This window comes from Rhea pennata, chromosome 2, assembly GCF_028389875.1.
Source record: "Rhea pennata isolate bPtePen1 chromosome 2, bPtePen1.pri, whole genome shotgun sequence".
NCBI classification, from domain to species: domain Eukaryota; kingdom Metazoa; phylum Chordata; class Aves; order Rheiformes; family Rheidae; genus Rhea; species Rhea pennata.
In genome coordinates this window covers 31,511,187-31,655,365 of record NC_084664.1, presented here as the reverse complement: position 1 = coordinate 31,655,365, position 144,179 = coordinate 31,511,187, and the positions used below count along the sequence as shown (strand labels likewise).

The following is a 144,179-nucleotide window of genomic DNA, read 5'->3' as shown; positions in this document are numbered from 1 at the left end:
GCTAATGCAAAGTGTTAGAAACTTAGGGACATGTTAGATTACTTTTACTAATTTCTGGAGGAATGTCTGTATAAAAATGTAAGAGTACAGGACGGTAACATACTTTTGTAATTTACCATTCTTATTCCTCTACAAAATATTTGTTCTACTTTCCCATCTCAAATATAATATAAAAAGATTAGTAATCTAAGCTGTTCCTACTGTATGCTTCTGCTCCAAAACACTGTACAATAGCATGGCCTATCAAAGCAGATTTTTAACAAGTTCAGTAAAACAACATTTTAAGGAACCTGATATACCTTCTGGCCCAAGACCACAGGACAGCAAAGAGATCCGAAGGAAGAATCAAGTGATGCTATTTCCATCTCTACTCAGGAAAAGTTTGCAAGACAGGAAAATTTTAGCCAAATTACAATCTCTCTTTATTCTTTCGTTTTAACTTGTTTGTACATGAATTAAGACAGTTACTATGAAGTGAACCAGACACAATTTTATGTAAGTGGAAATTGAGAAATATTTTTTGCCAGAATCTGGTCCCCTTTACACGTAAAACTCTCTCTGTACCTTTTCCTTAAGAGCGGTAGAAGCAGCCTACTTGCAGTGCACATATGCACAAAGGTTGTCATTATTTGTTTAATTACTTGGTTCCTCTAAGGTGTTAAAAGACACAAATACACTGTCAGCACAGCTCAGAGATGGCTACTGTGAATATTTTCTGGGCAAGAATAATTGGTGCTGACAAATGACTTGCACAGGGGACAACGTGCATCAGACTATATAGATAATCTGTGTATTATGCTGCTTCTGCTACACCAGTGTGGGTCTATCAAGGGCATTTAAAGGCCTAATCTGTACAAAATGTGACCCTAAGGCATAACTTTAAGGATAAGGGTTAAAATATTATAAATTTTCTTGGGATAATGTTATAGTGAAGTAAGGACAACTAAGTGAAATCCTAATTCCACCGAAGTCATTGTTTTGCCAGGACAGTGGCAGAACCTACCGTCTTATGGGAGGACTCCAAGCATCTTTCCTGCCTGCAGGAAAATGTCCACAAAGTCCACGAAAGAGACTGAGAAATCTTAACACACTCACACATCCCTAGAACCTACTGAACCTATGCACTCACATTTCCCCACTCCTTCCTTCAGCTGAGTGCTCTTGTCCCTCTTCTCCTGTGCCTTTAGCAATCCTGTATTCTGTCTCCACAAAACCTTAGCTTCAATAGGTTATATGCAATATGTTTTCACCTGTACTGTTCCATTGGTTGACTGTTAGGTAACATGCTGGGAAATGCAAATTCAAAGTTTCTGAGGTTAAGGAAGAAATCAGACTCAGGCAAACACTAAAACTGCTATAACTTGGGGAGGTGGGGGCCAGGGATTTGCTTGTTTTATTGGTGTGTGAGTGTGTGTGTGTTGTAGGGTGTTTTGTTTTTAGACTGAGTCCTGCTCACGTAGGGATGTGAACTCAGACTCCGTGCTCTGAACCTCAGAAGTATGAGCTGCTGCAACTCCAACTAGGTGGAATTTACGTTAGTGTTTTGTTTTGCATTTGCCAATTCACAGGCAAATTTTATGGATTGCAGGTGTGAATGGCCTCCCCTCTTACTTTTCAGAGCCTTAAAAACTCACGTTCATTCTCTCAGTCATCCTACTGGGGTAACAAGACACCCAAGCTGAGTATACATAAATAGCTGCTTTGGACTTAGCTTTTAGGACTTGCATGTTCTACAGAATATTGACTTGATATCAAATTCCGTATCCTTGCCTTAAGGGGCTCCCACACAGTACTGCAAAACCATGTCTGTGTACAGCAGAACACAACCCACTCCTAATTATTTCTGCCTAGAGTAGCTGCTGTCTTTGAATTTCTTGTGTTTTAAAGCTTAAAACAGCAGTGACGCACTAGTGAGTCAGGCCTTTGCCAGTGCTTGAATCCCAGTGCTAGGTGCTATATAAAAAGATAACTATATTTTTTTAAGGCAGGTATCAAACCCTATTTAGCATGTGAGACATCAGAGGTATGCAAATTGTGTATAAAATGTACATATTTATTCTTTTGCATTTACATACAGCTTTTTGTTTGCAGTATCATTTAATGTCTGTGCATTCTGACTACTGATTTGTCTTGTCATCTCTGGCAACCATTGTGCATCTTCAAGCTTTTGCGGTCCTAAGGTATAATGCCAATCTCCTAGCTCATTCTTTTCTGTGTTACTAGATTGTTAATTAGTAGTTAGTATAAAGCAACATAGTGAAACTTAACAGCACAACATATTTTGTGACATTTTTTTCCTCTAGAAATATTAATCTGAGAAATAGTGGCAGTACTTGTCATGAGACCAAAAACACTGTTTTTTTTTTTTTTTTTTTTTTTTTTTTTAAACTTATTATTCCTTAGATAAATGTTGCACGTGGAACTATTTTTGTTTGTTTGTTTGTGTAAGATGTCTCCTTATGCTACTCTCCTCCTGTGATAAAGGAGGACTGTGAATACTTACTTTAAATTAGTCATTATAATTGTTAAATGGCTATACTGAATGCTGGGAGGATGCAAATCTTTGCCTTCAACCCTTATTGAGTTTCATTCAGCTATTCCCATGCAGGCCACTAGGCTGATGTGATACTTAGCAGTACTTATTTCTCTGACTTCTGGCTCATCAGTGCTGAATCTTTATCTTTGGTCATCAAGTAACAACCGATTCTCCAAATTCTCCTCAGTCTTTGAAGACTTCGTTTAATTTTCCATCACTTTGTGTTTCCTCTGCCAGTTTGCTTCCTTTGCTCTTGTTCATACATTTCTCATTGAAGTACTTGTTATTTGGTATCTCTGTTACAGCTCATGTAAGATTTTTTTTTCCCTACTCAGATCCATTAAAAAGTCCCTTCTAGGGACCCCAGTCTGACAGCTTACAATGTTATTATCTCTTTAACTGTCCTCCAGCCTCCTTTTCTCTATTACATTAAACATAAGCTATTTGCCTTCACTTACCCTTTATGGCTTATGCCTACCTTACCATAAGGTATTTCTATATGTATACTTAAAATCATTCTATTTGATGCAAAGACAACGACTTATTTGTATGACCTAAATCTAATAAAGCCATGATGTTATTCTTCAATGTGTTTTAAAACAAAACAAATTTAGGCTTTTATCCCATAGTACTCTTATTTCAAGAAAATTCCTCTGAAAATATCCACAAACTTACCCCATTACCTTCCTTCAAATCCTTCCTTCAAGTAGCTACCAAAAGATGTTGTTTCAGCTGCTACCACAGAAGTTGTTGTCTTGCAACTGTTTTTGAATGGCAGGCTTTCTTTTTGGGGGGCAGAGGATGATGGTAGGTGAAGCAGTGTCCAGGGCCTTCTCCATGTTCTGTGTTGGTATAACATCTAGCACGATAGGGGTTTTAGTCCCTGGCTTCTTCCTTTAACTGTTGCAGCAACAGAAATAAATCCATGTAATTTTTTGTTGGCAAATGCATTTATGCACTGATGATAATTTTGCAGGCCCCATCTGCATATGATCTGCAGAGAATATAAATCCAGCTAAAGAATTTACTCTGTCACAACTTCAACTTTCTTTTCTGAAGCTCATTCATTCATTCGCTATTGTGTTTGTCAAGATGGCAACTGTGACATATACTGGTGTTTTGCTTATGCTACTGCATTCTCCCCACTAGTAGGAGGACCTATAAGATCTTTGTCCTACAAGAACCCCATGGATGTGTGGTTTTAAATTGCAGAGTTTCCTAAGATCTCAAGAAAACAGTCCCAGACGCAGCAACCTTTCAGGCTTTTTCTAGGGATGCTGAATACTAAGCGTCAACTCCTTCTTTAATTCCTTCTGCGTATCAGAGGGAAGCTGGCCTCATGAAAGTAATTGCACATTTCATTTTTACCAGTGACATGATCCAGGATATCTTATATCAAGAAAAATGCAAAACGAAGTTAAATGAATTCCCAACTAACCATGGGAGCCAACAGTTTATATTAACATTCAATATTTTGGCTGAGTATCAGGTAAAAAATACAAGACATTTCACTGTTTATACGTGCATGCAAGATTAGATCATGAAGGCCAGACAGTACTATGTGAAGTTGCAAAGATAAATTCATGATGTAGTGTACATCCCTATAGCCTACCGAATAAAACAGTAGTGGTGATTTCTGGAAAGCAGTATATTGCTCTATTTATGTATGTTGTATTGACTATTTCCATCTGTGATGGCTTTCTTTCCATTCATCCAGTGAGAAGGTGCATTGTTAGTATCAGTCCCTAACTTTGGTAGGGGAAGTCTGCAAGTTTTTATTTAAAATGTTATTTCTTCTTATTTTATATATATAAAATAAATATAAAAAGTGCAGAGTTTGTCATAACTTCCAGTAAGCTACCTCAGTATTGTTGCCCCCACCTGTTATTTCCCATTGGTGTTCGCCCTGGCAAAATGTGTACAGGGATAAAACAGAGAAAGTAAGATTACTTGGAGTCAGGGGAAATTAATGTGTTATTTGCCACAGAGCTGAAATGCAGTGCATTGTATGGAAGGTAGTTTTAATTAAAACCTTTAGTTCAGAAATAATAATAAAAAAAAAAGAGTAGACTGAAGTTCACATAAAAGACAGGAGGGGGGAAGAAAGTTGCATTGTCTTGCATTTTCCTGTTATAGAAACTGCCTACAAGCCAAAGCTACCGTCTGCGCCAGGCTGTTTGGTATATCACAAAATCTGCAGCCAGGTGAAGGAGAATACTAGTATGATTTTAGCCTCCTGAACTGGCTGCCTACATAACAGCCTAGGTTTCTGCAACTTTTTAACATAGGAACTAAAACTTCAGAGAAGAACGGCTTGTACGGTATTGCTTGCCTTTACTGCTTGCAGGCAGAGAAATGGCTAGAAGTGGTCATATTTCCCCTTCTTCTCGTTTGCTGGCTGGGTAGTGTGCACAGAGGAAGCAAAGCACTAAAAGGGTTAAATGCTTTATTCCTCCCAAGACTCCTAGAATAATTTTGAGTTTGTTTGATGCAGTTTGTTCTCTGAATGAAAGTAAAGAGGAAATGTCACTATTGTTCCATTCTGTATTTCCTTTGCAGAAATTACAGCGGTTGGCCTGGAATCTCTTCTCATTCGTTGTAATATAAGTCCACATCAATCGACTGGGTTGTTCTAGATTTTACATGAGATTGGTATCTGACCTGGAATGTTAGCTGGATAAAATAAGAACAGGATAAAGAATTGTTCTGAAACATATTTCAGACTTCTTCTAACCATCTGGATTGAGTATCCCGGCATCAATGTGTTTTGCAGATGTGCAAAGAAAATCCAGATTCTGCTAGCTGTACTGGTAATGTTCCCTACCTCCTTGCGTAGTATAGGTTACAACGTCTGCCCCTCACTTTCCCCCATAAGATAACTTACATATTTTAAAAGAAATCATTTAAAAAGAGATGTCTTTTAAAAAAGAGATTCAGCTGACCTCTCTTCTTTCAGTGGCAATGCTTGTTCGACTCAATAGAGAATTATTCGCCACTTATGTAAGAGAAGTTTTAGTGAAGTGAGAAATAGTATAAAATAAGTGATTTGTGATTTTAAATTAAGAAAAATATATAGCCCTTGCAGAAGTGTTTTCATCCCATCTGAAGGACGCAAGTATCTTCACATTTTGGGGAAGAGGAAAAACAAGTGAAACTCCTGGTACTAGGGTCTCTAAAATGAACTTAAGGATTTTTGTTTGTTTCTTTTTTAAAGTACACTAAAATCCCACGTATAAAATTATTTGCTTTTGATTTTGGAAAATGAGCCTATGAAAGATATGTGAAATCATTACTAAGATATTGTTTAGCTCTTCCTAAGGTGAAGTTTCTAGTGGGCCATGCTGTGGTCTTGGCCAAGTATTATGTTTGTAGCATTCAGTTTATTTCAAAGACAGACCTCTTACCAATGTACATAATATGCAAGCTTATTTTTGACTTTGCTTGGAATTTGACATAGCATGGCTTTACAGAGAGGGCAGTTTCAAGATATTTCCTTTAATGAGCAAAACAAGAAGCTATAGACTGCAAAATCCACAACATGAGACTGATTTTTGCCGATTAAACACCTATTTCACCACAGGCAACTAGGACTCTGGACCTAACCCGAGGTGTGTGTGTGTTTGCTTGTTCTTTCACTCCCTGTGAGCGTTTGTTCATTTACTACCATGCAGATAATGCATTGCATTTCACAGCACAGCAAGTTTAATCAGGACATGTCATCGTTAATTTGTACTGATATGCACTGATGGACAGGGTTTTCCAGGAGCATGACTAGCTATTTATCAAACAATCGTCAATTCTGGAAAAAAAATAGTGCTATCCCCCGTTGTCTTACAGCTGATCTCCAGAGGTCCCTTCCAACCTTACTGATTCTATGATCTGCTTTATCATCTGCTCACAGGAGCACCCTTTTTTCTATCTTTCTTTCTTTTTCTTTTTTCTTTTTCCCCTGGGTTTCTCTTTGTAGCTGTCACTTTCAGACAGCTTCATTTATTTCTACTGATTTCTAATTCCTTTAGGAGAGATGTCCAAAAGACACACTTGACTTACTGAGGCAAGCTGTGGTATTGAAATGGTTAAGGATGGCAAGACAAGACAAGACTAAATACCACAATCTGCATTTGATTTCTGATGCTTTCCTGTTATTTACAAAGTGTCTCTTGGAGTATCATAAATAATTTACAGTTCAAAGTGAATTCTTCTTCTAAGTGCTAGAAAACCAAAATCACATTTATTTCATTGCCTAGTGTTTCTACAGTATAGCACAAAGCAAAAAAAAAAAAAAAAAAAAGTTCTATAGTTTAACAAAAGAGCTATTAGATTAGCACAAACTCAGAAGGGCTCTTGTAACAGCAGGTTAAGGAGAGGTGTTAGCTGTTCAGTCTTGCAGTTCCTACTAAGGTAAAATTTTAACTCAAATCACAGTGAGTTTTGTCTGACTAAGGCTGCCAAGATTAACCCTTTAGTATGCAAAATTTGTTTTCTATCAAATATTTTGTTGTTTTGGGGAGTCATTCAGTGGAAATAACTCTCTGAAGGCTACACATTGTATATTAATAAATATTCCTAGGTAATAGGAATTTTAATTTTAGTTGGACATACTGTGAACGGGTTATAATAGGTAGAAGCAGCACCATGAATTTCAAAATGAAATCAAGACAGATAGTGGGGGAAAAAACATTGAAATCAAAAGTTTTGTCACTGATATGTAATTAATCACATCCACTTTAAGCTCTTTCTGTTCTTGTTATATGCAAGAATATGTACTAGTCAATACACATAGTCTGAGACAGTCTAAGAGATGTGCTAGAAGCAGCAGCTAGTCAAACTTTTGCATTACTTTATCTGTAGAATAAAGACTTCATGCATTTTAATCCTTAATTATTTTTGGAGCAAAACATCTCAAGTCTTACTGAGATGGAGGAGAAAAAAAATGCCTATCAGTCTTGGGCAAAAGTGAAAACATTAGTTAAAAATGAACATAGAAAACCCTATATTAAAAATAGAACTTAAAATCTGCATAGTGACAATGCCATCTCAAGAAAAGTGAGCTCATCAGATTTCCAAAAAAAAGGTCAGTTAATAAAAGGAATTCCCCTTTCCCCTCCTTCTTTTGGTAAAAAGATTAGTATCAATTCTGTCCCATATATGCAGACCAAACAAGTCACTCTCAGAGACATGAAAATTCAGCTGAAATGAAATATGAGATATTTTTGACACTGTAAATGGTGTATAATTTCTCGAATTATGTATTGTTTTGGTACAAGTTTAAAAAAAATAGTGAAACATTTGCAGAATGCTAACATACAAACTTGGCTCACTTTTGTAAAGAGAAGGAAGTTAAGGATCTCTCTGAGTTTTTTCTAACAAAATAATTTTAGCATTACTGACACTAATGAAAAATTCAGTCCATCAGAGGCATTTATTATCAGTCATTATTTTTGCACCATCTCTTCATTCTGCATGATCCACATTTACTTTACCCACCAAAGTTCATACAAAGGCTCACTGTATTCATGATTAAAATTAGTCTGCAATGTTTAATATTGCATAACAACTTCATACAGTAATATGAAGGGGAACAAGGAAAGGAAACAATGCACAGAAGGAACTGTAGGAAAATAGGTATTACCTCTTCAAATAGACATTTCAGCCCTAGGGATAGGTTCTTAACTGAGGTAAACAGTAGTTGCGCAGAGTTAGTGGAGTTGATTTATTACCAGCTGAAAGACTAGCTCTAGAACGACAATGTCCCAACCCTTTGAAAGGACGGGTCCTATTCCCAGTGAATACAAATAGGGTGGGCCTTTTAAACAGGCCTGAGTGGAGGTTTTGTGTGTGATTTGGCAAATGGTGCATTTTCTGAAGCCTGAAACGATTTGCAGATTTGCCAAAAGAATGCAACTGGGGGGGGAGGGGAGAAGGCTATATTTTGGGGAAATAAAACTGTTAGGAGAGGGTGCCTATGCAACCATTTTATCAAGTAGCTTAGAGCTAGGGGCACTTCCACGACAAGAGTCATGTCAAACCCTATTAGCAGGGTGTGAACCATCATCCTCCAACTTCTATGAGCGCTCTCTATCCTGAGGTCCAATATATTGTGGTGCAGGGTATCTTTTCCTTTCTGAGTAGTGCTTTAGGTATCCTTTTAAGCAAGACTAGAGTGTGTTCTTGGGAAGAGATTAGTAAATGAAGTGCCTGCTTTACCAGGAATAGCTGCCTCAGGGCAAGGAGTGGGATTTCTCTGTGAATTGATGGTTTTCACAGAAGCTGCAGTTGACAGCAGAAGAAATGAGGAACTCATTAATTTGTGGCAGGCACTTTTTACAAGGCCCCCAGCCTGAACTTCTAGGGCCCTCTGATCCTTTCCAGCCACACAAGAGAGAATCAGGAGGCGTGGAGAAAAGGAGCAAAGTAGCAGGGGCAAGAAAACATTGAAGACATGTTGCAAGTGGTCAGCTAAATACCTAAAATATCTTAGGACATAGAGAGTCTTAAATAGTATATTTGATATGGATATTGGTAAATTATAAGTTTTCTCAAATGTTTTGGGTGTGCTGTCCTTCTAATACTTTAATACAGGAGTTTCAGTATATGAAGTGTGGAATCATAGAATCATAGAATCAGCAAGGTTGGAAGGGACCTCTGGAGATCATCTAGGCCAACCTCCCTGCTCAGAAAAGGTCACCTAGAGCAAGTTAGACAGGGTTGCATCCAGGCAGGCCTTGAAGATCTCCAGACAAGGAGACTCCACAACCTCTCTGGACAACCTGTTCCAGCACTCCGTCATTCTCACAGGGAAGAAATTCCCCCTCATGTTCAGGCAGAACTTCCTGTGCTTCAATTTCTGCCCATTGCCTCTTGTCCTGTCACACGGGACAACAGAAAAGAGTTTGTCCCTGTCCCCTTGACACCCTCCCTTCAGGTACTTGTACACATTGATAAGATTCCCCCTCAGTCTTCCCCAGGCTGAAGAGGCCCAGCTCTCGCAGCTGTTCTTCCTTGGGCAGGTGCTCCAGCCCTCTGATCATCTTTGCAGCCCTACGCTGGACTCTCTCCAGTAGCTCCAGGTCTCTCTTGTACTGGGGAGCCCAGGACTGGACACAGTACTCGAGATGAGGCCTCCCCAGGGCTGAATAGAGGCGCAGGATCACCTCCCTCGACCTGCTGGCAACACTCTTCCCAATGCACCCCAGGATGCCATTGGCCTTCTTGGCCACAAGGGCACATTGCTGGCTCATGGTCAACCTGTCATCCACCAGCACTCCCAGGTCCTTCTCTGCAGAGCTGCTCTCCAGCAGGTCAGCCCCCAGCTTGTACTGGTGCCTAGGGTTATTTTTCTCTAGGTGCAGGATTCTGCACTTGCCCTTGTTGAACCTCAGGAGGTTCCTCTCTGCCCAGCTCTCCAGCCTCTCCAGGTCTCTCTGAATGGCAGCACAGCCCTCAGGTGTATCAGCCACTCCTCCCAGGTTGGTATCATCAGCAAACTTGCTGAGGAGGTACTCTGTCCCCTCATCCAGGTCATTGATGAAGAAGTTGAACAGGATGGGACCCAGTACTGAGCCCTGGGAGACACCGCTAGCCACAGGCCTCCAACTAGACTCTGTGCCACTGATGAGGACCCTCTGAGCTCTGCCTTTCAGGCAGTTCTCAATCCACCTCACTGTCCACTCGTCTAACCCACACTTCCTGAGCTTCTCTAGGAGGATGCTATGGGAGACAGTGTCAAAAGCCTTGCTGAAGTCAAGGTACACAACATCCTCTGCTCTCCCCTCATCTACTCAGCCACTCACTCCATCATAGAAGGCTATCAGATTGGTTAAGCAGGATTTCCTCTTGGTGAACCCGTGCTGACTACTCCTGATCACCTTCTTTTCCTCCATATGTCTGGAGGTGACATCCAGAATGAGTTCTTCCATCACCTTTCCAGAGATGGAAGTGAGACTGACCGGCCTATAGTTGCCTGGGTCCTCCTTCTTGGCCTTTTTGAAGACTGGAGTGACTCTGGCTTTCTTCCAGTCTTCAGGCACCTCTCCAGTTCTCCAGGACCTTTCCAAGATGATGGAGAGCAGCCTGGCAACAACATCCGCCAACTCCCTCAGTGCCCGTGGGTGCATCCCATCTGGGCCCATGGATTTGTGGATGTCTAGCCTGCCCAGAAGGTCTCCAATCCTTTCCTGCTCAACCAAAGGAAAGTCTTCCGTTCTCCAGACTTTCTCCTTCACATTCAGGCTCTGGGATTCCTGAGGGCTGCCCTTAGCAGTGAAGACTGAAGCAAAGGTGGCATTCAGTAATTCTGTCTTCTCTGTATCCCTTGTCACCAGGGTCCCTGCCCCATTTAGTAGTGGGCCCACATTTTCCATAGTCCTCCTCTTGCTGCTGATGTATTTGAAGAAGGAAAGAAGTATTGCTTTTGAAACATTTGGTTTCTTCAGGTTACTAAATGACTCCTTTTTGTCGAGATTTCACAAGAAAGTCGTAATTTATTGAACCTGGTCCATTTATCAGCTGACAACATTTAGTAAATGAGTGTTATTCTATGAAGTATAAATGTATAGTTATATATGTTTATGAACTGAAAATTGCTATAAATGTAACAATTATAAGTTTAAATAATACTTAATTAAGAGGTGCTATTTTGATGAACAGAAGTATTTAACTGATCTTTACACCTAGTTTTAGTCCCTTTGAACTCATCCTTATTATATTGACCAAAAAAAAGGAAAGTAAAATGCCCCAAATCCTTAAGCTGAATATATTCATTATCTGAAATGTAGTTAGCAGACAGCTTTAATGATACTGTTGTTCTCCCCCTCCCGCCCCCCGCGGCTAACATTCAAATCCACCGTTTCTTCTGGATTTGGTTTGGCAGTTGCATCCCACTCAATATGAAGGCGTGTGAGCGAGAAAATCAGTCTGCTAGCATACTATATCGGACCCAATTTCTTACTCATCTCATGGCACTAAGACTTCTTTTATCTGCAGGAATGCCAACTGATAGAGCAAATGACAGATGAAGCAATCATTTGCAACAGTTTGGCTACAGAATTTGGGATTCTTTTTTTTTTTTTTTTTTTCCTATTGTGAAATGCCCTTTGGTACTGGCAAAAATAAAGTTAATGAAAAAACAGTTAAATTTTCAAAGGCACTTCAAGTGAGTTGGCATCCAAATCTTGTTCTTTTTTACTGTCACCTGAGATTTCCAAATATTTTTTTCTAGATACATAGGAATTATTGAAGTGAAAACCATCAATAATTGAGTAGTTAAAGGAACAGTAGAGTGCCTTTAGTATCTGAGAGACTTGGGCTACTCGGCTACTCTTAGGAACTGACAGCTTTTTATCTAGTTTCATGAATAGGTAAAAATAGGAAATCTATTCATTCTTTTAAAAAGTTGTCATAGTAGGATTTTTCTCCTGTCTTAAATTACTCTATTTTTCTTCAAAAGATTTCCCCCTTTAACACTTTTAGGATTTCTGATCTTTTCGAAAAGAAATTCCTTTTCACAAAACTCTCGCCACCAGCTTCCATTTTCACTTCTACTAATGTAGTTTGTGCAGCCTTCTTGAAATATTCTGATATCTTAGAATCGTAAGATAATTTAGACTGCAGCATCTGCAGTTCACCTAGTCTTAACCCCCTGGGTCAAAGCAGACATGACTCTGAAGTTGGATCAAAGCCTTGCACAGTTTTTGAGTGCCTCCAAATATGGCAATTCTACTATGTCTGTTCCAGTGCTTGACCGCCTTCTTTGGGGAAAATTTCTCCCTAGCATTCAACTGGAATTTCCCATGCATCAGCTTATGTCCATTGCCTCTTCCTCCACCAACTGATCTTCTGTCATTAACTTCTCTGCCTCATTGAGTAACACCCCTGCTTTTTCTTTGTCTTCCTTTTTCTTCCAACACACCAACCTTCGATGCCTTTTGCATCTCCTGCCACCTGAGCTTTGGCTTTTCTAATTCCACTCCTGCATACTCAGGTAATGTTTTCACAACCTTTCTGAGTAGCCCAGCCTTGCTTTCACTTTCTGTGCTTGCTTTTTGCATTTGTGCTCAGTCAGGAGTTTTGCACTGAGCCGAGCTGACTTCACGTGCTTGATCTTTTGCACATTGGAAAATGGGCAATTCTTGTGCTTTGGGGAGACTGTCACCAAAGGTTTGGTAGCTCCCGTGGGCCTGTCTGCCCGTCAAGACAGCTTCCATAGAATTCTACCTACTGGTTCTCTGAACATGGTCTTCAGGAGAGTAGCCTTTGGCTTGATCATTTTTTCTATTACTTGACTTCCTAAGAGCTCTCACAATCTTAACCTCTACTGTCTCCTGATTACATCTGATGAGGTTGCCAAGGACTATCACATTCCCACCCCATTCTTTCTCATTTGTGAGTAGCAGATCCAGGAAGGCATACCCCCCACTTGTCTGACATCTGTATCAAAAATTGTCCCAGGCACACTCCATAAGTCTTCTGGATTTCTTATGCCCTGCCATGTTCCCCTTCCAGCAGATGAGAGACAGTGCAAAATGGGTGTTGTTCCAAGCATCAATGTGGTTAAAATCCCCCTTGATAATTAGGGGCTGCAGTTATGAAGCTTCTTCCAGATGTTTCAAGTAGTTTGTCCACTTCCTCTTCTTGATTAAATTGTCTGTCATGTATTCAATGCAGCACTCAAATCATGGAGCATCTTCTGTTGTACCCGATGTAAGCTTAATTCTTGACCATCTCCATAACTTTCTTCTGTCATTGAAACTTAGATTCTATCTACACTACACAATTATCTTTTCTATTACCTAGTTTGTATTTACATTCCTGGCTCTCTCATCAAAATAGCTTACTTAGATTTGCACTTACTTCAAATATTATAATCAATGTACTTCAATTTTTGAAACTTATCCTTGTGGGATGCAGGTTAAAACATAGGTTCTCAATGTTCTGCATACTCTGAGATTGTAGTAGGCTGCAATCTAAATTTTCTGAGTGCTAAGAATCCTCCAGTGACTCTATAGTTCTCCCCGAAATGACATATACATACTTGGCATGAGACTGGCAAAGAATATAACAATGTCTTATCATTTAAAAAACCCCACAGGTTATACTGTGTTCATTAGTGAGTATAGAGACAATGACAATACAGGAATTGGGATGTGGCTTTGTGGTAGGAACCCTTGCATCAGGCTAGCCAGAGCTGTATCAGGTTCTAGTCACCAAATTATACTATGCATGTAAAACTTCTGTGTTTTTTAAGGTATGGTCATATTATACCTTATGACACCATGTCATATGGCTTGAAAAATAATGTCATGCCTTAGGCTGTGAAGAGAAGTTGGTTTGGAGTTGTATAGATATTCTTTTGATTCACCAGAATTTGTTCTCTTTCCTCATGGTGAGACCAAAAAATATGCCAGGTCATACTTCAGAAAGTAAAATGAGAACAAATTACTTTCATACGCAAGCTCACAGCAGAATAACTGAATTTTGATGAAACTAATAAAAGGCACTTTCAGAGTCCTGTGTTTATGTTCCTCTTACCTATTCTGTTGTTCAAGGCGTTCACCCTCACTCTTGCTAAACACTTAGAAAAAAAACTGAGCGATATCCTGGGATAGTAAAAAGATAGTTCTTCAGTTCCACTGTAAGGACAGGCAGCAGTCTAAGGACAGAATTTGATTTTGAAAATCTCAAAGTGTAAGATTTGCTTGTGAGCCTCTAAATACACAGACCTTATGGATGATATTTCCAGTGGATTCTTGAAATCTAGAAAGAGGCCTGACACAGTGGCATCCTTATCGTTTGTCTACACTGAGAGCAGAAAATTCTACTTTTTCAGAAAACTGTTTGTTTTAGGATTGCCTTTTCTCTTAAATACTTCAAATAAAATGATATGTATCAGCTATTATTTCTTCAACTTGCTGAAAATTAATGTAAAGTGGATACTAGCTCTGAAGATTCTAGCTTGGTAGATGATTTAAAAGCAGCATTTAAGTATGTGAAGGCTTTAATTTAAGACAATGGATCTGCTGTTGTACTTAAAGTTCAATATGTATTTAGGTATTTTGCTGCAATGGGGTTCCTCTCTTTAGATAAGTTACATGACCCAAATTTTTGTAAGTAATCATAAGGCACTCAGCTACTACAGATAAAAATAGCAATAATTCTTTCTTCTGCTTCTGTAGAGGAAATAGCTCAATTAGCTATTTTTATTTACTTGCTTGCTTGTTTGTCTGCCTAAGTGAGTAGCTCTCATCCATGTAGAAGTTACATCCATACAAGACAGTGTGTTTAGTGAACTTCACCATATTCATTTGTACCCCTCTGTCAACTTTTCCAGTCAAATTTTGATGTCCAGGAATTTGTGGATTAGTGAATTGTTACCCGGGTTAATTTTATCTCAGGTGTTAGAGATTTAAAGGACTTTCTGAGGATCTTGTTTGGAAATAAATGTCTTTGCATTTCCACTTAGACAAAGGAAAATTCTTTGCCCTGGCTTCTAACTTTTCCCTCCATGGGTTAGGCATACAACATGAATAGGTGTATATGCTGGTGAGATGAGCAAGTAGTAAGAAGAAGCTATATTCTTTAAAAGATTAAATGGGGTTGTTAGACATGGAATAGAAAGAGTTTATTGGTTACATTCACCTTGCAGTAATCAAATGTAGCTGGGGTCCTGTTCTGTAAATATTGGTAAATAACTACGGGGGGGGGGGGGGGGGGGGGAAGTCAGTTATTAGGCTAATTTAATGTTATTTCCTGAATGTTATGTCTTTGACCTAGCTCCTTTCTTTACTAGCTCTTTGATGGCAGCGATGGCTTATTCTAGTGTGTTTCTGACTGAACTGGAATGCACGTTGAATTAATCGAACAGAAATGTGGGGAACATTCAGAAAACATTGGATTATACAATGAAAGTTTTTTAGCCTACTGAAGCTTGAAGCAGAACTTAGTAATGAAAAAACTGGAAGAGAAGCCCCTGAAAAGGTGCATAAGAGATGTTGGGGTGATTTTCTGACTTGTATGGAAGACTGAAACATTTACAAATTTATCAAGCAACCTACCAAAACAATAAGACAAAGATCAGGGAGAAAACTGAGGCTTAGACTTTGTAAGGTTAGGAACAAACTACTTTACTATTCTTCTACTTATTTTAATAACTACTTATCTGGCGTACAGTCTGGAACCCTTTAATATGCAAACATCTGGCAATAAAACTTGGAGATTATCTTTCATACTTTCATCAAACTCAGTTTGTCAGTCTGTGAGCACTCTGCTTGCTTGTCTTTCCAAGGATATATCTAAGGCTTTTTGAAAATTTTTGCAAAAGTTCATGCAATTGGATTTCACTTTTGTGTAACAATGCAGATATTTAGTCAGTGCAAATGAGTTCCAGGTGTTGTAATCTTCACTGCTCAGACTAAGAATATGTCTCTGGAATAAATGCACTTCAGCAATTTTATTTGAGTATTGTATTTATTTGTATGTAAAGATGTTCAGTTTCTCTCTCACCTCTCAGTTCATGGGTGACAGTATTGTGATTTTAGTTGATCAAAGATGTCTGTTTTCCCCACACAAAATTGTATTAGTTGCTTGCGAATCCAGTAAAATGAGTTTTACTTTGTTTTTTTTCAGAATATTATTTAATTTTATCAATTAATATATTGTAGCCTTACGGTTTTGAAGTTGTTGAAACATTCATGAATATAAGTCTAGAAAACTAGCAATATGTTATCTTCTAATACAAAAAAAAAAAAAAAATCTTCCTGAAAATTTTTGAGTAGTTTTTGATCCAATATGTGGACTTTTTTCCAACTTCATACTCAAAATAAGAGTTCTACAATTTTGGAAACGGATGGGGGGTTGTTTTGTTTGGGGTTTTTTGTTTTGTTTTTAATTGAGCCTTAAAACTACTGAATAGGAACATTTATCCTTGGAATTATCTGTTACTTGTTTCATCTCTTTTGTTTGAGAATCAGCTGCAGATTTTTTTTCAAGCAAAATTTTAAGAACTGTGTTGATTAGCTTGTTTATAGACTTAGTATTGTCTCTGCTCTAAATTTTAGCAATTTTGTTTGGTCACTGGAAGAGAGCTAAGCCCTTCAGTGCAGTCCAGCTGCTGTCTTGCATTTTTGTATGGTCCATAAACTGTAGGTAAATGCTATAAAGGGACAATGCTCTGAAGTAACTGATGTATTTCTGGCAGTTTAGATTGAGAATTCATGAGATTTGATTCTTTTCAGGATAAGTCATTTTTTGAATCTCATTTCTACATGATTACATTTCTACATGATCCTTATTTGACCAGTATAAGGAACATCTTAGCTCATAGCAGCTTAGACAACAAACTGCAGCCCATCATTTTTCTTCCTACTCTCTCTTCCAATTAGGAAGGAAAACATTACATCACCTCTTTGTGCAAACAGGTTTATATCTGATGTGCTTGGCCAGCTCTTCTAGGCAGTGAGGAGAAATGAAGCCAAAGCTGTTCCTGTCCTTTACTTCTTTTGGTTCTCTCCCAGCATCTTGCCGCAGGACCCACAAATTGAATGTTGCTGAGACAAGGGAATATTATTGCCTAGATATCCTAATAAAATCAGTGACAGTTACTTGACAAAGAACTTGGGTTTTTCCTTGTCAGGTAGGGAGTACAGTAAAAATAATACTCTATCCACTCTTTGTTCCTTGAGATACTCGTAGCTCTATTGGTCACATCATGGGCTTGGGCAGACAGAGATGCTGTGGGATCAGCAATGACTGCTGCTGTCACTGTGTCTCTCTGATGACAGAGAACAGATCTGCTCGACTGAGTGGCATTTATTAACATACTTTCTGACGTTTCAACAGAATGGACTTAGCTATTCACCTTATGATACGTTATGAGTAGAAAATTAGTTCATATTAGATTTTTTGGAGTTTCTTTGGAGCTCTTTGGAGTTTTTTAATACGTCAATGCTTTAGACATTTTGTTACTCATAATATATCCCTCAATCTAATCTAACATCTATTATTGAATTTTCCATTTCCAAATCTAATCTCCATTCTTTCTCAAACTTTTCCTTCAACACATTTAGTACACTAGAAAAACACATTTTCACTCATCTCTATCTTAATTTAAAACACAGTATACTTTTGATCTATTTGTTCAGTCCCATGACTTAGAAAAATGAGCATTATGTTTCCTATTTTTCTTTTGCATCTGTCTGTAAGTCTTTCTCTCTCTTTTTCTCTCCTTCTCTTTATTCTCCCCCCCCCCCCCCCCCCGTCCTTAAAATATCATATTGTGATACTGTTTATTTGCTATCATTTTCTGCATAGGTATTTAAGGCTTATGAAAATTGCCAGCTAGACTGGCTGGCAAAGGTGAAGGTTACTGATAATCCATAAAGTAGATACTCATGAGCAACAAAGAGAATCCTTTTCTTATTGCATATTATTTACAGTTAATATTTGGTGTTAATTGTTGGCATATTTCAAATGTTTTGTCTTGCTTTCATTTGTGAACATCAGATATCACACAAATAATGGCCAATTTGTCTGAGGCAAACTTAACATACTTGACTCATATTTATAACAGACTAACCTACAGTTAGTCTGTCTCTTTTTTCATGACAGTCAACCCATCTAAATTCATCTGGTTGAAGTTCATTCAGCAGTTCAAGAAATTATTGATTACTGATTCTCTGAAAGTTCCCTGTTGTGTTACTTGTAATAGATAGTTTCTACCGTCTTTTTTTTTTTCTAGCAAGCTATTTCTAGTTCTACTATGAAAACTGTATTGCTGCCAACATTGTTCTAAAAAAGCTTGTTTACTTTTTTTCTTTTATTAGAGAAGGAGAGAGACAGACCTATGCACATGTATTTATTACATGCTTTTATATATGTATGTATGTATGCATGCATGCATACATGGAGCTAATGGTGCAACCTAGTGTGTAAGAATAAAAAAAAAGTTAAGGAAATGTAAGAAAAGATAGTGGTCAGCAGTTTTATAGAGAAGAATGTGGAGCTCCTGGACAATATGTTGATAACAATGTTGATGGAAGCATCAAGTCTTTGACCTTTAAACAAAATTAGAATTCAACACCAATCAGACTGTCTTTATATCCCTCATCTTCCTTAGTTTGCTTTGCAATCTAACTAAATCTCTCAGATTCCTAAATCCTACAGTACATTGCAGTATCCACCTAAATAATTTGTCCGTGACTGGCAAATAAAACGACGTTCATCAGCAGCTGGCAAGAATTATTCTTCAAGACTCTTCTGATCCATTTTACTTCAAGATGCATGGTGACCATTTCATTTTAAATTTGAGAATATATACTATTTGTTAAAGCAAGCATGGAGAACTACAGTTATATTTGGGGGACTGCTTTACTGTATTTATCACTTTTAAAGTGATATCTATCATGTTGTTATTTTATTATTATTTATCACTTTATTGTTATTTTATAGTGGCATCAGCTGGCTTCTTTCCCATTTCCTGTGTCAATAGACCTACTAGCCACATGTAATTGTTACTTTGAACCAAGGAGGACATAGCTGGACTTTTGGATCCCTGGCTAACTTTGTGGCCTCTACTTTTCTTTTGCATTTCATGTACTAAGTACTACACAGTAAGGACATTCTTATAGTGAACAGTAGTCATACTAAGATGATGATGGCTGCAATTCAGTAGGTCAGAAGGATGGAAGGTCTACCAGCCTGTAGTCTTTCTATTTAGTATGTCTGAATCAGGATACTTATCCTGAATACTCTGAGTTGAATGTTTCCTACAGTCACTGAAATGATAAACTCTATTTTTACTGGGGAAAAGTTATGTCTAGTGGGCTCCTTGCTTTGGAAAAAGCACAAGTACTTTCTCGGTCTGCAGACCATACACTTCCCATAGACGTCCAGATGTCCTGTACGGTGAAAATAGTGGACTCCCTAGAGGTAGCTCACGTATCCCTTGGTGTACATAGCCGTAAGCTGCCAACATCTGTTGTATAATCTTTGCTTTAGTTCAGGAATTTTACCAGCCAGACTAATATTTCTGAAAGTAGAAGTCTACACATGAATGCATCTTTTATTGGCCCTCTGAAAGAGAACAGAAACATGCCCATGGGCAGCACAGTTGACTGTGCTGCCTGCTATTGTGGCTCATTTAATAGTGAGAAAAAACAGCACTAGTCCACATAAGGTTGCAAGCTCACTTGATACACAGAAGTCTGTACACGTCTAAGCATGGTAAGTACATTTTTCACACAACTCACAGATTTACTTCTTATGCCAGTAAATCTACTGCTTTTGTTGGTAAAATGCAATATGTGTGCGAGCTGATGAAACTGTTCCTTACAGCAAGATATTGCTTATGTCTGTGGAGGATGTGGGGGAAGAGTCTACTATTGTTGCCAGCAATGTAGGAAAAGGCTTTTGGTTTTCCTGAGATTTCTCTTGCTATGTGCTGAACTTTCAGTACACATATCTGAAAATTTCATCCACCAGATTTCTAGCTGAATTATGGTATTACTAAGCCAATTAATTGAGTTTCAAAGCTTTACCTTTTAAAAATCAGCAATATTTTTTTCACTTTAAAAGTGCCAAATATATTCCTCATTCATACTTATCTAGACAAAGAACAGGATGGATGCAGAAGTATTATGGACCTAACAGTGACTTGCTTGAGGTCTTTGACAGCATTTGGCAAAATGTACGTTCCGAGAGGAGGCACAGTAGACATTTTTAGTACTTCAGTTCAAGCTGTTGGTGCTGGTCACCAAGTGGTCACCAATAACTGAATACTAAGCACATCAATCCCCATGTGAATTTTGCCATAGAAGACACAAAAATGTAACAAAAATTGAGACATTAATGTGACAAAAATAAAAACTTGAAGAAAAATACAAATTTATGCTATCCTCATCTAAAAAATGAGGGGAAAAAAGAAAAATTATCTTGTATTTTGTTCTGTGAGCAATTTGTCCTCACTGACTGAGATCTGTCTCAGCTCTCACTACTTTAGAAAACAAAACTGGGAAAACTAATTTTAAAGTGAATGAATAAAGAACAATTGAGCACTTATGTAACGTGATAGGTATAACTTTGTTGCCACAGGCAATTGCTTAACCAAAACTAAACTAAATAGCTGTCCAAGTATTCCAAGTTAGTAGCATACTTTTGCCTTCTGTTTCAAATGTCTGTATATGTATCTAAATATTTAAGTGAAATCTAGGTGAAATTTAAATTTAGGTGATTAATGAGAGTAACTAGCAGCAACCGTGTACAACTGTCTACAACACTCTGTAATGTTGCCAATATTTTTGTGCAGTTGGGCGCTCTTCAGTAGTGGGATGCCTACACAGGAATGTGGGATGTGGTCAAAAGAGCCTATCTAGTAACAATGAAATGGAATGCCTTAAAAGCAAACATTTAATTTACTTGCAACCAGACTGTGACCCACACTTCAACTCTTTGTTTTTGTGATCTCCTCATGCATTTTGATTGTTATCACCTAATGGTTCACATTCAGTACCTCAAAACAGAGAGGAATAAAAAATGCTCAAACCCCAGAAGAATACATACCATATATGAAACCTCAGTTTCAGCATGGCTTAACCTTTTTTCTTATCTTTTAAATCTTTTCACTGGTGCTTGTACAGCTTATATCATTACTTTATAATTTCAACTAGTACATATTTAGCAACAAGCTAGCATGCCTGATTATCTTTTTTTCTCTTACTTTTTTTAATGCTTCTTAGTGCCTTTTGTTCAGAGAGAAACATTTTCTACTTGAATATTTTTTTCCACTGTGATATAGAAGATGAATCCAGATATCCTTTTGTTCTTCTGGGTTCTGTGACTTTTAAAGCAGAAGAGTCATTATCTGTACTGTTATTTTGTCTATATTTCATGATCTTTGCTCTTTCAACCCCTACTCTGTTGCAAATCATATTTCCTCCACTACAAGCAGCTCTTGAAGCACTCACTTTGGCCATATTCAACCTACACAGGTTTCTTGAGGATGTTTGGCCTGTGGTTTCACAGATTCTGAAACAGGAAGCAATTTAGCGAGCTCTATTCACTGGAAAGGTCAAATGCCCTTTGCTTAGAAAAAGACAGCTGACCTAACACACATTACCATCCAAGAGGAAATAACTCCTTGGGACTGCTGCTCAGTAACTTTTATTGTCTTTGTCTTTGTTGCAGTATCAGAAATTTTGTCTTATTTTCTGCTGTTTGGCTACATTCTTCTCAACACTGCTCCTTTTAATCTGTTTTATATGAAGAGATCAGTACTGTTGAAATCTTTACTTACCCGCTGTATACCGTTTATCCTTAAATATGGACAACCATGCATACATAATGCATTACTTGTTCCCTCACTGTGTGCGTTGGATAAAGGTAGGGGAAATTAGCTGTGCAGTTCCAGTTAACAAGCTCAGGAATCAAGTTTTTGAAGCTACCTTTTAAGCTAAGTGAATGAGGACAATATACCCAACACTGAAAATAAAAGCAACTGCTTTCAAAGCAGCTTTTCTCTTATCACTGAAATGGGGTGAAAAAAAAGCTTGATGATTTCCCCCCAGAAAGGCGTGTGTACATTTGCCTTCGGTTAGAAGTAGGAGCAGAACATGCAGAGTTCCAGAACTATTGCTTCGTCTCCATACTTTTCAGTGAATAAATACTGCACATCAATAAAACCTCAGTCAGGCGGTCAATAATGGCTGAATATTAGGTAAGACTACAATGAATGTCTTGATAAATTTATAGGCTGGTGGTAAAGACAACAGAAAACTCTGAAGGATAAAGAGAATTTTTTTAAAAACATTCTGAGATTGGAGCCAAGTCGTTCACTGGAAGACATGCGGTTACTTACCTCTTTGGGAGATCTAATACTAAACTCCTACTTAGCACACTGAAATGTTAAAGAAAAGTTATGTCACCAGTATTATCTAGTTTTAAAAATTCTTGACTAGTTCTATATAAAACTTTATTTCTTACTCTTTAGTCCATTGAAAAACAAAATAAATGTTTGCTTGCTAAATGCTCATATTGAGTTGCTCTTCACACAGGTGAACATTTCTTGGAAAAACTGCAAATGTTACACACAGTACCTTACTGCTAGATACATATGTTTAGCCCTGTTTTAACAGATGGTGAAACTACTGTATAAGGAAGTAACAGCGGAAGTCACTTCTGAGATAGGTTTAGACCGTGTAGAACCCCTTGTTTCTAGTTCTATACTTTAAATTTAGAACTTTTTATTTATCTATAGTAGTGGATATACAATAAAGCTGAAATTTTTCTGTGACTGTGGTACCTACTGGGCAAATTCCCTCTTCTTTGTAGAGCTGAGGGCAAGCTGGACGATAAAAATAAATTTAAACCTGTATTTGTGAAACTAAGCAAAAAAAAAAAAAAAGTATATATATAATTTGTCCTGTAGGACACAGTGTAGGATCATACTACAACCAATACTCAGAGCAGTGTTATGGCATTGGCTTCCCCCCCCCCCCCCCCGCCCCCGCCTCCTTTTGGGTTCACAGCCATTTGATCTGGCTGCCAAGTGCATTAGAGAGTCCTTATTTATCCTCTGTCTGGAATGGGTACCAAATGTAATATTGTCTAGAGCACATATATATTTTTCCTGGAAAATGAGCAGCAAACAAATAATCTACTGTGGAACAGACTTTCTGTATGTCTTAGAAGTGTTTTCAGAAACTTCTTGAACTTCACCTATTCTGACTTCCTTCTCGGCAAGTTGTGGATAGCAGAATACGAATTAGTGTTGTTTGTGCCCAAGTAGCCTTCTTTACTGGTGCTGTTTCTGGTTCCAACAGGAAGTTGCCAATGACTTGCATAAACTAGTATTTTCAAGTATAGAAAGATCCTGACACTTCTGCGTGTACACCAACACCAAGGAAAAACTTTAATTCAAACCCTGTAAGATGTATTACTGAAATTTGTGCTTTATTACAATTTTGTACATTAAAAATTATCATCTTTCTTTACTGATAGGCACCAGAATCCTTAAGTTATATGATACCACTTGTAGGAATGTAACGGAAAGAAAAGGATGTGATCCTTTTTTGGGTAGGAAAGAAGTAAGCTACACATTCGAATACTCCCTGGACTTAAATAATTAAAATATCTGAGTCTCATTTAATCATTAATTACTTCTATCTTCATAAATATGGAAGAATGAAGACCTATTCTGTACCCATTCTCTGGGTGAATAATCTTCAGAGGATATATCTCTTGGGGGAAAAAATATAGTTTAGAGAGGAAACCAATTTAGAGAGAAGATAACTATCATGTTAACTGCAAGTATTTCTATCATTTGGAACAGGCCATGTAAGAATATGATGAGTGCTTTTATCTATTGTGCAATCACTGTCCATTGATTTATAAGCATTTATAAATTATAAGCTATTACAAACCATTGGTTTATAAGCATTTTTTTAACTTGGGCCTAGAGATGGCTCAATGAAATATGTTTGTGCCAAAACTTTCTTGATATTTTGTAAAGATGTAATAGAGGTATCTTTGTCTTAAAGGGAGAGTTGGAAACTTATCAATACTTACATTCCAATACAGTAATCAAAGTGTAGGATGAGCCTGCTAGATTTATCCTTTCTCTGGCTGTCCACAGGAAGATGACGTCTACACCAGGTAAAGAAAAGTTCAAAACCAAGCTGAAATTGTAGATGTATGCTATGACACAGATAGTTTTTAACAGAAAGTAAGGAGAGAACAAGGCTACATTTGCATCTCTCTATATTTATTTCTCTCCTCTCTCCACTCACCCCTTTTTTTGTGTGTGTTGAGGAAAGGTAGCAATGCATTACAGAAATTTCTGGTATGATGATGCTACTCTGAATCAATAAATGAAACCTCATGTTACACAAAGGATACTGAGCAATTTTGTTTTATAATAGATTACAGAAAGTGACCACACTTTGCATTTCCTGCCCTTATAGTGGTTTTTGGCTTTCAAAGTCTCCATCAATACAAAGAAAGTAAGAGTCAAGTGAGAAACAGCCTGCAGTGCAGAGACATGAAAACTGACGATAAGATAGGAAGCAGACGGATCTATACCAAGGTTCAGATTTCAGTCATACCTCTGTCTCCATGTGTGTTGTCACACCACCCCCAAATGCTGGAGGCTGCTGCATCCTGAAGAAGCTATTACCATCTGAGAGACGTGCTCTAGCTGAAGACTGGTAATCACAAAAGATCTCCACTGGGTTCTGCATTACCACATTGCATTTAATTAACTACCAAAATACCCAAAAGCAAAATTAAAGGTATCACTTAAATCGAGAAAGTGAAGCAAGTCAGAGTAGATTTGTTGCATGGTATGGCATCATTTCAAAGCTAACCTTCAGCTCTCGCATAAGATTGCTTATGGCTAGATTGGTCCTTCCACATTGTAAAAAGCCTTGAATGACTCTATGTCTCAAGCAGAATTTATTTTCTTTTTGGCAAGGTAGAATTTACACCAATTGCAAAGAGTTTTTATACCAATTCCACATTGGCTGTGATTGTGCCATGTAGCACATTCTGGGAGCATGAATCAGCTGCTGCATCTCCCTCTTCCTTTGGGTGAGAGGAATAACAGTTGTGGAGTTGTCTCTCTACTTTGGAAAATCCTGCCAAAGGTCTAGGAAGCTACCCTGGACTGTAGCAGGAGATTCTTGCTTATATCTTTTTTGCTTTCTTTATTTTTTTTCCTTGGGGTGGGCAGGGAGAAATCCAGTCAGAATTTATGCTTTATTGATCAAAAATAAACTAAATCACTTGATAATTGTACGAGAGAGGCAAAAAGCCCCTTTCCCAGAAAAGGTAGCACCAGCTAGCTGTACTTTACTAGCAGAATATTTTGGAAAATATAAGTCAAGTTTTGCTATTGAACTTCACCACTTCTGTCATTTAGATAGGCTAGTAACATAGGCTGTCTAAATATGCTGAATATTTACATTTTAAATACAAAAGAGGATGTTAAAATATGTCCTTTGTCTTGTTTTCTCCCCTCTCAGCAAGCGAATTATGTATAGACTTTTCCATTGACGACATAATGGTTCAGAAGTCAAAGGAAGTGTAGGAGACAGTGATCTATTATAACATCAATGGACGTATCTGAACTCTACAATTGGCATCCTCAATGGGAGCGTAGAAGTCACTTTGAAGAAGTGCAAGATACATTCATTGACGTGTAGGGAATATATCTATGGATGGACCTAGTCCAATGTAATTTTGAATGATTTCTGCATGTGTCTGACAAGTAAATTGTATATTTATAAAAAGGTCATAAAAATATCTACAGTTCATATGCATTAACTTCCTTTTAAATGCTTACTTTTCACAATATATATTTTTTCATCTGTTATGGGCCTGATACTTTCAACATTTTAGTAGAAAACAAATGTAATTATAAGAAAATCCTATTTTTGCCTACCAATTTTCATGCCAGACCTTGGCTGCTTGGAATTTAAAGCAACTACTATATGAAATTGAAACTCTGTAGAAGGAGATGAGAGTAGTGATGATAATACAAAAATCTCATGGAATGTTTAATTATATATACTGTTAAGCAACTTCCTCTGGTAAAGAACTAATTTATTTCAAATTGTAGGGGTTATTTTGTGTAGTTCACAACTGCTATAACATCTTTGCCTTGTTTTTGTTATTATATCTCAAATACTGTGTTCTAAATAAATATTATTATCTAATTTTATCTAATCTGAGTATTAAACCACTTAAACTACTTCAACCTCTTCTCTTAGGCTACAAATCCCCCCCCTTTTTTTTTTTAATGGAGACTGGCTAGTTCAATTTAATATAAAATATCCTTTTGAAAATCGTGTCATTTTCTCTTTCCTCAGTGAGGAGAATAAGACTGCTTTCCACTGATGACAAAGGAGCCTGAAAATGAAAGGAAGTGTAAGAGATACTGAACACTAATGTGTGTGGAGCTGAGCTTCACCTCCTTGGAAGAAGCATAGTTTCAAGATTAAGGATTTGTCCTCAGACTTTCAGCAGAATTTCTAGTTTGTAGAAATCATATTTTTTTTAACTGCATTTCTGTATTAAGGAGATATCTCCATGAACTATAAAGTCATTGAGAAGTTAAGATCATCAGATAGCTTTGCATTAGGCTGCATGAAAGAACCTATCCCTACATGATTATGGTCTTCTTTCATTATTATTACCTTTCTTTGGACTACTTTTAAGATTGATCTAAATTACACAATGATGAGGCATCTTGTGGGGTTCTGCCAACTCAGCTAAGTGGCTGTACCATCAGCATATCTCAACACATGACTGCAGACAATTACTATCAATATTGGAATGAGTATTGTTTTATATTTACATCTACAGTATCTCCTATATTTTACCCAATAATTTGATCCTTGTAATCACTCTGAAGGCATAGGTTGTATACAAAGGTGAAAGAATTAGGGCTGTTTAGGGTAGAAAATAGAAGACTGTGGAGAGATATTAAGTCTTCAGTATGTAAAAAGTTGACACTGAAAGGGAAAGAATATAATCTGTTGTCTGTGGATAAGGCAGGAAGTGATGTAATTAGTCTGACTGTTAAGACAAATAATCTTACGGTGAAGGATAGTTATGCAAAGGAGTAGTTTGCCTGGGAGATTTGGAATCTTCATCTGCTGTAAGTTTTTAGGAACTGGTTAGATAAATATGGTAGTAGCAGTTTTTGTGTCATTTGTCTTGAGGAAGGACATGGACTAGATGGCCTCCTAGGATACACCCCAGCCTTATTTTTATATGATTCATTGTTTAATCTTAGCCATTGTTTAATGCTAGGTTGCTATTTTATCTATAAAACTTCCAGGATAGATTGTTTGAGTACTCTTGCTAAAATCTATTGAAACGATTACATTCACTTTGCGAAGCAAACCGTCTCTTTTCATTTCTTCAGAGAAGGCTTCTGATTGTTGTGGCTAGATAGGTTTTATTAAATTGATCCTTGTCATTTATCATTCACCATCTATTTCTCCTCTAAGTGTTTACACATTGATTCCTTTTTTACCTAAATTTGACCTAGTAGGAAGGAAAAGTAATCTTATTCTTCAGTCCACAGAGGAACAATAAAGGCAATTTACACATTTAGCATAGCCTTCCATTCCTACTATGTTTTTATGTTGTTGAATCCACGTTGATGAATCCACTCAACATTTTCAGTGGTCTCACAGTGCTTCTTTACTGGCCTAACCCTTCCAATCTTGTGGTGTGGAGGATTTGTAGCATGCAGCTGGCGTTAGATATCCTGTGCAGAATTTACATAATCTTCACCATCCCTGAGTGGAAGTGCTTTGACTAACCATGTTTGTGACCCTTGCAACCTCAGAAGGGGGTGAGATTTAGTTCATTTGCTATCTGTAATGTTAATATGACTTTCTTAGATTTATTTTATTTTTGGGTAGCCCTCTGAAAACTGAAAGGGAAGAAAAAGCCAAGAACAAATTGACTTGGCTAGCTACAAAAACTTGGAAATAGAAACAAGATCCCAATATAAATCTACTTTAGATTATGTAAATCAGCAACTTGAACATTTCTTCAGGAACCCTGCTACATAGCAAGTATTTTACCCAGGGTGGAAGCAAATGTCTTGAGAAATTCTGTTCTGTAAATAAAAACATTAACTTAAAAGATAATTGAAATAAATAATCAGAATTTTATGATATATTATTTTATTTTGGCATTCCCTGTTGTCCTTTTCTCTTACAATTCCAGTTTATGGTTTCTAGGATTGATACTTTCAGTCTGAAATCAACTAAAGCACAAATACGTTTCTCCCCTTACAGTGTCAGTAGTATTTTAATCTTTTGCTTGAGTTGGGCACGGTTTACATCCTATCTCTACACTGATAATATGTAATTATGCTATTAATATTTACATTAGCAATAAAGTTTCAGTGGGGAAGACTTTACTTTTGCAAAGTGTGGAATGACTATAGAAGCTCAAGATATCTTCAGCCATTCATACACTTGAAAACTGAATGTATCCTGTTATGGATGCATTAGTTAAAGAATTAGAGAACTTCCAGCAGACTACTGTAGAAATAGATTCTCATGGATTTTTTTGTTTACAATTAACAAGACCTATTACCCCAGATAGATATTTTACAGACATGTTGTCTGTAAACATGAGGTATATTTCCTGAAGGCTTTCCTTCTGAATAACAAAAGCAACACAGAAAAATGGAACAACTGAGAGGAATAGTATTTAAGATTGCATTAGAGTTTATTGATATGCTATAATCTGTAGGGATTAACAGTCTGCAACTTGAAAGATACCCCTATGTGCCAAACACATCTATGACATTTTCACGACTCCAGAGTATTTTTGCAATGGAGTCACTTGAAATTCATTTTCCTCTAAGAATTCTTGTTAACTAACTGTAGAAATGCCCAGTGAAACAGAGGGCCACAGGGCTTGAAGCCAGTCTGCAGGAGAGTGTGTTTGGAGCAAAAATTTCAGATGATGATTGCCTGACATCACTGGTCCCCCAAAGCCTCTCTTTTAGCCCTTTTTTTTCTAGAAAAACAGTATTGAAATGGATTCTTAGTATGAAAATGCATCTCTATCAGTGTACATCCTCAACGAAACTGTGACAAACTTCTTCTTATGACTAGTTTAGCCTAAGAGTTAGCAATTACTGTAAAGTATGTTTAAATGATATGACAAAAGCTAATATAATTGAATATTCAAAACTGATGCTTATAGTCCCCTCTTTGGCTTATGATTTTATGAAAAAAAAAGAAAAAAAAAAAAGAAACACAAATTAAGCACAGTGTGAAACATAAATGGACAATGTTAAATCCTCAATGCCAAATCATTAATCACCTATTAGAGTTAAATATTCTCAAATGGAATATAGCTTTCATTCCAATTAAGTCTGAAACAAGCAGGTCCCCATCTACACCTACACAGTGTTGCAAATATAAAATTATCTTACAAGGTAAGTTTTACTCTAATTCATACACAAAAATCAGTGTAGCAGTAGGGAAAAGTAGATGACATACATATACTCCTTTTATATGTGACATTAGGGTAAATACTCCTCTGAAAAGATATACTGGAAAGATTGAAAAATATGGAGTAAGATTTTTTATTATTATTATTTTATTTCTTTTCATTCTATCTGAGCTCTGGTGAAGTCAGCCGAAATGCTTCCACTGAAGCTGGATTCGAACACTACCATAAGGGGCAGACACAGTAAACAACCTGGCAGCATAAAGTGGGTGTAGGTAAAATTTTGCTGTCAAAATTGAAATTACAGATCTGAAAATTTCTTTTTTTCTGCCCTGTGTCCCTGTGTCCCTGGAGCAGTCAAAGCATAGGCATCTTTTCCCCTGCTCTTTTAAAGTTCACCAGAATTTGTCTGGTGAACTTTAAGTCTGAGAATGTGTAGGATTTGAGAGCGCTGAGTGGCTGAAGACTTGTGTGCAACGAAATTTAATCAGCATACAGGAACCTCTTCTCTTGCCTTGCCAAAGCAGCAAGATTAAATCAGTCTGTTTAACCTTCTTTAAGCCCCCACTTAAGAGGTGAGAATCATGTATTTGTGCCATTGCATGTTACAGCTTGTTATGTGCTATATGCTGGCACAAACAAACCCCAACATGTGACTTCACCTGCATGTGTTTTATGCGATTTGCTGTATAAACATCTATGACACTCAGATTAAAACAGATTAAACTGGCCTGAAGTTGAGCTTTTGCATATATTTGGAGGCTAGGTGTCAACTACAAGGTTACAAATTCCACTCATTTTGGGGCACCTTAGTTTTATATAGAATTATATTTGGTATGCATAGAGATTGTATTTTCTCCAAAAGCAATATGCAAGAATTTTTCATGTGTCTATGATGACTGGATATACTAGCTACAGTGAAGTTTTAGTCACTGTACCAAAAGCACTATTCTGGTAGGCAACATCTATCTGTGGAAGTAAACTATTTGCTTCACATGCAATTATTATGCAATTATTTTTAAGATGAAGAGGCTTTTTAATGCTGAAGGTGAGAGGAGTTATACTTTCTCAAGTATTACACAATGACCTTTTTTTAAAGTCCTCTTAAGCCATCACTAGAGAGTTGATGATGCTCATACAAAACACTCAATTATTGATTTTTAAGCACCTTTAAGATTCTCAAGATGCAGTTTATATGCTTGTATAATTTAGAAGACACACCACAGCTCATGCTTAGGAAAAGATGCCAGATATTTGTGGTTGTATGTCACACATGACCTCCCAAGGAAGTACTCCTGTAGTTGAAGAGCAGTCAAATCAAAAGAATAGAAAAGAGTGAAAATGCTTTAAAAGTATTAACAGTAACAGAACTTCCACAAATGTATGAATCTTTAAAGCCAAATAGTTATGACAACATGAAGGACAAATGGCACTTTTTTCCCTGTAATTTCTTTCTTGAACTATGTCTCAAGATCTTTGAAAGTTTTGGCAGAGACTTCTCTTTTTTTCTCATCTGCATAGAATGATGTGCCTTGGCATGGCAGCTACATGCTGTGGCTGCTGCATACCTGATGGGGCAACCTGGATGAAAGGGGACTTTCCCCAGGAGCCAATGAGCATGCAGTTGGCAGAGCTTTCTACAGTGGAGGATGAAGTAGGCTAGATGCTAACTTTAAGGAGCATTATTTACTCCAATAAAATCTGGCTTTAGAAGTTAAAAGCCTTTTTTTTTTTTTTTTTTTTTTTTTAATCAGGGAGGTGGGAGGAAAACCACTCATGTCAATGAAAAGTTGCAGGGTATTCCCCTTAGCAGACTGGCCAACTTGAGAACCTGTTGTGCAGATAACTGACAGAACATTTGAATTAATTTATGTCAGTTACCATTTTACAGTTGGCTTTGTTCTAAAAACTGTTCTACTGCTTAACAAGAGTTCTAGTATTCCCTCTAAAAAGTAGGCTTTACTGAAACCTTTTCCTAGGTTTCTGTATCAATTTGAAAGAAAAAGGAAAACAGACATTCGCTTTCAAATGGCACAGATAGAATGGCTGTATGATGCTACCAAGCATATCTTGACCGTCTTGATTCTTAGGGATGGATATTGCTGCAGTGTTGAAGGGTAGATGGAAGTGTGCTACATAGCATCCTAACCATTGCCTTGATATGTCACAAAGAAAATGTAAAATTCTGAGTGGTAATGTTGGGCATGAGAGACATCCTTATGACCCTCCTCATTGTATGGCCTCTGTCCCCTATAAATCTGTGTCTAATCTGAACTAGATTTCCAAGATTTTTTAAGTCTTATTGCATCTTCATGTGGCATACTAGTTTATCACCTGTAGAAATGAAGTACTGGCTCAAGTGTAGATTATAACAGAATGCAGTGGGTCCTTGTTGAAATTATCTACTTTGCTACATTTCCATTTCATAGCAGAGAATGGGTGGATTAAAAAGTGTGCTGATTGCTGTATAGCTGGGACTTTTTAACAAAACAGCTGCATACTTGTGGTACACCAAAGAGCTAAGCTATGTGCTCAGATGCACTTAAGCTGTGAATCTGTGAAGATTCTTACTTGTGAGGATGAGATCCTGGCTTGGGCACTCGGCACTCTTGGATGCATTCCTTCTGTGGGTGACATTCCTGGGAAGCACACGAAAGTTATGGGAGTCTTTTCAGTTTGATATGGTCACCAGAAATACAATACGCTCTGCTGCGTTTAGTCTATCTCCATCTCTCTCTTTTTTTTTCCTTACACTTGTTCTGTTCAAATACAGTATCAAGAAAATCCATCATATTGTATATAAACCTCTCAAACATTATGCGACATACTCTTTCACTTCAAGGGATTTATTTACTCCAAATATTAGGCGTATTAAGTGAGTTAGAACATACAATTAACAAAGCAGATCAAGCAGAACGTAAATGAAACTGAACTCTAAATACTGTCATTCCTACCACCTGTCAGTTCTCTGGTATGAGTTGAGATCTAATAACAAAACTAAAATTAATTTGAAATATAAGAACAGGTTTTGCCCTAATCCTCATTAAAGTTTTTCAAAAAGGCGCACCGCAGTTCTGTAATGTATGTTGCTTTGAATATGTCCATGCCGTTGGACTGCCTGCTGACGATATGACGAGAGTCTCTGTTTACTGCATGTGCTTTGCTTTACCTTTCTCCATGGTGGAAAGAGTTATGCAGTTCTGTAAAACAGCCTCTTTGGACGATATCCCCCAACTTTCGGTACAACATTTTCCCTCTTCCTCCAGTTTCACTGAGCATAAAGGCTATAGAAAAACTTTGGGAAAAATGAGGATTTACCTTTCATCACAAGACTAAATAATTGCATATCCCATGTACATGTTTTCCTAGGACTGTCTCAAGACTGCTAGACTCTATTAATGATTAGTTAGACTGAGCAGTACCAAAGACAGCCATCGCTTATCATAGTAGGCAAAAAAGCCTTTAGTCGATTCTGCATAATTTTGATATGGAAACTTCAGAATAAGACAGATAATATGAGACTTAAGAGTTAGGCTAGAAAATAAGTACTTTATGTGTGTGGACAAGGTGAATTTTAGTTTAGGGTTAGGATTGGTGAATGTGCTGTGCTGTGTTCCAGTGGTGAATTCACAAAGTTTGACTAATTAAAACAATAACATTCCGAGGGATTTTTTCCCTTAAAAAAAAAGAAAAGAGAAGAAAGAAATGGAAAAGATCCTTTTAAGTCACACCAAAAGGCATAGATCTGATTGTTTATGGTATGAATTGGTCAGATATTGCAGTTTTCTGGTCTATTCTCAGAGTTACTACTTGTAGCTGATTTAAATTTTAATGTTTATGATGGTTCTTGTTACTATAACAATTACTACATCAGTGTTAAAAATACTACTATTAATAAATAGCATATGACAATATCATCATGCAAGCTAAGATATTTTTCTACTTGTCATTCTGATATTTACTAATTTATCTTAGCACTGGCAAATAAGATGAATGTGATTTTGTATTCACGCAGAGGTGAATTATGTTTACTGTTTTGCTCTATAGCTTGTGTGGTATTTTTGTAATTGTTTATTCTGGAGATGTTTGTACAGATAAGAGAAGGCTTTAGAACATGTTTTTGTATACTTACATTCCACCATTAAACATTCAGAACAGCAGATGATATCCATATGGGAAGCATGACAAATATAAGAAATGTTGTATTCAGGCAGATAAATAGATTGTGTTTAGTGGTCTTGCAAAACCGCCACTAAAATTGGCAAGCATACTTTTCCTTGTTGACAGTCTCTGCTCAGAAGCCTAAGCCTAAATGCTCATCAAGACTCAGTTGCAGTCTTGCCTCTAGAAGTGTTCCCCTTGGAAAAGCTGAGAGGTGGTTGTCAGACAGTACTGGCAGCACACATTTCTCTATTGTATTAAACCTGATATAAAACTGCTATTTTTTAAATGCACAGTGCGGATGCTTCTTCTTTTAGTTGTCATTCCGGCATTTTACCAAAGCACTCAGTGCCTTACAAGAGCATGGGTTTTTGTTGTTATTTTGAAGTAAATGCCAGAAGTATATGGTCTCTTTCAGTTCTGTGCAGGGAGGTGCTTAAGCTTTTGGAAGAAAACTCTGAGTTGAAGCTCTGATAAGGGCTTTCTGAGGGAGCTTGCTGAATTCCATACGCTGCACAGCCCAGGAAGCTATGTTTGCTGACGGCCTCGCATGCAGTAAAATAACTGTTGCTAAAAAGAGCTACGGAATAAATGAGAAACATTTGGAAGTTATAACAAAATATTTTTAATATTTTTGACTTACTGCGCTGTTGTAGCAAAGTGGCGTAGAAAGATTGTTGAGGAGTCTAAGTTAGTATATGCAGAAACTACTTCTGTACTGTCAGGAGCCCTCTAGAGAATCAAATGCCACTGGAAGCCACCATTAGTTGGAAAATGGTGCACTCACACCCCTTGTACCCTAGCTGTTTTCTAAAATACCTGTACCATAACTTTTTTCTAAAATACCTCCAGGAATTTTACAAGCATTGGCTACAGTCGTTTGTGAGCTGAAATCAAATCTTTTCCTCAGCTCTAAAGAAAACAGTGCAGTCCACGGTTGTTCTTTTCTAGTAAAGAGAAAAGTTAGAACAGTTACAGCAGAATTAGTTCAGTTATCCTTTGTTCCTATACTGTATACTGGAAATTTGGCCTTCATTGCTCTTTGTGGCAGCTGTTCATTTGGGATTAAAACTATGTGAATAACTGACTTTTTGTTCTTCTGACAGTTCCGAAAACTTGAAAAGAACATTTATTTCAGAGCAACTAAAGTATATATGTTTTAATTTAGTCATCTGTCTATAAACTTAGGAAATATAATTTAGAGTAATTTGAAATATTCCCTATCTACTATTTTCAAATATTTTAAATAAATGTAAAGGAAATATGTAAAATAAAATGGTAATTTAAAAATGTCAAAACAAAAATATTTTGATTTGTTCAGACTTAAGGGTTTTTATGAAGAAATTGGGAAAACTGGAAAAACAAATTAACGATATGTTTTGGTATATTTGAAATTGGACTTGCTGAGTTGAAAAAAGACTCATCTAACAAATTTTACTCAGAATCAATATAGCAAAATGATTTTTCTGGTAAAAATAGAAAAATGTGATGGAGAAAGCGCCAAAATCTCTGCTGCGTGGATTTTCCAATAAACCACATTTAAAAATGGAGCTCAATCACCTATCCAGTATTTTCCATTGGTCTGCTTACCCACCATCAAATGCGCAACAGCAGGTAGGAAGTGTACAGTTTTGTGAGGGCTGATAAAGGGAAATGCACATGCTTAATTGCTGTGAAATGGTTTTAAAGCCATGATAGCAACCATGAGAATTTCATAGCAGATGAATCGCTGTTAGAAAAGAGAGAGAGGATCACATTCAGGGCCCATGAATTGAATAGCTTTAATCTCACTCAGTTCTCTACCGAGCACAATACACAGTGATACGGAGAATGAATAGATCTAATAAAACTGCACTAAGGCAGTAACAGAAGTAATATGTATGAGCCAAGGTCTCAGATGTGTTTTAAGTTCATGCTAAGGAGCTGTCTCAAAGCCAACAGGTTAGACAATTCTGAATTAGAGATGCCTAACAGCCTCATTTAAACTATTAAAACAAATGGGATGGTGATGCATGATCTCTCTGACATGCAAACCGTTGAGAAATCTACTAAATTTCTTCAGCAATAGGTAAAATCAGGGCCAAGTAAATGGCCTGCAGGCAATTTATAATGGTTTCAAACAAGTTCCAATCAAACAGATACCCACAGAAAGAAGCCGAGCACTCCTTATTTGACAATTTATCACACAAGCAAAAAACTAGAGTTAAGAATACAAATTTTTTCTGTGCTTTACAGTGATACCTAAAGCAAAACTACTGAGTACCACAAAATAAAGCTTGCAGAGATTTAAAACTTTAATTAGTAAAATGTTTTTTAATATCTGGGAAGTTCTCTAGTTTTTTTGAACTTCCAAATACTTTCTTGATTTTTAAAAAAAAAAAAAAAAAAAAAAAAAAAAAAAAAAGGAAGGTAAGTCATATTGATTCCTCAGCTTGCTATCTTTTTTTCCATATTTTTCTTGTTTCTTCTTGCTCTTTAGCAAACTACCAGTTTGTTGTATTCTACACCTTTCTACCAGGGGACTAAGCTCCCTATGCTATGCTAAGCCTGCAGCGTCTCCATGGTCGTTAGCAGCATGATGATCATTCACCATGGCTGGGAACCATCTGATGGGCTGCTGTTGAACTCTTCTATGTGTACTGCAACTGTATCAGTCTTGGAAATGCACACAGTGAACCTGTAGAGGTAAATGATGTGCCAGTGCTCAGAAAATACATGCACAGTGCTAGTAACAGAAAGGTAGAAGGAAAACACCTTGACAAATTGGTAACGCTTTGGTTTCTATGTGTTAGTTAAAGAGAGGAGAAGGAAAGGAGAAGATTCCTTGTCCTACCTTTAAACTGAAGAGGAGCTACTAGGATTCTGAGATAACCTTTTAAAGGCATAATATTACTTCTAAATGTCCTTTATGAAATTCAACTTTAATTATTTTCTGTGGGGAAGAAGCAAAGTTTTAGTCAAGGCATCTAGCTGGGTCAGAAATCATGGTTCAGAAAGAAATTCTAGCCAATATTCCCTATCCAAATGACTACATGCTTAGATTACTCTCATAAAACATTTATAAAAATTTATTTTACAAAGCAGACCCTCTCATGGTCCTCTCTAGGCTGTCAGAAGAAATGTGTTTTTAACCAACAAGTGCAAATAGCTTTAAGTTGCAGTGAGGAATCTTTTTGGTTGCATGTGAGAGAAAACGACTGTGGCAGAAATTAGTGAAAATATGTGCAGAACTCAAGTACATAGAAGATATTAAGTAGGTGAATGTAAAATATGATTCACATAGTTATGAGAAGTTTATCTAGCTGGAATTTCTTTACAGAAATAAAGAAATGTGTTGATACTTAGATAGCACTATCTGGCTTGGATGAGAAAGGCATTTTGACTTAGGTCAAATGGAGACTTTTACAGAGGGTGGATTTTCTTTTTTGGTCAAGGTAAAGATATACTTTGCTCAGAAGAAATCACAAAACTGATGAATATGAATTTTGAATGATGGTGACCTGGTAATGAGTCATCATGACTGTTACTGAAGTTTTGTTACAGCTTTTGTGGAACTGCACAAAAAATAAAAGAAGAGTTCCTTTAATGATGATTTTTATATAAAAAAAAGACTTTTTAAAATTGGCAAATTGCTTCCACAAAGTCTAACAAGATACATATATCTTTTGGAATGTACCATTTAAGGTTCATGGCTGAGATTTTAGAGGGAACAAAGTATTTACATGTCCAAAACAGTAGGATTTATGGGAGGTGTTTCTGAAGGCCTAAACAACAGTTTGGCATCTGCTGGAATTTTCAAACATATATATCCTTGTTTTCTAATGTCCTTTTCCCTCTTTCATTCTATAAACAAATGAGTACAAATCAGGAAATCTTAATTGTAGGCATATCTATTCTAATTCTTTATGAGAAACTTTCAGCTCCATTTAATATTAAAAAAGGTGTTAACATATTCCTGTATGAATAAATATGGGAAGATGTTAAATCTAAGGAAACAAAATCTCCTGTTTCATCATAATCATTTTACATTGATTGTCTTTAGGAGTTCACATAATCTTTAATATCACTTTCTTTAACTTTCAAGCTTTCATCATTAAGAGCTCTTCTTGCTTCTGGAGATCTGAATTCAAAATTTAACTCTACAGTGTGGGTATATACTTTATGGACAGCCATATTTTTCATTGTTTGATTCACCTAAAATATTTATTTTGTTTTTTTTTTTTCCATTATAATTCCTTGATGGTTTATTGAAATAATTTGGCTTTATGTAGATAACTGTAACATCCATGTAGTCAGTGGTTTGAGCTGAGCTAAATTCTGTATGGGTCTAAACAATTTCCTCACTACTCTCTCAAGTATGGCCATTTTTTTATTCTTCTAATGGTAGAATTGGGAATGGAATATCCAGGTTTTGAATATTTTAAGGTGTATCAATGTGCATAGGTGCTTCTTTGTGTATATTATTGCTCCTTTGTATCTGTCACATCCAAGGAACTTGCACCAAATAAAGTATCCTTATGCTGGTATCCTTAACCCCTGGAAAGGTTCATGCCATGATTTTCATCCTAAAGCTTTTATTTCTGAAATTAATAGAGCTATGCCCTGTACCAAGAACTTGTACAAAAAGAATGGAATCCACTGTAGAGAGTGGTGCAACAAATTCATTGTACCAACTTAGAGTGCAAGTCCTCCTTAGAAGTTTTTTTTTTTTTTTTTTTTTTTTGACTTTGTCTGGTACCTGAGCTCAAACAATCTGTACTTATTTCTCCATGAATTATATTTACAAAATGTAATTTAGTAAGCGAAGTTGATAAATTGACACTTTTAAGAAAGCAAGCAAGAGAGTTACGTAGTTCAGGTAAATTTTCTTTTGTATCTTCTCTGTGGAAAAAAAATCACGAGGATTCACAGGCATATACTTAGTCAATCTGAGCTTCCTATGTAAGATGTAACTAGAAAGCCAGTTTTCTTCCTTAGGCCTTCCTCTAAAGCATAGTGATGATAATAGAAAGAATCAACAGAGTCTGAATCAGAAGCATCCTGAATAAAGCATCAGGCTTCAGGGATTTTAAACTTACATATAATAAGTTTTTTGCTCTTGTAGTTTTTCTGGGGCAAATCTACAATCTGATGACTTTTATTGCAGCCTGAACTTCTGTTCCCACTCTTAACTGAACTAGAAGATGACTTTTTTTTTTTTTTTTTTTCTTTTTAATACAGCCTGGCCCTGTTCACAATGGGATTCCAACATTTCCTGTTAGAATGTGATTTACCAGGAATTTAATTAATCTGTAGTTCAAACTGTACTGCAGGCCTCTAAATTCGAAAAGAAAAATAAACATAGCAATTAACATTGAAAGAGAGCTAAACTTAGCACTTGAAACTAAAATTACAATAAAGATGAACCCAAACCAAAATTGAAAAAATGAATGCCAATGAGGACTGTTATGTTCAAAAGCCAAATATGATTACTATATTTTAAATCTTAGGTTAATAAAATAAAGCAGATCATGATAGGAATGGCATAATATAATTACATAATCTGAGCCCTATCAAACACAAACTGTACTTTTTATTGTTGTTTTTTTAGAGATGTTTGTTTCTTCTCCCTCTCCCTCTTTCACAACCAAGATGTGATTTCGAAACACAAGCAAATAAATGTCAAATCCTTTTGCCTCTGTTCCACCATTCCACTTCTGAAATTCTGCCAAACTGAAAATTTCCATTCAGACTGACTGGCATTTGTTGAACTGATTTTTTTTTTTTTTAATTTTAATACTCATTTCCAAAAGTAGTGGAAACTTTGTGCAACCCTTGCTGTGCCTATGCATGACATTTTAAGAGCAGCTGCCTCTGTGGCTATTTTTCACAATAGCGCATTTTTTTCTGCAGACACTCTGAAAACCACTCACAAAAAGCTTTACAATTACTTCTGAGTCTTGGTCTTTGGTAGTTCCAAATGTGTATGTAAAGTAGGTACCACAAATTTAACACCGTGCCAAGCTGAGAAATACAGAGAGCAAAACATAAAAGCTACAGTAAAGAGTAAATAAAATCAGTTGAAAATTTGGTAAACTCTCTACCCCCCCCCTTTTGAAACAAAAGCAAGAGATTGTACAGACTCTGGCTTCCAACTCTCTGCTCTACTACTGTATGAGATCATCAGTTACACTTATGATAAAAATGAATAGCTAGAATAATATGCATAAGGAAATAGCTGAAGCAGATTGACTTATGAGGAATTCCTTATGTAAAAAAGGTTTTTTGCCTGTAATCTCAGCAGTAGCCTGTAGGGCTTGACCATATTTGCCCTATTTAGCGCTGGTGTCATGTACTGGGGATCCAGTTCCAAACCTTGCTTTTCCTCCAGTTCCAGGTTTTTTGTTTGTTTGAATGTAAGAGACTTAAAAATAGAATTTATTCTTCAGAAGAGATAGAAAACTTTAAGATAAAATAAAATAAAATCCAATATGAACCAGTAATTTAAAGAAAAGAATGCCTTATTAAACCTTAATAGTTAAAAAATGAAATTCCTAATGTAAGTACATAAAGTTTCATGTCCTTCCCTTCTCCCCTCTTTTTCAAATACTGGAAACTAATGAATTGCAAAGTTCGAAATAATGGTAACCTTGTGCACTCTATGTGGAAGAATGCTCTAAAATCACAGCTAAGTTTGGTGACCGAATATAGTTAGGTCAGAGAAGCAATGAAGTCCTTGAATATGACTGAAATCCTCCCAGCATGCAACATTTGTCGCTTTTACTGATCCTCGGTATACTCGCAAGAGCCTAATTTTCCTTTTTTGAAAAACAGGGGTAATTTTGCTTCTGTATCTTGCTAAGAGTTTTTGGGAGGTGCAATGAAAGTTTTTAAGCACATTAAATTCTCAAAATGAAAAGATTACTTCCTGCTTCTAAATGGTCTGTGCCTGCTACGTTTTATAATTCTGAGGGCTCAAATGTTACTGTGTTGGTATGTCCTCTGCACCATTTCTTATTTCAGTGAAGTCTTCCACAATTCATTTTGGTGGACACTTGCCTGTATTTCCTGTATATCCTACTCCTGCCTGTACATATAATTTTAGGACTCCATCTTTAGGCAATTTCTTTCCAGCTTGCATTTCTTCCCAGTGAGGAATTTACTACCACATGGCTGAATGGAGTTGTTTAGTCCTCAATCTAAAAGTTGCTTTCAAGAAAGTATTCTCTTTTCCCAGTTACTCCTGCCTGCAATTTTCGTGTTGCTTTGAACTTCACTTCTCTCTTCTGGCAGCTCTGCCTGCACACACCACATAGTGCTATCAAGGATGAAGTCCTTGTCTGTACTGCCATCCTCTTCTCATTCCCCTCGGGTCTCTTGCTTTCTCCTCTACCATCTTTAATAGAACCACTTTGCCTTCAGCTCTTTGTACTTCAGTTTATCCTTACAGTGATATTTTCTGCTCTAGCTAGCTGTCTAATAGCTGTAACAGCCACACAAGCAACCATAAAAGACTGTGTTGCCATGTGTTTGCTTCTTTCTTTCTGCTTTTTATGGTAAAAGTTCCCATGGAAGCTCAGGAACGTCAGTGTATTGCCTTCTCTCTAATGCTTCCTCAAAGCCTTCTTTTGTTAATAAGCTTTCAAATGCCTCTTTGGCCCAGTTAGACAGTAGCAAGGTATGTTTTCTATTTCGTTATCTCTCTCTCTCTCAAAGACAGCTGCTTTTTGGAGAGAGGAGGGAGGACATGTTTTCATTTCTGTTTGATGAATGAAGAGCACTTAAGCTTTCTGGGTCAGAGATGGACATCTTCATTCAGTGCTTCACAGGCACAGTGCTGCAAGATTGGCATGATGTACAGATCATATTACATGTGGTTGTATATGATCAGATTATCCTTACAAAAGTTAACATTGTCCTTTTTTCCCACATTAGCCACTCCATAAAAGCACATGTTCCTTACTGTAAGTAGACACAAAAAAATAATTCCTCATCTAAACACAGACAGCCAAACATACCTCTTGCCTTCTCACCAGCAAGCCAGCTTAGCAATTAATCATTGATTGGGTCAAGGTTTGTCCTTGCTGAAGGATTTACATAAAATATGGTTTTCAAGTAAAGTTATTGTTTATCTCGGGAATCTTTTTTATGGTCATTTCTAGTATTAAGGCAAGTGTCATTTCCTGTTAAGAAAAGTGTTAAGAAACACTATTTTTTTTTTTTATAAGTAATCTATATCTGCTTTTCAGTGTCTTGCTATTTTCTCTACTTGAGTTTGGGCTTAGATTTTGTACCCTTTCTTTGACTACTAGCTAGTATTCTTTCTCTTGGAATAGCAGATTTTAGTTCAAACATCAGGTTTTAAGGAGAGAAGGCATGCAGGAGAACAAAAGTTAGGTCTTAATGGTTATAAGTGTTTATGACTTAACGTGTGTATATGTAGCTCCAGATCGGGAGCCTAGGATATACAGAGGAGGGAAAGTCACAAACAGGTAATGTATTTCTAGAGTAGGTATGACGGTGCTAGTACTATGATGTAGTATTAGCACAGCCATTGCTGGATAATAGTAATAGTCTTGTAGCTGTAATTGTCAAAATTCATAAATAAAAATTTGTAAAGAAAGGTAATATTTTTTACAAGCCCAGTTGATACAGTTACAAAAACATAGCAGATAAGCTTTAGGCACACAAGCTGTTCTTTGTGTCCAAAAGCTTGTGTGTTTTTTGTCACTATACCCACTGCTCTAATAAAAGACATTTCTTCTTTCTATAGACCACTTGCTGCTGTGTTAATATCTTTGCTCAAGCTTTGAACATCTCCCATAGTGATCTTGAGTGAGAGTCTGTAATTCTGAGAAGAGACCTGATATCATCTTTCTACCTTCTGGATTTCAGGCTGTCAAGAGGGATGAAATGATGAGCAAGGTCATTTAATGTGTCCTGTACATGACAACTTTTACATAACAGATTTACTGTAAAACCTAGTAAACATGATCTATAAGCATATTTCTTCCCTATCATTCTTGCGTGTTTGTCTTAGACTATAGCTGCATCAGGAGATTAGAGGTTTTCTACAGCCCGTATGAACTATAGCCAGGCAGAAATCTCACACAAAGGATGTGAAGGATTCTGAAGTGTTTGCACGATTCTTTCTTGATATTCATAGGGGAAGACATGCAAATTACAGCCATCTGTGAGATTAGGGGTTGTGCACAAATTCTTTGACTGGCCTGATATCCAAATGACTTCTAGGCTACTTCATTAGCACATAATCATGGCTGACCATTTCATGAGTGTAAGTGGAAGGAGAGCAAGCCAGGAGCTTCTCTGACTCTGCAAAAGCCCGTTACAATTTACATTTCCATGTTTTTCCTTGGTTTATTCTTCCAGTGACTCATGTACTGCTGTAATAGGTCTTAGTCTAGTATCTTTTTTATTTTATTTTGATTTGCTCAGTTGGTCAGGAAATGAGAGTTGTTGAGCCTGGATAGTAATGATTTATATGGATCAATCAAACTGTCATTTAACTTGTTCTCTGGTATTTTGTGGCAGAGGGCTGCTTACTGCTTTGGTTGGGATGGTATGCGGAGCTACGTGTTCTTTCCTGAGTGTTGGTTAAGAGGTCTAGTTGACCCTCTTAAGTTTTATGCCAACTGTTACTGAAGTCACCATGTATATGTAGCACGGTTTTGCCTTCCACCAGTTTAATGGTAGTTACTTTAGGGCAATCCGATGTGTAAGGTACAGCCATAACGAGGACAATCAATAATAATACACTTTCAATTAGTTTCAAGGCTGCTTCTCAAAAGAAGAAAGTATTATTATCTCACATCATAGGCACAAGAAATAGTGAGATAAAAGGGACCGTCCATGCAGGGATTATCCAGCAGGCTAGTAGCAGAGCCAGAAAACAACTGAGGTTACTTTGCTCCAACAGATGGGCCAGTGCAGTAACTGCAAAAGCTGCCAGGCATTCTCCTTTCTAATGCTTGTACAGCCCTAAGTTTTAAGTCTTAGTTAATTGTAAACTGAAAATATAATTAAACAGAGTTCATTTTTTCACTTTTCTATAATAAAGGTTTTATTTGGACTCTTGGTTTCTTGCACTGTTTGAGGAATATTCTGATTTTTGTTTTCTGGCTAGTTTAAGTTTCTAGTACATAAAGGTTTACCTGAAAATTGCCTTAAATTTCATTATCAGGTAAACATACATTTTAATTCAGTTACTGAAGGAGGCTTCTAAGTACACTTTCTAAGTGCATTCTTATTTCTAAATTACAATGTCACTGATGCTTGCAATGTATTATTAATTCTATGTTAATAACAGTCAAACTGAGATTACTTCTTTACTTTCTTTTCTTATCTCTTTGAAGATACTTGTTTGCGTGTTACTTTTAATCCCACATCTGATAGGTTAGCATATGGTTATAATCATCATGTGCCTTCTTCCTACTGGTACTTTGCTTTTTCCTAATTTAAGGTTCAGTCTTGGATGCTGTATTTGAATCAAAGGCTTTATGAAAATCCACGCTGCAGGCAAATATTTTCAAAGTTCATTTCTTTATCTTTTTTTCTTTTTGCTACTATGTATGTTGCTTTGCTGTATGCCAGTAGCATCATGATAAAATAAACACTGTTAACATGTTGAAAGATCTGGCATCAGTAAGTTAAAAATGTGGTCAAGGGTTAATTTCTTAGAGGGGAATCTCATTAGGTTTTCATGACTTTCATGACTGTAGCCAGACAGTTATTATTTTACTGAATTTGCTATAGACTGTTGTAGAAGTTGCTGCTTAACAGTTGTTTAGATTGATGGTATCTCTTTTTTTTATACTAGATTCATCAGTATGTTGCACATACTGGAGAAATGTCTAAAAGGAAGGATGAGGCTAAATAATTTTGGAAAAACATTTTTTTTTTTTACTTAGTATTGTTTCAAAATTTATTTGGCTATTGTATTTCAATTGTGACTATTTTTCCTCTGAAAGATTTTCTTTGGTGTAAATATAATTTGATAAAGGTGTCCAAAAGGGTTATTTTTTCAGTATAAAGCATTTTTGTGTGTAATTATCTGTCTTGTTTTCAAGGCAGTTCAAATTCTTTTTTTCATATTGAATTTTTATTTTATCATTCTGGATTATGGTGGTTTATTTCTTTACTTGATAATGTGCTTAAAGTCTTCTCACATTTTCCAGGAGAAGCTGGTGTTTATCAAATCTTTTGTCTGGATTTATTTTTATTTTTTATATTAGAGCAGTGATTTGTAGCTCCATAGTGTGTCAAAATGAGCAAGAAATATGTATTTCATTGTCCTCTTTCAGATAAGTGTGTGAAGTATATATTGTCATTATGTAATGGAAATAATATATAATTTTCAGTATACAGTGAAGCTTTATAGTGTAATTGAACATGTCTGTTTCCAAAAGAAAACAGATATCTTGCTTCTAAAGCACTGCCATTAGAAGAGCTGAATATTCAAAAACTGTTTTCTAGTGAAATAAATTCAACATATTTTGTAGACTATTTTAAGTTTGGTCAAAACTGTTCAATATATTCAATTAAAAATAGACTGTGATTTTGTAGTAATTTTTTCACTTTTCTGAAAGGATTGTTTTCAAAAATGCAAAATAAAATCTTGGTTTCTGAAAATAGTATTTGATACATGAAAACTTACCTTTATGAAGAAACCAAAGCAAAATTGCAAGAATGTTTGACGAAAATGCAAAATTACAAAACATTGACTGCGACCGCACCTGCTTTATGGATAACACGTGTATGACTGGTGATGGTGCGAGGCTGCATTTCTGCACACAGATATTGGAGTGGGTTGCCAGGAGATAGCATGTTTTTTTTTTTTTTTTTTTTTTTTTTTTCCTGTAAGTATCTACCTCTTAATAGTTAATGAAGTTCCCCTGGGTGCCACTCAGCACAGCGGAGGAAGAGAGAGGCGGATAAGGAGGGCTTCGCCGTAGCCTTACTCTTCCTTTCCTCTCCAGCAATTTGTAGTACGCTGTCTCGGGTGAGGAAAGCATCACCCACGTTGGCCAAGAAGAGCCTGCAGTAGACGTGAGCTGGCTGACAGGCAGCTCGGACATGCGCTCACAGGACAGGTTGGAGAACCACAGACCTTAACCTTAGCAGCTATCCTAAAAGCAGCCGACCTTGTTACTCCATGCGCTGGAGGAGCCATACGCTCGCCAGAGACAGACCTAGCCGCAGCCTGATCCTTTCCCATGCACCCCTCAAGTCCCCGCAGCTCAACAGCTGCTCTAGCCTGGCTACAGGTAAAAAGAAGAAAAAAACGGAATTATTATCCAGGGAATCACACTTATATCTGGAGTATTCAGCAGAGTTTTATTTATCATATCACAGAAGTGGCTTACAGCAGCGGCAACCCGTAGGTTTAGCCCAAAACACCATAAAATTATTTGAGGTTTACACGGTGCTTAGAAAGCCATCAAGTACCTTCCCGTGACTCCTGGTCTGCTGGGGGTGTGTGTGTGGAGACTGAAGCAGCAAGACCAGAAAGCAGGCTGGTGGTGGTAAATCATTTTTCCCTGAAAAGGCTGTAGAAGAATGACAGAAGTGGTTGGAACATGATGCTTCCCTCTTAATTGGCTGGCCAAGAGAAGTGGCAAGTGAGTAGAAATAGTGAATCAGAAAGGAGGAAAAAGGAAAGAAAAGAAAAAAAAATGCTTGTGGAGAAAAGTAATACACTGCAGAATATGTAATGAAACAACTGTGATTTTCAAAACCAGATTGTACTGAAGAAGTAACCTGAACATTGTTAATATCACTGCAGGCAGTTTATGCAGAAGTGGCTTTCTTTAGCTGCCTTTACACCCTCACTTGTAAAGAAAAAACAAGTTGGACTTGGTAGCTTGGGGCTCTGCATGCTAACTATTGAACTACATCAGATCTTGAAAGTATGAAACTTTGCCTCTCACAGCTAGCTAATCAGTGTCACAAACACCTAAATTTACCACTTGACTCCTGCAGTGCCTGGAGTTCAGTGCCCAAACACCAAACTTGTAGATAGATGCTATCCGAAACCACACAATGAGCTCTGGTGCATTTTTGGCACTCAAGAAAATGCCCAGTTTTGGTCGCAGCCCTCCAATAGCCACTACATACAGGGAAAAGAAAGCTTGCTTTCTTTAAGAAGTCCTCAGAAATCCTGAGCTGGACACATCCTGGCACTACCACACCAAAAAAGCCTAGATCCGGTGCCTGGATCCTGCCAAATTTTGGCCACAAAACCTAGAAATGATGGCATCGCAGCAGAAGTAACAATTGCTTTCTATGATTCAGCTAAAAAAAAAAAAAGGGGGGGGGGGGGGAGTGGATGTCGCCAGATCCTGAGCGGACAACGCAAAAAACTCCAGGGTGGTGTGAGAGCAGCTCGCCGTGCGCACCCACCCCCCGCTCGGTGCTCCCGCGGAGGAAGTTTTGTGGGACTGCTGTGCCACACGCGCAGCAGAGGGGCTCTTCTCCGGAGGAGAGGCGAAACTTTTTTGTTTTGTTTAGTTTTTTTGTTTTTCTTTTATTTCTTTATTTTTTCGGGGGGGGGGGATGCTCCCCCCCCCCCGCCCCCGGCCGGGAGGAGGCCCTCCTCTGCCCTCCGCAGGCTGGCAGGGATCCGCGCGGGGAGCGCCGGTGCCGCGCAGCGGCGCGCAGCGCCGTAGGGCGAGAGGCATAAGCACATATTTGTGTGGCCGTGTGTGCCCCCCCCGCCCCGGTCTGCCCCCGGGCCGGGGTGCGCGGCGGCGGCGGCGGGCGCGGGCCGGGATGCGCGGGCGGGCGCGGGCGCGGGCGGGCGGCGCGGCGATCCGGCGATCCGGCGGGGGGCGCGGGGAGCCAATGGGCGGCGGGGATCCGCCGGCGCGGCTCGGGGGCCCCTGGAGGAGGAGGAGAGGAAAAACCACCGGATTGAGCTCTGTCAGTGGCGCTCGCTGCTTCCAAGGGGGAAGTGCTGGGGGATAATTAATGTTTTTATTAAATTTGGAGGGAATTTTTTGCAGCCGATCGCCTCGCGTGGCCTTCAGGTGGGTCCTCGCTGCAACTTTGTCCGCCGCTCCGGATGATTGCGTGGTCGCGGGTTGCAAAAAAAACGAGCCTTTGGGAGAAGGTAGCTCCGCGCGTGTGTGGTGTGTGTGCGCGCTGGTGTGCGCGTGTGCGCGCTGGTGTGTGTGCGCGTGTGCGCGCTGGTGTGTGTGCGTGTGTGTGTGTGTGTGTGTGTGTTTCCCCGGCCGGCTCGGCGCTGGCTCTCTCCCGCCCGCTCCCGTTAGGTGCAAGGCGAGCCCTGGTGTTCGCCATTACGAGTTCAGCACACGTTTGCGAATCAGTGCTGCCACTTGCACGGATCGCCCGGGGGATACGGCAGGAGTGTAAATAAAACCCTGCCTCTCGCTTTGCTTTCTGCTGCTGCTTCGAAGTGCTTTTGCTCCGTGTTTCTCTGGCAGAAGCTTGTAACCCAGGTGAAGGCAGAGAAGGGAGGGTTGTTTTTATGAATGGGACTCTTTGAGGTTAATTAGCTATGCAAATTCAAGCAGTTCATTCATGATTTTTTTTTTTTTTTTTTATCTAAAAGCCATCTTGTATTCCCCTCTAGGCTGATTGGAGTCCAGATCCTGAGGAAATCTCCAGATCAAATGCCCAGTAAATAAAACACTGAGCTAAGACTTGTGGAAGAGCTGCAGAATGGATGGATTTTATGACCAGCAAGTGCCTTACATGGTCACCAATGTGAGTGATCAGTTCAAAGTTGGTGTTTATAAACTTGACTCCGACTTCTTTCTCTGGGGGAGTTTTGCAGGCAGAGTATCTGCTTTGTTACTGCTATAAGGGCAACTCTTCATCTAGGAGCTTTGCCTGCAAGATTATCTTATCTTCTTAGTTATTTCAATAAAGCATCATGTTCTTTTTAAAGACAGTTTTGGGCTGATTAAAAAATCGTGCACACGATTAGTGGAAGAGAAGGGCAAGACCAGCAACTGCATTCAAAGTTTCTGGCTGCGTTTGCCTGCAACACTCTGAAGAATGAAGTTGAGGCAAACGTTAACATCTTTTTCTTTTTTCTTCCCTCCACCCCCTTTTTGCTTTCAGGATTTTGCAGTCAATTTTACAAGTAACACTGGGAAACAAAGCAGTCTATTATTATCCCCTCATATTTGGGTTCTCCTGCATAGCTTATGCAGAGGGGATTTATATGCTATTGTGTAGGTTTGTGTACTTTAGATGCTAAAAATAAATGGTTGGTATTGTGTTGCTGCTTGAGCACATCACATACGTATCTGTACAAATAGATGTCTACATAGACCGATAGAAATGTGTTGCATTTGGATACAGGAATCTTTCAGAGAATGTTAGGTGCTCAGCAAGATCTTTTACTAGAAACTATATGTAGTGATTAAGAATAGAGGCTGTAAGATGATCATTTCCCCGATGGAAAATGTAAAGAATTTGTGCAGGCTTTGAGTATTCTTGTTTAAAAAAAGGAAAAAAACCTCAGATTTCTAAAGTAACTGATCTTTCCTGTTTATAGAATCCGCGTGGGAGAAACTGTAATGAGAGACCGACAAATGTCAGGAAAAGAAAATTCATTAACAGAGACCTGGCTCATGATTCAGAAGGTGAGGGCTTGTTTCTTCCCCTCCCCCAGCCCCCCTCCCCCTCCTTTTTTTTTTTTTAACTTACTAATGCAGAGAGGCTTTTTGAGAGATCTTTATTTATTTATTTTGGAGATATTTTTATCTAAATCAATTAGAATAAACAAGACAAGAAAATTGCATTTACAGTTGCAAAACAAACTGGCAAAGGCTAAAGTTGATATTTCTTCCTTGAATTATCCTGTTGCATTTTAGGTATTGCTGCTCATGTGGCACATAGATGTCATGCACTGAGGCAAAGATTTGCAGTATCTGAGTGCACCTGGCTTTCTCACCTTCAGGCCTTATAAGATTCATGGTTTTCCCCATTCCTTCAGTCTTTTAATACTCTTCACTGGTATAAGTTCACTGGTGATAGCAGAGGTGAGAGTGCTAGTGTGGCAACTCTTATTTTTCCCTATAGCCTTATAGCAGAAGTAGTAGTCAAGCTCCAGGGTTCTGGCAGCCTATTTCTGTTGCTGTAACATTGGTAGGGTTAAAAGTCCTGGGAAATGCAGTTAAAAGTGTCTAGAATGGCATAAGTTTAGAAGGGCCGAAGGTTTGTTACTTGGTCCCATCAATAGCTACTTACATGATTCAGGCCGGTAAACTATAGTGTAGCAATAACTGCAGCAGTTCTTTAGGTTACAGCATCAGAATATGCTTGCTTTCCTATATGTCTTAAGGATTTATAGGGTCCTTAATTTACCCACTCTGAGGCTTTGATATGCTTTCCAAAATCCCTACAAATTTGTTTGGAAAAGTTTATTCTAATATAGACTGAAAAGAAAGCAACTTTCTGATTTTCAGTTAAATGATTTTTCCAGCATAGGTAGGAGGTATCAATCCAACAGATAAATGAAGAATCTCGATCATTTAACTATATGCAAATAAGTTATCTTTTCAGCATCCATAAAAAAGGAACTCTCTCTCAAAATATAGTAAATTAAAAATAAACCATTCTTCTGTTCAAACATCCTACTTAGTCTTAGTTGTCCGTAAACAAAATTTTCATAACTGAGTTTTAGAGCTTTACAAATGAGCTAAACTCTGCTCTGCTTTACACCCATTATGTGCAATTGATTTCAGTGAGTTGCAGAAATGCTGCTGTGAAATTCAGTCCATGGAGAAAGCGGTTTCACTTTAAAGAATTACAGTGAGCACAGTATAGAGAAATTAGTGTGATTCGCTTGTGGTACACAGTAAAACATAAGGGGAAGTACATACGACGTGCTATTTCTATTTGCTACTGCAGCACCTGCGGTATTTGCTCCAAAATTTTAATACGATAGTTAGGACCTTACTAATAAAGGATATTCAGTCTTTGCTCAGGCAGAGCTCCCACTGAAGTCTGAGAGAGTTTTGTCTGTGCAGATATTACAGGAGGAGGCCTGTATTATATAAGGAGAAATAGCTCACCTGTATGAGAGAGATTATAACTTTATAACTTTCAACTTCTCTGTCTGTTGCTGAATAAGCATTTTATACTATAGAGCTTGGTTAAGATTCTAGTTGTTATTTCAAGAGTTCATTAAATTACACGCTTTTTTGTATTAACTGAAGTAAAAAAAATCATTAACTGCAATCTGAAGGTATCTAGTTTTGTCTATATATTTGACTGCCCAAATACATTTCACAGACGTTGTTCTTCAGGAAAAATACATTTTTGAGCATATTTTAATCTTACAGAGAGATTAAAGGTGGGAGTCTTTTATCTATGTCTTCATCTTTTTGCAGAACTCTTTCAAGATCTGAGCCAATTACAGGAGACATGGCTTGCAGAAGGTAAGGGGGAAAAAACTGCTTGTAAAAAAGAGGAAAAACAACTCTGAAGGGGGGGGGGGGAAAGTCCTGAACTTGCTGTCTTAATGTTCAGCCCAATTAATTGAGCTCTAAAAGAGCCACCTCATGTGTCATGCATACATTAGAGCCTCTGATGAGTTTGTCTTTGGGGACTCTGGGGCTGCTCTACCCAGTGTCATCACAAATTACCAGGAGAAATTGCTTCCAGCTCACAATCACATCTGCTTTTGGCAAGAACTAATGCACCAAGACTTCAAGTTCTAAGCCTCTGTTCAGATTTTAATTGCAATTGATCAGGTTTATATTATTGTACCTCGAGAGACTACATACAGCCAGAACTGGGCTTGCTGTTTCCTTTAGAGCAGCACATATAATTATTTGGTGTTCTGGTGGAGTACTTTTCTGATGGCAGAAATTAGTTTCTCTGGGTTCATCGGGACGGGATGCTTCAAGATTTAAGTGCGAGTGTCTTCTTTCCACCTTGTTCACAACACAGAACATTAGGTGTGTATGGAATCCTTAAAAAGTACTATTTGTTTTTTTCAGAATTCTTTTAATATTTTGCATGTTATTATTTTCTTTGTATTTGTTGTTGTAAGATTGTGTATTGGGTTATTAGAAAACTGACATTGGTCTTTTTAAGCCTGCTTTTTATTTTTCTTTTATTTTTCTTTTAAGTATTTCAGCTAACCTTTCAGAGCACATCTTACCGAGGATTTAACAATAGTGTAGAAATCTGAATTTAGAGTAGCTATTGAGAGATTAATTTATCAATAGCAAAAAGATGAGCTGCTGCTACAGGAGAACTTTAAGAAAATGCAAAGGAGTTTTCTGCTTGTGGAAGTGTTTGTTCACTTCAGCATTATTTTCTGTTTTTCTCTTCCCCCCCCCCCCAACTTGATATTGATAATGTTGTTTATTTTGAGCATAAAGATTCTTATGCCTTGTCTGACCTTAATATAGTTCAGGTTGAAATTTTAATGTAAACTTCTGCATCTGAAGTAAACATGATTTAGATTCAAGTTAACATAATTTCTGCAGACTTGATCTGACTTAAATGAATGTGGATATTAACATATGTTTTAATTTTTATCATGTACTGGACTATACAGTTGTTTATAGAATAGATGTTCTGCTCCTTTGGGAAGGAGAGACATTGGGATGAACTACTTGCTGCTGCTTTTTATAGAAAGAAGGAAATCTTGCTGGTGACTGCTTGGCTACATACTATTTTTTTTTTTTTTTTAACAGTTTTATATGTAGTTAGTCAAGTCCTTAACCTATAAATAAGTCATGGGGTTTTGTTAATTTTGCTGACATTGTTATTCTCTTAGCATTATTTTTAGCATGTAGCAATTCTGTATATAATCAAAAAGTCTTCTTTTAAATTATGGAACAGAGGTTATATTTTTTTGTGAATTAATATGATTCTTTTCTAATCACTGAAACAGGATGTCCTGCAACAAGAGGACATTTTTTTTTTTTTTTTTTTTTTAAATAATATAATGATTGAATACAATTGTAACTATTTCCCTATGGCAGTTTTACCAAGTACCTCTTACTTTGTCTTGTCTCACTCATTCTGGCAAATCAGAAGGATGTTAGAATACTGTTTAACGTATGATATTTTTTGATGGAGGGGAAAACTTTTAGTTTGGTTGTTCACTGGAATGGACATTTTTGTTTCTGAAAATGATTAAATTTCTTTGAATATTAGAAAAGTACTGGCAGATGCAGAATGTATGTGCACATAATGTAAGTTTAAAAATATGGAATTTAAAACTGATTTAATCATTTCTATAGGTACATAAGTTACTGCAGTGGCAATTTTTATTCTAGAGAGCCACTGTGATTATTTCAGGCTAGAAGGAAATTTTTGAAAGCTTTTTTTTTTTCCCTCTCTCTTTAGCTGAGCCTACTTCACTTGATAAATTTAGATAGGATTTGAGAAAGAAAGGTGTCTAATCCTGTATCAGCTAGGTGGAGGAACTTTTGTAAAATGCAGATAGCATCATCTGGTAAGTATTTAAGAATGGGGGGGGGGGAACTGTCTTTTTTGCATGACAGAGGATAATAAAGCTGCAGAATTTTATGATTATAAATTTCCAGAGCATATTAAAACAAAATAGTTCAGAGTTTGTTTCCAATGTTCTAGAAATATTTAAAAAAATCTGTATGCTTCAGACCATGCCATGGTTTTAACTCTTTTGTAAAACACAAACTTTATACAGCGTTTCTAAAGGCTAACCTAAAACTGAAATAAAAAGTCAAGATGAGAAAATCAAATGTCACTCTACGAACTTGAACCCTCCTTTACAATTAAAGCAAAAAAGCCCACCTTTCAATAGTTAACTGCATGGTTAACTAGCCTATAACTAATGTTATAGGGTATTGTAGCTTTGTTCAAATGTCTACATGGGTGAGCTTAGCCAGGAAACAGATTTTGAAATCAGACTTGTTTACCCAGTGCTAGATGTGTCCATTTATGTTCTTCTGGACCTTCATAGGCTAGAAGTCTGCCAATTTGGCAGCATCAGTAATGTTTACATATTTCTTTTCATAATGCTCTGGAGCCAGGGAAATGACCATGAAATTTTAAAACATCTTGACCCTTTTTAAGAAAAGCAGTGGCAGCTGACCAGGTTTCTCCCACGAGTTCAGATCCCTACTGGGGAGTAACCAGGTCAAAAATCTACTTATTAGTTGGGAGAAGAAAGTGAGTTGTATTTTTGTTACACACAAAGAATGCTTGCAGATTTCTTTTTTGTTTTGCTCTTGTTTTGTTTTTCCTGAAGGTATCTTTACTACATCACATATTTTAGCCTGCAGACTTTTTATAGTTCGTGTCACCTGTTTTCTGTGAAAAGTTGGTTGTGAACAAGTAAACAAAAAAGAAATGTATTCTTTTCTTACTGAAAACGGTGGAAGGCTCACATGCATTCAGGAATTAGTCCAAAATGTAAACAATTCAGTAACCCTTTTAATATTTTATTACTCCATAGTTAAGAAGCTGAATACTACTTGCAGAAAACTTCCAAGTGCATTCTACTAGTTGCATACTAGATTTTTATGGAAATGAGTTTTAGTTTTTACCTTGTGTAGTGTTAAAAGTATAAGAAAGAATCTAAATTATTTTGATGTAAAACTTGCTCTAAATTAGGTTTGTTAGTGTAAACTGTTACTCAGCACAGAGGGTAGATTGTAACTGTTTCCTGTAATTGAAAGTGGGAAGCCTTTAGTAAATTGTTGCAACCTTCAAACTTGAAAGGAAATAGTTAAAATTACCTATTGCTAACCAGGACAAATATTATTCAGATATTATATTTCATTTTATATTTAAATAATCTGATTGCAACATTTTGTCATAATAATATTATAAAATGACTTTATTGATTCTATATATTTGGAATTGGATTGTTTTTGGCAGATAGCAATTATTCAGTGACTTGAAAAGATTGGTTCAAATATTAGTCTAATGTTATCTCATCATGGTAGCTGTTACTTCTTATTCTGGAAGAAAACGAAGACAAAAATTCTTAGCGAGCGAAAGTCGTCTGTGCATGGTGGAAGCATTTGGGGTTAGGAGAATAACAGATTAAGAGAATAAATCAGATTGTTTATTAAAATATCTTTCTGATACTAATTCCTCCTATATCTTGTTAAAGATGTGTAAAGGTCATCAAAGCAAAGATAAATAACGAGTTTATGCACAAGATCTGCTTCTTAGAGCAATAGATAGTTCCCTTCTTGGATGGCAGTAAATTTGCAAGTAAAATGTTATATTCTTTGGATGAGAAAATACAAAATACTCAAGTGAATAGTAACTGGTTTGAAGTAGTAGCTAAAAGTAACAGGTTCATACCTCTACCTCTACTTAGCTAGACTAAGTGGTTAGCTAGACTAAGTGGTTAGCTAGACTAAGTGGTTAGCTAGACTAAGTGGCTTCTTAGGTAAGTTACCAAGTATTAGCTTTTTCATATTGGTATCTGGAAATAAGCAATTTATCCCAAATAATCACTACTAGGGATAAACTTTAGGAAGTAAGTTTTTGCCTCTAATCTCATATCATGAAGCATACCATTGTGGTGATGTCTGATCCAGTGTGGCCATCTGCTTTATTCCATGAATAAGGATGTATGAAAATGAGCAGTTTATAGTTTCCAAAGGAAAATTTTTTTAAATAAAAGAAAGTATTGGATCTTTAAATATTAGTGTAGTTAGGGTGGCTTTGTTTAAATCAGTGAAGTGGAGCAGCTTATACTGGGTAACAAGCTTTGTTCTGCCAGAAAGTTGTGAAATTTACTTAGCGTAAGGTTAATGCTATGTAGCCCCTATTCAAGAACTACCAATGAATCTGCATTTTTCTAGGAGCAAAAATAGTCAAGAAAAGACAACTTAATATCTTCACGGCTGAGATCTGTCTGATGGGCCATACTCTAAAAAGCAGCAAAAAGGTTTTTAAATTTGAGATATATAATACAGCAAATAGCTTCTTTTTTGGATTCTAGTCATTTGACAGATTTGGCTTCCCAGTCCTCGAAACACTTGATCTTCAGTATCTGCGCATTAAAGAGCGGAGACAAGTTATCTTAGGCAAAATGATGGGGGGGGGTGTTTAAAAAAATAAAAAAAATCCAAAACAAATAAATAAAACCACCAGAAATCTACAAAGCCTGAAAACTTGTACAGTAGTAAACTTTTTTCATTTTTTTCTTTTTCTTTCTTTCTTTTTTTTTTAACTGGAAAAGTAAATGCCTTTTATTCAAAATAATAATTTTATTCAAAAGCATAGTGGGATATATGAACCATGAGGGATATAGCTGCATGTGAAATTTGAGTGTTCCTTTAAAACTGACTTTTTTCTCATTTTTAGTCTAGCACCAAATGAGGAGCAGATTCTGCAAATGCATCTTCATATTCCTAGGGCTTATTCACATAAGGAAGAATTTTGAGATCTGGAGCTAGTTTTGAGCTGTATTTAAGTTTATTAGTCAGAGCATCTCACTTTATGTAAAAAGGATTTGGAGTTGTTTTGACAGCAGATTCTGTGCTTATGGGAAATATTTTTTTTCCCCCTCTTGAAATTTGTAACTCTGTTGCCTTCTGAATGCTCCTTTGTTAGAAACAGTTGTTCCTCTTAAAAAAAAAAAAAATACATGAATACTTAAATTTTATACAATCTTTCGATTGAGAGATACAGGACTGATGATGAACCCAGCAAAACTTAGTAGTCTCATTTCTTTTGTGACCTACAGTCTTATTTTAGACCAGGCCAAAAATACTACTGTTCATATATAATTTCCTGTCAATTTCAATAGAATAAATCTTTGATATTTTAAAAGAAATTGCTCTTAACTCTGAGTGAAGCTTGAGGTCAAGGAACGCAGTACCATAAGAAATGTTGAGATACCCAAAATAAAGTCCTGAAGTGAGGCAAGGAGGTTTGCAGCTTGTTTTTGCCAGAAAGTTTCCGTTTTTTTGACAGGAACACCTTTCCTCGGAGTCCAGCAGAGCTTTTGGAAGCACTCTGTGACGAGGAGAAGGAAGAGTTAAATTTAAGCCCCTTTCAGTTTGCTTAACTTTTCATTTATTAAATACGTTCCTCAGCAGGTCTGTGCTACATCTTGAGACAAAGCAGTGAAATCAGTGTGTTTATGCCTAAAGTTCAAGTTTACTTTGCTGTAGCTTTCTGGGAGGGTGTGACATGAAAAGCTTGTGGTTGGGGCCACATGGTTCATGCTGGACTGTGTTTTTGTGAATGGAGGCAGAACTCCAGTTCTGACTGCTTGTCTTGAGGAATTGCTTAGGAGATCAGCTGTCTCATTCACTGGCAGAAAGAATGACTCATACATCTTCTGCCTTGTTTGGCTCCAGGTCATTGTTACAGTGGATAGAGCTGGTTTTAATTAAATATTAACTCCTTTTGTCCTGGATGCTTGTTAATGGTGACTTGTTATTTTTGTTTACTTGCAATGAAAGCAAGGTAAGGGGCCTAAGTTCTAAACTCTTTTTTTTTTTTTTTTTGGCTTTTCTGAATTGCTTTCCATTCGGAAAATATGCTGTTAAGTTCAGCTTTTTAGAGGCTTTTTAAAGCCTCTGAAAACTACAGACAGGTATGGAGTATTTTTCTGCTTTAAAATTTTGATTTTTGGCAAATTGATTTTAACTGAGTAGGTTGTGAAGCTGCAAAATCTAAACTGATACATCCTCAAGATCATAATTAATATGTCTGTACGCTTCCCAAATCCTCCTGAGATGTTATTGGTAGAATCAGGAGAAAAAGAAAACTTTTGGTAGTAATCAAGACTGAGCTGGATAGCTTAGGATGCAGATGTTGTCCACTTCAGGAGTCTGAGATTTGATGACTATGAATGCAGAATGAGCTATATAGCTGCTTCTGCTATTAGCAGTAAAAGCCACATGCTTAATATCCTTGAAAACCTTTTATTAGTCTTTTGGTATATACTTTCTCAACCCCCCATAATTAAGTAGCTCAGGGAAATATTCTCGTTTAGTTAGATGATCATTTCAGATATTTTTTCCAATATACTTCTGAATGGTAAAGTTTTGGTGATATATGCATTGTGTCTTGTGCTGAGTGTGTTAACAGAAGACCAGTGAAGATTTTATGGCAGCCTTGCTGAATTGCAGTATCTGTGACTTAAAGGAAAAAGGAAACGAATGATATGCATATATAAATGTGCAGACAGTTGCGACAGTCCAAGTTATTTGCCTTTCAGAAATGTGAGTTAAATTGTCTTTATTTATCTGTCTGCTGGTTTAATTTGCTGTAAAGGCTGCCTCTAATTATCCAAACTCAGGGTACAAAAGCCCTCTTCCCTTTGAGTGATGGGGTGATCTATCCGAACCATTTGCCTTATCACAGCAAGATGCTGGTGGAAGAAGTCCGTGTATTGAGCGGATCATTGCTACAATATGACCATGTGTGAGTTGCAATTCTGTTAGTTTGAAAATAATACCAGATTAAATGAAGGAATAAACTAACAGTTTTGAGTTCTCATCTCGAACTGTTAAAGCAGTCCTGTTAATTTCTCTGTATAGGTTTGTGGGCTTATTTCAAAGGTACTGGTGCTTTTAAAATAGGTTTAAGTAGGAGATGTATGCTCCCAGGTTTAGCATTTTGGGTGTATTCTTTGCTTTGTTTTGCTTGTATTTGGCACTTCTTAACTTGCTATATTCCTTTTGCTATGGAGGCTTTTAAGATTATGTCAATATTGTATTTAAAATATATTTTGACAACATTGATCTACACCTGTTTTCTAGAGTACTGATAGAGATGCACCTTGATCGTTATTGACTATGTCTGTATAATTTTATGCATCCCCAAAATTTAAGTGTGTGTGTGTATATATGTGTATATGTGTGTGTGTGTGTATATATATATATATATGTATAATGCCATGCCAAGTCAGTACTAATTCCAGTGGCTCCAAAGGAACATATTGCTTTTGCGTGAATATTCAACTGGATGTATTCAATTTTTTTCTCATTCTTTGACTGGGAAAACAGTCTGAGACAGGGAAAAACAAAGGCCTTCCTTTTGCTGATACATACATAAATCCACATAACAGTTTTGTTCGGGGGCAGATAAACTGATAAAACTGGAATAAAGCAGTGGTGAAGCAGTCCAGCACTCTGAGTATGCTCTAGAAAGTTGCACAAAAGTGCTGTCCCAATTCTGCAATCACTAAATGTAGCCTCCTGGTTTCAACAGGAGGGTTTTTTGTTTTGTTTTTGAATTTTTCAAATGTCCTGGTTTCAATAAGATTTGGAAAATCCTTGAAAATGATAGCTAGCTTAAGGAAAACATGTAGGATGTGCCTTTTGTAAACAAGAAATTACTTGGTAGAATTTCTTCCACTCTTTGTGTACTCAAAAACCTTTGGAAAACAATTGGAAATGTAAGAAATACTTCGGAATTGCCTTTTTATTAGGAGACCTTGCTTTCATAATGGGTTTCTTCTGTGACAGTCAAATATTTTGCCTTTTTGTAAGGAAAATGCTTAACATTTGCCTGTATTGAATTGCATGAAAGGTCAGAAACTTGAAGTGTTGTTATCTGGGCACCTATTGCCGCTAAGTTCATTTCTGTTAAAAGTTCTATGGTTTCTCTGGAGGAAAAGGGAAATTTAATGAATGAAAAATACTAGAAATATTTGGGAAATATTTGGTTTGGTAAAATGTGTTTTTCGCTGTTTTAGACTTTGAGGCGCTAACATGTCCTCAGATATACCTACCCTTTTAAGTAGAAATATATTTATTTAACGAACCACATCTGTGTATTTTTTCTGAGTAATGTTAATTACTTGTCATATACTTACCTTATTTACCCATTTGTTAAAATCTTAGTTTGGAGATTTCCAAAGGTCATTTGTGTTTAAAGGGCATTTGTTGTAATTAAGACATTAGGGTTTTAAAATTTGTTTTAAAACCAAGAACAGATGACTTTTCAGTATGATGAACCTGATTCTGAACTCTTTACCCAGGAAAAAACTTCCAGTTAAGTCATTAGAAATATTTCCTGAGTAAGGAGTGAAGATAGGGTCCATGAAGAATACTGTAGTGCACATTCAAAATAATTGTGAGTAATTATAATTAAATATGCATTCTTCATTGAAACCAGTAGAAATTGCACATGTGTAAAGGTGAACATACATTTAGCGCTCCCTAATCTGGGAAGTGTTCTGAAGGCTTTTAAAGTTATATTTTATCATTTCACGTATTTAATGGATTGATAGCTGCTCTTTCCATAAATGATTGTGTAACCTCTTGAATCTTGTTGGGTAACCAGATCGTGGCAGATGTTAACTTTTAATTAAGAATATATGAATTATTTGCTTGTCTTTAGACAAGAGCTGTGTAAATTAAGATATTTTCAAACAGATAGTGTTATGTAGCTTTGCTGTGATGATTCTGGTTAGCATACGTTGATGAAAAAGATGATAAAAGTTCAGTTAAGGTAAGCTGAATCTCTTAGGCTATATCAAGAATCAGTTGTCCTCTGAGGATGCTGTTTCTTAGCATAATGTTCTGCACTTATTCATCTCTATTCACCTATACTACGTCCACCTGTGGTATGTGTTCAGTGGTGTTTCAGCTTAAATGCTTTAAATGAGCCATCGACATGGTATTAGAGATGGCTGATGTCCCAGGTATACAAAGAAAAGGAACTACGGTCCGACAGAACCAAACTCTGGATCAGCAGCCCTTGAAACGGTCCCGTTTTGTAGCGCGGGTTTGAAATGAAACTTTCCTAAGAGCAGAAATGGTCTTACACAAGGTACATGGATGTTAATAACGATTCTTGCTTTGTCATTTTTTGGATGTGTCTGAAATGTCACCATTGAAACAGGAATTCTGTGATCTGGCGAAACAGTTCTTTTTGTGTAAATAAAGTAATAACAACAACAAAAAAAAAAAAAAAGAGAAGCCGTAGTGTGTTGGCTGACTGCCACAAAAAATTGTAATCGTTTGTAAGTATGCCGAAGATGCGGTAGTTTGGGGTTAAAGATGCCAAAGTGTTAAACACCAGGATGTGTGGTTTTTACGCAGCTGTTCACTCCCTGGGAGCGTTGTGCAAATGCCCGCCGTCGGCGGGGCCGGCGCGGGCCCTGGCGCCGGGAAGGAGCGGGGCCCCCGGAGCTGCCCGCCGCCAGGGTCAGAGCCCTGCCGTGCGCCCGCGCTCGCCCCGCGCCACGGAGCCTCGCCCCGGCGCGGGTCTGATACCGAAGCGACCCTCCTGCCCCATTCCCGTACCCCGCTATGAGAACAAAATCCTGGTTTTAGTCTTGGCTGTGCTTCAAATTAAGCACGCAGAGTCTTTGTTTATGCTTTAATGGCTTCTTTTAATTCTTTCCTCGTTTTTGTTTTTTTGTTTTTTTTTGTTTTTTTTTTGTTTGTTTGTTTTTGTTTTCCTTTCTTCAGCTCAGGTACCTGACAATGACGAGCAGTTTGTGCCAGACTATCAGGCTGAAAGTTGTAAGTATAGTATGAATCATCACTTTCCTAAAAAAATAATAATAATAATAATAATAGTATCTATCTATATACTTGTATTTGGGTCTTCCTGTGTGCTATTTGTTGCTGTCACCCGCGGCCACGTGGCGGTTCCTCTCGCCGGTCAGTGACAGCATAGCTAAAGCGCGGAGCGTCCTGGAGCGCGGCCAGCGCGGGTGGCGTTGGCGGAAGGTAGCTCAGCTCACCTGTGGCGGGGGCCTCTCCCCGCCTGCCCCGTCCCGGGGAAGCGGCCGGCACCTTCCCTGCCCGTGGAGCCGGGGCGGGGGGGACACGGAGGTCGGCCCCGCGCGGCACAGGGGCACGAGGCTCTGGAGCCCACGTTAGGCTCCTCGGTAGGCTTTTAAAGGGTTTTCTCTGCTTAATTAATTCAATGAAGCCACTGCTGGAGCATTTTGGGTCATTTTAGCAAATGTTATCTTGTTTAGCAAATACTTCTCAAGCAAAATTTCCTTCTGAATTAATGGGGGAAAAAGCAGGAATTATGTTAAGCTGGATGCTTTGTGGTGTTTTGTTTGCTACTCTACTTAACACATGCCATTTTTTTTTTTTTTTTTTTTTTTTTTTTTTTTTACCCGTACCCCTGAAATCTTGCCCTTAGCTGCTAAAATGCTACTGTTGTGTTAAGCACTGGCTCCCCTTTGATGTACCTGCTGGTCTGTGGTTTTGAGTTGTTGCAAAGACATATTAAAGAAATGGGATTATGAACATTATATGACAAAGTCAAATGTCTTGCAGCTCCCTCATATCTTTCTTCCTCACGACAAATCTGTACAACATCAGAGGTCTCTTCAAAACAGTGCCTGCTGATTGCAGTAGAGAGTAAGGTAGCTTTTCCATTTTGCAAAGTAACTTAAATTATAAATCTTATCAGAGTGAATTACTGCAGCTCACTAAATTGGGTACCTGTTAAATACAGCGTTCAAGCGTTGAAATGTTGAGATTAAAATTAGAGAAATTAGAAAAAAATGTATTAAAATAGCTTTTAAACCCATAAAACAAATTGAGTTGTTTAGTTTTTACATACTTTTTTTTCTAGCTTTGGAAAATAGTTTTTTCCAGTTATTTAGAAATTGTTTTAAGAAGAACTTGTTGAGACAAGCATTTAGGAAAAACAAATGTGTCTTTTTTTTTTTTTTTTTTTTTTCTTCTCTGGTTACTAATAGCATACCTGCACAGAAACAGTTTATTTTTGATTATTCTCTACTTGTTCCTGTACATGTACTAATGAACAGTTACAGAATTATGGTCATTTTTAAAGTTGCTCTTTGTAAGATTTTTTTTCACCTCTGGGTTCACAGACAATTCCTTGTATTATAATGGGCAAGCCAACATGGTTCTATAAATTGAAAATTAAATCTCTTATTCTATGTATGAAGCTGTGTCCAAATATAGTCATGTATGCATACATCCTTTGTGTAAGAGTACAAAGTTCAGTTAGGGCTTCTATTAACCCACAATTATCGTTACACAACAAGTCAATGATTCTTGGAAAATAATTTGTGAACTGTGAATGAAAAGCCCCATTGAAGCTTGTCACTGCGTTTAGTGATAAAGAAATTCTCCTAATATGGCTATTTTATTAATGCTGTTGCATTTCAAAGTGCCTTAGCCACAGCTTACACAGTATTATCAAAGGAACATTTATTTCTTCATTTCAGTTGCTTTCTTTATCTTAAGTAAAGGTCAGGAGAGCTTCCTGGAGAGTTACTCTGGCAAAGGTTACGGAGTTTCAGATATATACTTGGATATAATGTACGTAGCTGTGGGCTCTACGAAACAGGAACGGAGAGCAACATAACCAAAGCCACAGGGAAATTACTGTTGCAGAAGTGCCACAATTGTGACTGTTTTCTCTAGGATCCAGACCTGCCTTCAAACTGTATTATAATTACTCACTATATATAATATTTAAATCCATATATAGTGCTCACCCTATTACTTGGCAGCAGTCTAGCGGAGGTTTTTTTTGTGTGTGTGTGTTTGGGTTTTTTCCTGTTTTTTTTTTTTTTTTTTTTTTTTTCCCTCCGTTTTTTGTGCGTGTGTGTTTTGTTTTACATGGGAGAGGATAGGCCAGCCTTCAATGCAAAGGTTCAGTGTGTAATACTTGTATAGGAGTCAGAAGAGCTAGCTGGTGCAGGGCAGAAGTGTAAACGAGTGAAAGAGGTCACTGTCAAGCCCACAAGCAGCCACACTGGGGTCCCTCTGCATTTTTGGTGCACTTTATTTCTCTAACCTTGTTTAAATCTCCCGAACGAAGCTTGTTTATGTAGCCCTATAAGGATAGAGGTGTGTGTGTGTGTGTGCATGTAATTCACAGAATACGTAAAGAAATCTAGTTACAGCCACAGTCCAGGTGCAAAAATCAGTGAAGTTTTTATTTTTAGCTTTGTTCCTTCAAAAATAGTCTTTAAAAGATTAGGTAGACGTGGAAAGAAGTTGTAAGAAGTACTGCTACCACTAGCAGTGCTGGAAAGCTATGGTTAAAACCTTCTCACCCAGAAATCGGCAGATTAGTCATCTCGTGAAGCAAAGGTGTGAAAGAGTGGAGGAACTGGTATTTCTAAGAACGTTCCATGTCCTAGCAGTGAGCAGGATTAAATGTCCCTTGCAGTGCGGTGAGTTCTGCCTTTCTTTTCTATAATAATGATTTCAACTAGTGAAACAGCGCTGGTATTAGTAACTAAGGGAAACATTTAGTTTAGATTAGATATAGAGTCCACTTTATCCACTTAGGGATTTAACTTCAAAGCTAGCTTGAGACCATGAAAATTTCAATTATGAGTGTGCTATTAAACTTCAATCAGTTTTAAAAAAGCAAACAGTATACGTATATATTTATAGGTAGGTGTGGGCTCTAGAGACTGTGGGTGAGATCAACAGCTAGCATAACTTTATGTAATATTATTGACGTTACTAGATTTACGCATACTTCTACTAGCTAAAAATCCAGCTTGTCAAGCTTTGCCTTAATGTTTTAAACTTCAGTGTACCTGTTAAAAGTTGAATTTATTTTCTTCTTCCATTGTGCTCTCTGAGAAGAGCTCCTTCCTCCCCACCCTCTTCCCCTAGTAATTTTTCAAATGTGTGCACTTCCGAAACCTTTCTCTTCTATCACAGTGTCTAAAGGCACATCTTGTTTTACCTTTTGATTGTGCAGTTTTTAACCTTGAATACCTATCACAAAGAACCATTTGGTGCTCAGTCAGCTGAATGAAGCATAGGTAAGAACTAGCCTGTTCTTATGAAATTTGGCAAACAAGTCACAATTTGTTTGTGATAACCTTCTGCTTTATGCAACAATTGAACATTTTTGAGTTGTAAGGGAGAAAAATGTACGTCAGAAAATTTTTCATCTTGTAATTACACAGGAAAAAAAATAGGACAACTGCATATTAAGTGATGTAACTTTCTTACCCTTTCCTTTCATCTCCATTCTCACAGGAGATGATAATTCCACAAAGAGAGGGAGGAATCACTTTTGCAGGCATTTACATGGAAGTTCTGTGTTGGAAGTTTTTTTTTTTCACCCCATTCTGAATCTACTTCTATACTTCATATAGCAGCAGACTCCTAGTAGTTTTCTAGGAGTCTTTCAGTAACAATGAGAAAAGTTGCGTAAGACAAAAGCACTAGTGTGTGTGTGTGTGTGTACATATATATATAAAGACCTACTTAAGCTGTTTTGGTGTCCATATGAAGACTCTATTTACTTGTGAAGAAGTATAACTTGTGTTAACTGCCTCAGATAAGGTTCCCTATTGTTTCAGGTCCATTTTCATATACTAAGGAGGAGCCAGATCCTGAACTGGTTGTAATCAGTGGCAAAGCTTTCAGATACTGTAGAACAGCAAGGACTTTTCCAATCTAGGAGTACAAATGAATTAATTGTTCAGTTTGCATGAAGTTAATAGCATTTGAAGTGAAGATTGCTTGCTCCCGTTGTTTGGATGGTTTCTGTGACAGACACAAGAGGAAGTAGGTAGGATTTGCTGATGTCTAAATGATGTAGTTGGCAGAGAAAACTCAGTATTGTCAACAGCACACCGATTTGTAATTTGACCTTGGTACAATTGGTTATAAACAGGGATTACCCTGCACCAAACCAGGATGCCTGGTCTGTAATGGTGTAATTGTGTTTTGGAGTTTATTTAATGATTTGTATTAATATCCGTCTGTGCTTCTAGTTTTTTTTTCCCTAAAATATAGGTTATGCATTTAAGATTCATGATAAACTCTAGCTTTTTGCTTTTTCTTTTATTATTGAATTTCTGCTAATGATGATTTGTGTTGTGCTTTGCTCTCTTGATCAGTCTCCTTCCTTTTCTTTCATTTTGTTCCTGTATTGTTTCCCTGACCATCATAGCCTTAACTTAACACTGCCAAGGGGTAAATGTTAATGTTAGACCACAGCTGCTGACAGTAAATTTGGAAGGGCTGGCTGTAAAATCCCCACTCCTCCATGTCTGATTAAATTTTAACATAACAAAAAATACTTTTTTAGTAATGATTTTGTCGCTCATCCTTCAAGACCTTTATTTTTTCTCTTAGCTCTTTTTCTTGTTTTCTTTCTCCTTCCTCCAGGTTTAGCAAACAAGTTCTTTCAATGTAGATGCCAGGAGCCTTAAATTATTCAGGGATGTGCTTTTTAGATGCTTTGGCTTGCAATCTTTAAAAGCCTGTTAAAGAGAGATTCTTTACATAGGCTTCAGGTAGCTGTATTCTTCTGTCATTTTAAATAATGACTTGGTATATTCCAAATGCAGCTTAAATGAGGAAAAGCTTTAATATTTATTTATGTGTTTGCAGCATACAAAATCATAGTTAGGCTTTTTTTGCACTATCAAATGAAAAGTGCTCTGGATTTGTTTTATTTTCTTTGTGTGAGTTAAATTTCAAAATTGAATTTCACAACTACAGGAGCACTTTGCTTTAGCATAGGAAAAACTGTTGAACAATTGGTAAAGTTTAATTTTACTTATTTTGACATATTTTGTTGTATTTTGTTAGAAATGCATTGTTCTGGCATTCTCCAATTACTTAATTTCCAGTGGGCCTATGGAAGTCAGAAGGAGATCTATTAACTTATTTGTTTATGATGCAGAATAGTTTTAATTTTGCAGGCTGTAAAAGTGATCTGTTAGTGGACTGAAAAAAATGACAATTTTTTAACATAGTGATTCAGTACATGGGCAGCTGGTAGTCATCTTGCTAGTGCGCAGTGTCCTGGAAAGTGCAGTTGGTAGCATGTGGCAAGCTGCAGGCTAATACCAGTGTGCCTTTAAATTTCTTTTAAATAGTTTTTTAAGAGTCTTTGTGATTAGAATTACCTTTTATTTATGTGCCATCCTGCAAGTGTGATACTACAGGAGACAGTGCAACAAATACTCTGCAAGGTGGTGCTGGTTGTTCTTAGCGCCGAATCTCAGAACGTTCTCCCTGTTAGTGCTTTCTGCTGCAGCTGTGCTTTGCTTCTTGCCGCTTCTCTTTAAAGTACTTCCTTACATAGGTCAGACTTTGTCAAATGGAGTTTATTTTATTTATTTATTTTAGCACATGCCCAACTATGAGTGATTCTTTTTAAAGGGCTGTGAAAGTCAGAGCTCCACAGTTTATTCCAACCTTTAGCTTTGCATGACCTTGGGCATGTTGCTTAACATCTTTGTTTCCCAGTTTGAAGTAAATACAGAAATGCATGTATCACTCTGCTGTGAGGTATACAGCTTTCTTAATGATCACTTATCTAGCGATCTCAAAGCATTTTAGAGAGAGAGTCCAATGCAATTGCTGTTGTAAGAGCTGGAGAGGTCAGACTGAGGAGTCTGTGCTGACCAGCTTATCTCCCTCCCCTCATAGTTGCCTTAGCCTCGCTTCTTTCTTTGTGTCCCTGAGTGGGTTGTTTTCTTGTTTAAAACAGGACCGAAACTATTCTTGACTATTAACTTTTTTTTTTTTTTTTTTTTTTTTTTTTTTTTTTTTTTTAATTCTCATTCAAAAGAAGTTAGGGATTGGTATCTTCCAGAGAACTTTGTGGGCTCATTTTGTGGTTCACTGCTAGGCATTAGCCTGTGCTAATAAGGATTTTTTTCTTTTTTTTTTTTTCCCTCCTTCCTCTAGAGGAATTTTGAGCTATTTAAACATACCATAGTCCTGGCCTTTTCCATAATTACAAGATTTAATTTTTGAAAAAGTTTACCAGTAGGCAGATCATAGACCATAATGCCTTTAACTTGGAATCTTAACAGTATTTAAGAGAGTTTGTGGATTTGCTCTGATTTTAATAGGCAGATTCTGTTAATTTTCTTTTCTGTTTGCATTTTCATACTGAATTCCCAGCTCTGAAGGATCAGAAGACTTTATGTTCTCCTGAATGGTAGTAGTAGTGCTGACTATAAATTGCATAAACACTGATGGTGGCAATAGCACTATGAAACAAATGTCAAGATCCCGTTGAGCTGCTTAGCTTTTGCTGTCTAAAACTTAAAGTTGGAGCTGTTGCTTTCAGAGTGGCTTGCATGCTGTGATGCGAATTTTATTGCTGACTAAAAGTTACCTGTGGGCATCCTAGGAGAGAGGGAGTCTTATGTGGATGTGCTTTTTAACTGCACAGGACCTAGATATGAACCTGACTGACTCTCTCTGGAGTATGGAGGAATCTAAGCAACTGGACAGCACTTTTTTTTTTTTTTTTTTTTTTTTTTTTTTTTTTTGGTTCTCCCTCCCCCCCTCCATCTGCTCCCTTGCCCTCCCTGTAGGCCAGGCTAAGTTTTCTTTCCTCAAAGCCCTATCCTCATTTGCTGTTTTATTGCAGATTAAAGGCTTGGGTTGCATGTGGAGGTTATCAGCTAATGAATAAACTTCAATCATCCTGTCCTGTGATAAATCTGTCTTGTAGATCAAAGATGAAGCATGTAGACCTTTTTGCTTTCAAATGGTAATTTCTTAAGGCTGTCAGATCACTTCCTGAGCTCTGTTTACATAAAAACAAAAACATTCAACATTTTATTTAAAATGTTGAATTTTCAGTATGGAAAAAACCCTTTTATTTCCTTTCTGAGGAAAGTTTCCCTTACTTCTGGCCTTCTAAGAACTCTGGAAGATCCCATCTGTGGAAATACAGGCAAGCCTCACGGCATCACTTGTAGTCACAGCAGTATTTTCCTGACACTACAGTTATTTCTGGCTTAAAATGGACAGCAGTTCCGTTAATTTCATCATCAGGAGTATAATTTTTTTTCCTTCCTTTTTGGGGATCTGTTCAGTTACAGTTGTGTTAAAGTATGCAGAAATTTTTCTACTCTGTTTTCATACAGAAATCAAAACCAAGCAAGGCAGTTTCTGTAAACCTATTCACATGAGCAGTTATTCTCCTTAAATTACTTTCTTTGGACAACGTGTTTTGTATTCCAGGAGCAGCCTAAATAATGATTTCAAAATCCATAAGCTCTGGGATACTGTAAAGTAAGCAGCAGTTTGTAAGTTGAGTCCACTTCTGTTTATTGCATGAGTTTCTCTAAGTAAAATGTATTTACAATTTCTAGCATTTTTTTTTTCTTCTGCTTGCTGTCTCAGCACCTGAAGACAGAATTGCCTCTCGCATAGACCACAGTGAAGTTTTAAAGGGGTATAGCAGGAAAAAAGGGAGGACAGACAGTCCTCGAAACATCAGTTAAGGACTGGAGAGTCCATGATTCATTCACGTCATGTAAGACCAATGTTGCTAGCCTCTGTAAACACGCAGGGAAAAGCACCCCTTGTTTCAGGTTTAGTGTCGCTTCATTTTGGTGGTCCTGTGCATTTCAGTCCTGGGAAGTAGTTATGGTGGAGCCTTTTATAAGCTCGTAAAGATGTATAAATGTTAATAGTTGTTAGACTAGTTACTCAATGTATCAAGTAGGAAAGCTACACTTTTTTCAGTTTTAGAGGTCATCAATATTTTATTCTAGAAATAATCTAAGCCTACCCACTCCAAACTCATAAATGAAAAACTGGTTTCTTTTTTAAGGCATATGCTGCAATCTTTTGCCTGAGATGGATTCTTTTCTTTTCTTTTTTCTTATTGAAGCTCCTACTTGATCTGCTTGTCCTTGATACATTACTCTTATCCATTTTTGGATTATAGGTTGACCTTGATTTGAGGTGAAGAGAGAAGTGAATTATGTTCGTAAAGGATATCTTTATTCTTATGTATCTGTTCTTTAAGCTGAGGATTATGCATGTTAGAAAAGAGTGAATCATTAGCAACTTTATTTCTGGTTGTCTTTTTTTTCTGTGTCTGTTTATGGACTTACTCAGCAAATGTGGTTGCCAGTAAGTTAATGTAGTGAAATATTTTTTAGCAATGACATTTATTGCCAAGTCCTGCAGTCACTGAAAAGCAGGTTACTCACTGGCCAGGTTATTATCTTTAAATTTAAACTTTATATTCTGGGTCATAATCAAGGACATTTGAAAATTTATAAGTGCAAAACAATTGTCAGTCTTGCAAATTTGATCCTTCTTGTTCAAATGTTGCTTCTTTTCTGTTCCTAACAAAAAAAAATCTAAAAAAAAAATTTAACAGTTTTATATTCTTTTTAGTTTTTCTTATGCCTTCATGCTGAAACAGAGTGCAGTGTTTCCTTTTTAAGCCACCTCTAGAGGAAACTTCACGTAGCTAAGCACAAACACAAATGGAGACAATAGAAACTTTGGAAAAGTACCAATATTTGGTAAAGACCAAAACTATCAAATGTTTGGATCTAGGACTTGGAAGGTAGATTTATAGCTAGATTTATACAAATATGTATAGATACACAGTGTCTACTCTGTGTGTGTCTATATGCCTATAGTATATGTATAGACACACATATTTTTGCTCATTGTGTAATTTTTACACTCACTGATTGCATGCATGTGTAAAATAATCAAAAACTTAATAAATGGCTTCAGAAAAAATGTTCATTTAGTGGCTCTATATATTCTGATCCAAGCCTGATGTACAGTAAGGACACTATGAGTGACAGCAGAAGCTTTAAATAACTTTGAGAATCAGAGCCTAGTGGTCAGAATTCCACCGACTTCAAAAAAAGCTCTTTACTAAGAGTCTTTGAATATCAAGCTACTTATTTCAGTCCTGACTGCAGTTTCCCAGATGTAACCACTTTGACAATAGCCTCTTTGTTTCCCTGTTGAATCAGTGATAAAACTTCTGAGCTGAATTTTAGTGTTGACTCATTTGAACGGCCTGCACCTTTCCCACTGGTAACTGCAGCTTTTGCAGTAGTTTCTGTAATTTAGTAGTAAACTAAAGATTTAGATTTGATCCTCGCTTTAATGAAGTAGAAACTAGATCTGGGTGGTGATGCCTTATTGTTGAGTGTTCTTGAAAATTTGGGTATGAAGGAGACATAGGTATTTAGATTTGTGACCGTTTAATTCTTCCAGCACAGTAAACAAAAATCCCATTAGATACCTTGAGTGAGTGTATCTAATGGATGAATGAATGAATACATATTTTTTTTTTACTGTTAAAGGCAGCATCAAATTAAAAATCATTTTCTGAAAATATAATTTTTGTTCCCTTTAATGCGTCTCTATCATTAAGAGTTGCTAAAATAAAAACAAATTGTAAATAATCTTTTAAATTAGTTAATGTATGCTTGAGAGAGCACTCTTGTAATCCATTTTATTATCTATTGGCTTGTCTAGCACTTGCTTTGACATATTCTCGAGTAAATAGCTGATAGACGGGCATGATTATCCTTCAGGATAAAATTCTGTTATGTTCTGTTATTATGAGGATATTCCTATTTTGCAGGGAAGTAAACTGACACGGTGGTTATGGATATCTGAAGATAGGCTCCTAGGACAGAGATACTTCAAACTAGAAGCAACTTTTTGAAACCAAAAGTTGTTTGGGTTATAAATGACAAATGGCAGAACCACAGATTAAATCCCTTCCCTCCCCCCCCCCCCCACACACTTTCTGTCTAGCTGCAAGGACAAGATCAGCTGCCCTCTTCTGTATTGCTGGCTATTAGCTCCTTGTATATATGAATATACGAGAAAAAAAGAAAACCCATATTTTTTAACTAGATGGATGTAACTTGAAAGTTTCCTATAAATGGGGAAACTAGAGTCAGAATTAATTCCTGCTAAAATCTGTGGGTTTTTTGTTTTGTTTTGTTTTTATTTTCCTCCTACTGTGAACATGCTTGCCTATATATGAAGTTGAGGATACTTAAATAAAAACCAAAGCAAATTAAAAGGTTTATTTTAAAGCTTATTGTTATTTCTGGTAGAAACATTTGTTAAATTTGCAAAAGTTTTGTTCAAGATTCTGTGTCCATGAAAGCTGGAAGAAGGGGGGGGGGAACCTCAAAACAAAAAACCCCAAACCCTCAAACTGCTCACTTACCTGAGGTGGAAATGGGATGAAAGTGTGTAAAAACATTACAGTATTATCTCACTTGGATATTTTAGTAATGAAAGTTACATGTATACTTAGCTGTTACATTTTAGGATTTAAATTTTTGAAACTGCTGCAAATGGCAATCCCCTCCTCAGGAGAGGGGGAAGAAAAAAAAAAAAAAGACCCTAAGTTAGTGCCCCGTGCTTTTCCTCCTTTCGTTTAACTTCACTGATGCTTCCCAGGCGGCAACGCAGCGTGGGTTTTCTCCCAGGCTCGGTTTTGCACTGAGAGCTGCCTCTGTAGCGCGAGTCCTGAAGGCAGATGCGCCTCCCTCTACATCCTGCCTGGGCACCACTGGGGCCGCAGAGCGTTGTAAGAAGCTGTAGCAACAAATGACCCTGCTCTCCTGGCAGAATTTTAACACCCAAAGTTAATGCAAATGAAGAGCAACTGTGCTTCTTGGAGGGAGAGAGGGGGTGGTCTTCAGGGTTGCAGATCTGGTCTAGGAAGGTTAGAATTTCTTTAGATTTTCCCGCTGCATTGCCCCCCCCCCCCCCCCCGTCATCTTCTGTTGTCCGTGGGGTTTAGATGAGTTGCTACGGACTACAGCTGGTTTAACTTTTATGAGGTTACTGCTTCCTCCTCCAGAAAGCTGGGAGCCCCGTTTGCTTTGGGGGCAGGGGCCGGGAGGGAGCTCCTCCTCCTGCCTCACCTTCCCTCCTCAAACATCAAAGCCCGCGAGTTTGATCCTACTGGCTTAATCCTCCCTTCCTCCCTCCCACCAAGGTTCTGCAAATTTCCTCGTATTATTCTCATGGTTATCCGGTGCCTGCGGGGTTTATCAACAAGTTAATTTTTGCCCTCGAGGCGCCCGCTCCGAGGCGATTCCTTGTGCCGGGTGAGGGCATCTGGCGCTGGCGGTGGGACTGTCCCTTGGCCGCCTGCAATTGCCAGTCTCATAAACTCCAGCAGGTAAATGTCTGGAAGGAAGGATAGCACCGCACGAAGGCGGCATAAATCAGTAGAAAATAGTGCCCATAAAAGCATTTCTGGGAGATGGCAGCTTTCAGAGACTAAGAAACTGTGTCAGTAACTGTAACTCCCGCTGAATAAAGTATGCTCGAGACAGTTCTCTGCTGGAAATCTTTAGGGCATGGAGGGTGAGCGGGGTCAGCTAGCCAAAATCACCTCAGATTAGTCATTTGCTTTGGGGGGGGGGGGGTCGAGGGGAGTGACAATCTTCTAATACCAGGAGGCAGTTCAGCCCGTTAGCAGCTGGCCAAATACAGTGTCGGGTTAGGCCAAATGACAGATAGGGTCCTAACAAAGTGTTCGCTGGCAGCCTGTTGAAAAGTTTGCCGTGTAATTGCTCTGTCTTTGGGATTTGGGGAATAGGTTAACTTTGAATAATATTTACTGAAAGCTTCCTTCCCTCCCCCCCCCCGCCATTTCTTTCTCTAGCCACCTGGCTTACTCTTTTGGGCAAGCTTTTTTATTTTTTGATATGCAAACTTGCTTGTAACATTGATTGTCAACTGCCAGGGTCCTTTTAAGTGAGGAGCCAAGTGGCTGGCAATCACTGCGCTGGCCGCCGTGCCTCCAGCAGGCCCAGCCTCGGAGTGCTGCCGTTGCACTCCCGCACTCCCGGCAGCTCCAACAAGTATTTCTGAAATGGCAGCTGCACAGGCAAGCAAATGAGTGTCTATAAATGGGGATTTATAGAATTAAGCCAATTATTAGCCATATGGGTACAATCTTGTGCCCCCCTCTTCCAGCCTGGCTAAGAAGCCCTCCACCTCTGGAGCAGACTGCATCTGCCGGGGCTCCAAGCATGCAAGCATTAGGGAAAAAAAATCAGTTAAAGAATGACATTTCTTTCTACTTCTAAAAAAATGTCTGGAAGAATTTCTTTGCTGAAATGAGACAGGAATGCCATTTTTAGGAGTCAGAACTAAGTTCTCCTGTAGGAAGTGGCTCTTACAGTCTGCAGTATAATTATAATGTCGCTGGTCATTTCCCTCCCCCCCCATGTACAAAAGCCCTGATATAAACCTGCTGTATTGATAGTGATGTAACCTTTTTCTGTAACAGACTTGCTGCAGCTTTGATATTCTCCAGGTACTGTGAACCCATCTCTTTTCTCTAATTCAACTTTTTTTTTTTTTTTTTTTTTTTTTTTCCATCTTGCATGCATTATTCTTAAAGGCTTTACATTAAAGCCGGATCACAGTAAAGATAGGGAATGACTAGGGTGGAGATGAAGAATTAAAATAAGCTAAAGATGAGGAGTTGACTCAATTTAAAATTGATTTTCACTAATACTTGATTGTTTGTCTTCTGTCTCTGATTTGTATTGCTTTGTTGTTTACTTTAAAAACAAAAAATCTCTAAAGCAAGAGAAAGTTGTTTTATCAAACACTATTTGTTAATACACATGCATTACTGTAAACGTTAAAGTTGAGAATTTCCTAATATCAGTTGTTGGAACATTTACTGTTACTTTCCATCTTGAAATTCTACAGTAGTAAATAGGAAAGAATTCCAGTTTTCAGGACAATGCATCTTTATCTACTTGCTGTTCTTTTCTCAATCCCATTTATAATCAATATCTTTTTATTCTCATGTCATGGGAGAGCAGTTTGTGCAGACTTTGAGGGCCAAATCCACAATTATGGACTATCTTTTATTCTTTTCTACCTCTTTCTCCCCCTCCCCCCTCCAAGGATTTTAAAAACTATGCTGCTGCGTTCTTGCAATGCAGTATTTAAGTAGACTGTTAATTGACATGCACAGTATTGTATGCTTTAGACTGAAAAGGAAAAAAAAAGCAATTTGCTTCATTTTGCAGAGTGAATTTTAACTGTTATTAAAGTGAATTTGTAGTTGCATATTTTCCAGTAAAGGTGACAGATTACTTCCAAGCTGGTATTTTCCTTTTGTTAAACAAGGTTCTCAAATAGATCCATTTGCCCACGTATTCTATTCTTGCCAGTTGGCTTTGAAAGCTAGTGCTTGGGCTCATCATTCAGAACCAGCTTCCAAAAAATGAGGTCCCATGCTGTTTCTATCTATTGAGCTGGTAGGGGCTGGAAGGATCTGATCTGAAGCCAAGGCAAAGACTGAATTGATGGAATCATATCTAATAGATCTGCCAAGTACTGCCCAGTCATGAGGTTTCGCTTTCTGGGAAAGAGCACCCAGAAAGGTGGCAGAACATTTGCAGTGATACTGGCTATCCTGAAATTTCCTTCCCTGAACTTAAAACCAGGCCACCACATAGGAAAAAAACCTAGCTTTTTAGTTGCAGTCATTTTTATGTTTACTTCCTGTTCCTCTCTGTTGCATACCTCTTCACCATTTTCTCCCAAGTTTCAAATAGGTATTTAAAAAGGAAGAAACTTGTTGCTATTTATTAATTAAACATATTTTAACAATATGCAATGTATCATTGCAGAGGCATGCTTGCATCTTCAGTATGTTTACTTCCATTTGGCTCTGTGCATGTTTGTGTGCATGCATGGACACACACACTGACTCTAGTGAATGGCCACCACTCAGTGGGACTAGGTGAAGGCCACTCATCTCATCTAGGGACAGATTCTTTCTCTTGGAGTTAGACAAAAATATATCAATATCATGCCTCTTTCCTTCCCTCCCCCCTTAAAAAATACTTGACAAGTTTGCTTCAGAATATTTTTTCCCCTTTTCTAGTGACTTTCACTTGTGAAACCCAGGAATCTCAGGTTCTTTGCCCATGTTCAGTTTTTATATAAACTACCAGGAAAGTCTCTGAAACCACGGTGATGATATGCATCTGTGTGTCAGATATCCAATTTGTCACCATCATCTTCTAATATCTGGCAAAGAGTAGGACCTAAATGAAATCCAGTTGACTGGAGCCCAGCTGAGATCTGATAGAGGTGACTTTGATAGATCAAATTGTTGGAGAGCTTGCTAGCATCTGTGTAGATTTAATCTGCTCAGCCACTTTTTAAAGTGGTCCACAGTCTTCAAGTCTTGCTCATCTTTGCAGCTGTTTCAGTGGTCAGAAACAAGAGCGTTTTTTGCTGTTGTCTAGCCAAGACACTGCACGAGGTGGAAACTTGCCTCAATCATCTGTACTAGCAGCTATTGCAGAGGTCTGTATGTGTAGGTTCAGATTCAAAAGTGCTGGGAACAGTGTAGCTGCAGAGACTTGGATACCACTCTTTTTGCTCTGTCTTCCACCTCTTTTTTCACTGTCTATGAGACTATATATATAAAAAATATGTGCTTATTGCTAAGCTGTCACCTTTCCAAAGAGGTGTTTTTATTTCAGTTTGTGTTAGTACACCAGTATGACCCATTCAGCTGCGGTAGCAGCAGTAATCTCCAAAGGATGAAGAACTGGTCATCTGGGTCCAGTCCTTGCTTCAGCTGCTTTAATTAATTCCTCCTGTACACCCCAAAGATAATCTGTAAAATGCCTCAGCTAATGTATAGTGGAATGACGTGGAAAAAGCACACTGCTGTGGCTTTCAGATGCCTATTAAATGTTGAAATTCACAGTGCAGGTAACTATCTGTGGAAATCTGTAGCTGAAATCATGGTGATCGAGTAATAAATCACCAATAAATAATCTCCAGAACACAGAGGGCTATTGTGCCACATGTTAAATACACATTTTTAGAACCATTTCAAAAACAGGTATCTAAGACTGGCATTCCTACCTGGACGGTCATGTAAGAAGTGTCCAGTTTGGGACGTGTTGCACTGGAATGATAAATACCAATACTGAATTTAGAAGTTGTAGATTTAAATGGTAAGTCACTGTTGCAGAATTAGAGCATTGCAGGCATTGTGTAAACCCACTATGTTGTTTGAACCCCCCCCCCAAGTCTGCTGATAAGAGCACCTAGGTCATCGCTAACAGCTGAGAAATAACCAGCATTTTGCCCTCCTGAATGAACCGTTCAATAAACTGTTTATCTATATATATTTTTGGACCAAAATGCCGACCTGTTGTACTTACAATATAAATAATTGCTCTGAATCATCAGGTGAGTGCTGCTCAGTTATAGTGAGCAAGGAAAATTGCAAAAACGCGAATTAGGGTCCCTGTCCTTAAGTGTATTTCAGTTTGCATTTTGATAGCAGTTTAGAAATGTTATCGCCTGTTTTGTCACAGACATAATTCACATCTTTCTTCAGGCACTGTAAACAAGAGAAATGGTTTAATGGCTCCATAAAAGGCACTCTGTGCTGATAGCTGAGATTAGACCCTTTAGTAATGGATTTTTGTGTGTTGGGGGAAGGGGAGGGCTTGGCGGAGGTAAATGTACTGGAAAAGAATCTTTGAGAGACTCTGATGTATCTGAAGAGCCTGCTGCATTTCTGTGTGTATTGTAAGATAGATTTTAAAGTGTGACAGTATTGGCTTTATCAGTACAGAGGGCTTCTGCTTTTGAAAGTTTACTGAATACTAACTCAGGTCATCTCAATCAGTCTAGCAGCTGGAGACCTGCGTTAACATAATTTTTTTCTTAATTTTTTTCATCTATTTTTTTTGCTAACAGAAATCAAGTCCCCTCTGTCAAATGTGTTCAAGAAATCTCTGTAAACTTTTATCACATATTAACAGTTTTGTTGTAACTGTAAAAATGAATGAGTTTGTTTACAGAATCAAGTTCAGAGGGTGATTTGAGGACATAAATGTGAAAAGCAAGCCAGAAACATTCAGCAGAAATATAGAGGGCATGACTTACATCGACTTCCCTGTTACTTCCTTCTCTCTGCAGATGCACAAAGTCCTTGAACTTAACACAAATGGATGTAATATCACTTAAAGTCATTTGAGTTCAGTAACACAAGCAAGGTTGCTACTGTCAGTTTATTCTATACCATACAGGAAATGCTCATTACCTACAAGGGTAACGTGGTTTCTTTTGGGCAGTGGAGTCAAGATTGCCAGCCATTAACCTATGTCACTGAATTGCTAGTAATATTTCATAGCTTTAAAAATATATTTAAATCACTTCTTCAGAAAATAAAACCAAAATTTACTTTGTTTTGTAGACAGGAATTTGAAGTTTGAAATTTATAAAATAACCTTTTACTTAAAGTAGAAATGACTTGCAGACAATTCCATGCAAAAATCTCTCTCATTTTTTCATCTTGAATAATCGTCTCTTGAATTAAAAAGTATATGAAACCATGGCTTTTATATTTTTTGTAATGTATTTCTGAAGCTTTCGCAAAAGAAGAGATTCAATTCTATCTGTGAAGAGATAGTAAATGTCCTATCTGTCAGCCTAGGAAGTATACTAATTAGTCTCTTCTAAGACAAACCAATTCTTTCTTTAATTTAAGATTTCTTAAAACAATTGCTATTCATTCAGCTGGGAGTTACCTTGAGTGAAATGTTTGGAGATTAGGCTGCTGACAGGTAGCAACCAGAGGAGAGTAGCAGTTTCAAGCCAGGTGTAGTCAGCGCCAGCCTACCTTTAAGCATGTTTTGCCATGTAGTAAACTCATACAGAATTATTGTTTTGTAGAATTTACGTCCTTAAAAACACTTCAGAAAACAGAATGCTAACACAAGAGTGCACAAGATCGTATTGTGTGTAACATGCAAGCCCCCTCACCGTGCAGATAAACACATCTATAGACAGAGAATATGCATGCAGTAATATATTGCATCTTCATCAATTTGCCACAGATGGTAGCAAGCCTTCAGCTTGCCTTATGTCTGCACGTTGGCTTCAAAGGAGCTACAGGCAGGGTCTGCAAAATGAACAGGTTCTGACACCGATAAGCTGTACTTTCCCCGGTCGTCGAGATGAGGCGTTGAAGACATCCACCTAAATACAGGTTGTAGGATTGTTTGCCTTTCAAGTTTGGAGGTAGTTATCTGTAAGTAATCACTTGGGATGAAATCTTGGCCCTTGGTCACTTCTTAATAAGACCATTATTAAGGCAAAGTGCCTGTTACTTTAACAGGGTTGAGACTTTATTCTGGGGTTAAGTAAAATGAATTTGCCAGAAGGAAAAATGAAGTGGTGAGGAGTTGGTTGTTTTAAACATTTTTTTTTTGGGGAGGATGTGTTAGTAGCTTGGGATTCTACACTAAAATTAGATTATATAAATAAGCATTCTTACTCTCTTAAAAAAATATGATTAAAAGCATAATATAAAATTCAGCTTAGTAAAACTGTATACTTTAAAGCCTGTTTTAATAGGTGTACTAAAACAAATGTCACTCTAAAATGAACAGTGATGGGTGGAGGTGGCAGTGAGGATACAAGGAACTGTTTTGAAATTTTACTCTTGAAAATAACTGTCATTTTCAACCACATGTATGGTGTGGTTTGAAAGGTCAAATAGCCTTCAAGGATCCTCCCCCTCTGCCCCCCAAAAGCATCAAACCAAAAGAAAATATGGAAAGTATTTTTCTAAGGCTGTCTTTTTTCCTTTCTTCCTCTAAAAGCGTACATTGAAGAAGTTACAGATAAAGCTTTTCGTGGTGACTGTGTCAGGGGACTGCCTGAGGAAGGCTTTAAATTTTACAGCTACATTATCTGTTCTGGCCGTAGTTAAGATAAAGATCTAATATAAAATCACTTTGGACCGTAATGCTTTCCTAAATGAAATGAAGGCGTTAACCTACTTGATTTGATACACTTTACCCTAGCTTATAAAGCTGGGAGGAAGGTGAGGTAAACTTTAATTAAAACTACAGCACAGATGCCTTCTAGCACTGTGCCCTGTACCTAGCTAGGACTGTACAGTAAGCAAAATAAAACGTACCTCGCAGCCGAGGCAGCAGGCTGGAGCCGTGCTCAGTGAAAGTAATTTAATTAGTGTTGATCATGACTCCAGATGATGGTGATTTGATAAGGAATAATTTAGTACTTAACAGCCTTTTACATGCACCAACTCCATGTGGGAAGGTAAAGCAAATTGCACAAAATGAATGTGCTGCTTTCACTTGTGCCTGTGCCAGTGAGCTGGAAAACTGCCTGTTAGCAGACGTTCAGGCTCTCAGCGCTGTGATGAAATACCCAGCCAGTTCTCCGCACAGCGCTGTGGTGTGGGAGTCTCTGTACTCCCGTTATTTAAAAATAAATAAGGGAAGTAATTTTTCATAACAGATTAACTCTGAGGAAGTAGCAAAGTTTTTTCTTTAAAAAAAAAAAAAAATAGAGCGGCGTGTGGCCTTTGTGCAAATATGTGATACTGGCTTTAAAAAAAGAGTCTTGTTACAGTTGTGGTTTAATTCTCTGACTCGAGTCAAAGAGATCGCTTACCTCTGCGTCGGAGCCACAGCGCTGGAGATGCGGGGCCTGTCGTATGCGTTAAATGTGTTATCTGGCCAAGGCACGTGAAGAGAGACAGCAGCAAAAGTTCACCAGCAACCTTCCCCCCGCCCCGCCAAAACTACCAGATATCAACCTGCTTTGCAATTACAGTGTAGGGCTAAGTGTGGATGGCATTTTGCCTCGTTAATGAAATTTGACAACCCTTATTCCAGAGGTCCGTACAGGCTTTTATTTTAGTGCAAGTTCAAACAGTTTTATTCAGGAAATGTTCTTTCCTTGTTTTGATGTTCACCACTTTTCATCTGTGTTTAAGCTACTGCACATGAGTATTAGGTGCCTGTTTTTTCTGTCTGCTTTTCCCTCCCATCAAGATGTTTTCAGGTAATTGACTATTACCCACCGAATATGATGGCTGGGTAACAGTCTTAACAGACAAGTTGGGGATTTTTATGTGAAAATACGTGGCAAAATAATGTAGCAATATCTTGCAGATGTTTCAACTAAGAGCTTTAGTATATGCTGTCTTATAGTAGGGTACCAGAGGACCCACTTGTGAAAAAATTCTCTGTATGTGGCGCAACTGTGGGAAAACCCATGGTGGGAATCCCGAATCAGGGTAGGGCACAAACACATCAGAGTTTACTGGTTCTATTGCTCACTTTTTAGAGTGTTTCATTTGCTTTCCCCTCCCACCACATACATACATATACCTGCACATATGTTAGCATCAGAAAATTTGTAGGGTGTAATAAATTCTCTCCTAAGCTCACATGCAAGGGAAGGGACAAGATACTACTTAATGGTGTATAATAATGACCTAATTTTGCACTGAGGTTCTCTAACGGGAACTGCTATGCTGTGTGGATTTCCATGCTGGCACGAGGGTCTGTGTCAGGCTAGACCTTCCTATCGTGTTTGGGTGAGAATATCAAACCTCCCTCAGGAGAGTTAATCCCCAAACTGTAGGCTTCTTGGCATCCTAAAATAGATTTATAGCCTCATTTTATTTAAAACTTGAAGGATGTGTTTTCAAGCTGTTAAGTTAAATATGTCGTCTAGTCTTTTGTCCTCTTCCCCACTTATTCTAGATTTGTCTAGATCAGGTGAAGGAATTAAGACTGCTTTGAATTTTCTTCTGCTTTAATTTTGGTTAAGGCTGACAATGACATCAGGAAAAGGTTGACTGGCGTGAACTAATATGCTGGTTCACCTTACCTTTACCTTTGGCCTTTTTCCAAATCCAGACCAACTTGTGCTTCTAATTAATGCTGTGTTTCTGTCACACTCCGTCTGTTCTTTCTGCCATTTAAAAAAGTATGGCTAAAGTCCTTTCTCTGCTTGTGTCTGCATCACACTTAATGTTGACTTCAGCGAGGCCACAATTTTATCCTGTGAGAAAAAATACTGAAGGCAATTCTTGCGTATTTTTTCAGACATTACTTATAACTAAAGGAGCGTGTAATCCTCTAATTTCCTAAGTTTGGCTGCATATTTTAATGTATTTTACGGGACAAAAAGATTACCAATCAAATACTTGAGGCTGATACATGAGAAATTAATTTTGGAGTCGTTTGTGTGGCACTCTTTGAAGTGAACTACCACTGCATTTATAGCTAAAAGCTACCTCACTAATACTACTTAGAAACATTTGGTGCCTAGGAAGTATTTTGCCTCTGACAACATTTACAGTAGTAAAGCCAAATATAAGTGGGTTGTTATTTTCCTGCTAATGAGATGGGATCCTGGCCATCATTCTATTAAACAATAAAAGTGCTAATAGCCAATGCAAAGGATCTCTAGTGTCTATTTTTCTGCTTACACCCAAAGAAATACTTGAAATGTTTATTTCCTATATTGTTTCTAGTGCTACAATGCTTTAATTAATCTGTGTTTAATTAGCAGTGTCTAGCTTACTTGAGAAAGCTCATTGTTAATATTGTACTTGATTTGTAATTGCATTTTCTTTCTTTTTCCAGTGGCTTTTCATGGTCTCCCTGTGAAAATCAAGAAGGAACCCCATAGCCCATGTTCAGAACTTGGCTCCGCTTGCAGTCAAGAGCAACCATTCAAGTTCAGTTATGGGGAAAAGTGCCTGTACAATGTCAGGTAAAGCCACCAGGAGTATGCTTGTCGTGGTTTCAGTGGGAACTGCTGGTTTAAATGAGGACTGACTAAAGAGTGATAAAACCATAACAGGGGTCTTATAAAAGTTACCTCTTCAGCAGATAACAGACTGATGAGATAATGCATTTAGCTGATGAACACTGATGGAGTTGTTTACAGTTGTATCAAACACTTACATAATCATTTTAAAGCAATGTTTTTCATCAAAATGCATGTTCTTCATTCCTCCCCCGTGGGAGATCACCAGAGTTTAGAAACTGAGGGTGCAAGTGTGAAATAGAAGGAAGGAGTGTCTTGTTTTCTGAGAGTTGTGTTGAAAGTACTTTTAAAATGCATTACACACATTAGGAAAGAGAGAGAGCTCTGTGCAACAGACAAGAGATTGGCAGACCTGATATTTAACAAGTCTTGCAGATGATATATGTATGCGTTTCTGGGTGATTACAATTTAAAATAGTATTTTATTAGGCCTTTGCATCCTTATCTTTTCAAAAGCAAGTTGTCTTCTGATTGTAAAGGTGGATAATAAAAGCTGTAATTCTTTTGGGAAGGTGGTGAGGGGAGTTTGATACCGCTGCATTCTTTATTGACTTTCTTTTGGTTCACACTTAACACGTCACTCATTCTTCTTTTAGTGTCAGCAGTGAAGGGTTTCTTATTGACGCTTTGGTCTATTTTGGAGTCTTTTATTTTGGCAGTGATCTTTTATTTTCATTAGTGTACTACCAAACCTGGTAATACTTAAAGCATTTACATTTAATGTGGGTGGAGGGAAGAAAGATTAAAAAACAAAAACAAGAAACCAGTGGCTCCCTCAGTCATAGAGGAGTGATTTTGATTTCAAAAAATCAAAAGCAACCATCAATGGATTTCATGGATGCTAGGAGACATGATTTAAGGAAATATGCAAGTTCATGTTCACTACCTGGCTAACGTCTGTTATTTGTCCTGCTTAGACATGGAGGTGATCAAAGTGCTAAAGTCCTTTCCTCATTTGGAGCACCTTTAAAAATAGTGTCTACTTATTTGCAGGATCAGAATTTTATTTTTGAAAGAGAGAAAAATAACCTGTTAGGAGAGGCTGTGACATTATAGTGTGGGCAGCGAAACTAACAGCATTGTTTTTCTGGGTCAGATGCCTTCTCTCTGCTGCATTGTTTTACTGTTTCACTTTGTGGCTTGTGCAAGCTCTAAAAAAGAGACTTGACAGGCACCATCAAGACTGCTTTTGTACTCTAGTCCAGGTGCTTCTACTTTTATGTATTTTGTATATCTCCTTTAGAATGTCACTTTAAGACTGAATCCTTTAAAAATACATTTCTAGGCCCTAGAGAGGAAAATGGTGTGTTGAGCCACTTGACCTCTAACTTGATTTTTACTGTGTTCTCCTCAGTGTAAAGCAGAGAATTCCTCTACCCCAAACTGGTTAATAAAGTATCTGTAATAAAAAGCTTATAAATGTGACACTTCTTTCCTCTGGATATAGTTGCTATACATTTTGCAGAGAACATAACCTGACCTTTTCTTCCTCTTTCTGATAGTGCCTATGATCAGAAGCCACAAGTGGGAATGAGGCCCTCCAACCCACCAACGCCATCCAGCACTCCTGTGTCACCGCTGCACCATGCCTCCCCAAACTCAGCTCAGACTCCTAAGCCCGACCGGGTTTTCCCTGCCCATCTCCCTCCATCCCAGTCCATTCAAGACAACAGTTTCCCTATGGACCACAGGTAAAACACAAAACATGCAGGGGATCCAAACAGAGAGTGTTTCCATTGTGGTTGCAAGCTGTCTCTGATGTAGGGCAGCTATGGATTCACACGCTCAACTATTCCCTTTGGAAACAGAACACCTGAAAAGGTCCAAGGTGAAAGCCAGAGTAGTTCAGAAAGCCATAAATAGGCATGTTTAATAAAAGACTGATATCCAGCTTGATAGACTCCAGTAGGAGTTAATATTAGCAGTGACATAGTTTTAATGATGTACTTCTGCTACCTTGTGAGGGTAATCCATTGAGGCTAGTAAGCCCTATGAGATAATGAAGTCACCAGCAGGCATGGTCCTTGCTTTAAGTGTCTGGCCTCTTGCTAAAAGATTTTCCTATCAAAGAGATAAGTGGTTATATTATCGTGTCACTGCTTCAGAGTATTCTTTGGAAGGGTGAATGGTTTTTCCAAACCCTTTTGAAGCATTTCAAAAAAATTAAGATGCCAACATAAACCATGCTCAAATAACATTAGTCTGAGTAAAACCCACAAGAGCTGGAAACTAGAATTAAGCTTAAACTGTCCTTAAGTCACCCTGTTTTGTTTTGATATGTTAGAGATCTCCAGACAACTGACCATCTTTCTTAGCTCAATTTTGCAGTGTGTATGCTTGGAGTGGAATCTTTTACTTTTTGAGACCAAACACTTGTGTGTAGAATTTTAATCATCCTAACTTTTATTACATAAGCTTATTTTTGTTTGCTGCACTGTGTGGTTGCTCTGAGCATTTTGAAATTCAGCTGTGTATAAATAGACCTATATGTTCAGAGATTAGACTTAGTGCTGAAACATAAGCAAAATAAAAGAAACCTTAAAAGAAAATCATAGTTGTTGGGAGTGCGATTTGCCTGGTTCTGCTCTAATAAGGGATATTATCTCCAGGGATTTGTGCACATCACTTCTGAAGGAGGTTACTAAGGTTTATATTACTGTTTACTGCTCTGAGATAGTTTTAAATATCACCCAGGGTTCTTTATGAGCTTTTCTGGCAGTGCCGAAACACTGGATTGGCCCCTTCAGGTGCCGGTCTTTTCCTCGTCCTTGGACTGTGGCCTAACCATGCAGACCACCAGTGAAGCCAAGGCATGGTTTTGAATACAGGATGGTGGACAAATGCGTTTCTGTACATCCACCAAAGTCAAGTAGTCAGGAGACTGAAATCTTCAAAAGCTAAATGGCTTCTGTGCAGAGAGCAAAAATAGGATTTTTTTCAGGCTGGAAAAACTTTTGTTTTAGAGCAACCTGCAAAGAGAACACTGAAACTCTATGTCAGCTCTAATTTGAGTATTTATAGAGGCTTGTATGCGCCTCAGACAGTTTATTTTTCTATACCCGTAACACTTGCTCTACACAATCTTTATGGAGTCTTGACATAGGATTTTCTTTCTATGAATTTGATACTTATGTTCTTTAGGGCATTTTGCCTTAATGGTTCCCTTCTATGTCAGAACATCATGTTGAATGACTTTTTAGTGAAGTCCAAAAATAGCTGACTCAGAATAGGCCATAAGTTTCATCTTTCTTCTTTTTTAAAGGAAAGAAATTTACTTTGAACTTCCTCATTTTCAGTTGTTTGAAGTAAATGTGTACTTCATATTTCTGTGAAATTCAAATCCTCCTAATGTACAAGGTGGTTTGCTACACAGGGCCTGGTTTAGCTGGAAAAGACATTCTTTCACAGTGTTTAGAAAATACTTAAACAAATGACCTACCTGTGTGAATATATATAAATGCATAACTCAAAGTGTATTTCTTTGGAGCGTGCATTGATGGCATAAGATAGCATCACTATCTAGAACATACAGCACATACAGCTTCATACAAGACATGAATATATGAGCGATAAGTGGCCCTAACAAGTACCAACAGGAATCAGATCCACTTGTATAAACAAATGGCTTGATTCCATACAAAGCTTCCAGTACAACAAGTATTATTAACTTCCTTTGCGGCTTTGTGAGTGAGCCTGTTTCTTATTTTAACTTCAAGTTGCAATTTTCTGATTCACTCCTTGACAGTTCTTAATGATAATTTCTGCTTCTTTTTTTGGCTAATGAAAAAAGGAAAAGAGGGAAATGAATGCAGTGCCAGTCAGCCTAACTGTTTCATAATACATTTGAGTTTCTAAGTTTATTTTCTGCAGGTGTAGGTGGAATTGCAAAACCTAATGTTACAGTGCAGTACTCTTTCTACAGCAAAATAGAATACTTACAGCAGCATTAAAGATTAATTTTCAGTAAAACAATTAGTGTTCAGTCTTTGCTACTACATTCTAATAGCCTCTGTCCCTGTAGCTCTTAGAGTATTTGTAAATATTTGTCAGACCAAATTCAGAGCAGTATATTGATAGAAGTTAGTGGAGTAAAAATTGTTTCAGAATCTTGTACTATATATAAGATGTATTTCCTGTACAGTCAAAACCCTGCTTTCTTCTTCACTTATCCAATATTCTTCAAGAGAATGTCTGCTTTTGCTTGCATCAACCAAAGTCAGTTGAGCTGCAAAGTGCCAGAAGCTGAAGGATGATTAATTCTTGACTTTTCATGATACAGTGAGAAACTTGCAAAGAAAGGTACAGGCTTCTGGGGTTTGTCTATTTATTTATTTATTTATTAAGGAAAGAAAAGTGTGTTTATTCATGATGAATGATAATAGGGGTAGTAAGCAGTTTGTTTTAAGAACACTTCATCTGCTACGAATTAGTGCAGAAGCAATAGGTCCCCACAGTGTGGTATTCCGCAGGAGAGGGCAAGAGAACTTTGTTCTAATGTTTGCAATTCATCAGGGCCAGGCAAGCAGTTAACACCTTTGTTGTATTCTCGGTGCTTTGAACCTGTAGATGTCCAAGTGATTCCATTCAGACCTTTTAGTCCAGGCATATATATGTTTTATAGATGGGGCATCACATGTAGGTTCTTGAGCATCGCTGCATTGAAGTAAAATTAATTTAAAACTGAATTCTCATACTTTTTGCCATTTGAAGAACATTTTGGAGTAGTGAGTGGCTCAAATGGACTTTTTATTTCATGCAGAAATGGCCTAGGAAACAAATTAAGGCAAGAGAGGAATTCTAATGCATTATGTCTCTTAGCAAAATCTGCACCCTGTCTTTTTTCTGGAGTGATTAAATCTCCTTCTCACTGAAGCTGAAATGCAATGCCAGCTTCTCAGGTAGGCTTCCCATGATGTCATCTGCAAGAGAAGAGAACTGGAGACTCTTACTGTGGAATGATTCCAGATGTTACCGTAGACAGTACTATTTTTTTGAAATGTGTTTGTTAGGGTCGTCAGAATCATTTCTGTGTAGCAGTAAGAATAAAGTAATTTAGAATGCCAACAGTATGTCATTAATACTTATGAAAGAACAAAGAACTCTAGCTAAGACTCATTCATGTTACTGTGGTGGGTAAAGTCCATCTTTATAGCTAATTTGAAGTTGATGGAAGACCAAATGCGTTTCCTGCTTGCCTTTTTCTGTTGCAGAGAAGATGTTGAAAGCAAAGAGGATGGTGGTGGGCACGGGTTTTAGAGTTGGTATTTACTGAGATTGTTTTTGGTTTTTTGCTTGTTGCTGTTTTCTGTTATTACAGCACTGCAGTGGTCATAATCCTGATGTGAGCATTTGGCATTATCATAAATAAAATATCTGCTACTGATGAAGTGATAGCAGTTCCCTCCTGCTAATCATGACCTGTGAAGATCTTCAGGAAATAGAATGTACCTTAAAGCCAGTAATTGCAGCTTTAAATGACCTTTCTAATTTGTGTCCTAGATTTCGCCGCCAGCTCTCTGAACCTTGCAATTCTTTCCCACCTTTGCCTGCAATGCCGAGGGAAGGACGTCCAATATATCAGCGGCAGATGTCTGAGCCAAACATCCCTTTTCCACCTCAAGGTTTTAAGCAGGAGTACCATGATCCAGTTTATGAACACAATGCTATGGTTGGCAGTGCAGCCAGTCAAAATTTCCCCCCTCCTCTGATGATTAAACAGGAACCTAGAGATTTTGCATATGATTCAGGTAGGTGAGATTCTCATTTAGTTCCATTTCTTTAGCGATACTTTAGTTCTGTTACTTTAGTGATAAAATAATAAATGAATTCAAGCTTGTGCTGTTGACATTTTGATCATATAAATTGCAACTAGCTCTTTTGACTTCTCAGTCCCCTGAATTCACTTATGTCCAATATATCTGCAAAGCAGTAAGACTGGAACATCGTGCAGAGTGTCTTGTGCCACCATTGTCTTGTCTGATTGCTCTGTAAGGGATATCATTTTCCAAAACTCTCCAGCTAGGCTGTGCATAGTTTAAAGAAGCCAAAGAAGAAACCTCAAGGGTGGAAAGTTGAGCTTTGCTCCGGGGGAGGGGGGATGTTTTGTACTGTAGTGTCTTTGACCTCTAAATCTGTGCGCTCTGTTTTATGCTCTTTCATTTGTCTGCCAGAAATAGAGGACTCATTCTCCTCTTGCTTACACTACTTTAAATCAGGAGTAACTCCACTGAAGTGGGGTTTATACAGCTATAAAACCAATGAGGGAGAAGAATCAGCCAAATTGGTGTCAGCTTCTCAGTTTGTGCACACTGATGTGTTTTGTGGATGTACATAATCTGTGATGCCAGGTTGCTGATGTAGAGAATAAGCTGTTGCTATTAATAATGTTTATTATGATAGCACTTATAGGACAACCAAAATGGAGCCTCATTGCAGTAGAGACTATACAAAACGAAAGTGATGGTGGCAGAGCATGTTCTGAACAGCTTCTGGTGAAAATAGAAAAGATAAGTGACAGAAAGAATAAAAATGGAAGTGGAGAGAATAACATTGTAAATGTTAGGTTATCTTGCCACCATTTAAATATAGTGCTTATATATGGAGAAAAAGGGATTTTAAGAAGAGAGTTAAGTAATGAGGTCTAAGGAGCTAAGGAGGAGAGGGAAGCTAGAAGGATAGGTGTGGAGAAAAGCTGAGGTTAAAGCAACATAGGGTAGGCTGGATGTGTTGGATGGGGTAAACAGTTCAGCTCATGATAAACTATCTTGCATCTTTGATAGTGGAGAATTTGGGTTTTTTTGTCATCTCTATAGGCTAACTTAACATTATCTCTTAAGTTAGGTATTTTGTGTTATGATTATTATAATGTACTTATTTTAGAATTTATTTGTGTGTTGGAAGAAGGGAATATGTAATATAGAGCTACCCTCTCCTTTCTTATTCTTGACAAGCAAAGGCCCGATCCTTAGAGGAGTTTGAGATGGACATACACAGGAAAGGGACTCAGGAGGATATATTTCTCCAAGCTGAAGTGTAAGCCAGGATGAAAATGGGTTCAGACTACAATGATCAGATTTAGAACTAAACCTTTTCATTGACGAAGGTTCTGAGATATGTGGTTTTGGTAGTCATGTTTCTTTAGTCTTATCGAGCAGCCCTGGGGAGACTGTCTAACTAGTTAATGCTGCTGGATAATAAAAAGGGAACTGCAGTTTCAGGCACTGCCAGTCTCTTTCAACCTTCACAAGCACCGTTATTCATCCTGCTAAATTAAAGGGTAAAAAAAGGCCCTTTTGTAAGCATGCCTCATATTTGGCTAGGAAGTAGGATCTCCTTATTGCATACTATTACTTTAAATCTGTGTTGGCTGCTGGCATTCATCTTTCTTTGCAATACTCTTTACTGCAAAAAAAAAAAAAGCAGATTTTATTCTGAAAGGGTGATGTGCAAACTTGTATCCTATCCCATAGTTCCCTTTTTTGTTTTTTGTTATTGTTGCCAGCAAGAGCAACATTCCACTTTATAGTAATGATGTTCAAGCAAAGTTGTTGTTTCTTTTGTAGATGAATAATTAGTTTTTAAAAATGTAATAGCTGTGTAACCAGTGGTCATGAAAAATTAATCTGTTGGTATCAGGAAGTACTTTTATTGGCCTCAGAATCACTGCATTTAAGTTGACACATCTGTACACTCCATAAATTGCAGTCAACAACTGTGGTCTGTTGATATTTTGTCTTGTTACCATCTGTTCTCTAGAAACCATCATTTTCCATCCTTGCTAAGAGTACATTAAATAACCCCTTAGGAAACATAATGTATTTGTCACTGAATCATTGATTTCATTTTTCACCTATGTATGTTCAGGGAAGGAGGAATGCCAGAGTGAAGAGTCTTTTTTGCATGGTATTTTATTGCAGATAAGAATATAGAAACATATTTAAAAAGTTCATTGTAATACACCGAGATGTTCCTTTTGGGATGTTTTTAAAACAGCCTCATAAAGTTCATTGCTTTTGTGCACTTTTATACTTTGTAGGAAGGTAGTGAATGAAAAGCATTATTATGAATGATTATAACTCTATTAAAACATGACATTAATTATGACATGGGAAATAGCAGATCAATTAGTTGTAATTGTAATTGCAGGTATGCAATTTCTACTGCAGAATGTTTGAGATAATGGAAATAGAAAAATGAAAAATGTCAACAAAGTAGAAGCTCTTTCTTATCTATTCACACTTCCAGAAGTCACAGTGCATCACATATATATATATATTGAATAAGACCTTATTTTCTACAACAGATTTTTTCTATGGCTGCCAGTCACAGGTGTGTTTAGTACCTGATGTTATATCTAGTAACTTAAAACACAAAGATGCAGTCAGAAACAGCAATAGAGACTTGACATTTGACATCCTTAATGAATATAGACCAAAATGCTTCCCAAGACTGTTTTCTTTTTCTTTCTTTTTTTTTTTTTTTTGCAAGGATAAATAATGGGCATTCTTTTATAGTTAGCACATCATCTTGATATCAACCCATGTATTTAGCTGCTTAAATAAAAAGGCCTGGCTTCAGACACTTCATCTTTTCTGACCTTCATTTTCAGGTAGCTTCTTTGCCTACTTAACCCTCCTTACAAAATGCAATGTATTTGCAAATATTTAAAGTAATGACTGTAGCCATACTTGCATAAATTATTATTAAAAATTATTTTAAAAATAAAAATCTTAAAATCTTAAAGTGCAGTTAAAATTCACATTTTATTTTGACCTGTTGAAATAGTTCTTTTGTTTGGAAAGTTCTTTTGTGCGCAGTCATGGACTGGGAATTTTGAAATTTGTCACAGGTTAGTGTTAATGTCAGAGATTATAGAGGGGGGATTGTTGCTTGCATGTGCTTACTAGTGATTGCCAGAAATTTATTTGCTGAAATCTAGGTAGATTCAGGCCTTACCAAGAAGTTTAGGAGCATTAGCAAGGCTGTTCTTGCAGTTGTATTTCAGAGTAGCCTCATGATTAATGTACTTGAATGGTCCTAAAGGAAAACTAGCGTTCTATCCTTGCCACTTCCAAAGTTTTCTTCCAAGATACTAGTCACATCACTTCAATAATTTGGAATAGTTTATTCTTTGTCTCCTTGTCTTATTTTCTCACTTACTTATCAAAACCTCTAATTCCTGTGGGCTTCACCAGCAATAAATACCTTTCATGAGCGTGTGAGAACGGATGGGGAATCGCCCCTCTACTAATGAGTGGAGGCAGACAGACACATCAGATACATATGTGCTTAATTTGGGTACCCAGAAAGGACTGGATAATTTCTAAAGGGTGTTATGTACGTTCCAAGCTCTGTTCCTAGTGACTTCATCTGTATTTCTATACAAAGAAATACAGGGGCATCAGACAGGAACATCCCAGTTTATGCACTGCAAAAATAAAAAATACATAATATGAAAAATCTGACAAAAAAAATCTGGAAAATGTTGCTGGGGCTGGAACCGCCTTTGCTGGGGCCTAAAATTGATCATTCAGCTGTATTAATCTGGAGGTCATCTTTTTCCTTTCTTGAAACGTTCTGCCTCATTAACTGTGCAACTTCCAGCTTCTGTAACAAATGAAGCAGGGGGTCCACCTACAAATCTGGTTACTGCACAGCCCTCCCTTCCCCTAAACAGTTCTGAGCTGTGCACTCAAGAGGCAAGAGTTCTGAGGCAAAAGGCTATATCAAAATTCACTTGCAACAAAGGACTTGAATCAAGGTTACCCAGGAAATTATAATTGTGACACTTCTTAGCCTCCTGTGTTTCCCCTTATAGACAAAGGATGTTATCAGCTTTCTGCTATCCACGTTGTAAGTTTGTATTTACATAATGACTATGAAAAGAATAAAAGCAAGAGTCCTCCAAAATACCTGATGTGATGTTTTTTGAAAAGCAAAACAGTGCAAATTAACTTGGAAAATGATTCCTGGTGGTATGTTTTTTCCTTAGAAATCAGCTGAAACCTCGTTAAATTTGGGAGTTTGTGGAGTAATGTTAGGGAATGTGGTGAATTAAAATGTGAAGAAAAAGGTGACATTTTAAATGTATTTCTTGGGAGTATGATTATTTTTAGTCTAATTTAAGAAAAAGCAACAACTGGATATTCTAATGAATGGGCGTTTTTTTCAGTGAAGTTATTTTTGTTCTTCGAGGTAAAGTTTAGATATTTGGAGATACTGATAGGAAGAAAGAAGGGAAATCTTAACTGTCAGTCCGAGTCTACACAGGATTGCTTTCTCCGGGTTATTCTCCAGTGCAACTAGGGTTGCATTTAAAATGACACGACGCATGGCATTTCTACTACCCACTTTAAATACATTGGCTAATTTTTGTACAGGGCCTTGAAAATGTAAAGCACCGTATGAGTGCTAAGTATTATTACTACAATTATTCCCTTGGGAGATCATTTCACAGCCTAATAGACTTCACAGTTAAGGAACGTTTCTTGATGGTAAGCCTGTTTTCCACCCCCCCTTTGATCAGTTTCGTTCCGTTGCTCGTAGCTACACCTCCTTGGCTCATCCGAAACAATTCCTTAGTATTAACAACGCAGCACCTCTAAATCTCTGTAGACAGTTTGCGTGCATACTCTTAGGCTGTCTCGGTGAGCTGTTGTTGAAATCTTGCTTCATAAATCCTCTAGCTCCTTAATCTTTTCCTCAAATTCTCTCTCTTCTTTTTTGGCCATGTCAGACTGCAAATATTTCCAGTATTTTCAACAGAGTTTTATAAAATGCTCTGTGAAACGCAAGTGACTCCGTCCTTTTCAGCAGTACGATGCTTCGGTATGTGCACCCCAAAACTGCATCTGTGTGTGGCCCTAGCGAAGTTCTTTTGTGCAGCAGTACAGTTGTTCTCCAAGAAAATCTGGTGGGGATGACGGCAGGAGGCCGTAAGGGACAGGCGTTTGCTCCCGAGTTCAGTAGGTTAAGAAGTCTCCTCTCCTTTTTTTCTTTTTTTTGGTTTTGCAGTGTTCCCCAACATCGTTTGTGTGGTTTGAAATATCTTGTTTCAGGAGCTTGTCTTTGCTGTGTTGCTTCAGCGAGGGAGCAGGGATTTGGTTAAGCCGATTGTTAAGCCGCACCGCGCTTTGCACTTGCTCCTAAAACACCTAGACACAAATCTGCTGTTGGATGATAGGACAGGAGAAAATAATGGTGTCTGAGATGGTGAACAGCGGGAAACTTAGGAAACCCGAACTTAGGAAAATTGCTGTGAAAGGCAGAATTTTAACTTTCCACTTGCTTCCTATCTAGCTGATTTCCTCTGTTTATTCACTAACTCTGTCAGAAAGAAATTTGGAGTTAGACTAAAATTAATTTTGCAAGATTATCTTGAACAAAAGAAAGCCTGAGCGCCACATTAATATGAGCATATAGGCAGGAGACCATACATCTATTTTTCTTTTCAAAGCAGACAATATGATCTGAAAAACTGTCCTGCAGTCCCTGTTTTTTTCAAAGAAATGGATAAATATCCTCTACATCTACAGTTACAGTAAGTGGCACTGGCTAATGATTTGATTTGAGGATTGAGAGCACAGTCTGGATTTACTCTTTGTGCATTAACGCAGGTCAAATGGACACAGGCTGCATTTTAAATCAGTAATGGAAGGCTGAAGCCTGCCTTAAACCAATCACATCAGCCTTACCCAAGACCGATTGATCCCGGGAGACTGAACCCTGGGAGCATAGCTTTTATATGAATGGACTCTGTGCAGCCTGAAGTTTCATTCATAAAATGGATGCTGAAGGGGAGGGGGGCGGGGAGGAGGAAAAAAAACCCAAACCCTGGAATGTCCATTTATGCAGAGCTGAAGGGTGTAGTGTTCCCTCAGCTGCTGCTTTTGCCAGTTGCCTTAAAGTAATGATTAATGCTCCTTGGCCCTGCCTGCCTGTAACCTGACACCGTTTATGGCCTTGGTGTGTTTCTAATGTATAGTGAATGAGAAGGCTACATTCTCAAATCAGAAACATAAACAGGAACTGGTTGGTCTGAATTCCATTCAAATATGTCACTTCAGCCGTGCAGTGTTTGTCCAACTTTGATTTTACAGGCAGGGGATGGGGCGGGGGAGAAAAAGCAACACAGACTTTTTTGCTGTAAAAGATTACCAACAAAAGGAGAGAGGGGGAGAGAAAAGATTCCCCTGTTTCATTGAATTCAAAGGGAAACGATGCTTAAAATGCATTTTAAAGTTATTAAGGTTAATAAAAGTAAATACAGGATTTTAAAATATGCTAGAAAGATCAGTTCCATGTGGGATTTCAATTCGGGACTGAATGTATGAGCCTTTGTTTTCGTGCTCTGCTGTATAAAAAAGTTACACATCGCCTAGACAGGCTGTTGACATCTGGTCTCAGAAAATGCATTAGATGTTGTCATAGATCTAAAAACCAAAGTTGTGGAAAGGAAGTTGTTTGCTTAAGGTTTATTCTCACTCCCTGTGTGTGTGTGTGTGTGTGTGTGTAATAATTTCACTTAGATGTGAGCTGCAGGGGCCAAATCTAGTTTTCTCTGGTGATTTTGTAAAGTGAAATGTGAGAAATTAAACTTAAGTTCAATTTATTTTATTTTAAAGTAACTTCATGACTTTGATTTTAATTGTTTTTAGATTTTAATTACCTCTTTTTTTTTTTTTTTTTTTTTTTTAAGAGAGGATGTATTCCTGTCTATTTGTGCACATACTTGTATATGGCATAATGTTTTTCTAATTGCTAGTATGAAGATTAGTGTCTAAGAAAATGAAGACTAAAACCTTTTGTGCTGAATGTTTTTAAACTACACAATGATTTGGTAAAGAATGCTTAATTTTTAGATTGAGTTTTGGAGAAGATAATAACTTTATGTTGACCTATGTAACTTAAATGCATCCACATTTTACATGCTGGCCTTGCTAATGAAAAATTTATGTTAACTTTTGTATTATCAGAATTTTACTAATGTGTAGAATTTGCAGTTGCATAGATTTTGTGGGAATAGAGCTTTTAAAGAGTAAACTAAAACTTGCCCGATGAGCATTTGAGTTGTGAATATGCGCAAGCAATTCCTATATAGGAAGATTATGTCATTATTTCCAGTATTTCTACCTAAATGTCTTGGTATGTAGAGATATATGATTTTTAATCTAAATGTATTCTACAGATTTACAAAATTACAGATTTTACAATCAAAAGAAATTATTTGATATGTCTCCCTGCAAAACACAGATCGTATGTTTTCCTTAGTGGTGGCTGCTGCCACCTTAGCTGGTTGTAATGATCTAAGTTTGAACAACTGTCTTGTCTAAAAAGTCCTGTTTTCCAGTGATTGCAGTATTGCTTTTCCACTGTTGCAATGGCCAGAGCTGCTCAGTGGGGTTAAACAGCTGCTTTCCACCACGAAGCTAAATGTGCTTCAGTGGTGGATGAAGCGTTCCTTTGTAAACAGTTTGTCAGTGCTCTTGGAAGTTCGAAAACAAAAGTTCTTTGCAGTGTGGTTGTAACGTTACTAAGTTTGAGGCCGAAAGCGTGATATGTTCCAACTTGAACATTTCATTAAAAAAAAAGCCACCTTTGTCTCTGTACTAAGTAAAAATCTCTCCTGCTGTTCCAGCCATCTCTCCATGCAGCAGAGAAACGTTTGCATTGCACAAGAAAGTACTTTGCAAAACCCTGCGAGGTACCGATGAGAGAACTGGCACACATGTGCTGCTATATGTGTTCAGTAGATCGGTCCTGGCTACCTCAGGGGGTTTTGTTGTCCCCTCTGGGCCATGTAGCACAAAGGAAATAGTGGAAAGTGAACATGCACTTTCTTGCCTAGCAGGAGAGAAGTGGCAGAGCACATTTCAGTCTATTCATACAGATATTCCAACTTTTGATCACTGAAATTGGAACCAAAGCCCCTGTATTTACTTCTGAGACCAAAAGGATAATTGAGAAGCTTAAATTGCAGCATTGTCTGTATCCCCGACCAGCAGAGTCTCTTCAAAGTTTTAGGAATCTGCCCCCGTTCTTAGCATGACTTAATTGGTCATGGAGTGTAAATCTGCAAGTAGTGACGTGGTTCCAGTTTTAGCGTCATCACTTAATTTTATGCCTAGAGGGAAGGAAGCAAGTTTTGTGTGCAGGTTGAGAGGTCTGGTCAATTTGTGCGACTTGTTTGCAGGCTCAGTGCACATCTGTGCTAGTGTACCATATTGTAGATGTAAGCTGCTACACTGAGTTAAAAGTTGGGCAGATAGCTAAACCTTTCCCACCCATCCTCTTTCATATTCTTTTAAGCCTTTCTCTCTCTCTCTCTCCTTCTGCATGTGCATGTATGTAATATAATACTTCTGTATCACATTAGGCTTTGTCACGTGCACATGGGCAGTGCCGTGGGTTTCCAAATCTTATGATGACTTTGATAAAGTGGACTAAAGGTAATTCAGCGTGACAGTGTAACTTAGCAACTGGCCTTTAGTTAGGAAAACCGTGTAACTTCAGAATCCGAGAAACAGCCCCAAGAATAAATCCCAATTTGGGCTTCCAGTTTCTCCTCTTTTCTGCTTTATTCGGGGAAGGAGTCCTTTTGCATAGGGAAGCTTAATCTTCCCTGTGTACCAGGTCAGTGACTCTGAAGCTGAAACTGGGTCTTTTGCTTTGCAGAGTGTGACAGTGGGTTGGTAACCTGTTCCTTTATCTCTGAATCACAATCGGAGCAGAGCAATAAGGATTCCTTAATCACTTGGAGTTATAACCTAGCCCTTTAAATTCTGATAACTTAATATGAAATACTTCCTTACCAAGGGTCTACTCAAATGTCATATTTGACAATAAAACCTAGAACCTGTGCCTGCTTTAGCAGATTTTTTTCTTGTCCTAGGGAAGTCTATTTGGGCTTTTTGTACTTTGATGTATTTTGATTAGGCACAGCAAAGCCTATTTCTAGTAGTTCCTCCTTGACATTCACAGATGAAAAGGCATTTCTGCAGTGTCTAGATTATATATAATTTTAAAAAAAACACCTACTGGAAAAAATTGGTTTCAGAACAACATGAAATAGGTCCAGATTCTCTGTTTTAAGATGACCAATATACTGCTGTTAGCAAGAGGAGCAATGAGGATGACCTTGAAGTGTTCAGAATTAATAGCAGTGCTTTTATGTCCCCATACTTTTTACTTTTTAGTTTTTTTTTTTTTTTTTTTTTTTTTTTTTTTAAGAATACTGGACTCTGCTGTTCTTGAGGTGACATAACTTCACAATGTGAAATACTTAATTAAGGGTCTGAAATGAGTGTGTTAGGTATCCTGACTCAAGTCACATTTTTTATACATTGAAATTTGCTAAAAGGCAATAGCCTCAGTCACCTCAGACACTTGAATCCTGCCCTAGAAGTGCTTTATGCCTACTTCCTACTTCTCTCTTATTTGTCTTCTTGAAACAATACTTTAAGGAGAAGAAAACATATAATTGCCCTGTAATTTATGCTCTAAAATGTTTTCTTTTGAAGTAGCTCCGCTTAGCTGGTAAAAATACTTCTGGGTCTTAGTCAAGCATTTAGTACAATTTAAAACTGCAATGCTAAATTTCATTGGTTGGACTTTTTATTAGATAAGGTAGAAATGAAAGCAGCAGGCAATTTAATTAGCAGTAATTTTTCTGGGCAAGTCATTACTTTGATGAACTTCAGAGCAATGTTTATGGCTCCTAATTAACCATGTTAGTCATTTGATTGAATAATCACTTTGGAAATGTTTCTACAATTTGATTAGAGTCTGACCCACTCTGATAGTCATAAATTAACTGATAGCACTTTAGGATAACAAGACTCTAGTTACTTTACGAGAAATAAACTCTTCCTTGCTATATTTTTCCATCCTCTGTGGACTATTTAAACACAAGCTAACCAAAAGATTAAGTAATGTTGGTACAAACAATGCTCGTCTCAAAAAGACTCCAGATGTTAATTATAATTAATGGGAGCGTAGGAGATGAAACCCAGTATTGGCTAAACCAGAACTTTTTGAATAGGTGCATAATTCTTTATTCCTTGTACTCTGTTGTATCATTTTGCAAGAGTGGAGTTCATGAGTCAAAAAAAGTCTCGTTGCCAATACTAGTGAATTTTTACCTAAAATAGAAAATAGCATCTGTTTCAGTTCTTGGACTTCCTCTTTTTTATTTTTTTTTTTTTTTTTAACGTAGATTTTTCCAGTCTCTTTAAAATTCAGTCTGCTTGGTAACATGAGTGATTCATTGCAGGTGAACCACTACTTGTAGCCTTGCGTACTAGTCTACAAAACTAGGCTTGACCTGAGCGATCGCTGAATCGCTGGTTCCTGTGATTTCTCAGTGTAGTTGTCACGGCAGTGTTTGAAACGCCAGCGGCCTGCGGAGGCAGGCACGGAGCACTGCCTCGAGGCAAGAGGTAAAGAAGAGTGAGCGCCGCACCACGTGCAAGAGAGACCTCCAACTCTTAGAGGAAACTATTATTAGCACCCTGTGTTTCACTTGTTCAGTGAAGTCAGTGTAAAACCTCATTTTCTTATCCTGCCAAATCTTTGATACTCATCACTAGTCAGTGAACAGTGAAATTTAGAATTACATTCTGAAAGAGTTTGTTGGCAGTGTTGGAAAAATAATGTCTGCTCTTCTGACCTCTCTTTGCATCTCTTACAGAGTTACAAGTTGCTGGTAACAGATTGCATAGTTTAGGGTAGGAGTTTATCACAAGATCAAATAGACTTTGTTAAGCAAGACTTTGGATATCCAAGAAGTGGGTTAAACATGGTCGAGAAGGGCAAACATTAATGATGTATTTCTGTTTGCAAATCCCTATGCACAGGATGTGGCTACTTGGAGAAAGAGCAAGACACAGAGGAAAAATTTAAAGACATTCAAAGAATACCATTTCCATTAGTTTGTTTTTTCTCACTCTTCTTGCATACTGGAAGTGGGAAATAGCAAATAAATATTTGTATTACTTTGAATATGCACACTATTTTTTCAGGAATTTATGGGGGGAGGGAATTGGTTTTTGCTTAAAGGTGTGCAGGTAGAGGATGAATTCGATGCATTTGAATTCCTGAACCAGTTTAAATGCTTAGCAATTGCAGACAATTTCTTTAACCTTTCAGATCCTTAACCAGAATGCCAAAAGCAATGTCTTGCTCTAGATTCACCTTGTCATTCTTTGTATTAATAATACCATATTTTGCAGAGTTTTTAAATCTCTAGCATGACTGCAGGCTTTTCTGGGTTACTGATTAAAAATATTATGTCAAATTAGTTACCAGGATGGATACACAAGCACAGGGTTTAAAATATTAATACCATCTCATGTGAATTTTCATTTGTGAATAGTTTTAAATCACGGGAGTCAGCTTTTAGCAAGGGTGATTGCAGTAAAGGTTTGAGTCCAAGTATCTATGTTAGATGGGATCAGTGGTCCTCACTTTATGATTTTCTTTTTTTGCCATGCCTTGAGCGTGCTGCTCTGAAATGGTAACTGTGTGTTGACAGGTCCCACCTTGCTGTAACTCTCCTCCTTTTTGCTGCTTCTGTATCTGCAGCCTCTCTCATTGATAACCTGCACACTTTTAATTCCAGACAGTCTTTTGACTAGCGTTGTTGTCTTCTCCTTTCAGAAGTGCCTAGCTGCCATTCCGTTTACATGAGGCAAGAAGGCTTCCTGGCTCACCCAAACAGAACAGAAGTTAAGTTTTCTATTATGTATCATTTTTGTTCAAGAGAAACTTAAAAAATTTTAAAAGCCTGGAGGGATTTGGGGTTCACTGATTTAAGTCTGCTGCTGAGAAGACTCCATCATCTTTCTTTCCCATCCCAGCTCTGAGTTTTTGATACACTGGTCTCTTGTAGCTTCTTCTAGTGCCACAGGTTGGTTATGATAGAAGCAACTTTATTATGAATTTACTCATTCTGCTTTCAAGGCCTCCAGCTATTGAAAGGAAGAGACGCTTACAAATTTGTCCTGTCTGTTAAAATGATATTTTTCAGGCTATTGGTGTGACAGGCTCAGTTAAATGTTAAATAATCAATATGATACTTTAATAGATTTTCGGTGAACATTTTTGGCTCTCCCTTTGGTTCCTTATGAGATTATGAGGGTTTTTTTTTTCAGTGTTTTGTTTCTTATTAGGCCCCAGTTGCACAGCCATTTAATATATAGCAAAACTCTTATTTACCTCAGTAGCACTTTGTATATATTCCAGATAAGACTGCCAACGCAGCTGGGAAAAAAATGATCACAGGCAGATAGGTTCTGCCTTCCAATCTCCTGCTTTAATGTATCTTTTTAGTCAGTATATAATCTTTTTGTTACAAATTTTTGTTTATTTATTTTTCCTCCAAGGGGCTAATTTTGCAAACCCGAGGAGAATTGTGTATGAAATTGATGGGATTTCAGACAGATATATGCACAAAATCCCTTTAATAGGACTTCATTCAATAATCAAAAGACACAACTGAAAAGATAACAAATTTGACTAAAAGCTCACCTACTTCTGGAGTGGAGTAAAGGCAGAAAATAGAAGTTGAAGGTAATATGTAACAAGGAGGGCAAGACAGGAGATGGAAGTATGTAACAGTTTCCATATATGAAATTGTAAAGTATAGGAGCCTGATAAGGGAGGTGAAAGACATCAAGGAAAAATCTACAAGCTGTAGAGCTAACTTAACAAATTTGAGCTTTAATCACAGCATAGATAGGGGGAAAAAGTCTTAGCAAAGTTATATGGCCATAAATGCCTGGAGGTGGTAAAATTGTTATGAATGACATAGAAAAAGCAGTGATGTTCAATAAGTATTTGTGTTCTGTATTTGGAAATCAGTTCAACATGATTTCATGGAATAAAAGTCAGGTCAAAAAAATCTGATTTCTTCCTTTAAGATTAAAAGTTTGATTGATAAAGATACTTGTCTCTATCAGATACAGTTAGACTTTTTATGGCATTTGTCTTACCACTGCATTACTTTCTGATTAAGAAGTTAGCACTATGCAATATCAATACAGTACACATTAAATACATTAAGGTCTGGCTAACTGACAAGTCTAAAAGTGGCTGTCACTGGCCAATCATTGAATGGATTGTTTCTATTACAGTTCTGTAGGAGCTGCTATCAGAACTGTTGCTATTCAACATTTTCAGTAATGTTGTGGAAGTTAATTGATAACTTTATGGCACAAAGATAGGCAGAGTGGTAAATAATGGGCAGGACAGGGCAGTTGCACAGAGCAATTTGAATTGTTTGGGAATCTGGGCACATTAAACAAAACGTGTTTTTAATATACTGAATGTAGACTGGGCCAATAGAATCGGAAAAGAATATATGACTGTGAGAAGGGGCTACTCCTTCTAGGCTTCGCAATGGGGAAAAATACCCCAACTAAACATTGCAGCCATATGGCAAAAAGAGCTTTGGCAATATTTGCACAATTAAATGGAGAGTCATGGGAAGGCAGGAGGAGACAGGGAGTGATGTGCCCTGTGCTGTGCCTGTGCAAAGTAGTGGTAGTGAGGCTAATAGTGCCACGCAGTGCAGTTCTGGTTAACCAGAACATTAAAATAATGGCTAAAAGCTGAAGCCACACTAATTCAAATAGGAGATGAGACAAACATTTTGGAATAAAACATGGAGAAAAATGGACACTTTTTCATTTTTGCAGGTGGAGATTAGCTGTCTTTTGGGAATGCACACCTTAATTAAACATCTCTGTATTGAGCCCAACATGTTGTGGGTGGGTAGTATGCAAAGGATATGGGATATTAATTGGATTCTTGTATGACCTACTGTTCCCTCTGGCATTAAGTTTATGATCTCTTCTTTATTCCTGCATCTTGTAAATAAACACCTTTCTGTCTTTGACTTACAGGTTGTATGTATGAAAAGGGACCTAGACAGTTTTATGATGACACTTGCGTTGTTCCGGAGAAGTTTGACGGTATGTACACATCTCTGCTTTTTTTTTTTTTTTTTTTTTTTTTTTTTTTAAGTTGAAAGAGGAAGAGATGAGGGACTTTTCTCTGCTGATCAGAAAAGGTCAGTAACATGCCAATTTAGGATTCCTTAACACACCATTTCCAGTGCGCCCAACCAAAGCTGACCTTTGTCTCTTGAAACCAAAGTCTCCTTTTCAATAAGATGTCATTCTGCTTTTGCCAGTGAAAGATTGTGCATCCAGAGTTGTGACAGAGGAGCTCCGTTCTTGTAATGTTGAGAATTAATAGGAGGATTTCCATTGCACTGTTGATAACCTGTAACTTGTTGTTAGTTATAATGAAAGCTGTCCTTAACAAAACAGAGAAAGTAGCAATTTGTGTTTTACTGAGGACTAAGCCTTTTGTCTCATTGTCTGTGAAGAGATGAATTGTGGACAGTGAGTGTACAGGCATTTTTATATATGGATAAGTGTATTTGTGCTACATTAAACGTTGTACTAGTGGTTTATTTTTCAGTGAGCTGATAACAAATCAATGACCTTTTCACAGCACTACTCATTATAACAGACATGTTTTAAGAGGGATTCTGGGGTCAAGTAAAATTAATGCCCCAAATTATCCTCAGTTACACTGATGTAAAAACAGTTTCCTGGTGTAATTCAGTTGATTTCAGATTTATTTCATTATAATGAAAGTAGATGGACGCACTATTCTGTGCCAGTGATTCTGTTAGTCTGCAACTTTGGGAAGTCATTTGGAGACTGACTATGTACATTTGCTATAGTGGCTTGTTTGTGTTAATGTGTGTATGTCCAGCCTTGTTTATTTTAGTAGGAAAGATTACATATCTTCCTGATGAATTCGTGAACAGTTCTCTGACCATAGCTAAAAATACAGTTGCAGAACTTCAGAGGATTTCTTTTTCTTTTTTTTTTTCTTGCTTGAGAATCACTTATATGGGCTACAATACTACTGTGTCTAGCACCATTTCTTGTGTTTACTGAAGAATGGAAGACTCTAAAATGAAATGAACTTAGAGAATTATACTTTCTTCAGACTGAGGTATCACATGCATTTCAGGGTTGGTAAGGAATAGCAGAAAAATAAAGAGGATTTTAAAAAAAGACATTATATCTAACTATGAAGGCTGTTAAACTTAACGTTACGTTGTGACAGGATTGACACATTCAGTGAAAGGGTGATTTACTGAAAGTCTGCTTTATACCCTGGTGTACCTTGAAATATATGCTTATATGAGTGTGTATATATATAAAAATACACATACATGTGTGTACACACACAAATGTACAGAAAATGCGCACACACACACACACACACACATATATATGTATACACACATACCCCCATGTATTGTATCATTCAGCATTCCCCCTTCTCCCCCCCCTCCAAAAAAATCATTTGTGTGCCTGACGTTTTTTCAGTATCAGCAGCAAACTCCTATTTACATTTATGGAACAGGATCAGTCCCCATACTACACAAAATTAAAACTCTTCAGGAGTAATATTCATCTCCATTGTTCTTGAAAATCCTCTTCTTTTTCTCTTGTACGAGGAAGGGAATGAAAATAGAAAAGAAATACAAATAATAATCTTTGTAAGTATTTGTGTGCTCGCAAAGCAAGCTGTCTGCTTTTAGCTGCTGTAACTGTCTATTGAGACAACACCTTGTACTTCAGAGACTGATGTTGTGATACGAACGTGTATGTTTATTCTTGTAGCAGGATGAGTTCTGAGGAGAGGTGATAGATGTGCTGTTATGCTTTGGCCAGCAAAACAAAAGTGGGATGAGCCCAGGACTAGGCATGATGTTTCAGAACTAGATTCTTCAGCTGCTTCGGTTGAAATCAAACATCAGCGCAGGCTGAGAATCTGATCCTGTCTAATACTGCACTTGCTATTTATGCATTGCTCAGCTATCATTAAAAGAATAATCCTGTCCTTGAAAAAAAAAAAAAAAAAAGGCCTTTCAGGCCTGGGACTTGAACCTCACAGAAACCAAAAAGCCTTGTGTTGATTTATTTGTTTTCCACAGCTATTGACTCAGTTTTCTTTCCCAATTACAAAAGGAAGTGTTCCATTTTTAATATTGTTATTCTTACTTTCGCCACACAGAGCCATTCCGTAATGGCCATCAGAACATCCTAATGCTGTGGATGAATGTAAAGTCCTTGCTTTCAAAATTAGACAGGTCGTGCTGCTTATTGGCAAGCACTGCCATTCTGGTAGTTGAAATGAGGAGTTTTACCAGTATATCAAGGATTGCTGTCATAGTTTGCAGGAAAAAAAAAAAAATCTCTGCGTCAGCCTCAGACCTTTCAGCTATCGTTGTTTCCATGAGTTTTTCACTATGAGTAAGATTTAAAAACAATGGAGACACAGTATGGATGAAGCAGGACAATTTTTCACTGCCAGTTTGTGGAACAGTTAGCAGAATGTTATTATTGTTGTTTCTTAATAGCTTCCTGTGGATTCAAAATTTTAAAAAAATTAACTTACTTCTCTTTGGGGGAAATGCTAATCTAATATGTAGATACGAGTAAATGTAATGTGTGCTTATATGCAAGTCCAATATGCCACAGAGGAACTCGCATATCTGCAGGATTTGCATACCTATACATAAAGCACATGCTGTTTAAGTCCAAGTCAAATACTTTGTCAAATTTTCCTTAGAAGAATTTGCATGCAAAAGAAGTTTCACTCAATAGGGTTTTGCAGCTTTATGAAGCATACATTACATTTCCAAAACTGGGGCTTGTGCAAAGAATTGTATACAAACGCAGTTCTTCAGACATCAGAGTTGCTTACAAAAATAGTTCATACACTTTTAGATAGAGGATATTGCAAAATGGTTTGCAAGTAAGATTTGCATGTATCAGGAGTAGACGAGGATAGGCTTAGGGAGACTGCCATAAAATGTGACTGAATTAGGTACTTCTTAGTTTACGAATACATTACTGTGAGTGTATGCAATTAACAGCAGAAAGGGAATGTGGTGTTTACAGACCTGCTGGGAAGTAAGAATTCTTTCCTTCCATTTCCTCAACTCTAATGATTGCTTTAGCAGTTTCCCTGACAAACTGAGTGCTGATGCTTGTTACTGTTGTTCTCTCTGTGCGTGTGTGTATGCAGGTGACGTCAAACAGGAGCCAGGAATGTACCGTGAGGGACCCACGTATCAACGGCGAGGCTCGCTTCAACTGTGGCAGTTCTTAGTCGCTCTTCTCGATGACCCGTCGAACTCCCACTTCATCGCCTGGACTGGCCGAGGCATGGAATTCAAGCTGATAGAGCCGGAAGAGGTGGGTTGGACGGACAGCATGCTTCTGCATCCACTGAGGTGTCCTGCAAATTAAGTAGGGTTCCTTTCAAGTTAGCCTTTTTCCTGCATATTTTGCTTCAGTAGTACTTTAGAAAGATGGTGGAAAGGACTGATAAGGAAAGCGCTGTTTCAGTTAGAATAGAGATATGTTAAGCATGGTCTTGATTTCCTAATTGCACAAAATAATAGTAATACAAGAGGTCCAAATAGTCAACATTACAATGGGGGCCCAGATTTTCAGAATGGCTTCACACGGTAAATGGAGAGTTACTATTTCATACTCTTTAGAAAAATTGTCCCTGAACAGTCTTTTTAGCACCAACTATTCTTCAGTGTGATGACGTGGGAACTTTGAACGTAGCTTTACAGTGAAAGACAAAGTCTGGCATGAATTGAAAAGGAGTTGAAAATCACCCTGTCAAATCCCATCAAAATTAAACGAAACAACCCTTTTTAGAGTCTTTTTGCCTATTTATACCGTTAGGTTGCTTAGTGCACTCTTAGATCCTATTCTTGCAAACACTCATGCACGTGCACAGCTCCCCTGAACCATAAAGGACTCGTGGGTAGATAAAATTACTTGTATTCGTAAATATTTGTTGAACCATAACTTAGTTCACTTGTGTGATAAACAAGAATAAATTGAACATTTTATTAAGTAAACTTTTTGGGGACTAGACAACATTTAAATCATCCTTAATCTGTCATAGAGTCTAAACACAAACAGAATCTTAGAAAATCTGGTGTGCCTGTATTCTATTTTCATACTGATGTGTGTGTGTTTTGGTTAGAATCGTCAAAAAGTGATATCACTTTGGTTTATGATTTTGCCCCTTGGAAGGAGTTGGGTAACAGAGGAGACCACAGCAAATTTTCTATCAGGATCCACTGCCAGTTACTGCTAAGTAGGATGGTTCAAGGGTATTAGGCTGCTTCTGCATTCCACTAGCTGCTTCTGCTGTTTGCCCTCCATCTGGTGGAATTATGCAAGAAAGCTTTCAGATTACTTAAAGTTACATCAGCTGCCAACAGCCCTAAGGGGATCCTGCAGTAATTCGGGACGGGAGACAGTAGTGATGTCCCTTTTCCTCTTGACATGGTCTTGGTAAGGGACAGGTTGCCATTGGACCAGGGTGCCGAGTCTGGTCTGTCAGAGAGTCCTCGTATTAGCAATACTCAGTGGCACGTTCTGGCATCATAGAGCTGACGATAAAATTGACCACAGTCTTAGTCCGTCTTATACTGAAACTTTGCTGCTGAGTTTTTAATCCTTAGCAGGCTCTAGGTTGTGCTGAGGTGCTAACAAGTTTCAGTGGACATTGTCCTAGTGCTGTGGCCTTACCTAGAGCAGAGTGAAATCTTCAGAAAGAATTTTCTTTGATTATTTTAGGGGGGAATACAAAATATGATTCATTCTGCTCCACCTTTAGTATTTCTTTCTTACCTTGATTTTATCTTGTCTTTAAGGTATGTCCGAAGTTTTTCAAGATTTAAAGAATTTTATGAAAATATGGTTCCCAGCAGATGGTACAAAACTTTATAGATATTATTAGATAAAAAAGCAACAAAATAAAGGCTTAAGATTTCTCTGTTTCATAATTATCCGAAAAATAGAATATTCTGATTTAAGATAACCAGCTCACCTGCTTACGTGAGCGTGCAGCAGTTGTGCTGTTTTTTTGAGCAGGGGGCAGACAGCTCAAAGCTTGCTCAATCCCTTGTACTGTGTCTAGGTTGTTTTCCTATGAGCGTCGTGGATTTGAAAGAAACTGTCAATTAAAATAAGAATAGCATATGGGAAGTTGCACACTCTTGTTGATTGCTAAGTGTAAACTGAAAGGAAACCAAAGAGCTTGTTGGTTCAGCTGTGGCAGGTCAGGCTGTTCATGATGTGACCTTTCCATGCCATCCTTTTCTAGAGGCTTATATCCCTCTAGAAAGGGTGACAACAGACACTAACACATATCAGTTTCTTGGGCATCATAGCTCATTGAGAAAGTAGGCTAATGTCAATACAGGCAACTGTGTTAAGGTTTGGGCTGCTAAGATTTTCGTAAGTCCACTTTTGCTGCCTTGTTACTGGGCCAGTAGCCTTCTGCAGGAAGGTGGAGTGGAAAGTAGAGACCTGAATCCCTTCAGTAGTGCTGGCGAGACTTGCCAGATGCTTGAGGGATGGGAAGACTCATGTACCTAGGCAAGCAAGCCCGGAGATGGTTAGTCTATTTAGGAATGTCAAAATATTATGCAATGTAGCATATTCCCACTCACTATTCTGTTACAGTTAACTTTGCTGTGTATTTATTTATTATGTAAACCCGATATGTTGAGGATTTGGGGGACTCTGATTAATGCAGAAAAAACTTGGCAGGAGTGAACAAAGAGAGACTAGACATTTGTTACGAAGATGAATAGGCGAATCAAGTTTAGGTATCTAGGGCAAATCTACAGCTGGAGTAAACTGACGTGCTTTGGAGGTATGCTTCAATGCAGCTATAGCATAGCTGAAGTTAGCAGAACTACCATAATTTACATATGCCTGAAAAGCTGCACTACAGAGAGGAAATAATATTTTAAAAAGAAATGTTAAAAATTGTTGTCGAGATGGAGACACAAGTCATGGCTTTTGCTGGTGTTATTTAGTCCCTTTCAGTTCCAAACGCTGTATGTCATCTGTGACTTGCATCAAAAGACTCCGGACACCTATAGGGAAATTTCATAGAGCAGTCTATAGAGAAACTGTTTGGCTATTCTCCCCTTTTTTCCAGGGCTATATGCATATGCATGCACCTTACAAGCATTTTTATAAAATGTACTTTAAAGCATTCACCAGCTGCAACATTTTGTTTTTTTTTCTCCCTACAATGACATGATATTAATTTCTATAGCAAGTAATTGTAATGTCACCAACAATGGATTATAATTTAGGGTGGAGGATAAGCAGTTAAGCTCTTTAAACAAAAAATCTGTTTCTCAAAAACTACGTCTTGCATTAAAACAGGAAGTATAAAGACGAGTAGAAATCATAAGTCGGAGCAGAAGGCATATTGTTCTCCATGGAATGGCTTTACAAGTTGCTTGTGACTCCTTTTTTTCTTTTCTTTCTTTCTTTTTTTTTTTTTTTTTTTTTTTTTTTTAGGGAAATTATACAACTGCAGCTATATAGTTTCTCTTCCATTCTTTGTACTGCCATATAGCTTCTCCAGGTGATTATCTTGCCTCCTCAGACAATTCATTTTCTTTGCTATGTAGCATTTAGAACTGGGAGCTGGCTTTTGAGTCATATCGTCTAATAATATCAGCATTACCGTCATTCCAAGTTGAGTCTGTATTAGTTCATGAGCTAAGTCTGCATGCGTATACGCACATGTGTTTAATGTAATTTAGTGTTCTCATAGCAGGGACTAATCAAGAAAATTACAATTATACACAGTATCAAAGTAAAGAAAAGTTTTCATCTTTCTTGAAATTTTTCTGATGAAACTTGGGGGTTTGTTGTTTTTTGGGGTTTTTTTTTGCTTTTTTAATCTGTCAGTTCTTGATATAGTTTTATTTTCTCTCCAGTTTTCTTCAACATCCCCCTTCCCCAACAGTTTCCACCTCATTTGCAAATGAGTAAGTCTGTTCCAAGTTTAATGGAAGATTGTGTTTCCAATTAAGAGTCATAGTAGCACATGGGAAATTCAGGTCATGGCAACCTTTTCTCTTTTATTTATGCCTTCCACTGCAGGGTTCTACCTCCCACCCTCAAGTAAAATATCTGATGATAAGATCTGCTTGTTAAATGCATTTAACAAATCAATGCTAATCCATTTTTGTGGCAGGTGGCACGTCGCTGGGGGATTCAGAAAAATAGGCCAGCTATGAACTATGATAAACTTAGCCGATCACTTCGCTATTATTATGAAAAGGGAATCATGCAAAAGGTGAGCAGCTAGTTCTGTATTAAATTTCACTGGTACGTTACATGTTAATCCATAAGTCATGTTACAGGGAATACTTGTAATTGTATTTCTTAGGCAGATTTTTCATCAGTTTAGGCAAATAGTAAGGTCTGTATTTCACCTTTCACCTACCAGGTCCAGTATGTGCGTCAAGTTTTTTTTTTTGTTTGTTTGTTTTGTTTTTTTTTTTTTGTTTTTTTTTAATGTAAAAAGTATCTGTGGTTTTTAGATAGTTCACATGATGCACATCATGACTGTAGGGCAAGAGGTAACATTCAAAAATACCCAAAAGAGCTTCCTGGCACCTGGGAAAGGCAAACAGTAGAGTACACTATGAATAATGTTTTGCAGTTCTAAATTAGCTGCCCAGCACTGGGATACTTTGATAACTGAAAGATAGGGGAGAAAAATGATATCTATTAAAATACCAAATACTTGAATATTTTACCAATAGTGTTGCAATAATACCATTTTAAAATGGAATTTAATATTTTATAATATGCTGAATTATGAGAAATATTTAACAATAATTTATGTATAACAGTCTGGTCTTGCTGACAGTATTCAACCTGTTCTTTTCCTGGGACTTGCTAATTTACATATGTGTTCTTAAATACTGCTATATAGTGCTATGTAGATTGACTGAGAAATCAATAGGAGGTACCTGTTCACTGCATCTGCTAGATGAGATGATGTGATCAAAGATCATAATGAACACCTTGCATTATATAACTTACTCCATATCTTTTCACGTTAGTTTTGTGCCCTGTAACGACTAACACGTTTAAACGTGCCATTTGCCAAGTCTGTGAGTGGAACAGTGCTATCAGCTCAAACTACCGGGTAACTTTTTTAGTAGATTTTGTCTCAGTTTAGCGTTGCCTATTACAGAAGTGGGAATCTTTGAAGCATTCTGCCCTTTCTCTCTCTGGCTGTGAACTTAGCAAACATTTTGGGCTAGTACTGCCTTACGGTACTTTTAACACCCCAGTACCTCATGCATTTTTATAGGTCACATAATTCTGTATTTGGCCTCTGTAAAGTGGACTGGAGACCAGGTCCAGTTGAGGAGAGGCAGAAACGCTTGATTTTGCTGAGTAACGTTTTGGCCAGATGAGTTCCTTGTCCCAGGTTGTGGCATGGCTGCACAGACGGTTATGTCAGCACAGCTCAAAGGCGGCACAGACGCAAAAAGAAGTAGCCTCACAACCCCACGTATCTATTTAATATGGACAGTTTACCGGTTCTTCAAACAACTAGCTTGCTACCTGTTTAGCTCCTTTTTTTTTTTTTTTTTTTAATTTTTATTTATTTATTTATTTATTTAATTTTCAAGAGTATATTTAACACATATTTTAAAATCTATTTTGAACGCTTGCTTACTTTGGCACAGCCATGTTTGAAGTTTACCCTGGGATCATCCTATCTGACTAGGTAGCGTATATTAAAATCTAGTGGGAGTTCTAGATTTGTGGCAAATTTCTTTACTGCAAGATCTATATGCACATATTTCCCCCTTAAAGCAATTTTTGTTTTGAGTTAAGCCACGCTAATAGGCTATGTGAATGTCTAGTTTCTGGATGCAGACTCCAGTCTGTCAAACTTGTTGACATTACTGCGATTGGAGAGAAGAAAAAAAAACAAAACTCTACTGCAGAGATAGCCTCTACCAAAACTTTACATTATTTGTAGAATGCATCAATTCTACAATGCAGCAAAAAGGAGATGCTTCAGAGTATTTTCACCCATAAGAACGAAGTTAAGTTTGCAACATTTTGCTGCCTTCATTCACCTGCTTTTAATGCCATGCCAGCCAGAGGCAGAAGAAGCAGGCAGTATGATGTTTATTTTAAAATAACTTAAATTTACTATAAGCATGCAACTTGATTTGTATTTTTTAATAAGATTCTTTAAAATGAGGTGCTTAAGAAGACACCATATAGGCTGTTTTTTCAAATAAGACATTATTGTGTTGTTTTTATCACTCTTTAGGTAGATGAAGCCCAAACTTTTATAGTTATTTCTGAGTAAAGGAAAACTTTAGGATCTTTGGACAAATGGCCCCTCCATAAGCAAATCTAAATGTCCCAAGCTTTGCATGAGCAATTGCAAAGTACATATTAGCCTACTTGTTTGCTTACACAGGCGCTGTGCAATCAGCATGTACTATAACTAAGTGCTTTTATTCTTATGCATGAATCAATCTGTATAAAGTGAAATTCAGATCTCTATCATGCAACGTGATTCTTTTTTCCAGTTTGCGCACAAAGTGTGGGACTTAGTCATTTTATTTTGTCACTGTAGTGACAATTTGTTTACATTTTCCAATAAGAACAGTTCTGTTTGTGGTTAAGTATAGGAGATGATCACGAACAAAGTTTGGAAGTAGAATACCTAGTCCGTCTTCCGACAGGATATCGTGTGCCTCAAAACCAAAAACGTGCGCAGCCTGCTTCTGCAGGTCCCTATTGCCTTTGCTAGTGTCGTTGCCTTACCAGTTCTGCTGCCCTGATACTTAATTGCATACTGAAAGTGAGTCCTGCAAAAATCTGTTGAACTTGGAGTTGTAAAGCCACGAATGAAGCCTTATGCTGCTGTGCCTTTCTCTCCCCTCTCTGTTACCCAAAGGTTGCTGGAGAAAGATACGTCTACAAGTTTGTTTGCGACCCTGAAGCGCTTTTCTCCATGGCCTTTCCGGACAACCAGCGCCCTTTACTGAAGACTGACATGGAGCGTCACATCAATGAGGAGGACACTGTCCCTCTGTCCCACTTTGATGAGAGCATGGTCTACATGCAGGACGGTGGCTGCTGCAACACCCACCCCTATAACGAAGGCTATGTCTATTAACAACAGTGACAGCGAAGGGGATGTTTCACCCCTCCCTTAGGCTTCTCCTCTTTCACAAGACCCAGGGGAAAGCTGAATCGACTTCAGTTTGTTTTTTAAATAGTACACTAAAAGGGGCTTTTCCTGTTGCATTACTCCTATGGTCTGCCATGGACAGCGCACTTTATTTGAAAGGGGAGGGATGGAATCTAAACGTTATTCTGTGTAACAGGAGGAAAAGGGGGGGTTGCTTTTTACTTAAGTTTGGGAAGGGGACATACAGGTTTTAAGTACAAAAAAAAACTATATCATGTCTGTTTTGTTTCATATCAGCATAAGATATTGTACATTTTCTCTGGGTATCTGTAGTACAGTTAATTCTCATTGTGCAAAATAACCACTTGATGATATCAGCATAGCATGCCTAGGGCATTTATTTCTTGCCATTCTTAATTGTCTTTCTGCAGTTATAAGAGAGGAACAAAGCATAAATTGCGGCATTTAATTTAGAAACTAGAAGTGGCAGACCTTGCGCCTTGCCTTTAAAAACAAATAAGTATCACAAGATAGTTTTGTCCTTTTGGTTTTTTTGTTGTTTTTTTACTCTTTTTTGTTTTTCTATGGCCTCAAAAAGGTTCTCATTTAATGGCAGAGGGGCCATCAGTACAGTGACTGAGTAGCACGATCCCTGACCTCAGATTGCAAAGTTGCATGTTATATCTGGTGCCACCTTGCTATGTGTACATGGCCCATGCTGTGGTTTAGACCTTTCAAGATCCGCTTGAGGGTAGTAATTACATGTGGTAAGCTTTCTGATGATCATGTCAGCATTAAATACAGGATCATGATCGGGAGGGAGAAAACATTTTCTATCCTTCCATTTCCTTTGGTACATAAATAAGTTATTTAATCAATAGGAATTAACTGTACTAAGTCACATATCTAATTATGCTGTTTAGATACAGCAAGCACTCCTTGAGAAAAATATCCAATACACTAAATAGGTACTTTAGTAATTTTTAGACACGGTACCCATTAATATGCATTTAAACCTTTTACTGCTGTGTTATGTTGATAACATATATAAATACTAGATAATGCTAATGCTTCTGCTGCTGTCTTTTTCTGTAATATTCTCTTTGATGCTGAATTTACTATGACCATTTATAAGCAATGCTGTAACTACAGGTAGCATTTCAGGACAAAATAGATGACTTGAACCATTTATTGCTTAGAAAATAGCTTACGCCATAGCTGTGCTATAAGCAGCTTTTACGCGCATCCACAAATGCCTAGTGAGCTTCAGCTTGCTGAGGAAAGCTCTGCGGAACCTTTTGTAACTTTTGGTGGGACGGAGACTTATACGAACTGTCAAAGAATACCATGAAGTCGCTGTATGACGTTGTAGTGCTGGCACTGATGTTACCAATCAACTTGTTTTGGACACTAAATGTAAATGTGATCGCAGATGTTTGGAAGACAATTTAAATTTTGTGGGTTTTGGATTTTTGTTTTTGGTTTGTTTATTTTTTTTAAATTGTTTTATTTTTGCAAGGGGTGATCTTGCTCACAAGCCACACATTATTCTGTATGTAAAGTGAAAACAAAAGTTTTAAGTATTTATGAGCACCTTTTCAGAAATGTAATATTTCCAGTTTGAAGGGAGGGAGGGGGCATAACATTTAGATTTCTTTCTTTCTTTCTTTCTTTGCCCAGAGATATTTGAACAGGTGTTATATGGAATAGCTCGTTTTCCAACATTCCCAAGACGTGGAAGGAAAATGAATGCATGACCATGAAACAACAAAATTAATTTTCATCATAATGGATGGATTTCAAAGACAAACCTAGGTGCTGGGTTAATTTTCTGTTCTATGTCAGTTAAGACACTAGTTAAGCTATGAATATTTTAATAGGGAATTAATCAAAAGTAAAAAAGTAGTGGTCACTAGAAACCACAGGTACAGAAAAACATTTGAGCAGGCATTTAATTTGCTTAGATCCATAAGGCAACATATTTTATGGGAGTGTATATATGCCTTAATATGTCACCTAATTCTGTCATTTATATATAAGTCTCAAAGGCACTTAAATTTTCAGTGATCAACCCAGAATCGCAACTCTAAAACTGCAGAATTATCAAGAAAGAAGGTGAAAAAGTGGAGTAAGATTGTTTTTAAAAAAATGTAGTTTCCACTGAAATAAGGTTCAAATGAAAGATGCTTTGATGAAAAGTCCGTGGATTGGTTTTGGTTTTTTAATGTCAGCACAGAGCGCCTCCTGCCTGTGGCAGGATGTGGGTATTTGGGGAAGGGGTTGGACAAAAAAAACGAGTAAAAAAAGAAAGAAAAAACAAAAAATTGCATCAAATGTGTAATATTTAAGAAGAAATATATATTATATATATATATATATATATCTGTATACGGTAGTGACTCACTGAACAAAACAAGCAATCAGACCAACATTACATGATCTCTCAGCAGAAGATACGAGTCTTTCACTGAACTGATTAACCCTTTTTAAAATGTACCTAAAAGGTTTATTTAAAGTGTTTTTATTCCACTTTTTTGTTTGGGGTTTTTTTTTGTTTGTTTGTTTGGGGTTTTCAGGTAGATTAATAAATCTGGCAGCTGATTTCTGCAAGATTGTTGTGTATTGGATTCCTAACCATTTGGAGTGGAGAGGCCTTTTCAGTAAGATTCTTCTTTTGGAAGAGGAGATGATGGTCTATGCCCCGTGAATGGCTTCCAGCAAAATATATTTAAAAAAAAGCAATATGTACAATTCACATATATGTATATATGAGGTATAATGCTTTGGCAACCTAAATCCTGTTTATATTTGACTGACAAAAGGGGGCAGAGGCAGGGAAGGGTGGGATATGTAAATTTAGAGAAAGATTGATTCCAGCTAGGAACACTTCCAGATCTTCATAGGGCATTTTAATACCCTGCTGATTTTGAATGTGGGGCTTTAGGTGTTGGGGTTGTTTTCTGATTTATTTATTTATTTATTTATTTTTGGAGGGGGTGGGGCTGGAAGTAGAGGAGGTTGGATTTTTTCTTTTGTTTTGATTTGTTGTTTTCAAGCAGTACCACAGCAGTGGACAGCACAAAATAGTGCTACTGGGGAACAAATGTGGGAGGCTTCGCTGTAAGACCCACATACTGTGTCACAGCTGTGGGTGCTCGGACATTTTTCCTCTGTTCTAATGGTTCAGTTGTGCTGGTACCTGAATGGAGGTGAAATTAGATAAAGCTGTGATGGATCCCCTCAGAATCCATTTCAGCATGTTGAGAGTATATGTTTAGGGCAAGTCACAAATTTTACTTGAGGGATAAGACTTTCTATGTCAGGGAGCTATAGATTTTCTCACCAGAGTGTATAACTTCTCTGTACATTAACAGTAGTGCAAATGTTAACACTGCATTCTTTGAAAGCACAGAATTCGTACGTTTGTCAGACCAAATTCTGCCTGCTTGACTTCACGGTTGGCTGCTGTGGTAACTAGGAGAAATTGGGATATCAGACCATTTGGGAACATTTTCTCCAGTAGTTCCTGAGAAAAACCCCTTGCTCAGGGCCAAATCTTTTGTTTTTGGAGATTTCCCTGGTACCTGACACCATTCCCTGGTGCTTAGTGTAGTTTTATTACTTCCTGACATCTGTCTTTTTTTTTTTTTTTTTTTTTTTTTTTTTTTTTAAGGCTGCAAGTCCATCCTTACAGAACCAGTACGGTATCATCTAGTAAACATTTTTGCCTTGTGTGTGTGCGTGTGTGTGTATTTAATAGCAGGAAATAGATCAATAATGTGTGCAAAAGAACTATTATGAGGAAATCTTTGCATTGTTAATGGCTGTACTTTCTCCTCTGAAAAGCATTAGCCTCAGTTCACATATTACAGGTAATAGCACCCGTGAACGGCTTTATTCAGTGCCCACATTAATCGTGCTGAGGACTTTTCCAAATAGTCTCCTTCAGAGATGTTTTGGGAGTCTTAATTAGTGCAGTATCTTACAGTCTAAGAATAATTGCTCTGAAATACCCCACTTGAATCTAGCTATGAGAGTCTAGGAGATTAATATCTCAGTTCTCTTCACTGTTTTTTCATCAGAGGCTATTCTAGTTAGAAAGGAGGTAGCAGCTGGGAGCGGGTGTCTGTGCCTCAGAAACTCCGGTTCAAAGTCCCCTGTGTTTTGCTAAGATACCAGACTGAGAGCTGGAGCATCTGCAATACGTATATGCGCCATGTCCTGCTCAGTCTGTTGAAGAAGAGGTAGCTCCAGCACATCTTCTGTTGCTTCTGCAATGGGAGTGGTAATCTCTGGCAGAGAAGGGGGGATGGCACATGAGGGTCAGAGGCATCTTAAAACTACAAAATTACTACAAAATCCTTAAGAGTCACAAATATATCTGAAAAGTGCTGTGACTTGCCTCCCAGATTTCCAGTTGCCTTGTGACTGTGTGGGTAGATGAAGTTAACTTCATCTAGTTAAGTTTATGTAGTAGGTTTACTTCCAGGAGGCTGAGATGCTAGATTCCCCTTGTACAGTAATTTAATTTCTGTAGGAAGGAAATATTCATGCAACCTTGTTATGTGATATTTTTAAGTTCCTATGAAGAGTTTCATTGATACTTTCTTAAAGAACTACTTTTTTTTTTTTTTTTTTTTAACTTGCGGAGGACAATGCTAACATTGCCAAGGAAGAGGTAAATAAGCTCCAAGGAGCAAGTATTGTTCATGTTCTTCACAACTATAGCATTATTTAGAATAATTTTAGAAATATATCATGCCTTTAATACTGCCATAGTATCATCCTTATTACAAACTGTAATATATACTGTAACCTCAGAAACATGCAGTCAACCCTGAAGTTCTTTTGGAAATGAGCTTTCTGATGTTGGCTGAGATCATGGGAAGCTGTCTCTGAGAGGCAGGAGCCCTGACAAGTGTTTGGGATCTGGTAAACCATAATTCTGTGTCCCTGCTTTTTTTGGCATGTTTTGTAGGCATTTCTGCCCAAGTCTGTGCTTTCTACTCGCACAATAGCAAGGTAACTGCAGCTACAGATACTTCAAAAAAATTAGTTTTGCTTGTGTATTTAATAGCCAGGTTTGATTTGTTTTGTTTCAGAAGAAATGCTTTTATGTACCTCTTTCCGCCCTCATAAAACCAGGTAGATGCTTGGGGTTTGTTTTTGTGCTGTGTAAACTACATTATAGGCTACACCAGTTCCTTGGTGCAAGAGCCCTAAAAGCAATGAGTAGAGGTGATTTCTCTTTTTTCCTTTTTTTTTTTTTTTTTTTTTTTTGGGGGGGGGGGGGCCTCCCCTGCTTGATAGGGCCCAGCTAATCCAGTTGAAGATATCTTAAACCAATTCTTCACTCACCCACAATATTTTAGTGAACTGTGTGTTTGCTTGTCAGTACATGGCACTTTATAGCACCTCAGATAACGAGTCGAGCGTTTTAAGCGTACTGCACAGGGCTGTACTGTGGTTTTCAGTCCAAGCCTTGCATGGGGAGTGGCATATGGCTACACGACCTAAATAAAGGCATAAGGAGGTGTTCTCACAGAGGCGCCAGCGCTTCGGAGTTGGAGACCTTTGCCCAAATGGGCAGTTAAGGCTGCTTGCTGCCTGATCCGCTGGGGTGAGTTGTGCTCTAGAAGATCTGGCAAGGAGCTCAGTATGTATGTACAGGAGAAGACCAGAGGAAGTGTGATCCCAGCATGCCTGGGTGAGGCTCAAAAATGGGGAAAAGTCTGTCAGTGACAATCTGGCCCTACCAAGTAGATAATCCGGAGCTGATTAGTGCAGGAAGGAGGAGGTTATGTGACCGATGTAGTAAATCACAGAGCTAATTACTTGAAAGATATGCTACAGCAGAACTATAAGAAATGATGGAAAGTAATAAACTCTGTAAACAGCAATGATTTTTAAGACCTCAGTGCTTGTGGGAGTGCTTCAGGAAAAGGAAGAGAGAAAGTAAAATATAGAAAGGGACAACAATATTAGATGAGAACAACAGAAGTCATCATGAACTGCATTAGGGGACCTGGAAGATTGCAGTGTTTTAGATAAGGAAGTAAGGGACTAAGATAAGTGCAGAGTCAGTAAACTGAGATAACAGCAAGAGAGAGAAGGTAATTGGAGGTAGTGCACTTTGTGGTCCATGGGCCAAATGTATTACTCTAGTAGATCTGCACCTGGGGTGTGTTTGGTCCCAGTAAGTTTAGCCCCAAGGACAGGAATATCAGAACTGACTTTGAAGTGGTTGTTGATAATTTAGTAAAACCATCTGCACAATGTTTGGTAGCTGTTAAAAGAGCAAACAAGATCTTGGAATATGCAGAGAGTGTTCTGGGCAATAAATGCAGCGACTTTATTGTCCCACTGTATTAAAAATTAAAAGATAATGGCTCAGATTGTGGCTGGTGTATATCACCTTGGTTTCACTGAAGTCAGCTAAGTAGCTTTATCCCATCAGTCTATGGCCTGTTATTAGTAATGTGTATGTCTGTCTAGTTATGGTATTTACAGAGGACAATTTCTCTTGTTACACTATTCAGAAAGATATGCAAATGATCAAGAGCTGGGGCATAGCATGAAGCTAATAATAAAAGACAAAATTAAACTAAAACGTGCATGTTCTGAGTTCTACTTGTGTAGATAGACAGCTCTTGTTCTCTGTTTGCATAAAGCTCTCTGTGGTGGAGATCTGTACATCCCATTCACTCTTACACTGATGTTACGTGATCAGCGCTGGCAGATGTTTTCACTGGCGTCCACGCTACAGGTGCGTTGGTGCTGGCCTCTGCAAAGGTGGGGGAATACATAGGGATCAGGCTGCCTTCTCAGCTCTTTAAGAAGGTAATGTGGACATTTAATAGTTTAGGTAATGCACTAGGCTTCCACCTGTTTTCAAGACTAACAAATTTCAAGTACATTTTAGTTGTAGCCAGAAAAGCTAGACTTTCAAAGGAATTTCAGGCACTCTCTACTCCATATTATAAGGCTTTGTCTGCCCAGCCAAATATATTAGATATCTAAAGGCTTCCAGAAAGACTTTCAAAAGCTGCTTAGCTGAACCAGGGCTTCTCTGCTACCCTGGGAAAGAAAACTGTGAGAGAGACACAAAATAGGTAGAACTAGATGTATATCTACAGAGGAATAAAGTGAAGAGCCCCTTTCTATTATTATCTTAAAGGCAGAATTTCAGCATGCCACTGCAGGAGAGCGTTCTTAGGAGTTAATGTGATCAGACATTTCCATGGAGCCCAGAATAGATCCCTACACCTGGAGAGGGACAGTTAGTTTTGCAGTCCATATATATGCTGCTCAGCATCCCACCTTTTATAAATTTGATTTCAAGTGTTTAAGTCTTCCTATTTTGGAAAGATTCTACCAAATAGCAGGTAGAGGGTCTTTAGACCCTCCAATGCTCTATTTTGTAATATCTAAGGTTTCTTTGTGAATCTGGCCTTAATGGCTGAAGGAGCACTGGCATATTATTGATTGATTCCAAGACTATGCACTCCTTTAAACTGACTAGTTTCTATTCAGTTTCCAGCCTTTGGTAAGTGCTGTATCCTGGCTGTGACAAAACCAGTCCTTAAACCTAAACTTGGCTTGTTATTGCTTTCCATCAGCTAAATGCTAGGTAAGCAGCTTTCATGTATCATGTAAACTTCTCTTGGCCCTCTGATGAGTTCTGCAGTTCTGATCACCACGTCTCAGAAGTTTATAGGAGATCTAGAAAGATACAGAGAGAAGTTACAAGACCTATCAAATGGCTTCTTTATTAATAGACACTAAAAAAGACTCAGTACAGATAGCTGAGAAGGGATACAACCAAGGCATATAATATCATGAATCATTTGGAGAAGGAGAACAAGGAATGATAATTTACTTAGTCTTATAAGAATTAGTATTATAAGAATTTATTGGAGCAGTGGAAAGAAACAATATCAGATGAGTAGTTTAAAGAAAATGAAGGAAGTACACACAGCACAGTTATTAATTCACGAAAATTACTGCCAAAAGTTATTTTGGATGGCACAAGTTTCAACTGAGTTAAAAAAATACTTAGAAAAATGTATGGAAGAAATGGCCATCAAAGATGCTCAGATATGATAGTGAAGTTGAACTGTTCAAACTAGGAAGTCCCTAAGGCAGAAATTGTCAGATTCTCAAAGGATGTGACCAAGGTCACCCTGCTCCCACACTCTCTTTCTAAATGTTGATGATGGCTTCTCCTAGGGTGGGTGGACCTTTGGCTGTAGGAGAGGACTTAGTATCTCCTGGAAGTGAGTAATGATTTGAAATGAAGACACAAAGCTCTGGTGGCACAATGTAGTGGTCTACATCTTGCATTTTGTTCAGATCTTGTGACAGAACTAAAAAGACTATATAACAAAACTGGCTTGGGTAGTTTGGGTGCTTTTACAGTACCCAACTGGACAGTAAATCTGTAAAATTGAACCTAGAATCCTTTGCCTCCAGGATCTGTTTTTCTTGCTTAACAAAAACACTCCTTACAAAGGGCTATTGTAGACTTGCGCGTGATTATTAAGCTGCTGACATTGGGGGTATTTTATTTTTAAAGGCAGAAAAGAAACATTGCTGCATTTGTGTTTAACTGGGAACTGCATGTCTTTTGAAAAAGAAGAAAGAAACAACCCCCCCCCAAAAAAAGAAAAAGCAATTTGTGAGTAATATGCACTTTTTATATTCCTGCCACTTAAAACCTTTCTAACATTTTACTGTGTTTTCTCTCTGTGTGGCATTTTTGTGTTTAGCAAGCTAAGACTATTTAGAATTAGATAGGATGGAAGCAGGACTGAGAAAGTATAACCCCTCCAAAATAAGGAGAGAGAGAAAAAAACACTAATAAATGTCTTTCCCCTCTCATATTGCCTCTAACTCTATCAATAACATATTCCATAAGGCTCTAACTTCCATCCTCAACAGATAACATTAAGCAGTACATATCCTAATTTCATCAGAGTTGGACTCTTGCTTAAAACCTTAGGTGACTTCATGCATTTATATCAATTGTATCAACAGACCAGTGCATCTGACTCTTTGAAAGCAGGTATGGATCTACATAGAGACTTGTCATGACAAGATGTTTGGATTTTGATGCGATGGTTATGACAAATGCAGACAGCAATAGACTCAAATCTCTCATATAAAGTAAAAGAAAAAGCTCTGGAAATACTCAGAATATTTATTGTCCTCAATTAGTAAGGTTTCTGAAAGTCAAATGCAGGTTATTTGACTGATTTCAGTGTTGTAAAGGGAACACTTTATACATAAACTGTAATGGAAACTCAGTATTTCTTAAAATGTATATAAGAGGATCTGGCTAGCCACAGAAGCTTGACCTGCTGACTTACTGCTTTAAACCAGTCTAAAAGGCCATTGCAAAGGTAAGCTGAATTCTCATACAACCTCTAAACGGAACAGACTGCAGTTCCATAAGTTAGGACCTCAGTGGGACATACATATACGGCTGTATCCGGCAGGAAAGGGCGAAGAAAGAGTCTTAAGAGCATTAAGCCTAAGAAAAGATGACTCTTATTCTCAGTACTGTTGCAAACTGGCTATTGCAAGCTGTATATTAAAGAGAATTTATTCATAAGAAGTAAAAACCAACTCAAAATGGCTTGCTTAAAGACCTGGGGCATCAGATGAATTCAGATTACACTGAACTGCACATCCAGGTTTTTGTTTCTATCTGGAAACATAGGTCACTCATGCCAATGAGTATTTCCATTGTATGAAGAGCTCTCAAATTTGATAAGAAAACCTCCATCTGGAGCACTCAGTCAGACACATGAAAGTAAAAAAAATCATCTTATTGGTGGAAAACCAACTCTATAACAAGATGATAAACAGTTGGGAATCAGTTCATAGCAGACAGCAACAATACTGCTGAAAAACAGGAGGGTCTAGAGAGGTTTTTATGTATATTGTAGAACAGGCAAGAAAAGCCAAGTCAGTTCAGTGACAAAATAACAAGATTACTTTGGACTCAGTTCCTCAGGTATGGAGTAACTTCCTCTTTTTGCATGACCTTGCTTTATGGGGGAAAAATCAACTTCTGCTAAAAAATGCAATATCTATCAAATGTCCTAATCTTTGTTTGATTCTTGTTATTACAAACATGAAATTAAGATTTAAAGATGAAATCTGTAACCGTCTCTTCACTGGAAGAATGACATTATTGCTATGTCATAATTATAGAATACATCGTAGAGTCATGTGGTATAATGTTTTTATTGGCATGGATGTGAAGGAAATATATTATCCATGCCTGACCCGTTTGTTATTTCCATGTTGTTTGTTTGTGTAGGCAGAAGTATATTTTACAGCTCCTGTTAAATATATAAAAAGGATTTTCATAGCAACATTCCCATAACATCATATATTATGTTCTCTGTACCACATATGCTGGGGAAAGAAAAGGAAGAAGAAAAAAGAAAAGAAAAGGAAAGAGAAAAGAGAAGAGAAGAAACTTATCCTTAGAATGTTTAGAAATTTTTAAATAATAGCACAGGTTTCATCATTTCTCTGTCTAGGAAGTGAATTGCTGTGATAGAAATTCTTGTGTGTCCTGACAAAGAATTTGCAAGTGACATTCATGGCTTAGAGAAGCAGCAGAGATGTGTTGCCTAATACTTATGCATTCACACATGTATTTAAACTGCTTCTTTCTAGAAAAGTTATTGATGATTTCAGGCAGTATATCGCTGCATTTATACAATGTAAGTTGATGGTTCCTATCTTGGCTAAACTTCTTCCAGAAGCTGTGATAGCATGACTAAAACTATCTCAAGCAGCTTTATTGCACTGTGTTATTGAAAAAACAAAAATGGTTCTGGGATTTCTCTGGTCCTAGGTTTCTCTGAGGCCATAGTATCTGAGAAAATCTAGAGGATCCTGGGAAGTAGGCCTGTCCAAATCTTTTGCAGTATTGTTGCAACTATGAAAATGAGGAGAGGCAATAGAAAGGAAAAATATTTCCATCTTTGCAAAAACAAAATGGGGCTCTTGAGACTTTTCTGTGTTGCACTGTCATGTATTTTCTGTGGAAGGACTCAGAAATGACCACCTCATCTTAAAGAGAAATTTAGCAGACTAAAGTCTGGCCTTGGGAATGTAGGTTTTCATGACTTAAAATGTTATTTCCCTATCTGAAGATTAGCTCATTAAGATGTCACTTATCACATTCTGAATGTTTTTCTAAATATAGAAAAACTGCTTTTAAGGAATATTTGAGCTTTAACTAAATTAGGCTATTTTGATCACTAGACCACCGTAACTTTGGAAGCAGACTCTAGATTTTCTTGTAAAAGGAGGAAAGAATTATCAGAAAAGAAAAGAAAGAAAACTTAAGGTTGTCCAGGGTGTCGGAATGTGGGATGGCTGATAGCAAGAAAAGGAAAGTTAAAAATGCATGGATAATTATAGTTGACATATGGCTTTGTGATTTACTACATGGATACTACTCATGTATATAGACTATATAGGCACTTTATATAATAGCCATGTAATTAATGTATACATTATTAATATATAAGTGCTTCTGTTAAGACCTGTCATTAATGACACTGTCATTTTGAAGCTGTGAGATACAACTTAGCGTGTTCGCTGTAAGACATTTGTTCTGATCTGACAGAATTAGACAAAAAGGTTGAAGTAAATTCTTCCCAGTACATGAATCTACTAAAAAAGCAGTATGATATTTCAGAAGCTGTCCATCTCATTACCCTAGCAAGGGACAACTAGCCTACAGGCTGCTTTTTAGTGAGGCAAGTAGAAAAGATATGGAAGTGGATCAAGGTGGACTTAAAATAAACTAACAGTCAGATCTCTCAGAACAGGCTAGAAATAGGGCTGCACAGACATATACCATATTCAGACCAACAAATATCAGCCTTTTTCTTTTCCCTTTGTCTAGTTTCAAAATGGAAGAGGAAATCAGAAAAGGACTGAGCAGCAGTTCTGAGGGAAAGATCGTTAACCATTTTCTCTTAATACCGTAAGAAAATTCATTTGTTTGTTACATGTTTCTGTGCGATATTAGAAAAAAAAATAGCTACATCTGGGAATTGTCAAAATAAAGAAAATGTCTTCACAAGGCTTAAAAGAAAAGAATAACAATTAGTAAGTTTGAAGGTAAATACGATAATTATGACAGCAGAGACTTTGGGACTGCAAATATAATTATCTCTATCAAATTCAAAAGAAATTAGAGAGGAGAATATTTAGCCACAATGTTTTAACATACACAGTTCATTTTTTCTGAGCCTGCCTTAAAGTCTGTAGACTTTATGTCTCTGCTTTTTTTGTACCTATGTAGATAGATGTGTAATTTTCTGAATATATGAGCATTCTCTGAAGACGTAACAGTCTGAACTGTGAAGGGAAGCATCTTAAGGTCCAAACACAACCGGAAACATCAGATTTTGTTGATATCTGCTGGTAGCAGAACTCCATTTAATGGCTTAGTAAGATAAGTTGCATTTTAAGAATGGTGCTATGAATTTTTTGTTCAGTTTAGATAAAACAATAGCCCTGAAACCTGTTGAATTTAACAAAAAGTTCAACAGTTTAATGGTCAAGATATCCTTACTATGCCTCATTATCTTATGGATGAAGTTAATCTCATATGTCTTATTGGTTTGTTATAGAGAATATAGATATAAAAACACTGACTGTGCTCTTTCTTTAGACATTTTTTCTTGTGTAGAGGGTGTGTGAATGTAGCAAGGTCAAACCAATCAGCACAAATGCAAATGAAGGTAAAAAGTAAAGAATTGAGTCATTGCATCTAGTTGTTTACTGTCTTCTCCATGTAAATCCAAGAATTTTTATTCCTCTGTGGTTTTTGAGTAGTAACAAGATTTTATTTTTATTCTGTATCTTTTTTTTTACTATAAGGAGAATGCTATAGTCTACTGTCTCTTCAAATTAGGAAACTTTTTTTCTGCCATTTTCCATATGTTTCACTTAGCTTGGTTTTACACTCTTTCATTATGAAAATCTCCTTTTCAGGAAGCTAAGATGGACATAACAGTTAGTTCAGATGGGTTAACCTATCTTGTGGAGAGTACTGTGGCACAGACACAATTCAAAATGCAAATATTTACAATATTTCATGTCTCAGTACTTGAAATATTTGAGCATAAAGATAACCCTAAATCTATAAAAGAATATTATGGGCATTATTAAGCACATCTTCCCAGCTGAAATATACAGACAGAACCTTTTTAAAGCCCTTATTGGTCTGCCAGATTCAGAGGAGAAATTTTCCTCGGTGGCTTGTGACCCAGGCAACCTGGGTTCTATTTACAGCACTGTGGGTGCCTCAGGATAAAACTGTTTATTTTTTCTGTTACTTCTTGTACCAAATGAGTCACCTGCCTTTGTAAAATGCTTTGAAAGCTACTGATAAAAAGTATTCTGTGACAGCTAAGAATTAATACCATTCATTGGTTATGTCAGCCTTTGAAATTCAGCTTGCAAATTTTCAGTCACTTCTAATACCTTTGGATCACAGGTTTTTCCTTAAGATAAATAAGTAAATAAAAATCAAAAACCTCTGCAAGATTTAAAACTAAAATTCTGTTTCAACCCTTAGATATTTTGAGGGTATCAGTCCATCTACATTTATACTTGGGACAAATTGAAATGTGTATGTGTATAGTTTTAGCAAGCCTCATTCAACCTGTTTTCTTACCTATTGATATATTTGTAACAAGGTTTCTTCACTGAAGCATGTCCTACTTACACTTAATATATTGTAGGGAGGCAGCTCTTTGAGGAAATATAAAGAATATATATTTCCTTTGATATGCATCTAATGACTAATAGACTTTAAAGATTGCAAGAAAATTGTAAAACTGTGTCTGAATCAGAGACAGTCATATCAGTTCATTCCTTTCCTTGCATGCATTTCAGCACATGATCAGCCTTCCGTCAGGTGCAAAGTTATTTCATAGGACATTACCTCACTAAAGGTCACTCAAGGATTTGGCAGGATATTGGGTACTTTGGAGACATACCCCCATGGAAAAGATGTTCTTCGTTTTCCTAAGCAGTTATAAGCTTCCTAACTACACTCACTACTATACAATTTTTCCTCACAATTTTAGGGGATCAGAAAGTAATTTTTCCTGCTTTATAGGTAACTACTCAAATATGGGTGGAGGAAAGGTCACACAAGAATTCATTCGATGTAGAGCTGAATCCAGTTGAGTGGCCGGGCACTGGATGAGATTTCCTGCTTCTCCACACACAGTCGCTAATGAATTTTTCTGATGGGATCCATGCAGCCCATATGTTGGCAAAGCTCCTGCACTGAATCCCAGCTCCACCATGCTTATCTACTATGGAATTTAGCGGCACTTTGGAAGTCATTGACTGGACATTGACCCCTGAAAGAGGTTAAGAGATCTGAAAGGAGCTCAGTGGGAGTGGAAGGGTGCAGGTCCTCAGGAAAACTAAATATTGTGTTTCAGCTGAGTTGCAGTTTCACGCCACTGTTTGAGGCATACAGTTTGGGGGAGCGAAGTGCCCTACTCCCATCTTTTGGCCGTACTCCTATTTGAGATGCCTGCATCTTGGCATCTGCTGCGTAGGTTGCTGATTCCTGATCTCTGCAGGTGTGCTGTTAGGATAGGGATCTCCTGCTAGCCACAGGCATCCCTTATGGCAGCTCCACTCAGTGGAGAAGAGTAGAGGTCAAGCTAGTGCTCTTGGGGTCTTCGAACTGCGGAGTGCTAGTGTGTAAGATGTACATCACAAACATTTGACTGTTGCTCCTTCCTCCTACAGCTACACCTCTCCTTAAGGCATTTTGCAGAACCAAAAGAGTGACAGAGCAATACCGTATAGATCACATTTTTATTCTCATTCTGTGATTCACAAACCAAGATATGCTACATTTGCATAGTTTTTACTCATAAAGGAGGAGAATCCAGGACAGCCCTTTGTTTTTCACTTTTATTTTCAATAAATAAATTAACTTAGTGTTTAACAAAATTGGGAACTAGAGATCTACCGTGTGATCCAGTCAAATCTGTATTCACAGTGACTTTCCTTTGAAAATTAGCTGTCAGAAGTGCAGCATGAGCATGATTTATATGAGACCTCAAAATTTGTTTGCTTTTGCACCTAATGCCAGATCTTAAACTCTGCTTTCCTAAGGCCAAAAGGCTAATGTACTAACTTACAGTATCATGCAGCTGCCTATTTGGTTGAGTTTATTTTCTTCTCACAGAAGGTTAATTTCCATAAAAGGGATTTTGATTTGACTGGGCTTGTTTGGACAAGATTTTATGGGATTTTGTTTCAGTCATGGTGTTTGGTGTCTCACTGCATAAAGAAACACAGCACAATGATAGAGAATACTGTTTAATTTTTCACTAAACAAACCTATCAAGGGTATTTTTGTATTAAATATATTTTCAGGTATTGTTCTGGAATAGCAGAGTGTTTCCTGTCTCCAACACTTGCTAACATATGTTAACCTAGAGGTTTTATCCCTGCAGTCTTAGTGGTGCTTATTTTCAAGGAGTACTTAGCAGGAGATAAAACTGATTAAACTAGGATTAAACAGGAACCAAATAATTACAGTTATTGAGTCCTGGGTTCATAGTGAACTGGGGAAAATATTTGATTTCTAGAAAGTTACTGCAGAAATTTTCCTCTAGACACATGTTGAAAGTGTGGTAAATGCATATGAAAGCCCTAGACAAAAAAAAAAAAAAAAAAAAAAAAGACAAAATATATTTAAACTAGTTGCTAGGTATGCGCTTGATTAAAACTTGTAGTTCTTGAAAAAGCTTATTTCTAACAATTAGCTTGTAACTAGAGCTAATAACATTGATTGGTAATACAAAACACATGAAAGAACCCGTTGAGTGTCATTACTCCAATTCCTTTGGTATTCTGGGCCCTCTAACATACGAGAATCAAGATGTAGAACACAAATTTCCACCCAGAACCTGTAATATAACTAAGGTAGACGGAGGAAAGAAAAATCTCAAAGCAGTGAACAAATCCATCTTCTTTAACTATACTGGACTGAATCCAAGTTGAATTCAGTCTTCTGCAACCTTGCTGAATTTAGAGCCATTTGCAGAGGGGTAACTGATGGGAGGGTTTGCCCCTGCAGCTCATTTAGAAATACATCTTCATTTGGCACAATCCAGCAGAGATGAAAGGCAGCAGCACTTTGCGAATTTTACTGAGCAAAAAGGTTTAAAGTAGCTGACAAGCGTCATAAGATATTGTTGTACCAGTTTATATTGATTGTGCTGGAGGGCACCTCCTTGTGGAAGAAGATTGATTTTTTTGTGTGCGTTTTCACAAAGAGATTTTTAATAGTCTTTGTACTTGCTGTCGTGTTGCAAAGGCCCACAAGGAAGACATGTCTGATACCATGGCTTTAAAAGATCATCCCCTCAGCCTCCAATAAACCTCAGTTAATACTACATAAAAACATTCTCCAATGTAATTACACTGAAAACAGATTTTTATAAGTTATAAGGTCAAATTCTGCACTCATGCACTAGCAAAGAAATCAGCACCACCCGGGAATTAAATCAGCTCAACTTCAGAGGTATATTTAAGAGAAGGTGTTCTCAGTTTCTGATTCTTTCCTTAAAAGGTCTAATTCTTTCTTAAACTCATGAAATTGTGAAAGCTGTAAATTGTTGTACTGTAATTTGAGTCATTGGACTGTAAATTGTTCCTAGAATTTTTCTAATGTTGTTTCTTTACTCAGGAATCTCATGCCTTTACCATTTAGTGAGGGAAAAATTCACAGAGAAGAACTGAGTAACAAGCTAACATTTTTTCAATTTGGAGCAGAAAAAGCACTGACCACATTCTGCATTTTCATGTGATATTTATGTAAGCATGGGCAAAGGCTATAATGATCCTCAAGATTTCTCATAGATCAATACAATAGCAGTGCTCCATATGAACACCCCCCCCCCCCCCCGCAGAATTTAGCAGGGATGAAAATGCTATGTTTGCAACGAATTTAAAGTAATATAAAAATGCTTGAATGCAATAGAGCAAAAAATATTATTTACAGATTTCAAGATCTTTTTTTTTTTTTTTTTTTTTTTTTTGCAATTTAATAGTAGGTTAACTCCATAGTGAGTTCCACAGGATGCTTCTGTTCAGTTCCCTATGGCTTCTCCATAAGGTCAGGAACCTTCTCGTCCCTACGTCATGATCTACCTAGCACCAGGTGTCAAGCACTGTTGGGTTGAAACGAAACTTCTGCTCTAGCAGAGCTGAGGTGTAGATCTTAGCCACTCATCCAAGCTGCGAGTGGTACATTTGTTTTCTTGTGACTGCAGTAGACAAAGTCCCCTTCCTCAGTTAGCAAGAAATGCTGGAAGTGCTTGGATGCTGCAGGAACTGTATTTCAGTCACTAATTAGTTCATGATGCATGTTATGAAGTGCTGAGCTCCGTGTACCGTCTAGATATCATATTCTTATTTACCTCTGTTCCTCCTGTAATTGCAATTAAATATGCTGGGCCTATTCTCACCTTCTTGCTTGATGTTTATGCCTGAGTTAGAAGCTGAGGCTTGCCCATTCAACCAACCGATAGTGCGACTCTCCTATCTTTGCTATTCTGACTTGACTTACAGAAGTGCTGCCGACAATACAGGTGCCTAAATCAGTTGTCTGAAGTCAGATAATGAAAATATCCTCTGTTGCTCATATTTTGCCTTGTTTTAGCAGTGCTTACAAAAGTCATTTGTATTTTCTGGAAGCGTATATGTGAGTTTCAGTCATTGTAATGCAAATTACAGATTAAGCCAAAATCAACAAACATGGAAGTAAATAAAATTAATACGAACATTTCCACTGACTTCCATAGTAGGTTGATTTGAGTTAATAAGATTTCCGAAGAAGGAGCTTTCTCTTTCTGTGTATTCATGCAGTATTTTGTGAAATGGGCCCAGATCCTGTTTTTTACTGCTGCACTAAAAATAACAATGATGTAATGTACTTTGCAAATACTGAGTTTTACTGTGGAACCTACAACTGTAGCTGCTAACTTCTTCTAGTTTGTGACTTTTATTTCTAACTTTTTCTCCCTACATATTCACACAATGAAAACTAGATTGCTTAAGTGCTGGGAAAAGTGAAGAGCAATGAAATGAGAGGATGGAAAATGTAGAATGGTTCTTAAGAAATAAAGATGGCTCCCATTCAAAATAAACTTAAAGGTTTTCAGTTGCTTGTTGGTATAGAGCATCTAAGAAGATGTCAGGGTGGAGGAAAAAAATAGTACCTTATTTTGCTAAAATGTGAATTCAGAATATTTCGAGACAAATCATACCATGGTCATTATGAAAACTACCAACAATATAATTTTATTAAAAAAAAAACATACAGGTAAAGAAAAGACAGTTGCTTTTGTACAACACTGATCAGGAAAGTGGAGAAAAGAATAGGGAGCATGCAGAAGACAGACAAAGAGGGAATGAGCAACGCTGCTTTATGAATCAGCTAGTATTGGCAATGCTCCTTAAACTCTTAACCAGCTGGAAAAAGTTGGCTCTGACTGTAAGCTTGGATACGGAATCTTTATATTATGCAGGATAGATGAATAAAGCAGCAACTATATTAACTGATTGTTTTTTGAGGAAAATGAGTTGTAATCTAATAAACATATAAAACTATATATAGATTGCATCTTATACATTGGGAACAACCATTCCCTCCCCTAATCCTCTGAATTTTGGTCTCTGATGTAAGACGGTGGAAAGCATTCATTATAGTGCAGTTTCTTCTTCCCTTCAGCAGCTCTTCTTTGGAACGCCAGGATCAGTTAATTTGAAAGAGCCTATCTGAACAGTAGAAGAGTAGTGAAGTGAAGTGTTTTTTCCCGTGCAAACACTATATGAGCACATTCAGCCTCGGAATCTTTTTTTTTTTTTTTTTTTTTTTTTTGAGAGAGGCAGTGTTGTTTTATATGTAGAGGACATAATCTGAGAAGTTTTCTAAAAGGAGACGGAATGTGAAAAAGATACTTAGGCTTACATTGTGGGATAAAAGCAATCTGATCCAAAGTACTGTACCCAATTAAAACACTGAATCTTAAAAGTCAGATTAAGATGTTCAGAGATCAAGTGTATATTTCTATCAGCCTATAAGTGCAGAAGTCTGATCACAGAAACTTATAAAAATGTATGCAACTAGAGGCAGAAAAAAGTTGTATATGAGTTATCTCATCCAGCTATTTGATATTTGTTTTTGCAATACATTTTCTAGTGTTTTAAAATTACTGTTTTAAACATATCACTGTTTAAGTATATAACTTTCAGGACTGCCTTTTAAAATAGCATTAAGTAACTGAGAAAAAATTCCCATACAAATACAGAGTTTAACACTTACAAATAGCAAGAAATAAGTAATGAATGATGAGAAGTTTTTGTGGTTGTACAGTTGGTGCTGCATAGAACTTAACAGCTGCTAGTGCACAGCGGAGAAAAAAGTCAAATCTTTTCTTATATAGTCATCAAACATTTCATGGGATCTTGTACCGAATCAAGGAAATCCCTGGTGATCCTGTTCCCCTGCACCATTAAAGACACAGCTAGACTGTGGTTGTAGAACCTCGCAAGGAACTGTGTGTCAGCAAGTGGTTTTCCCTGACAGGAAGGCAGAATGATGGCAATTACAGGTCAACCATCTGAGAAAAGATTAGAATTGAATGAGCCCAAGGGCTCAATTCTTAATCCAGAAACATGAGTACATATTGTTTGCTGTGTTTCTTGTCAGTTTAACTCCTCTGGTTGCATGATATTTTCAATGACACAGTGTGTTTTCATACTTAACGGTGGAAGAGGTTTCCAGATTGCATATTTTATCTTGGTATGAAAGGATTTAGATAGGTGACTTTTCTGTTTGTCAAGGGAAGATATACTTAAAATATGTTGTGAAATATTTGTCATATGAACTACAGACAGCTGGTAAAAATAAACGAGCCATAGTGCAGTGTGCCCAGAGACCTGTCTTTTCCTTCCAGTCTTTACATGACTGACTTTACTGTGATGGTCACAGTATACTTTTGTTTGTACTCAAGTCCTCTGTATGGAAAACAGAGGTAGCATTCATTTTGCATAGATTTGATATTCCCAGATGAAAAACAATGTTATTATTAAGCATAGGATTTGATTATTGAAGCTACAAGAAGACTAAGATTTTCCAAAACTGGCTCCAAAAGTATGGGAAATGAGGAGAGGGAGCATGAGAGCATGTAAGAACTTACATAATAACTATTATTAATTTATTCACTCATTTTTTGATCCTGGCTGTTGACAGGTGCATGTAAGGGTGTGACCACAAAGAAAAGGCAAAGGTGCCAGGTGAGGAGGGGATGAATAAAGGAACGTATATATACTTCCCTGTAGAATACGAAAGGAGATACAGGTGAAAAAAGATGCAGTAGCAAGAAAGTAAAGAGGAAAAGGACAGGATCATTCTGTGACCAGAGCCAAAGGAAGGATAAAGGTTCCTGGGGAAGGACTAGGAAGCCGGAGAATCTCTACAAAGGACTGAAAATGGAAAGAACAGAACTGGCAAGTCGTAAGTGAAAAAGAGGCAGGCATGTACGAACGAAAACTACTTATTAAGAATCACTTCCTAAAACATCTAGCCTTGCAGTAGTTTGTATGCAGAAATAGAAGAATAAAGAATGTGTTCCAGATGTGACAAGAGATTGACTGTCTTTCATGTTGGGACAAATTTTCATCTGAACGAATGTGGTATAACTACACCAGCTTAAGGCCTTTCAGGAAAATGGAAGTGCTCATGGAACATCAGTGGTATTCTAATAAGCCTTAGAAAAAGTGAGAAATGGGAAGATGAGATAAGGATTAATGCTGTGAGAAAGGTTTATGGAGGAGATGTTTTTATAAAGTAATAACTTTTTTGACAGATTGACTATGTTTGGATACATGGGTATAGACTTCTGGAAAGGGACTAGACAAGTGATAAAAGTTTGAAATTGGAAAATAAATTTGGAACAGATTCTTATAATCTTTATTCCTGGGTTGATATTTCAATCCACAGAGACTCATGAAATACTATTTGACCAGAGGAGAGTAAATATAAGAGTATTTAAATTCTTATATAGAGACTACAGAAGAAATGTTGCAAAGAATAGAAAGGCCAAGTTTTTCCTGAACATGGTTATTGATAGACTTCTTCACTAACAACAGTTTAGTGCTCTTTTAGACTTTTTAAGTAATGAAGATGTCATAGAAATGCTGATCATTAAAAAATACCTTTGCTTAAGGACTGATACCATTAGATTGAATGAAAGAAGGACCAAAGTGAATTTAAGATATTCATTTCTAAAGAAATATGTTGCTAAACTAAGTGCATGAGGAGCTGAAGAACTTAACTGTAGAGAAGGCATGGATGTTTGTGTGGCCAAAGGTTACCCCCTATGACATTTTGGAAGGGCAGGTCAGGGTGGGAGGTGCTCAGAAGAAAGGTTCTAGGCTTAGAGGCTTAGTATGAGACCAAGAACCTACAAAGTATGGACAAATGGACAGATCAGTAAAAAAAAAAAGGCTATCTCTTGCATGTTCGGAAGTGTAAAGGAAGTAAAGATTGAGAAAAGTAAAGCTGAATTAGTTCTTACAGAGGATGTTAAAACGAATCTATAAAAATAAAAGGTGAAAAAAGGAAAAAGAGGGGCTACGACAAAAAGTGGATGTGGAGGGATGGAGTAAGACACTGTGACCCAAAAGCTGAATGAATACTTTACTTCAGTTTTCAGTGAGGATTATGGTGTTGCAATTACCTCAGTGGATGCAAGAGTAAAACCGAGGGGCTTAATAACCTCCAGTATTATGGTTCCAGAGTTCTGGAAGGAGAGGAACATGAAATTACAGACCTAGTAGTAGGTATTCCTAACTTCTCAACAGGGTCAAGAGCACATAAAAGTGCTCTTACATTAGTCTGATCAAAAGTGCTGTTACATTAGTCTGATCTCTAAAGTATCCAAAGTCTTACAACACAGTTTGAAGAAAAGATATATAAATGGAAATAAGGAAAAATCAGATTATATTAGATGAAATTATCAAAGTAACCATGCCAGATTAATCTAATAATTTCATCTGAAAATTGACATTCAAGACAGAAAAGTTATACAATAAAACTTATGAAACTTCATTGGCCAGTTTCTAATTAAGACAGAAAAGATAGGAATTAGTGGAAGAATTTTAAGGCAAGTAAGGACCTGGTAAAAAAGAGAAATAGCAACGTGTAATGTCGGTATTTTTGAAAGTGGATGTGTTAGGATGGACAGTGTTTATCATAAAATTTTTCTATTAATTATCTTTGGACTATCTTGTTTAATATTTACAGTCATGGCTTGCACATAACAATGAAAATGTTCTGAGAAGACTGATGATGACCAAAGATAGATGACATCATCAAAACAAAGTGATCAACATAACATATAGGAAGAATTTAGTCATTATAAGGATTTGGATACATTTCAAAAGATATGGGTTTCAGAGCTAAAGATAAAAAATATAGTAAAATGGGAAGATCAGGATGAAAAATAATTCAAAAAAAAAAGAACTTGAATGTGATTACCTACTGCAGGAGGATGTAACGCAGTCTTGAAAAAAACAAAGGTTGTTGAAGACTGGATCAAGGACATTATGACCAGTAGAAATTGTAAACATCAGTCCCATTGCTTCAGTAAGCTTTCACCTCCAATGCCATGCACTATGTGGGTTATGTACTTTCAAAAAAATGGGCCTTTAACTCTGATGGATATAAAGAGGGAGTGCCCAGGTTCTGTTTTTATAGATTGGTCAGGAGGTTGGAGGGTCTGTTATGAGCAGAAAGACTGGAATGGCTATATGATTACCGTTTATAAATGGTTGGGAAAGTAACAGGAAAAAGAACTCTCTAAACTAAAAGAGTATGGGCACAAAAACAAGCAGTACAGACTAGCAAAGAATAAATGTAAGCTGAATACCAGAGGAAACCTTCTAACAGCCAGAGCACGAACAGCTCAAGAGTAAGGTCTCCTAATCCAGGTCTTCCTGTTAGAAGAACGGGTAGGGGCAGAGACAGGGCACAAAACTGAAAGAAAGTCTTGGAAAGATGACATCTAGCTTTGCACTACCTTTGGATCTACAGGCAGTGCAAGGGATGAAGGTGGCAGCTGTAGCCGACATAACCCTTTGCCTCTGTCTGTGGCAGCACCAAAAGCTTCTGTGACCTTCTGTTTTCCAGTTTAGGTTCAAAAAAGCAATGACATGTAGCCATTTTGCTGCCCCCAACTTTCTGGTTGTTCTAGACGGTAGTTTGTGCCATGCACTTGTTCTTTAGCCCTAGTTCCTCAATTCCTAGTTCTGTTCCTGTGAGGTCTGCAGTGTCTGTTTAGGTTACCTATGGAAAAATTGACATTTTCTAGGTGGTACATCTACCACTGTCTTTATGGAAATAAGAAAAGCATGATGCTACAACTTATTTTATATTACAAGGCTTTCAGCCTCATCTGCATTTTTTTTAAAGTTTTCTACGTGCAATAGATTCTATAATGCAGAGGCTGGATACAGAATACAATAATACTGTTAACAGTCGAGGAATGAAGCAGTTGTAAATGAAGTTTTTAAGGAAAGTCAATCATGATGGAATCCAATCAGTGAAATGCTAGTGAAAGCTATTTGAGGCAAAAAGTACTGAAAACACAGGAGTTTAAAAAAGCTTTTAAAAATAGAATTATTGAGATTCTGAAAGTTGTTAAAGTTGCTATTAGATAAATGAGAGGTTTTGATCTCAAAAGTATGTCGTTCTGCAAAGTAAAAAAATAGTATTATTGATTTGTTTGTTACATTTTGAATAACTGTAGGGCATGCTGGGAAAAAATAAGTTATATTTAAGTGGACCATAGGAACTAATTTGTAACTAAGACACTGACGATATTTTTATGCTTATTAGCATAATACTATCCGTTCAGAGGAAGATTAAGCTTTCCACAGAACCCATAAACATTTAGCTTGTTGTAACTACAGATTTTAATGATTGAAAAACAGGCTCATCCATCTGTTGGAGACTAGCAAAATAAATACTTTGAGTTACCTGTATAAGCTGCTTTCTCTGTAAATGTAGTTCTAAATAGGGACAATGAGAACTGATAATACTGCTCATTTTTTAGACAAGATGTCAAATTTAGGGTAAATGATGCTAAAAAATATTGTAAAATGGTCTCTCTCCTCTGTCAGGGCAATAAAATGATCACAGCAGTTTTTTTTCTCATCAAAGCAGATGGCTTTAATGATTTTTCAAGCCATGCTTAATTCATCTGCAAACAACAGAGATCAGTTTGCAAATGTGTACTGAAAGAGAGAGATGTTACTGTTCATAAATGCTCTGTAAGTTTGTTTTGCCCCATCATTAGTGGCAAATGGTGTTTACTTAAGGTAAATTATTTTTGTGAACCGTCTCAGAGTCAGTATTGCAGCTACAATAAATTACCTGTAAAATGAAATGAGCATCACCTGGTTAATGTGGCTAGTGCAATTGACCTGATGGAATAAGTAAAATTATCTATTTTCTTTTGAATTAAAATTGCATTATAGAAATGATTTCCATCTTTCCTAAATGCCTGTTTGCTTTGCACTATATAAATGCCTGTTTTGTTTTTTCATAATTTTCTATTGTGAGTTTGTTATTTATATAATGTTGTTGTTCTTTAATGCCAGGCAGAGAAAAATCACATGATTCACATGGAGGTTCATATTTTAAAAATAGCTCTGAATATAACTTGTATAATATCAGAAGTAAGTTAAAAGAAGTTCAACTATAGAAAAATTCTATATATGATAACTAACAGAACAGGAAGCTTTAAAATGCACTGAATAAATGAAAACTTCAATTCTGGCTCTTTTATGTCCCTAAATAGGGGGAAATTCTGTTTTTCCTAAAACTATTTACATTATTCCTCCATTTACCTAGTGAATGAAATATAACTGGAAAATATATTAGTGTTTGATGAAACAAGGATATATTTCTGAACACTGAAACTCAGTTCTGAAGATCCATTCTTCTGTTAAAGGCACTGAACTTATCGATAACTATGTTGCTCCAGGTTATAAAGAAACTGAAGATTTTGTTTCTGTCCACACACACACACACACACACACATATATATATGCATACACACACACACACACACACACACACACACACACACACACTAAAACTCTGTAAAAAAAGAAGATTTCTTTAGCCGAACAGGCATTTATCACTTATAGATGTGAGTAATGTATCCAATTAGGCCATACAAGACTTGTTTTCTTTCTAAACTGATCTTACTTGAAGTTAAAATATATTTCATGATTTATGATTGATGGCTTGCCACCTAAACCACTTAAAATGTAGCAAGAATAGGCAAAGGTGTTGGGATGACACTGACTATAATAAATAACATGAGATATGTGTTAAGAAAACTGTGAAATTAGATATTGAAGAGCATTGATGCTTGGGGTTGTAGATGTTCTTGATTTCAAACTGGAATTATAAACAAAAGAAAGATATTTTAAATCATTTAAATGAAAGAAAGTTGCAGGTGGTATTCCTGATACAGACATTATATGTTTCTTCATAATGCAATTCTTGGACAGTGTAAACATTCAAAATCAAAAACTCATCAAAATGTTGAGCTATTGTTGCAATTAAAAAGAACCGTTAATTTCCTTTATATTTAATCTTCTGTATTTTTCCAAGGCACTCTTTTCTGAGGGTCTCATAAAAATAAATAAATAAATAAATAAATTTCAGCATTGCCTAGGTCAGAAGGGGAAGCTCTACCAGCACAAGGAATTCAAATACACAGAACACAGCTAATCCCAGGAGTAAGAACACCTACTTGACTAAATCATTTGATACAAATAAAGAATTCATTGACCACCCTTATTTCAGTGGGTGATTTTGTAAAATACCTTTTCTGATTTCTCAGGGACCGATCTTTGACCTTGGCTCGCAGTCCTGATAAGAATGGCAGCAAGAGATCCAAAATATTTATATGCTGATATAAAATTTTTGTAGACAGTAGAAGAGATATCTTCCTAATTATCTTCTTGTTTCACTGCTAGAAAGATTATTTTAAAATCATGTTTATTTCAAAACCTTGCTGATACAACATTATTCATGATGTCAGTTGTCTGAGAGGAAGATAACAAGCCCCTACTTGCAAAGTTGTGACATTTTCAAGTCACAGCAATTAGTTCAGTTATCTAACACAATACAAGTGAAAGCGAGAAAGAATGGGTCAGAACAGGAATAATCTACAACACGCCTTTCAATTCAGACAGGGGGTCAGGGTTATAGAGATTGCATCCAAGATGCCAGCAACAGTGTTAGAGAACATAATTTAGCAGCAACGTCCCTGCTAATGCCAGGAAAGCAGCTGGCATCCTACAAGAAATACACTTGAATAGACCTCAGTTCGAGATATTCAAGACCTTTCTTAGAGGTGAAAACTTAAATGAAAATGCAGCTTCAGGATCTGTCTAGCACTATGCTGTTGGCATTCTGTTAAAAAAAATCAAAAAACAAAGACCCCACAGTTGGAGGGTGGGAGGGAGGACTGTATCCTACTAAACTGTGAGTTTCAGTAATAAGGCTTCACTAAGAAAAGTGCAGCATAACTAAATTTAACATACATCCTAGAGAAGCAATCAAATCATATAGCCCGAGCTTCAGTGAATAATTCATGTGAAACCTGATGAGATAAAAGGCCTGACATGAGAGAACACCATAAATAACATACTGTAAAAAGACTGAAGACCAAAGATCTAGTCTTTCATCAGCTGATATAAGGCAACGTCCCCCTTTGGAAATGCTGGTTCTTCTTCACTTGGTCTAGTCACCTTGCATTTTTCACAGTTTTCAGCTGGGAAACTGACAGAAGGCAATTTTCCCAGTTGATAAATTTAGTTTTGCTAACTTGATACTAACTCTAATTTTTGCCATCTCTCTAATTTTCCCAATTGTCATTTTGTGAGCAGTGGGGGGCATTCTTTCCATTCCTGCTGACGTGAACACCACAGTAATCATATCTATTAACTGCACAACACCTTTAACCATTTCTTCTCTCCGGCCTTGTTAAGTCTCACTGCTTTTTCCTGATTTGGGAAAAAAGATGAAAAGTGCGCACAGACACCCCTCCCCACACACAGATATGCACAAACTCTTGCTCTTGTATTTATTTTATAATTGTGTAATAAAACTGAAAATCACTTTGGTGGGGAAAAATGAACTTTTTCTTGACTATGTCTCTGCGGTAAAAGATTAATAGAAGCGAAGTGGCCCTGTGAAAACAGTGACAACGCAGCACTGTGGTGGAGCGAGTAGCTAGCTGCAGTACATCCACTGCACAGCCTAGTAACCTGTCTCTGTGTTTCTCACACTGCTATGTAGTTGTGTTGCTCTTACCTGTGTGTTTTGGTTGTGATATTATCACTAGGACAGTCTCTTTTTTTCCCCCCTCTAGCCTTTACAGGAACTGCTGGACCTTTCTGAGCACAATACAAATATTTCAGCAGATACGGTATCTATTATTGCTTCCCGTAATCAAAACCGGCACATATACTAGTTGACTACAAAGCCAAGCTGAAGATAATTGGCTAATTTCAAACCTAGTAACCACTCACATGACACAGTAGATGTTTAGGGCTATGGTGCAAACCTGCTCTGAGGTGCTGCCTGAAGTCCTGTACCTCAAGCACACATCTTGGTCACCTCCTTCTGACTAGACAGTGGGATGGGATGCAGGTCTGGTCTCCTGGTTACTTTGTAAGGAAATAGTGATATATAGACAGAAAGGTAACATCTGCGACTCCAGCAAGTTCCTTTGATTTAGGTAATTAGGGGACCAAGATGCATAGTGGCCCACTGAGTATTTTTCCATCGCTGGTGCGAATGGGTCAAGAAACTGTAGGAGACCAGAGTGAATAGTGAACTAGGCAGGGGCAACATGCATACAGCATTGTTACTGTGCTTCAAGTTAAACATATTTATGTTTAAGTACATGCTTCACTGGACCAAGGCCAGGATACTCAGCACTATGCAGACTCAAAGTGCTTATAGCATTTAAACTAGATCTAGTCAGGAATTTTCCATTAACGTGTTAATTCTGGTGGAAAGTGCAATTGTCACAAAAAAAAAATGTTTTCTGCAATTCGAGAGAGGTTCCAAACTGCATATATCATCATGATGCGAAAAATATATTTATGTTTTGAGATCTCTTTGACTTGATTAGCAATATTTTATTTTGCTGTATTAAATCAAAAAATTTTTTTTCAGATAAGTTTACCATTAAATAGCAGTTTCTATTACAGCCTTACGGGAATGAGACTTCAAGTAAATCACTTTCCCATGGCCTGGGCTGTTTAGTGAATTGTCTTGACCGTGCTGGAAAGTGTAATTCACCTATCCCAGCTGCTTATAGCATCTCTGGACATCCAGGAAGAGTGGGAGGATATCACATGGCTCTGTCAGACATAAACAAACCAGACAGATGGTTTCATGCAAGAAAAAAATGTCTATCATCAGTTTCACCCTTACCCACTATAATGCAGTACCATAAGAAATTAAGTTTAACGCTGAAGTGGTTGGAATTGAATTACTTCACCTCTAGTACCACTTAAGAAACATTATTACACTATATTCCACGACTAGTTTTGTTTCAACTTTTCATCCCAATTTGGAAACAGAATAAATGTTGACATATGGCTATTGCCTATAGAGAGTCTACCCACTCTTACTTGGCTCACAAAACCTTTTCTTCCCAGTCTGTCAGAGCTGTTGCATCTTGGTGACTAGCACACTGCTCTGAACTTATTCTAGATGAGCAGAACAGCCCTTCATAAGCTATTTGCATCGCTGTGGTGGACCAGTATGTGGTTCACTTTAATGTGATGGTAAGCAATGCCCCAAAGATACTGGAATTTCTGGAATGCAAACCTGGCATTTGTCACACTAGCTTCCCTGCATGTTGCTCTGGAGAGCTTTGCCAGCCCCAAGGAAAAGGGTCAGAAAGCTAACCTTGACTAACCATTGGTAGTTAACTAGCAGTTCCCTCAGCTGATGCTTCTTTTTCCATCAGTGAGGTTTTTTCCCAAACTTTCTATTTATAATGCATGTAATGTCCCCTACTGGTAGCTTATTCATGGAGTATAGTGATGCAAAAACATGTATTGGAAGCAGACAATATTATCCTAGATCTGCTAGTTGTCTGTGAATTTTACTGAGCAATTGTTTCTCTTGCTGCAGGCACTGATTTGTTACTAACTGATCCAAAAAACAACCCTGGATTTTAAGTAAGTAAAGTGAGGTCAGAAATTTGGCATGAACCATTTAAGCCAATAATGGAGGAAATTACTTTATTACAGAGTTAGGCTGATACTTTTAGAGGCAAGAATAACTCTCATTACCATTGTTGGCAATCACACAGTCTAATCCCAAGCACGTAACTTAGAAAAGTTCCCCCTGTGTGGACAAGCGTTCTCAATGAGTTTCTAAATTTATAGAAGCCTCAAAAGCCCATGGTCTCTATGTTTTGTTGTTAGACTCTGCAGTTAACTCCCAAAGGTGGGACTCCAGCCTAGCAGCAAGCAGCATTTTTACTAGGCCAACAACATTCATCAAAGAAACATTAATGTGTTGTATTTTATACGTTCTTATTTTTACATATAATTTTCATGATTCCTTTTTAGCTCTATTCCCAATAGACATCTGAAGCACCGTTACTCTAATCTCTACTGACTAAGAAAACATGCAGTAGATTAGGCAGTAGTAATGATTACCAAGTGCAGGGCCCCTGCTGTTAAACTCAAATGACAAGCTCATCATGAGCTCTGTTTCTGATGTTCAGCTGCTTTACTTCATTATTCTCCAAGAAGCAAAGTTGGCAAGTCACCACTCTGCTCTGAGAACAGAGTGACAACATAACAAGAAAAGTCAAGACTTAAATCATGATTTCCAGAGCACAAAGGCTTAAAGCAAAATGCCTCCTAGGTTGGTATTTTTTGGTTTTAACTTTCAAGGACAGTATGAAAATGACTTATATAATAACAGCAACAGCACCAACAAGTTGTCATAACATATAAGCTTTTGTTATAATAGCCACTCTCTATAGTTCAAACAATCTGTCTGAAATCTGAATGCAAGTCATACTTGCAATACTACTATGTCTTGGAGTTCATGAAACGGAAGTTTCTTGTTGAACAATTTTCTTCTCAAACATCAGAAAGTTGCAAAGGTTGCTAATACATCAAAAAAAAGAGAAGCTGGAGCACAAATCTGACATCTGGATATATCCTAAAGAAGCTCTTTTTTCTTTACACGGGGATGAGGATATTCATTTTTTTATTTCGTCAATATTGCAACTGCTGTGCTTCAGTCACCTCTGGGTGCCCGCAGTCAGTTCTCTCCAGATAAAAATCAGACCTCAACTTTCCCCATCCTCATAAAGGCAGAGCTACCAGGCTGTCCATGAAGGAATCCTGAGTGAGAGAAACTGGCTGCTCCTCCACATTTACTATATTCAGATTTTGAGCCCTCAGTCAGTTGCTCCTGAAACACTGGTCTGCATGTTGCTGGCAAAAAAAGCCCAGAGCATAATTTCTTCCGGGGAGGGAAAATGTAGAACAACATTCAGGTAACAAAGAGCAGCAAAACACACAGAACAGTATTCTGAAATCCCTAACTTTCTCTGTTCTGGTTCAAGTAATAAAAAATATGTGAGTCATGAATAATGTACATGTCTCATCTAGTATTTAGCAACATGTTTGCATGCACTTACCATTTTTTCATTAAGGCCAACAAAGATTAAAAAGAAAAAAAGTTTGATTTAGAGACAGTAAAACAAACTGAAGAAATTAAGCTAGATTATGCCTTTCTGTCAAGCTGGCAATTCAAAGTGACTATAAAAGACATTGCAACCAGGAGAACTCAGGTCCTAGCCTCCTTCAAGGAGGTAGAGACCTCCGCTTTTTGATAAAAGTGTAACGTACCAAATTTCTGTGGGGATTGATGTCAAATCAGTCCTGAAGCTTTGCCTTGTAGGGGTTTTGGGAATGAAAAAGCAATAGCTACAAGAAGTTGACAAAACCTCACAGAAGCAGAGCTGGTCTGGACTGCAGAGGTAACACGGGCTGTGACACCCATCCCTGGGTTACGTCCAGCTGTGCACAACTCAAGCTATGTATGAGAATAGTAGTGTGTTGCTGTTGTTGTTGTCTAGGTTTGGGCAGGATATCAGAAAAGCTATTTGGTCTTTTTCATAGGGTGAAAGACAAATATTTGTAGCTGAGATAATATTTGTCTGAGAAACACAAATAAGGTGTGGATGATGAGATACGTATGAAAGAACACAGGAAATCTGTATTATGTCATGCAGGACAGCAGGCTAGGCCAGTGAAAATGGACAAAAAATGATTATAGGTTGATGGTTGGGAGGACAAAGAAAGGAAGGAATATCTCTGGAAAAGGAATAGAAAAATGAAATAAGAAAGGAATATCTCTGGAGATCTTCAAGGCCCGCCTGGATGCAACCCTGTCTAACATGCTCTAGGTGACCCTGCTGAGCAGGGGGATTGGACTAGATGATCTCGAGAGGTCCCTTCCAACCTTACTGATTCTATGATTCTATGAAAACAAAGAGAGGGAAGAGGGCAAGCAGAAGTCTTTTTAGGCAAGGGAATGTGGAGATTCAGGAGAGTTAAATACTCTGCTTTCCAGGATGAGAAATTGAAAAGATAACTGTGAACTGAGAAGGAAAGAGTTGTTGTGGCTGATCAGTTAAGACAGCTTCCTGCACACTATTTCGTAAAAGATAGACATTACTCCAATAATGATTCTTTTTCAGAGAGACCGTTTAGAGCTGAATTCCCAAAGATCCTGTGGAATACAGAAAAGCCACTTTTTGATCCATTGGTTCTTCAGTATCCTTACATTGGGTTTTAGCCACATCGTTCTAGAGATGAGGTAGCAATTTTTTTAGATTGGGAGAACCAGATATCATGCC

The 144,179-nt window shown here is 37.5% G+C and overlaps 1 protein-coding gene across 2 annotated transcripts; it reads left to right on the top strand.

Annotated features, from left to right (window-relative positions):
- The first annotated feature begins 47,576 nt into the window (after positions 1–47,576).
- On the top strand, positions 47,577–114,711 carry ETV1 (ETS variant transcription factor 1). Of its 2 annotated transcripts, none has more exons than XM_062567779.1 (13): positions 47,577–47,694; positions 48,261–48,394; positions 49,194–49,281; positions 51,034–51,081; positions 61,045–61,098; positions 81,801–81,930; positions 83,490–83,678; positions 87,487–87,734; positions 99,643–99,711; positions 101,889–101,957; positions 105,106–105,275; positions 109,117–109,218; positions 111,865–114,711. In XM_062567779.1, exons 2-13 carry the CDS (start codon positions 48,350–48,352, stop codon positions 112,084–112,086), a joined length of 1,434 nt encoding a protein of 477 aa, XP_062423763.1. In that variant the 5' UTR covers positions 47,577–47,694; positions 48,261–48,349; the 3' UTR covers positions 112,087–114,711. The 2 variants fall into 2 exon arrangements, with proteins under 2 accessions (XP_062423763.1, XP_062423764.1); XM_062567780.1 differs by lacking the exon at positions 47,577–47,694 and adding an exon at positions 48,099–48,126.
- Positions 114,712–144,179: the final 29,468 nt, after the last annotated feature.

Bases quoted from the DNA above. Each gene is read 5' to 3' on its own strand.
- ETV1 (XM_062567779.1), top strand. From the start codon at position 48,350: ATGGATGGATTTTATGACCAGCAAGTGCCTTACATGGTCACCAAT. The intron at 49,282-51,033 runs GTGAGGGCTTGT...ATCTTTTTGCAG, and splicing joins CCTGGCTCATGATTCAGAAG to AACTCTTTCAAGATCTGAGC. The intron at 105,276-109,116 runs GTGGGTTGGACG...TTTTTGTGGCAG, and splicing joins AGCTGATAGAGCCGGAAGAG to GTGGCACGTCGCTGGGGGAT.